This window comes from Mesoplodon densirostris, chromosome 2 (genome assembly GCF_025265405.1).
Source record: "Mesoplodon densirostris isolate mMesDen1 chromosome 2, mMesDen1 primary haplotype, whole genome shotgun sequence".
NCBI lineage: Eukaryota > Metazoa > Chordata > Mammalia > Artiodactyla > Ziphiidae > Mesoplodon > Mesoplodon densirostris.
This window is the reverse complement of record NC_082662.1, coordinates 29,074,256-29,202,007: the sequence shown is the minus strand read 5'-3', so window position 1 is coordinate 29,202,007 and position 127,752 is coordinate 29,074,256. Positions and strand designations below refer to the sequence as shown.

At 40.0% G+C, this 127,752-nt stretch overlaps 3 protein-coding genes and 2 pseudogenes across 5 annotated transcripts; 4 read left to right on the top strand and 1 right to left on the bottom strand.

Moving 5' to 3' along the window:
* Positions 1–17,986: 17,986 nt before the first annotated feature.
* On the top strand, positions 17,987–71,396 carry ZMYM6 (zinc finger MYM-type containing 6). 3 transcript variants are annotated; one of them, XM_060089446.1, is made up of 16 exons: positions 17,987–18,110; positions 19,177–19,343; positions 30,682–30,766; positions 31,600–31,849; positions 35,438–35,612; positions 35,711–35,902; positions 47,911–48,061; positions 48,983–49,098; positions 49,912–50,187; positions 50,360–50,510; positions 53,349–53,521; positions 54,641–54,791; positions 56,014–56,148; positions 56,744–56,784; positions 66,776–66,920; positions 69,529–71,396. In XM_060089446.1, exons 2-16 carry the CDS (start codon positions 19,251–19,253, stop codon positions 71,358–71,360), a joined length of 3,966 nt encoding a protein of 1,321 aa, XP_059945429.1. In that variant the 5' UTR covers positions 17,987–18,110; positions 19,177–19,250; the 3' UTR covers positions 71,361–71,396. The 3 variants fall into 3 exon arrangements, with proteins under 3 accessions (XP_059945429.1, XP_059945431.1, XP_059945432.1); XM_060089448.1 differs by lacking the exon at positions 17,987–18,110 and adding an exon at positions 18,215–18,301; XM_060089449.1 differs by lacking the exon at positions 17,987–18,110 and adding an exon at positions 18,316–18,387.
* Positions 21,325–21,706, bottom strand: LOC132483444 (small ribosomal subunit protein eS12-like; annotated as a pseudogene).
* LOC132478743 (ribonuclease P protein subunit p20-like) lies at positions 27,872–28,293 on the top strand (annotated as a pseudogene).
* Positions 71,397–72,959: 1,563 nt separating the features above from the next.
* Positions 72,960–76,205, top strand: TMEM35B (transmembrane protein 35B). The gene is made up of 3 exons (XM_060082115.1): positions 72,960–73,067; positions 74,476–74,656; positions 75,636–76,205. The coding sequence occupies exons 1-3, from the start codon at positions 72,960–72,962 to the stop codon at positions 75,731–75,733; spliced, it is 387 nt and encodes a 128-aa protein (XP_059938098.1). The 3' UTR covers positions 75,734–76,205.
* A 4,574-nt stretch (positions 76,206–80,779) lies between these two features.
* On the top strand, positions 80,780–81,360 carry LOC132502731 (transmembrane protein-like). Its single transcript, XM_060118825.1, is given in 2 exon segments — positions 80,780–81,229; positions 81,232–81,360. Coding segments are annotated over 2 exon segments (579 nt in total).
* Positions 81,361–127,752: the final 46,392 nt, after the last annotated feature.

Here is a 127,752-nt window from a genome sequence, read left to right as displayed (position 1 = left end):
CTGCAAACTGGGGCAATGGTCATCTCTGATGTAACCAGTCTGGACTGCTGAGCTAATAGCTGCAGAGATTCCATGATGCTTTGGTGGCGAGTAAGACCCACCCTGGGACCTATACATACCTCTGGTGGCATTCTTCTTGGGAACACCAATAATGACTGAGATTAAATTTTCTGCCAGTGTAGAAGCATGAGGTCTCAGATTTAGATTTAAGCTGATTATGAGAAAATAAGTAAGTTATTTCCTCCATACTTGCATATGCCCTAAAATTCATACCTGTTACTTTTGGATGAAGCATGGGAACCCAACTTGTTTCCTTGACTTACCTCTTTTAAATAAGTATCTAAAGAGAGAAGCCCAGTAGGAGTCAAGCCATAGTCCAAGAAAAGCCCTCAGGATCTCATCCATAATCAATGACATTCATACCCTTAGGAAAACACTTAGATATTAAGAGTATCCTGCTTTTGGCCCAAGAGTAGGAGTTCAGAGAGAATGGGAATTAATACCAAACTTTATTCTTTGTACTCTATGCACCCCCGCCAAAACAGGCTTCATTTATTTTTTAAAGTCTAGTGCTAAAATTGCTTCATTGCATTATCCCATTTGGGTAGTATATCCATTTAGCATGCTTGTTTGCAAGTATTATATAACTCAACTTTAACAGGTTTAAACAATAAAGGGAATGCATTGAGTCATAAAATTGAACAGTATAGAAAGAGGATAAACTCAATACTTGTCTGGACTAGGTTGTATTTTTCTGTAATTCTCTCAGCTTTACCCTCTTTTTTTTTTTAGTTGAAATATAGTTGACTTATGTACGTTAGTTTCAGGTGTATTACATAATGAAGCTCTGCCTTTAAAAAAATTTTTAAACATCTTTATTGAAGTATAATTGCTTTACATTGTTGTGTTAGTTTCTGCTGTATAACAAAGTGAATCAACTATACACATACATGTATCCCCATATCCCTTCCCTCTTGTGTCTCCCTCCCACCCTCCCTATCCCACCCCTCTATGTGGTCACAAAGCACCAAGCTGATAGCTCTGCCTTTTTTTTTTTTTTTTTTTTCGGTACACGGGTGTCTCACTGTCGTGGCCTGTCCCATTGCGGAGCACAGGCTCCGGACGCACAGGCTCAGTGGCCATGGCTCATGGGCCCAGCCGCTCCGCGGCATGTAGGATCTTCCCGGACCGGGGCACGAACCCGTGTCCCCTGCATCGGCAGGCGGACTCTCAACCACTGTGCCACCAGGGAAGCCCCAGCTCTGCCTTCTTTGATTGACTTTATTTTCAAGCTGGCCTCCTTCATGGTAGCAAGCTCATTACCACGGAGTATACTTTCTCATTCACAACCAGCTGGCCTATCTGGGATCTTGTGCTGATTTTGAACCAGTTAGTGTGGTAAGGAGCCTAGGATACTGTTACTGAATTATACCAATCAGGGACAACCCTTGGAATTGAGTGGTAGTATCAGTCCTCTTTGAAGCACATGACTACCACACAGTGAGGACAGTTGGAATGGAGAATTGCATAAGTAGCATGATTTCAAATACATTTAAAAAAATAACTCATGGAAAGAAGATAAGGGAAAATACGCTAAATGTAAAGAATTGCTGTCTTTGAGACAATGAGACTGAGGGTAGATTTCTTTTTCCCTTACAACTTAAAATGTTTATTTATTTATTTATTTATTTATTTATCTCCCCCACCACCCCAACCATAACCTTGTATCACTTTTTATAATGGGGAAAAAATCCTCATAAATTTGCTAGGAAAAAAAATCAAGAGTCAAAGAATGATGCAAAACAGTAGTGTGAGATTTCACCAGCTTGTGAGTAGTAGCTAACTGGCAATATGTGGAACAGCGTGCCACAGGGAGAGTAGGAATGTGTCAATTCTGTTTGTCTCCTTGAAGAGCCCTTCTCCCTCCTCAAAGTTCTTTATGCTAAAAAAAAATTTTTTAAAAGCACCTTAATTATGTGTCTCAGGACAATTATTTGAAATATATTTTAGATTTTATCTGCTGGTTATCACACAAACTCAGATGAAACTCTTTGTGTGAGTCTTGCTCTGCATCTCTGCCTCACATGCACTTTCTCTGTTCTGAAACTGGGTGTCTTTGCCTCTTACATCTCATTTCCTAGCACTTAACACAATAGTGGACAGGGAGTCACTCGATAAATGTTTGTTTAATGAATGGATCAGTGAATGTATCATTTCTGCCTCAGGATGTCTTTGTTTCTATTTCTCATTGTCACTGTCTCTGGACTATGAATCCAAATGACCAAATACTAAATAAATTCACCTTGAAATTGGCTTATTTTTTTCAGCTGATATTAAATCTTACAGGGGCCTGGCATTTGGCACTGTTCCCCAGTGTTTCCATCATGACCTCCGTGGAACTCTTGGAGTCACTTAATCTGGGCCAAACTGGTTGGTAATATCTGAAATAGTAGTATTCTTTTCCTGCTAGCTCATCTTCCCATTTTAAAATCAGCATATAGCAATACTATCTTTGGAGTCAGACAGCCCATGTGTAAATTCTGGCTATCTCATTTACTAGTTGAATGACCCTGGACATTAACCTGTGTGAGCCTCAGTTTCCTCATGTGTAAAATGGAAATGGCAATAATACTTTATGGGGTTGCTGAGGAGATCAAATGGGACAATGTATATAAAGCATAATATCTGCCCCAAAGTAAGTGCTGAATATCGGTAATTATTATTATTAATTAACATATCTGTTGAGTGTTGTTTACGTGACAGGCACTATACTAGATGGTGGGGCTTAAAAAAAGCACCAAGATAGACACAAATTCCTGCCTTCTTGGAGCTGTTCTAGTGGGGGATTTTGACATGTAAATAGGTATTACCAACATGACCCTATGAGTGTGGAAGTATGGGATGCTGGGAGGCCCATAAAAGTTCTCATCTAGCTCACTCTTGGAGGTCAAGGAAGGCTTCCAGGAGAAAATAACATAAAAGTTGATATAAGAAGTCTGAATAGGACTTAGCCAGGCAAAGAGAAGGGGGAAGAGTATTCTAGGAACAGCCTATTCAAAGGCTGAGGCAAGAAAGAGCTGAAGCATTTGAGGAATTGAAATAAATTCAGTATTATTGAAGCCTATTATACAAAGTGGAAGGAGTAGCTAGAATTGAGGCTGGAAGTAGATGGGGGTCACATCATGTTGGACCTTATAAACTAGGTTAGGGAGTGGCAAGGGTAGTGGGAAAACAAAAGAATTTTAATCAAGGAAGTTACTTGATCAGATTTACACTTTAGAAAAATTGCTTTGGCTGCTGCTGTTGGGGGTAAGGGTAGGAAGGACAGAATACCTGTAGGTACAGAGACCACTTCTGAAGACCAATTCAGAGACTGACTGATGTAGTAATCCAAATCAGAGATGATGGTGGTCTGACCCGGGTGTAGAAGTGGGGATGGAGAAAAAAGGACCTATTAAAGAGATGTTTAAGAGAAAAGCACTGTGGATTAGTATGAGATGAAGGAGTTAAGCATGATGATCAGAAAACCTGGTGGGGAATTCCCTGGCAGTCCAGTGGTTAGGACTTCGCACTTCCACTGCCAGTTGGGGGGGCGGTGGTGGTGGAAAGAAAACCTGGTGGATGGTGGTATCATTCCATGAAATAGGGAACACAGGAGAAGGAGAAGTAGTTGAGGGGGTGGGGCACTGGGGCAAATAATGGGTGCAATTTTAGACTTGTTGAGCTTCAGGTCCTATGGAATACCCAAAGGAAAATATTTAATAGGCAGCTGGAACAGTTCAGAAGAAATATCTGGGAAAGAGTTATAGCATTGGGTCATCACAGTGTTGATGATTATAGCCACAGAAGTGGGTGATGAGAGTACACTTATTGTGGGTACAATGAGGTGAAAAGAAGACCAAAGAGAGAGGCCTTGAGGAGCACTGATACTTTAAAAATTAGTACAGATATGGGAACATAGGAAAGAGATTAAAAAGAAATGACCAAGGCGTACAAGAATATGGTATCACAAAGCAGTGAATATGGTATCATAGCAGTGAATTGAAGAGTGGGTGTGATATGAAGAAATGAAAACAGTGAGTATAATCAGCTCTTCCAAGAGGTGTGTTGTTATGACAAAGAAGATAAAGTGGTAGCTGGTGAGACACTCCCTCCTTTGTAATTGGAGGAAAGAGAATGGTTGGTATAATTGCAGAAAACCTTGTGAGTTTGGTGCCAGGAACTGAAGTTCTTATTTAATGGCTTCTATGGTATTTTCTCTGTGAACTAAGAGGTCAGGTCATCTGCCATGAGTGAGATGAAAGGGTCACAGATTTGAAGAGAAGGGAGAAACTCTGAATAGTCATTGTGAAGAATGAAAGAGAACTGACAAAAAAGGCATGGGAAGATTTCTGAACAATACCATTAGCACAGTTGAGGTTGAGGAACTTGAATGTATATTCGTGCCAGCCTGGTAGGCTGTATGATTTTTCACTAACAATAGTAAGCAGCCCAGGTGTAGGCATGGAGAAGTTGATTCAGGGTTGTTTTTTTCAGGTAGGTACAACAGAAGGGCCACAGGAGAAAGGTGAGCATATTGGCAAGTGACTAGTACAAAAATCTAAAAGGAAGAGAAGACAGTGGAAGGTTAATAGGATAAAAATAGACTGATTAAGGAACCAGATGTCTTCATAAGATAGAAGTATAGCTTTAGAGAGAGAAATTGAGTGAGAAAATAGAAAAGATAGAAGGCTGTAGTCAGAAAATGGGATATCTTAATATATTATTTCAGAGGTGGAGCAAATTTAGGTGGTTGAAGGATTCAGGTTGTGGCCATTGGATGTGATGTTTCCATGATTTTGGTTACAAACATCTGGTCAATTGCATAGTATTCTATTATGTCTGGTATGTAAAGAGTGCACAGGTTGAGTTAACTTCTCTTTCCTTGTGCTCCCAGAGTATCTCTTCTGTAATACCACACTGTAGACTAAATATCTGTTTGGTTGTCTGTCCTTCTTCTCAGAAAGTGTATGTGCCAGGGCTTCCCTGGTGGCGCAGTGGTTGAGAGTCCGCCTGCCGATGCAGGGGACATGGGTTCATGCCCCAGTCCGGGAGGATCCCACATGCCGCAGAGCGGCTGGGCCCGTGAGCCATGGCCGCTGAGCCTGCGCGTCCGGAGCCTGTGCTCCGCAACGGGAGAGGCCACAACAGTGAGAGGCCCGCGTACAAAAAAAAAAAAAAAAAAAAAAAAAAGAAAGTGTATGTGCCACAGTTTCCCTGATTCTTTCAACCAACCCTTTATTCCAGTCCCCTATTTATTACGTTCCTTTCTTCCTAAGGAATCATAAAAGCATATTATCTACTTTGTGACTTATGATTCAGTATTTGCAGGCTCAGCGGCCATGGCTCACGGGCCCAGCCGCTTCACGGCATGTGGGATCTTCCCGGACCGGGGCATGAACCCGTGTCCCCTGCATCGGCAGGCGGACTCTCAACCACTGCGCCACCAGGGAAGCCCATGATTCAGTATTTTTGATGGATTCTTTTACATCCAGGGGACTTTTGTGCCTGGGGAGGAACACTCACAGCTACTTGTTTGTTGCTTAACACCCAATTTACTAAAGTCATATTTCTAATAAACAATATGTTGAAATCATTTTTTTCTTGAGCATTAAATATGGAATACACGTTTGATTACTTTTAACTTCCTTAAACAATTTAAACTGAGGTTACAAATTTAATATGGCTGATACTTTATTTATTTATTTATTTTTGGCTGCGTTGGGTCTTCCTTGCTGCGCGCGGTCTTTATCTAGTTGCAGCGAGCGGGGGCTACTCTTCGTTGTGGTGCGCGAGCTTCTCATTGCGGTGGCTTCTCTTGTTGCAGAGCATGGGCTCTAGGCATGCGGGCTTCAGTAGTTGTGGCACACAGGCTCAGTAGTTGTGGCTTGTGGGTTCTAGAGCGCAGGCTCTGTAGTTATGGTGCACAGGCTTAGTTGCTCCATGGCATGTGGGATCTTCCTGGGCCAGGGCTTGAACCCATGTCCCCTGCATTGGCAGGCAGATTCTTAACCACTGCACCACCAGGGAAGTCCCTGGCTGATACTTTTGAATATCTCATATGCCTTAAAAATCAGCAAAGCCTGTACAAATGCAAAGATTACACAAGTGACTACACTTACATTTAACATATTCAATGCCATAGGTTAAATATTACTGCATTATTTTTGCACTGTTTTTATACCTCTTAAGTTTATACCTATATTATACCTATACTTTGTTATCTTCTTAAGGTTTCAGTAATATTATTTTAAATATCTGGGATTTCAGAAATATTACCAAATTCAATAGAAAAATAAATGCAATTTTAGACCAGTGAGGTTCTGGGATCTGCGATATCAACTAATTCTTTCTTAGTTGGGATTTAAGACCTAGTTTTGCTGTTCAAGGTAATTTAGACTAACTTAAAACCCCTTTTTTAAGTAATAAAATTAAAAAAATATCATAAGTCATAACTCTCTGTCATCCTTATGGTTTTTAATTTTCGAAGCTTAGTGTCTATACTGGAAATTTTGTAAGCCCTAAGTTTTGCATGATCAATAGTCCCTAATCAATCATCCTGCCATTACATAACATCATTCTGCTTGAAAACTTAGGTATTTCTAACCAGTATTTTATTATAAGTAGTAGGGCCATTTAGTTGTTTTATCACCTGAGAGATGAAAGTTTGATTCACTTTTCTCATCTTTAGAATATCTGTTGAACTCTATTTTACTTGCTTACTGTTAATCTGGTGCTGAGTAACTGCTGGACTGTCTTTTATCTGGTCATGATAATTTTATGAAATCACTAGTGCTGATGGCTCCTTTCTATACTTGGTACTTTTTTTTTTTAACATCTTTATTGGAGTATAATTGCTCTACAATGGTGTGTTAGTTTCTGCTTTATTTTTTTTAAGTTTAATTTTATTTTTTTTCTGCTTTATAACAAATTTAATCAGTTATACATATACATATGTTCCCATATCCCCTCCCTTTTGCGTCTCCCTCCCACCCTCCCTATCCCACCCCTCCAGGCAGTCACAAAGCACCCAGCTGATCTCCCTGTGCTATGCGGCTGCTTCCCACTAGCTATCTACCTTACGTTTGGTACTGTATATATGTCCATGCCACTCTCTCGCTTTGTCACAGCTTACCCTTCCCCCTCCCGATATCCTCAAGTCCATTCTCAAGTAGGTCTGTGTCTTTATTCCTGTTTTACCCCTAGGTTCTTCATGACATTTTTTTTTTCTTAAATTCCATATATATGTATTAGCATACGGTATTTGTCTTTCTCTTTCTGACTTACTTCACTCTGTATGACAGACTCTAGGTCTATCCACCTCATTACAAATAGCTCAATTTCATTTCTTTTTATGGCTGAGTAATATTCCATTGTATATATGTGCCACATCTTCTTTATCCATTCATCGGATGATGGACACTTAGGTTGTTTCCATCTCCGGGCTATTGTAAATAGGGCTGCAATGAACATTTTGGTACATGTCTCTTTTTGAATTATGGTTTTCTCAGGGTATATGCCCAGTAGTGGGATTGCTGGGTCATATGGTAGTTCTATTTGTAGTTTTTTAAGGAACCTCCATACCGTTCTCCACAGTGGCTGTACCAATTCACATTCCCACCAGCAGTGCAAGAGTGTTCCCTTTTTCCCACACCCTCTCCAGCATTTATTGTTTCTAGATTTTTTGATGATGACCATTCTGACTGGTGTGAGATGATATCTCATTGTAGTTTTGATTTGCATTTCTCTAATGAGTAAAGATGTTGAGCATCCTTTCATGTGTTTGTTGGCAGTCTGTATATCTTCTGTGGAGAAATGTCTATTTAGGTCTTCTGCCCATTTTTGGATTGGGTTGTTTGTTTTTTTGTTATTGAGCTGCATGAGCTGCTTATAAATTTTGGAGATTAATCCTTTGTCAGTTGCTTCATTTGCAAATATTTTCTCCCATTCTGAGGGTTGTCTTTTGGTCTTGTTCATGGTTTCCTTTGCTGTGCAAAAGCTTTTAAGTTTCATTAGGTCCCATGTGTTTATTTTTGTCTTTATTTCCATTTCTCTAGGAGGTGGGTCAAAAAGGATCTTGCTGTGATTTATGTCATAGAGTGTTCTGCCTATGTTTTCCTCTAAGAGTTTGATAGTGTCTGGCCTTACATTTAGGTCTTTAATCCATTTTGAGCTTATTTTTGTGTATGGTGTTAGGGAGTGATCTAATCTCATACTTTTACATGTCCCTGTCCAGTTTTCCCAGCACCACTTATTGAAGAGGCTGTCCTTTCTCCACTGTACATTCCTGCCTCCTTTATCAAAGATAAGGTGACCATATGTGTGTGGGTTTATCTCTGAGCTTTCTATCCTGTTCCATTGATCTATCTTTCTGTTTTTGTGCCAGTACCATACTGTCTTGATTACTGTAGCTTTGTAGTATAGTCTGAAGTCAGGGAGCCTGATTTCTCCAGCTCCATTTTTCGTTCTCAAGATTGCTTTGGCTATTCGGGGTCTTTTGTGTTTCCACACAAATTGTGAAATTGTTTGTTCTAGTTCTGTGAAAAATGCCAGTGGTAGTTTGATAGGGATTGCATTGAATCTGTAGATTGCTTTGGGTAGTAGAGTCATTTTCACAATGTTGATTCTTCCAATCCAAGAACATGGTACATCTCTCCATCTATTTGCATCATCTTTAATTTCTTTCATCAGTGTCTTATAATTTTCTGCATACAGGTTATACTTGGTACTTTTAATTTTTTTAATTTTTTAAAAAAATATTTATTTATTCGGTTGCACTGGGTCTTAGTTGTGGCAGGTGGGCTCCTTAGTTGTGGCTTGCCGGCTCCTTAGTTGCAGTAGGCGGGCTCCTTAGTTACAGCTCAAAGGCTCCTTAGTTGTGGCATGCAAACTTTTTTTTTTTTACATCTTTATTGGAGTATAATTGCTTTACAATGGTGTGTTAGTTTCTGCTTTATAACAAAGTGAATCAGTTATACATATACATATGTTCCCATATCTCTTCCCTCTTGCATCACCCTTCCTCCCACCCTCCCTATCCCACCACTCTAGGTGGTCACAAAGCACCGAGCTATGTCCCTGTGCTATGCAGCTGCTTCCCACTAGCTATCTATTTTACGTTTGGTAGTGTATATATGTCCATGCCACTCTCTCACTTTGTCACAGCTTACCCTTCCCCCTCCCCATATCCTCAAGTCCATTCTCTAGTAGGTCTGTGTCTTTATTCCCGTCTTACCCCTAGGTTCTTCATAACATTTTTTCCCCTTAGATTCCATATATATGTGTTAGCATACAGTATTTGTCTTTCTTTTTCTGACTTACTTCACTCTGTATGACAGACTCTAGGTCCATCCACCTCACTGCAAATAACTCAATTTCGTTTCTTTTTATGGCTGAGTAATATTCCATTGTATATATGTGCCACATCTTCTTTATCTATTCATCTGTTGATGGACACTTAGGTTGCTTCCATGTCCTGGCTATTGTAAATAGAGCTGCAATGTACATTGTGGTACATGACTCTTTTTGAATTATGGTTTTCTCAGGGTATATGCCCAGTAGTGGGATTGCTGGGTCATATGGTAGTTCTATTTGTAGTTTTTTAAGGAACCTCCATACTGTTCTCCATAGTGGCTGTACCAATTCACATTCCCACCAGCAGTGCAGCATGCATGTCCCCCTGACCAGGGATCGAACCTGGGCCCCCTGCATTGGGAGCGTGGAGTTTTATCCACTGTACCACCAGGGAAGTCCCCTACTTGGTACTTTTTAAAGGTGCTTTGGCTTATTCATAAATTTTTGGTTCATTTTTACTTGCTTGCATATATATATATATATATATATATATACATATATATATATATACACACACACACACACACATACATACATAGAACATAAACATAAGTAAATTATATGCAGATATATTTAAATCAACATACCCTTTACAGAAGAAAAAATACATGTGCATTCACACCTCTACTTGCAGATACACATATAACCCATTATTAATGGTATAATATTGTATTCATCCTTTTATTGTATTAAAGCTATTTTTCTCTTTTCAGTCTTAGTATGGATGCATAACCTTTATAGATTTGACTTATTCCAATTAACCCAAATTATGATGTTTTACAATCAAATTATTACAAGTTGGTCAGAAGAAAACATAGGCATAAATCATAGCAATATTTTTTGGATGTCTCCTAAGGCAAAAGAAACAAGAGCAAAAATAAACAAATGAGACCAAATTAGACTTAAAAACGTTTGCACAGCAAAGGAATCCATCAACAGTGAGAAGACAACATACTGAATGGGAGAAAATATTTGCAAATGATATGACTGATAGGGGTTAATATTGAAAATATACAAACAGCTCATACAACTCAGTATCAAAAAGAACAAAACAAACCAACAAGCTGGTTAAAAAATAGGCAGAAGAACTGAACAGACATTTTTCTGAAAAATATACATCAGATGGCCAAAAGGCACATGAAAAGATATTCAACATTGCTAACAGTCAGAGAAATGCAAATCAAAACCACAATGAGATATTACCTCACACCTGTCAGAATGACTATCATCAAAAAGTCTACAAATAACAGATATTGATGAGGATGTGAAGAAAAGGGAACCCTAGCACACTGTTGGTGGGAATGTAAATTGGTGCACCCACTATGGAAAACAGTGTGGAGGTTCCTCAACTAAAAACGGAACTACTATATGATCCAGCAATTCCAATCCTTTGGTTATATATATGAAGAAAATGAAAACACTAATTCGAAAACATACATGCACCTCAAAGTCTATAGCAGCATTATTTACAATTACCTAAGTGTCCATCAACAGATGAATGGATAAAGAAAATGTGGTATATATATACAATGGATTATTACTCAGCCATAAAAAAGAATGAAATTCTTGGGAATTTCCTGGTGGTCTGTGGTTAGGACTCAGTGCTTTCACTGCTGGGGCCCAGGTTCGATCACTGGTGGGGGGCTAAGATCCCATAAGCTGTGTGGCATGGCAAAACAAAAAGAAAAACAAAAACAAAAAGCCCTAACCAGTAGGGAAATTGAATTAGTAATAATAAGAAAATCCTCAACAAAGAAAAGTCTAGGACCATATGTCATCACTGATGATGAAAAAAAGAATGGAATTCTTCCATTTGCAATGACATAGATAGACCTAGAGGATATGATGTTTAGTGAAATAAGTCAAAGAAAGTCAGACAAATACTGTGTGTTATCACTCACATGTGGAATCTGAATAATAAAACAAACAAATGAATACAAGAAAACAAAAACAGACTCACATTTATAGACAACAAACTAGTGGCTCCCAGTGGGGAGAGGGAATGGGGGAGAGACAAGATAGGGGTAGGGAATTAAGAGGCACAAACTGGAAAGTAAATAATTTTAAATAAAATAAAATAATTGCAAGTTGGTCAGTGAGCACATCTTTAAGCTTTGGTCTTTTAGCTCTGCCCCTGACATCCTTGAAACACTCTTTCTTGACACAACAGAATGTTCCAAAGCCATACTGATTTTTCTCCTGCCCCATAGAATCATCTATTCTGCAATGAGTTCCAGGTTCTTTTGGTGGGAAAAAACCACCAGAGACCAAATTTAGGTTTCAAGGGTGTACACAAGAGTAAATGTTGGGCAAAAATATTAGAGCTGCTATTGGGCCTCTTTTAGTATTGAAAAACCTGGGAAAATATATGTATTTTAAGCTTATGACAAATCTGTAGTCATCAAAACAACATGGTACTGACATAAGTATTGACATATAGGTCAATGGAAAAAAATTGTGAGACCAGAAATAAACCTTCACATCAATTCATTTCCACAAGCATTCCAACATAATTCAGTGGGGGGAAGAACAGTCTTTGTAACAAATGGGGATGCGATAACTGTTATCCACATACAAAAGAATGAAGTTGGACCCCCTACCTCACACTATATACAAAATTAACTCAAAATAGATCAAGATCTAAATGTAAGAGCTAAAACTATAAAATCCTTGAAGAAGACATAGACTTAAATCTCTGTGACATTGGATTAGGCAATGGTTTCTTAGATATGACCCTGAAAAGCACAAGCAACGGAAGAAAATAAATTGGACATCAGCAAAATTAAAGATTCCATCAAGAGAGTAAAAATGCAACCCACAGAATGGGATAAAATCTTTGCAAATCACATATCTGATAGGGGCATTGCAATAAGAATATATAAAGAACTTTTATATCTCAATAACAAAAAGACAAGCCAGTTAATGGACAAATGATCTGAATAGACATTTCTCCAAAGAAGATCAACAATTGGCCAATAAGCACATGAAAATATGCTCAACATCATTAGTCATCAGGGAAATGCAAATTAAAACCACAGTGAGATACAACTCCACACCCACTAAGACAGCTATCAGCAAAAAGAGAGATAATAATAAATGTTTAGAGGATGAGGAGAAAATGAAACTCTCATACACTGCTAGAGGGAATGCAAAAAAGGTACACCACTTTGGAAAACAATCTCAAGTGGTTAAACACAGACCTACCATATAATTTAGCAACGCCATTCTTAGGTATATACCCAAGAGAAATAAAAACCTATGTCCACATAAGAACTTGCACCTGATTGTACATAGCAGCATTATTCATTATAATCAAAAGTCCATTAAATGATAAATGGATAAATAAAATATGGTAATCCATCCATATTAATTGGCAATAAGAATAAAATACTGGTACATGCTGTAATGTGGATGAACCTTGAAAACATGCTAAGTGAAAGAAGTCAGTCACAAAAGACCACATATTGTATGATTCTATTTATAAAAAATGTTTAGAATAGGCAAATCTATAGAGAAATAAATTAGACTGGTAGTTGACTAAGAGTTGGGAGGAATTGAGGAGTGATGGCTAATAGATACAGGGTTTCTTTTTGGGGTGATGAAAATGTTCTGATATTGATTGTGGTAATGGTTGCACAATTTTGTGAATACACAAAATCCATTGAATTGTACATTTTTATTTATTTATTTATTTATTTATTTGGCTGTGCCATGTGGCATGTGGCACCTTACTTCCCCAACCAGGGATCGAACTTGTGCCCCTGCAGTGGGAGCGCAAAGTCTTAACCACTGGACCGCTAGGGAAGTCCTGAATTGTACACTTTAAATGGGTATATTGTATGGTATGTGAATTATATCTTAATAAAGCTATTAAATTTTTTTAAAAAAGAAACCCATTCTGTGAGAGCCACTTACCAGATACGCCCTATCTATCTATCTATCTATCTATTTATTTATTTATGGCTGTGTTGGGTCTTCGTTTCTGTGAGAGGGCTTTCTCTAGTTGCAGCGAGCAGGGGCCACTCTGCATCGTGGTGCACGGGCCTCTCACTGTTGCGGCCTCTCTTGTTGCAGAGCACAGGCTCCAGACGTGCAGGCTCAGTAGTTGTGGCTCACGGGCCCAGTTGCCCTGCGGCATGTGGGATCTTCCCGGACCAGGGCTCGAACCCGTGTCCCCTGCATTGGCGGGTGTATTCTTAACCACTGCGCCACCAGGGAAGCCCATGCCAACTCTTAGTTGCGGCATGTGGGATCTAGTTCCCTGACCCGGGATCGAACCCAGGCCCCCTACAGTGGGAGCATGAAGTCTTAGCCACTCGACCACCAGGGAAGTCCCCTGCCATTTCTTATTTTGATGATATTGTGCTAGCTGGAGAGACTGTCCTGGACCCTTTATATTTTGTCTAATTTCTGCTTGAAAACAAAATCGTTCCTTCTTTAGCTTATTTCTCTTTTACAATACCTTATCACAGATGGTTAAAATAAATCAATAGGCACTTTTAGTATTCTTTCTGGAAATCCCCTAATCTAGGTCTACAAGTTCATTAAGTACATTTTCTATCTTCTACATTAGTACAGGTGGCAGCACTGCCAAACATTTTGTCACTGCATAACACTGGTTAGTCTTTTTCTAGCCTCCAATAACAATTTCTTGACTGCTCTTCCAGACTCCACTAACAGTTTCCTTGCTGTCTTTCCAGACCCTGCCTGCTGCCTGGTCCCAAAGCCAATGTTGTATGTTTTAGGTTTTAGTATTGGCAGTACTCCACTTCTAGATATTAATTCTGGAACAGATACCTATTGCTAAATAACAAAGCACCCCAAAAGTTATTTACTTAAAACAAAAACCATTTACTTATTTGTGATTCTACAATATGGGCTTAGTTAGGCAATTCTTCTGCCTGGGCTTGCTCTTGAAGCTCCAGTCAGCTAGCAACCTGGAGGATCTAAGATGGTTCCACTCACAAGTATGGGGCCTTGGTGCTGGCCATGGGGCCACTCTTTGCATGACTTTTCATCATTCAGTAGTTTAACCCATCTAACTTTGATATGTTGTAGGAATGTTCCAAGAAAGTAAAAGCAGAAGATGTGGGACTTCTCTGGTGGCACAGTGGTTAAGAATCTGCCTGCCAGGGCCTCCCTGGTGGCGCAGTGGTTGAGAGTCCGCCTGCCGATGCAGGGGATACGGGTTCGTGCCCCGGTCTGGGAGGATCCCATGTGCCGCGGAGCGGCTGGGCCCGTGAGCCATGGCCGCTGGGCCTGCGCGTCCGGAGCCTGTGCTCCGCAACGGGAGAGGCCGCAACAGTGAGAGGCCCACATACCGCAAAAAAAAAGAAAAAAAAAAAAAAAAAAAAAAAGAATCTGCCTGCCAATGCAGGGGACACAGGTTTGAGCCCTGGTCCGGGAAGATCCCACATGCAGTGGAGCAACTAAACCCGTGTGGCACAATTACTGAGCCTGCGTTCTAGAGCCCACGAGCCACAACTACTGAGGCTATGTGCCACAACTACTGAAGCCCGCGGGCCTGGAGCCTGTGCTCCACAACAAGAGAAGCCACCTCAATGAGAAGCCCGCACACCACAACAAAGAGTAGCTTCCACTTGCTGCAACTAGAGAAAGCTCATGTGCAGCAACAAAGACCCAATGCAGCCAAAAGAAAAACCAGAAGCTGCAAGGACTATAAGGCCTATGCTTGAGAATTCACATGACATCGGTTCTGTAATATTCTATAAGTCAAGGTAATTCACAAGGCCCAACCCAGAAACAAGGCGTAGGGAAATAGACTCCCTTTCTTGATGGGAGGAGTTGCAAACAATACAACATACTTAACCCCCTACAGGTGACTGCAAAAATTCTAAAGCAAATATATTATTTAATGATTTTATGTTGAAAGCAACATAGCAGGAAGAAGATACAGATGTCCAATGTCACTATTTCCATTTAACACATTGCTAGAGGTTTTAGCCAGCACAATAATGCAAGAAAATTAAATAAATAAAAGTCATCTGCTTGGAAAGGAAGAGATGATTTGTCATTATTCTCTACATAGTTGGAAAACTAAAAAGTTTTTTAAAAATATATAGATAGGGCCTCCCTGGTGGCGCAGTGGTTGAGAGTCCACCTGCCGATGCAGGGGACACGGGTTCGTGCCCCGATCCTGGAGGATCCCACATGCCGCGGAGCGGCTGGGCCCGCGAGCCATGGCCGCGGGGCCTGTGTGTCCGGAGCCTGTGCTCCGCAACGGGAGAGGCCACAGCAGTGAGAGGCCCGCGTACAGCAAAAAAAAAAAAAAAAAAAAAAAAAATATAGATAAACTGTTAGAATTAATAAATGAATTTAGCAACTGTGCTGGCTTCAAGACCAACATACAAAAGTCAATTGTAGTTCTACAATTGAAATGAATTATTAGAAAATGAAATTTTGCCATTTAAAATGACATAAAATATCAAAGATCCAGAAAAAAATCTGAAAAGGATGTTAGCTCTCTATACTTAAAAACTATAAAACATTATTAAATTACAGGCATTTAAGTAAATGGAGAGATATACCATTTTCATGGATTGGAGGAGTCAACCCTATATAATGCTGTCTTAGTTTCCTGGGCCTGCTGTCATAAAATGCTACTAATAAAAACTTATTGTCTCACAGTTCGGGAGGCTTGATGGCTAAAATCAAGGTTTCAGTAGGGCCATTATCTCTTTGAAATCTGTATGGGAGAATCTTTCCTTACCTCTTCTAATTTCTCGTGTTTAACACCAATCCTTGACATTCCTCGGCTTGCAGTTGCAGCACTTCAATCTCTGCCCCAATTGTCAACTGGTGCTCTCCCTTCATGTGTCCGTCTCTACATCTCCTCTTCTTATAAGGACACCTGTCATACTTGATTAAGGCAAACCCTACTCCAATATGACCTTGTCTTAAATAATTACATCTGCAACAACCGTATTCCCAAATAGGGTCACATTCTGAGGGTTAGTACTTTAACATATCTTTTTGGGGGAAACAATTCAACACAGTGAATAACAAATGGCAATTCTCCAAAACAGGTCTACAGCCTTAGTGTAATACTAAACAAAATCCTAGCTGATTCTAAAATTTATAAGGAAAATTTTGTCCCATTTGGCAAGATGATTCTAAAATGTATATGAATATGCAAAGGACCAAGAAAAGCCAAGACAGTCTTGAAGAACATAATGGGACAAAGGGCTTTTTCTACCAGATATCAAGATTTATTATAAAGCTACTACAGAAATAAAGACAGTGTGATATTTCCACAAAAACAGACAAAAGGAATAGATTACATAGTCTTCAAACAAACCCACATTTATAGACAACTTATATATATACAGGTGATGATAAAGAACAGTGGGGGAAAGCACAAACTTTTAAACAACAGCACTTAATCAGTTTAACATTCACATGGAAAAAATGAAATCTGACTTACTTCACACCATACAGAAGATACAACTTTAGATGGATTGTAGATCTAAATAAGAAAGACAAAGTAATAGCAATTCCATAAGTCAATCAGAACCTTTGGTAGGAAAATATTTCTTGACAGGACACAAGAAACACTAAGCATAAAGGTCTTTTATGTTCATCAAAGGACACCAGAATTTATATCCATAAGAAAATGGCAGACAGTCCAATACAAAAATGAGTAAGAGACTTGAACAAGCACTTCATAAAATAGGCTATCCGGATATCAAAAAACATGAAAATGGGTTCAACCTCATTAGAAATCTGGGAAATCCAAATTAAAATCACAACGAGATACCACTATACCCCCACCAGAATGGTTAAAATAAAAAAGATGTACAGTAGTAATTACTGGCAAGGATGTGGGGCAAATGGAATTCTTATAAATGGCTGGTGGAAGTACAAACTGAAACAACCACTTTCTAAAGTTGTTTGAAATTATCCACTTAAGTTTCACATATACACAACAAGCAATTTCACTGCTAGGTATAACCCTAGCATATGTGTCACAAGAGGCAGGAATGTTCGCAGCACTATTATTCCTAATGGCCCAAAATTGTAAATAACTCGAATGTCCATCAGAAGTAAACAGTTAAACTGTAGCGCATTCATAAAGTGGAATACCATACAGCAGTCAAAACAAATAAATGACAGCCTCATAGATCATAGATGTATCTCCAAAACAATGTTGAATGAAAACACATGAAATCTTGACTTTGAACAAGTTGATGTCTTCATTTACAGCTCCCAGACAAAAATTCTACCTCTTGGAGTTGTGGTGAGCATTAAGTGGAAAGATTCATATCAAGAGTTTACCAAACACTTGGCTTAATAAATATCAGCTATTATTTATTCATGTTCTCTTGGCAGGTCACCTTTCCAGACATGGGCAATAAAGAATGGTGCAGGGCACTTAACAGCGTCATCTTACGCCCCTTAGTTTCCTCCCAACCTCTTCCTCTATCTTCTCACCATTGGGTTTTGGTCTCTTTAAGAAGTCAACCATAACTGAGGAAAGAGGAACGCTGGGAAATCCACTCAGCTCAGGTCTGGAGCATAATGGGAAAGGGGGCGGAGACCAGGGTTGCGCACGCGCAGTTGTCCGGGTGTTGCGTTGCGTTGGATGAGGCCGAAAAATTCCCGTAAGAGAAAATAATCATCGTCCCAGCGTGGGGGCCTTGGGTTCTACTCCCCCTTCCCCGGTCGGTGCTCCCCGGGAGCAGGGAAGCCACCAGAAGGTGAGCGCGGCCGGTAGCAGCGGGAGGGGCCGCGTGGGGCGGGGCGGCGCGGTGGCCGCGCCACGTGACGAGGCGGGCGCTGGGCGGAAGCGGCGCAGTCGGGCGTTGCGGTTTCGCTGCAGGGACACGCTGACAGGCATTTGCGGGTCGCGTTCTCTCCAAGAGATACAACGTTGCAGCGTTTGTACCCTGTGAGAGGCGTGGGAATTATTGGTGGGGACGAGATTTTGGGAGCGATTACGACACGAGAGCCCATAGATTGTTGTAACTGTGGCAGGTAGTCCTAAATTCTCATCCCTCGCACTGGTTATTAAGCCAGTTGCCCATTTCCATGTTTGGCTTGACTGTTTAGGTAAACACAACTTTGGAGAGTTTCCTTTTTGCTTCAGGTGTACTACATCCTGTTTAGGGGTAGGGAAGTCCGCTGAATGACTAATCTTGTTTACAAGAAGGAGATTGGGAAGCGGATCTCAGAGGGGCTCATTCCTGGGCATGCCCCCCCCCCCCCCGTGAGACCCTGCAGGTGGTCCACTTTAAGTAAGGGCATACCTGTTCATTTGTGGTGGCAACTTGCGCTCTCCATCTTTAAGCTGAGAGTTGGGGCCCTTATGGAGGCCTCTAGTGAAGGCTGAGTTAGAGGTGGGCGTGGGGAGCTTGGTGTGCTCCACTTTGAGAAAGCTGAGGTGGGCCTCCAAGTACTAATTCTCATGGACTCAGAAACAGTATTTCTGAGTCCTTTCTTCTAAGAGCTTGGTAACTTTCTCTCACGTGTTGGTCTGCCAGTCTAATTATCTCAGTAACTGTCAACATATAAAAGACCAGAGTATTTGCCTTTAAAGCTATCAGGGAAGTGGGAGCTATTGCTGTAAGACTTTTTTTTATGTGAAGGCAGCTACTAAAGAAGCAGAAGGCAGGAAGAAAGGAGAAGAATCATGGCCCCAGAAGAGTTGTTTTTTTTCAAATGCTTAGCCCTAAAACCTTGTGTTCAACACAAAGCTTTTGATACAGATAAACATGGGAAAAAAAAAAAAAAGCCTGAGTACCAATCCTTTATGTTGTGTTTTAGGAATCCAGCTATCCATCACCAAGAAGAAATCTATTAGTTTTAGACCGGGGAATTCCTTTACCTAAAAAATTAGAATGAAAGAACCTTTGGATGGTGAATGTGGCAAAGCAATGGCACCGCAGCGGGGGCTTCTGGACAAAATTAAAGAAGAACCTGACAATGCTCAAGTAAGCATTTCATATTTATTTTAAATTTTTAAAAATTTCTTCTTTTCTACCTGGTGAATTCAAATTTTTGGTTAGTTTCTGACTTGTAAGGTAACCCAAACTGATTTTTTCCCCATTAGATGAGTAAATCACCTTTTCTGCTCTTTGAATGAAAAAAGATCTTGGTAACTCTATTATATTTCTTTTTGTGAGAAGAAAGTAATGTGTATTACCCTTTTTCCATTGGTACCTTTTTAAAACGTTTTCTTGTATCTGATAGTAGTTTCCGTTTATTCTGTAAGTATTTGTGGTCTACTCTATGCCAGGCTCTGGGGGTCCAGGAGTGAGCAAAATCAGTTTAGTCCCTTCCCTCATAGAGCTTGCAGGTTAGTAGAGGAGATAGACATTACACAAGTAATTGATCACATGATATATATAATTACAAACTAAGACAAGTGCTGTGGAAGAAAAGCCTGAAATGGGGAATCTGACCTAGTTTTGATTGGGGGCAGGGGGCTAGAGAAGGATTTGTCAGCTGAATTATGAAGGATGAATTGACTAGGCGAAGACATGGAGGAGAGTGTTCCAGGTAGAGTGATCTGCATACAGGAAAGCTCTGATTTGGGAAGATGCATGGTTCTTTTGAAGGACTGCAAGACCAGTGGGCCTGGGACAGAAGAGGTGCAAAAATGGTGATGACGATGATAATGATGATCATAATAACAATACTAATAGTGATATCAATATGTCAATATGTAGAGTATATTATATCATAATAACATGACCTTATAAATACTAACTTCTTACTATTAACACTTATATGTACTTAGACTGTGCCAGGCACCATTCTCACAACCATATTATTATCCCCATTTTAGAGATGAGGAAACCAAGTACAAAGAGGTCAAGCAGTTTACCACAGATCACAGCTCATAAATGGCAAAGATTGGATTCAAACCCAGGTATCAGACTTCAGAGCCTATGCTATTCTACTTCTAGGATGAGGCACTGTAGGTAGTTTGGGGTCAGATTAAGCAGAACCTTGTGGACCTTGTTACAAATTTTGGTCTTCTCCTGAGAGCTTTGGGAAGCCATTGTAGGGTTTTTTTTTTTTTTTTTTTTTTTTTTTTTGTGGTACGTGGGCCTCTCACTGCTGTGACCTCTCCCGTTGTGGAGCACAGGCTCCGGATGCGCAGGCTCAGTGGCCATGGCTCATAGGCCCAGCCACTCCGTGGCATGTGGGATCCTCCCGGACCGGGGAACGAACCCACGTCCCCTGCATCGGCAGGCAGACTCTCAACCACTGCGCCACCAGGGAAGCCCCATTGTAGGGTTTTATGTGGGAGAATAAGATAAACATGTTTGGAAAGATCATATGGCTCCCTTATAGGGACGCAGATTGGAAACCTGTGGAGATTAGTGTGGAGAGACCAGTTAGTTGTTTTGGCAAAAAATGATTTTTTTTTCCTTCGTGGACAGTTCTTTTGCTTTATACTCTAGTTATTGGCTTCACTGCATAAGCAAATCAATAATATTGAAAATATAAATAATAAAATAAGTAATAATGATAATACTCTATTTCTCATATTATCTCAAAGGCAGTGTCATTCCAGGACAGGGATGTCAAGTAGATGTTGTCTTGTTCATCCACTCCACGCCTTCCTAAAATGCTGTGCTGTGAAGGGTTCTGAGGTAGTGTCTACAGGATGTGGTGTGGGGGATGGTGGTCTCCATGACACTTATTTTCCCTTCAGATGGTAAATTCTTTCTCTTCTTTTGCCAGAAGTAACCATTTGTTTGTCAAGTTTTGTGGGTTCTACCTTTTAAGAATTTTTTTTTACCCTGCCCTTTCTTCTCTTTTATTATTTCTCATCTGGACTTTTATAACAGTTTCCTATTCATCGTCATGTCTTCAGTCACATATCTAACCAAAACTCTGTATAGTGATACTCTTTTTTTTTGAGGAACAAGAGCCAAGTTTTTAATTTGATCATTTCTTCTATTAGAAGTACTCCTTAATGACATCCTTGGCCTGAGACTCTTTGCTTAACCACCACACAACTGCAACCATCCACTTTACAGGGTTTTTCCTGTCTGTCAGTTTTACAGAGGCCTACCCATTCCCCTAGTTTCTTGTTACCATCAACCTTAATTAGGTTGATTTGTCATTCAGCACAAGGGCCTTTACCAACTTGACATAAGCTCATCAGAATTGGATGCAAGCACGCAAAGATGGGCTTGGCACTTGTCTAAGGTTTTGGCAGCTTTGGAATCCCACATGCTAGGCTGTCCTGGATGAGGGTGGTCTTCAGCACCTCTTGTAAAGCAGTATTAATGTCCATTACACCTCCAGTGGAAATGCTTTCCTCCACCAAGGCGGTGGGTTATGGCCACAGCAGTGGGTTATGGGTGGAGCCAAATCTTTTTTTTTTTTTTTTTTTTGTGGTACGCGGGCCTCTCACTGTTGTGGCCTCTCCCGTTGCGGAGCACAGGCTCCGGACGCGCAGGCTCAGCGGCCATGGCTCATGGGCCCAGCCGCTCCACGGCATGTGGGATCTTCCCGGACCGGGGCACGAACCCGTGTCCCCTGCATTGGCAGGCGGACTCTCAACCACTGTTCCACCAGGGAAGCCCTGGAGCCAAATCTTGAATGCCAGGGCCTCTACCTCCCACGCAATTCCCCAGCAACAGGGGAAGAGCACTATGGTGCTCTTTATAGATCTGATGACACTGCTCTCTTTAAAGACCCTGTCTCCTCATGTGGGATAAAACATAAACTTTTTAGTGTGACATCCGAACTATCCATGTTTAGGCCTTTTAGTGTGACATCCGAACTATGCATGTTTAGGCCTTTGTTTTCCTCTTCAGCATCATCACTCATCCTTCCCACCTTTTCTTTTCTTTTTTTTTTTAACATCTTTATTGGAGTATAATTGCTTTACAATGGTGTGTTAGTTTCTGCTGTATAACAAAGTGAATCAGCTATACATAAACATATATCCCCATAGCTCCTCCCTCTTGCATCTCCCTCCCACCCTCCCTAACCCACCTCTCTAGGTGGACACAAAGCACCAAGCTGATCTCCCTGTGCTATGTGGCTGCTTCCCGTTAGCTATCTGTTTTACATTTGGTAGTGTGTATATGTCAATGCCACTCTCTCACTTCATCCCAGCTTGCCCTTCCCCCCCCCCATGTCCTCAAGTCCGTTCTCTACGTCTGTGTCTTTATTCCTGTCCTGCCCCTAGGTTCTTCAGAACCTTTTTTTTTTTTTTTTTTAGATTCCATATATATGTGTTAGCATACTGTATTTGTTTTTCTCTTTCTGACTTCACTCTGTATGACGGACTCTAGGTCCATCCACCTCACTACCAATAACTCAATTTCGTTTCTTTTTATGGCTGAGTAATATTCCATTGTATATATGTGCCACATCTTCTTTATCCATTCATCTGTTGATGGACACTTAGGTTGCTTCCATGTCCTGGCTATTATAAATAGAGCTGCATTGAACATTGTGGTACATGACTCTTTTTGAATTATGGTTTTCTCAAGGTATATGCCCAGTAGTGCTTCCCACCTTTTCTAATCTATGGTCCTGCAAACTATTTGCATTTCACAGAAAGGTATATTCTGTTGATTTTTATTTCCTTGACTTTGCACATGCCATTTCTTCTGCCTGTGTATCCTAAACTGGGTAGCTTGGGAAAAAGTTCCTCCTCTTTCAAGATATAGTTTAACTGTCACTCAGGTAGAATTAGCCATTCTTTCTCTGTCTTTTTTTTTTTTTTTTTTTTGCGGTACGCGGGCCTCTCACTGCTATGGCCTCTCCCGTTGCGGAGCACAGGCTCCGGACGCGCAGGCTCAGTGGCCGTGGCTCACGGGCCCAGCCGCTATGCGGCACGTGGGATCATCCCGGACTGGAGCACGAACCCGCGTCCCCTGCATCGGCAGGCGGACTCCCAACCACTGCGCCACCAGGGAAGCCCTGTCTTTTTTTTTTTAATCGTGTAGTGCTTTTACATTTATTATGACATCTGGAGGTCAATGAATTTTGTTTTCCTGGGTCTGGTCGTATTTGATCTCAATTCCTTGCACAATGACTGGCACATACTCAATAATTAAAATAAAAGAGCCTGTGTTTCACAGATGAGGAAACTGAGCCTGAAGGAATAAGTGACTTCACCAAGGTCTCATGGCAAAGCTGGGATACAAAACCAGTTTTTTAAAATTCCAGAGCCAATATTTCTTTCATTGTACCTTGCCTGTAGTATAAAAATTTAAGAAATATTGTACTGTGAGTTAATTGAGTATTCTTTTTGTATAAAAATTGTGATAATGAAAATCCCGTTAACAGCTTACATTGTAAATTTAAGTGGATAGGGATCTACTTAGTTCCTTTTGGTTTGTTTGTTTGTTTGTTTATTTTTGCGGTACGCGGGCCTCTCACTGTTGTGGCCCCTCCTGTTGCGGAGCACAGGCTCCGGACGGGCAGGCTCAGCAGCCATGGCTCACGGGCCCAGCTGCTCCGCGGCATGTGGGATCTTCCCGGACCGGGGCACGAACTCGTGTCGCCTGCATCGGCAGGCGGACTCCCAACCACTGCGCCACCAGGGAAGCCCCTTGGTTTATATTAATGCTTCAAGGTGAATAGGCTATAATTTTTCATGATTGAGAGTGTGGCCTATGGTGGAAAAGCCAATTGAACAAATAGTATGTACAATTTTTCATGTCATATTTGAATATTGGAAAATAGGAGACAAAAAATTGAAAAGCTGAGTATTTTATGATATACTAAGGGTCTGTTCTGGATATTAAAGCTATAGTTGAGCTCTCATGCAGTCATTCAGTGACTTTTATTCCTGTTTATATAACCTAAAGCACTTGTTGAACACCATTGTAAGCAGTTTACATGTGACGCTTACAACCCTACGTGTTAAGTATGTTATTATTCCCACTTTACATACAAGGAAACAGAGACACAGATGGTAACTTGCTAAACTAAATGTAACACAACTAGTAAATGGGTGAGTTAGCATTTGAACCCAGGCAGTGTGGTTCAAGAGCCCAAACCCTTAACTAGGATGCTAAGCTTTGTTAGTTATTTTGTTTTCAGAGGAGCTACAAAGATGAAAAGATAGGGCCTCTGCTCTCAAGAGAATTGATAGTGTAAGGGGGAATAAAGATACGGAAATGGGAGAGGTAATTATTTGCTGGGTGACTGCTCCCTGCCAGAAGGTATGCTAAGTATGTCTTACCTATTCTCATTTAAACTCTACAAACATAGAAGGGAAGTATCCTTACCCCATTTTACAAAGGAGGGAACTGAAGGAAGGACAGGTTAAGTAACTTACAAACTCAAAGGAAGTATCAGAGCTAGAATAGGAACTTAGTTTTGACTGGCTTCAAGCATATATTCTTTTTTTTTTTTCTTTTTGCGGTATGTGGGCCTCTCACTGTTGTGGCCTCTCCCGTTGCGGAGCACAGGCTCCGGATGCGCAGGCCCAGCGGCCATGGCTCACGGGCCCAGCCGCTCCGCGGCATATGGGATCCTCCCAGACCGGGGCACGAACCCGTATCCCCTGCATCGGCAGGCGGACTCTTAACCACTGCGCCACCAGGGAGGCCCAAGCATATATTCTTTCTGTTGCTTTGTGTCACTTCTGTACAGATATAAAATCACAGTGTTATGTAATTACTGTAATTTTAAATATTGTGTAAGGTGCATTGGGAGCACAGGGAAAGGATCCCTTATGTCTGTTTAAGGAGGAGGGGAAGGCTTCACAGCGTGGGTAGCATGTGAGTTATAGCAATTGATTAAGATCTTCAGACAGAGAGAAGAGCATGTGCCAAGTCATGGAGGGGTGAGAGAATGTGGTGTGTTTAGTGGTTGAGTATTTCAATAGTAAAGTGGGAGAAGAGAATAGATTTTAGATGTTTAGGTAGAATTGATCCAACTTAGAGATAGCAAATGAAGTATGAGGGTCAAGGAGGATCCAGGAATACTCAAGAGGTTTCTGGCTTCAGTAAGTTGAGTTTGTGATGATACCATTTACTGAGGAGCTAGGAACAGGATTTGGGGGGAAGTAATAAGTATTGGAATCTGTTGTGTTTAAGGGACTCGTGGTACATTCAAGTGGTAATTTGCACTGGGAGGCATTTGCCCATATGGATGTGGTATTTAGAGATTAGAGAGTTATCTACCTCTAAGTATAGTGTTGCCAGGTAAAAATGTAGAATGCTCAGTTAAATTTGATTACCAAATGAACAATGAATATTTTTTTCGTATAAGTATGTTGCATGCAATGTTTGGGACTTACTTATACTAAAGAATTATTTGTTGTTTATTTGAAATTCAAGTTTAACTGGTCATTTTATATTTTTATTTGCTATATCTGATAACCCTATATAGGTGATAGTTGAAGTCATGAAGGTGGATGAGATTGTTCAGGGAACAAAAGTAGAGAAAAGAGAGTAGAGCTCAGGATAGAAAGCTGGGAACTGGATTAACTTAGTGCTTCAAAATGGCTTCAAAGTAGTCCCTCAAGCAGCAGCCTCATCATTACCTGGGAACTTGTTAGAAACGTATATTCTTGGGCCCTGCTCCAGACCTGCTGAATCAGAAATTCTGAGGCTGAAACCCAACACTCTATGTCTTAATAAGACTCTTAGGGGCTTCTGATGCCACTGAATGTGGAACCATTGACTTCAGGGGTGAATATAAGATCAATGAAGGATACTAAGAAATAGTAATGATGAATTGAAGTAATAACAACAACAAGACAACCAGTGGAATGTCACTGGTGGAAGACAACCAGTGGAATCATTGGCAGTGTCAGATGTATCTGAGAAGCCAAGTAGGATAAAACCTAAAATTGTTTGTTGAATTACACAATAGTGAGATGATTGGTTATCTTAAAACACCTTCAGTTGAAGCAGTAGCCTGATTGCATTGTGTTCAGGAGGGAATCAAAGTGAGGAAGTAGAGAAAGAATGGAATACTTTTTCTCTAAGTTTGGTTGTAAAGGGAGAGAGAAGAGAGGGCAGTAGTTCCTTAGGGAATAGGTTCCTTATAAGCTGAAGGGAAGAAACCTATATGGAGGTTGTGAAAGGAACAAAGGCAAGAATGACTGAGACTGTCTTGAGGATCTCCACATTTGCTGCCCATGCTGAACTTTTGCTGAACTCTCTAACATAAAACTGCTGAATAGTTGCCGAGTTGCCAAAAGGAAAGAACGATGCTGAGAACTGGACTCTTTCTGGACTAAGGAAACCATACCTTTCCCTAGTAATGGATGAGACGTGCTCGATAACCCAATCGTATGAACAGAACAGATTTATCGTCCAATCCAGATTCTTGGTAAACAGCTTGTGTAAGCCTGTGTGAACTTTCTCCTTTTCCCCATAAAAACCTCTACCCATTTTCCTCCACTGGGAGACTATTCTGGGTTCTTCCAGAATCTGTGATCCCTGAGTTACAATTCTAAGAACCCAAATAAACTACCTTTTTGCTTCTTTACAGTTCATGCTGCTTTTAGTTGACAAGGTGGAGAGAGGCTGAGAATATACAAAGACAGTATGAAGTGCTGTAAGAAGGGAGAGGGAAAGGGATCCTGAACATAAGCACTGTTTTAGTCATGGCTGAGAAGGTTGCCTTTTCATGTAAGGTTCAAGGACAGTTTGCTGATCAATTTGTAGGCATGGCGGAGGGGGAGAATCAGGATGTTGCAGAAATTCTTACTTAGCTGCTTCTATTTTCTTGGTGAAGTAGAAACATTACTGAGCAGGAAGTATGTGGGGTTGGGACTTATGAGTGATGGAGGTGTGGAACAGTTACTTTATGAAGTAAAAGAAACTGACTAGGGCAGTGTAACAGGCATATTAGAAAAATACTAGAGATTGAATTGATGATAAGACAATTTTTTATTGAGTCTTAAGTGTTCTTTCTGGTAAGTTGAAGGAGGTGTATATAGGTACTTTTAACTTCCTCCTCTTTTTGCAAGTGCCAATGAATATTGTTATTTAAGTATAATGTTTAAGAACATTTGAATTGAATGAACTTGAATGTCCACTTTGAATTGAATTAACTTAGATTCATTCATTTAACAAATATTTATTCGATGTGATAATTATGAAAATAGTAAGAGCTAGCATTTTTGTTGTTAAATCATGTTTAACTTCTGGCTAACTGTAAGGCATCACACTACGTACTAAATCATTTATCATTAATGATAATTAATCATTTATTAAATGATAATCATTTATTAAATCATTTATCCCCCATAAATCTAGTCCAGTGGGTTAGATAATATTATCTTTATAGATAAGGAAGTTGAAACTGAGAAAGATTAAATAACTTGTTTAAGAACCGGGATCGCTAGTGTTCTGGCATTCCTGCGGCATACCCCTTTCCTTTTCTTCCCTTCTTGGGGCCTTGGGGTCATGGGCAGCATTCTGTATTCTGGCTGATTGGTGCAATGCTTGAGTGGCCTGGCAGGGGAGTCGGCCACATGCACGTGGAGGGCACTGTGGACCGGAGGGAGGCACACAGCATGGCTGAAAACTGAGAGCCCCGCGGGGCCGTCGAGGCTGAGCTGGACCCGGTTTAGTACACCCTGTGGAAGCGGCTTCCCCACTGCCTGCGCCGGAAGCCCAATGACATTTCTGTCAACATGAAGACTGACGTTAAGGCTCAGCTGGCCCACTGCCAGAAACTGCTGGACGGACGGGCATGGGGTCAGAACTCATGCACTGAGATCTACATCCACGGCTTGGGCCTGGCCATCAACTGCACCATCAGCATTGCCCTACAGCTTCAGGCTGGCAGCTTCGGGTCCCTGCAGGTGGTGCCAGTACCTCCACTGTGGAGCTTGTCGATGAGCTGGAACCAGAGACTTACGCGTGAGAGCTGCTGACCCAGATCTACAGCAACTCAGCCATCCACATCTGTGTCTTTAGGGTCGCACCCAAGTAATTGAAATGAGGCTGGCCCGTCTTATCCACCCACCGCATACAGCTAGGCTCAGATATGGCTCTACTGAGTACTGTCATGGACCTTCTACCAGAAGCATGTAGGAAGAAGCCTGTCCTCCTTGCAGCCCGAGGACTATGAATTCAGAGGGCGAATATTGTCTTTTGTTGGGCCCAAGCAGTGGGTCTTTCTGAATCTTTGTGTTCTGTAACCATTGTCCTATACAGTCAAACATAGCAAGTTGTGTTGGTGCCAGGCCACCCCACTGCAAAAAAAAAAAAACAGGATCACACCTGTTTCTGTCTGCTCCCAGAACCCATAGTCTTTGTTATGTTGACTGTGCTGGGTGTTGAATGTACAGAGGGGGAAAAAGAGATATGGTCCCTGTCCCTAGTGGACATGGTCCTTTTGGTCTAGTGTATGTGTGGGGGAGGAGGTGGGGTGTTAGACATCAAACAGATTATCACCCAAATAAATATGATATGATGTATTACGACAAGTGCTATGAGTGAAAGGAGAGGGGAGAAGCTACAACAGGGGAACTTAATTTCCATTGGGGACCAGGGTTTGAATTCATTATAGTAATTATGTTATATTGTATTTATACATTTAGGAGGGAGACAGCATGGGTTTTGAAACAGACCTGGGTTTGATTCCCATCTGTACACTTAGTATCTTTGTGACCTTGGACAAGTTGATGAACATCTCTAAGCCTCACTTTCCTCATCCATAAAGAAGGTTCAATAATTCTTACCTTATAGGCAGCAGTTGCCATAACGTACATCATCGGAAGTGGTAAATTAATGCAGTGGTTCTTAATCTTTGGCATTTAATATTCCAAAGAAATTCCAAAGTAACTCTGGGAACTGATACATTTGTCATTTATTTTGCTAAGTATAGGGAGATTAAAAATACAATTACATTTATTATCACCATTGTTTCAAAAAAGTAAGACTCTTTTTAAAAACTTTGAGGGCTTCCCTGGTGGCTCAGTGGTTAAGAATCCGCCTGCCAGTGCAGGCCACACGGGTTTGAGCCCTGGTCCGGGAAGATCCCACATGCCACGAAGCAACTGAGCCCGTGCACCACAACTACTGAGCCTGTGTTCTAGAGCCCGCGAACCACAACTACTGAAGCCCGCGTGCCACAACTACTGAGCCCATGCACCACAACTATGGAGCCCGCGAGCCACAACTACTGAAGCCCATGCGCCTAGGGCCCGTGCTCCGCAACAAGAGAAGCCACCGCAATGACAAGCCAATGCACCGCAACGAAGAGTAGCCTCCACTCGCCACAACTAGAGAAAGCCTGCGCACAGCAACAAAGACCCAATGCAGTCACAAATAAAATAAATAAAATACTATAACTAAAAAAAAACCCACTGTCATTTAAAAAAATAAATAAACTTTATTTGAAATACATAAGGCTGTTTTAGCAACACCCCCCCCCGCCCCCGCCACTCCAAAATGTAGGGTAGTTCTGATCTCAGAATAAAGGGCACTCTTTTTCAAGTTAGGTATATGTATTTTAATTTCTTTCATGATTACGTGTTATTTTAAAGTATTTTGAAGAATATATTAAAGATAAACCTGATTTAAGCTGTGTTGATTTTTTGTATAATGAGCAGATTGCATTGAAACTCGTGTCTTTTCTGACATTAAGAGATATGCCACTTGCAAATCTGTTGGCTAAAATTACTAATTTGATCCAAACTCTAAATCATTCAAATTTAATTTCATTTACTGCTCCGTTATAAACACAGCCTATAAAAGGTGTAGTGCTCAGCATTGAAATAGCTGTGTATTACTCCCATATATCAAGATTACATTTGAGAAGTAGATATAACTATCATAAAAGATTCTTCAATTCTAAAGATCCTTTTTGTAAAGATTAAATCTAGGTCTTCCCTGGTGGTGCAGTGGTTAAGAACCTGCCTGCCAATGCAGGGCACACAGGTTTGAGCCCTGGTCTGGGAAGATCCCACATGCTGTGGAGCAACAAAGCCCGTGTGCCACAACTACTGAGCCTGCGCTCTACAGCGCACAAGCCACAACTGCTGAGTCTGTGTGCTACAACTACTGAAGCCTGTGCACCTAGAGCCTGTGCTCCGCAACAAGAGAAGCCATCTCAATGAGAAGCCTGCCCACCGCAACAAAGAGTAGCCCACGCTCAGCAACAAAGACCCAACGCAGCCAAAAAAAAAAAAAAAAAAAAAAAGGATTAAATCTAGTCTAATAACTTGTAAATTTTGACTTTTGAGGTATTTGAAGGCGATTACGACTATAATGTAGAAGAGATGAATATGACAGTTATTTTTTTGTTTCAATTTCTAGTTTCCTCAGTGCTAACACTGTATTCATTTCTCTCTCTCTCTTCTTTTTTTTCTTTAAGGAATATGTACATGCTTCAAAGCCGAAAACTCAAGAAAGTGAACTGAAAATTAGTGCTGTCTTTTCAGTCAGTGACAGCCCTCTTGGTAAGAAACAGAACTGTAAGTTAGTTAGAATCAGTATTTGTTATATTCTGACCAGCAGAATTGAGGGAAAGTACCTCATGTAAGTCTTTTTCTTCCTTTAGACAAAGCAGTGTTTTTCAAACTGGCTAGCTGGTCTTAACCAGTATTTTAAAAAGTGGAATATAATTACAGTTGGTCCTTGAACAACATGGGTTTGAACTACACAGGTCCACTTAAAGGTGATTTTTTTCAATAAATATAGTACCTGTATTTTTATTCTACACATCTGTAAATTAACTAAGTGTGGGGACATTTTTATGTTCTATTGGAGATCACAATATGTGGAATCAGAAGAACTAGGGTTTGAGTCCTGATTCTATCCAGACTGTTTCAGCTTCCTGCCCTTGGATGAGTCATTTATCAGTTCTTTTGTTTTTGAGACAGTGATAGCAGGACACGGATTTTTGACTGCGTGGGGTCGGCGCCCCTAACCTCTGAGTTGTTTAAGGGTCAACTGTATATCAGAGTGTGGTGCATATAGTAAGGAAACATATTATTTCATGAAACTACTGTTTCAGTTATTAAATTTTATATACATACACACACATGCATGCACACACATGCACATACAGATGTATGTGTGTGTCTCTTGGGTTATAATGTGAAATGTAGTTCTAACTATGTATCATGGTTAAAAAGTTTGAAGCTGCCTGTTTTAGAGTGGTTATTGCCTCAATATTGGATTTCAAGACTGAGGGAATTTATCCTAAAAAATAGAGAATGTATATATGTTCATGTTGATGTGAAAACAGTTTTTGTTGTTGTTTTTATTTTTTCTTATTTTGTTTTTATAGCCCAACAGTTGACCCCAGGCTTTCAGCTTTCTCTTGCATCATCTGGCCCAAATATATCGCTTCCTTCAGTTCCAGCCGTAGCTATTCAGGTTTTTTGTTCTGGTTGCAAAAAAATGCTTTATAAGGGGCAAACTGCATTTCATAAGACAGGATCTACTCAGCTCTTTTGCTCCACAAGGTGCATCATCGGATATTCTTCACCTGTCTGCCTACCACCTCCTCGCAAGAAAACCTGTGCAAACTGCTCAAAGTATGAAATTCTTAATTATATCCCTTACTTTTTAAGTGTTTTTAGTTCAAATATGCTCTTGCTATTTTAAATCTCTTTAGCTCATTTCCCTGGAAATACTTTTTAGCTAATTGAGAAGTTTGCAAATTCTAAAGTTTTGTAAAGTTAAATAAGTGACTTGATGTAAAAAAGTATTGCTTAGACCAGTTTTCCTATCTCTTTCAATTAGAAAGAAATAAATTATTTGTGAGAAACTATAGGACCACTCATATATTGTGTGTCTACTGTAATTGTAGACAACAACTATTCAAAATTGTTATCTTGAAAGTTATTGAAGTATAGAATGAAATAATATCACCCTTACAATAGTATATGAAAATTATTTAATTCTTTAGAAGGTAAATGGCCACAAAAATAATGCATTTATTCCTGAAAAGTCCTTGTGAGCTTTTGTTGGGGGTCATTGTTACTTTATAATAATGCATAGATGCAGAGAGAGGAAGAAATAGCAACGAAGTTACATAAACTTCTTTCTCTGCCTCAGTAAGTTTGAAGAACTTGGCACGTTTTACCTATTTGTGTGGTAGTGCAATTCTAGGAATACAGTGTGTTGTCAGTAGTCACTAATGTAGAGCAAGGAAAGTTAAGAGCTTGGTTTTAGATTGTAGCTCTATCACTTACTAGCTGTATGACCTTGGGCCAGCTATTTAACCTTTCTAAGCCTTAATTTCTTCATTGGTAAATAGTATCTACTTCCTCAGGTTTTTTTTTTTTTTTTTTTTCTTTTTGCGGTATGCGGGCCTCTCACTGTTGTGGCCTCTCCCGTTGCGGAGCACAGGCTCCGGATGCGCAGGCTCAGCGGCCATGGCTCACGGGCCCAGCCGCTCCGCGGCATATGGGATCCTCCCAGACCGGGGCACGAACCCGTATCCCCTGCATCGGCAGGCGGACTCTCAACCACTGCGCCACCAGGGAGGCCCTCCTCAGGTTTTAATGAGACAGTGTTGGCACAGGACCTAGCACATAGCAAATGCTTAACAAGTGGGATCCTATTATTTTTAATAATAAATTTGGTATTATGTATATTTAACATAATTTATAGGCCTCTATTTTGGTTTTGGCGATATATGATAGTTTCTTTATTTGCTTGGTGTGTTGGCCTTAGGTATCTAAAAGTAGATCCTGTTACAATGGAAATCCCCAACTAAAAGGAAAGAGGAATTTTAAAACATTTTACTTAAATACTCAAATTTAGTTTTGTTCCAAAATGCCCTTCTAATACCTTACTTTAACTCTTTTATGTCATTCTCATAAAACTGATCTGGAAGAGTAAATTTAATTTTTGGTTTTAGATATTCAATCTCAACATATCAAATATCAAAAGGAAATTAATTAAATTTTAAAGAACATAACACCGCCTATGCATCCAAATACATATCCTCTTAAAAGCAGTCACTCCTGTCATTGGCTTTTTACCACAATGCTGTTGTTATTCAAAATTTTTTTTTGTCTCTTGATTTTGCATTGCCTTCAGAGGCTGTGAAACATTCCTTTAGACTAAGTTAGGTGATAAATCTATCTTTCAAGCTGGGGTTTGATTTTTGCACATTGCCAAAAGTTACTTGATGTCTTACCAGCTGACTACTGTAGATGATTAAACTGAGTCATACTGTTAAACATAGTCTCTGACTATAAAATTAAAAAGTTGTGCTTAGAGTTCTTATAAACTAAAAGAGAAATTAGAAAAAATGTTTGAGCCATGTTGTTGGGAGAGGTATGGTTTCTCTAAGATGAATGTTAAGATGTAACCTATATTTGGATGTATAAAGTTTAGAATGCATTTATATTTATGTGCACAGATTTTCATTAAAAAGTCATTCTCGGGCCTCCCTGGTGGCGCGGTGGTTGGGAGTCCGCCTGCCGATGCAGGGGATACGGGTTCGTGCCCCGGTCTGGGAGGATCCCATATGCCGCGGAGCGGCTGGGCCCGTGAGCCATGGCCGCTGGGCCTGCGCGTCCGGAGCCTGTGCTCCGCAACGGGAGAGGCCACAGCAGTGAGAGGCCCACATACCGCAAAAAAAAAAGAAAAAAAAAAAAAAGTCATTCTCATTGGTTTACTTATATATACATAGCACTGGCAGATTTACATTATTAAATAAAATTCTTAATTGCTTTGATTTTAGTAGAAAAATTACTTTTCAAAATTAATACTTCATCTGCATGTAGGCATATCCACTTGATTTCCAAGATTCACTGTCGTATTAGTAAGGCTAGGTGAGTTTTAGAACATTAAAGTAGTGCTCTGTTGCTGTTTTTTTATATTTTTAATTTTTTTTTATTTTGGCCGTGTGGTGCGGCCTGCAGGATCTTAGCATGCGGGATCTTAGTTCCCTGACCAGAGATCAAACCTGAGCCCCCTGCATTGGGAGCACGGAGTCTTAACCACTGGACCACCAGGGAAGTCCCTGTTGCTGTTATTCTTTCGTAGTTTACCATGGAGTTCTGTATAATAAAGGTACAGGATGGAAGGCAGAATAGTGGAATGATGAAGTCCATGGACTGTAGAATCAGACTGCCTCGATTTGTACTCTGGCTTCACTGCTTACCAGCTGAATGACTTTGGCAAGTCATTACTTAACCTTTCTGATTTGGTGTCCTAATAATACTTACCTTACAGAGTTTTTTGATAATTAAATTGGATAATTTGAGTAAAGAGAACAATGTCTGGCACATAGAAATTACCCAGTACATTATTGTAGTACATAATATTATTGCCATTAATTTTCTTTACTGTGTGGTCATTAATTAGAAACTAGTGTTTCTAATTAATGACTATTTCCTTCAGTTTTTATACTTGTCAGAAGAATGGCAATAACTTAGTCTCTGTTTTTACTGGCAGTGCTTATTGTAACAATTAGCTCTTACAGAATAACTCTACAAGTCTCATAGAACAACTCAGTTATTTGTATTCTTTTTGTTTCATTCTTGTTTCCATCTGTCCTCTGATACCAAGCCTTAATAGCGCTTTTGTCTGTCATTTGTTTCTTTGGTCTCTTCAGTTATAGTGAAGATTTATATACCATGCTAATTTTTAATGCTAATCTTTGGTAGTTCATCTGTTTCCCAAATCTTACATTTAAATAAAAAGTTTTTTCATTCCTTGTTTCATTCATGTTTCTACTCTTGGCAGCTACTGGCTAGTAAGAGGACAGTGTTTTGTGGTCTGAAGTTGTGGGATGGCCACTTGTTCTATTGGCTCCAGTGGATGAAACTTGGTTGGAGTTGGAAGCCTCAATGTTTTTTTCATGAGCATCTGGCTAGATATATTTTAAATGTAGTTCTCCTTCAACACATCTATGAATTCAGTATTATAAACTCCATTTTATACATGAGGAAATTGAGACAGTAATTGCCTCACTCATTGTCACTCAGATGATAAGTAATAGAACTAATCATCAAACCCAGTTTTCCAGATGCCTTTTCCAGGGCCACCCATTTACTACTATACAATAGCTGCCCTTAGTAAATGTAGTTATTTTAGCTCACAAAGAGGAAGAAATTACAATTACGAAGAACACATTTCATTTTGCCTTTGTTATTTATTTTTAGAGACATTTTAAATCCAAAGGATGTGATCACAACCGGATTTGAAAATTCCTCTCCTAGCAAAGATTTCTGCAGCCAATCATGCCTTTCTTCTTATGAGCTAAAGAAAAAACCTGTTGTTACCATATATACCAATAGCATTTCAACTAGGTGCAGTATGTGTCAGAAGAATGCTGATGTAAGTTACATTTCACCTTTACTGGGATTCTCTTCACAGATTAGAGGTTTTTAACCGGCTTTACTTATTTTGTATCTGTATGTGTTTTTATTTTCTAGATTCGATTTGAAGTTAAATATCAAAATGTGGTACATGGTCTTTGTAGTGATGCCTGTTTTTCAAAATTTCATTCTACCAACAACCTTACCATGAACTGTTGTGAGAACTGTGGGAGCTATTGCTATAGTAGCTCTGGTCCTTGCCAGTCCCAGAAGGTTTTTAGTTCAACAAGTATCACAGCATATAAACAGGTATGAATATCAGTCTGTTGTGTACAGTTGGGCTTACCCCTTCTGAGATGGCTGCACAGGGATGAAGTGCAGAATAAAAGAATGAACTCTTCCCATCAGTTGATCTTGGTATGTGATTTCCCCTCCTGAAAAATGGGATAGATTCTGATGTTGTAAGGGTTGATTTTGATAGTGAGATGATATAGGTGAACTAGGTCATTTTTTAGGGTTTCCTTCATGGCCAAGAATTCACAAATATAATTTCATGATTTGCTATGAGTCTGAAATATTCTGTGACATACTGATAGCTAAGAAAACCCCATATTATTGTGAATAAACTATGACCAAGAGTTAAAAGATGATACAATCAGCAAATACAAAACATATCTTTTTCTTTTTAGAAAATATATATTTTAAATGTGTCTTGGAATAAATTGTAATTATTCTGGCAACATTGCCTTATTAAAATACTGTAGCTTTTTTCTTTCTTTTTTCTATTTTCCAACTGCCTTTTTTTAAATTTTAGCTTATTTTTATTAGTTTCGTTACTAAATATATTAATTTGTGTCAGTTTAATTATTGCTGAATAATATGGGGTCTTTAAAAAGTTATTTTTTTTTAAAGGTATAAATGATAATTAAAAGTTTTTTTCAGTTAGGATGTTTGGTTTATTTTTAATTCCTTTGAGCAGTTGTTAATAGATGCTCATCTTTGGAAAGTATCTCTTTTCTAGAAACTTAGCCACATTTTGCAGTCTGGTTACTACTTTCACAAGAATAAAATCCATGTTTTATATATATGTGTGTGTGTATATATATACATATATATATATGTATTCGAAAAATCAGTTCCATTCCTGATTTTCTTACTGGTATTATACCCTATCAACTGCATGAATGATGTTCCTCTTTTACCAGGAAGATTATGTATTGTAACTTTGCAATTTATATTTTCCTTTTACTTCCCTATTTAATTCATTACTAAAAGACCTTATATTGTGTCAGTGACAGTATAGGGTAGCCGTTAGGAGCTTGGACTTTGGAGCCAGATGAAGTAAGTTTAGTCTCCTACTCTATTGTTTATTTGTTAATTTTTTTTTTTTTTACAACTTTATTGGAGTATAATTACTTCACAATGGTGTATTAGTCTCTGCTTTATAACAAAGTGAATCAGTTATACATATACATCTGTTCCCATATCCCTTCCCTCTTGCATCTCCCTCCCTCCCACCCTCCCTATCCCACCCCTCTAGGTGGTCACAAAGCACCAAGCTGATCTCCCTATGCTATGCGGCTGCTTCCCACTAGCTATCTACCTTACGTTTGGTAGTATATATATGTCCGTGCCTCTCTCTCGCTTTGTCACAGCTTACCCTTCCCCCTCCCCATATCCTCAAGTCCATTCTCAAGTAGGTCTGTGTCTTTATTCTTGTTTTACCCCTAGGTTCTTCATGACATTTTTTTTCTTAAATTCCATATATATGTTAGCATATGGTATTTGTCTTTCTCTTTCTGACTTACTTCACTGTATGACAGACTCTAGGTCCATCCACCTCATTACAAATAGCTCAATTTCATTTCTTTTTATGGCTGAGTAATACTCCATTGTATATATGTGCCACATCTTCTTTATCCATTCATCGGATGATGGGCACTTAGGTTGTTTCCATCTCTGGGCTATTGTAAATAGTGCTGCAGTGAACATTTTGGTACATGACTCTTTTTGAATTATGGTTTTCTCAGGGTATATGCCCAGTAGTGGGATTGCTGGGTCATGTGGTAGTTCTATTTGTAGTTTTTTAAGGAACCTCCATACTGTTCTCCATAGTGGCTGTACCAATTCACATTCCCACCAGCAGTGCAAGAGTGTTCCCTTTTCTCCACACCCTCTCCAGCATTTATTGTTTCTAGATTTTTTGATGATGGCCACCTGACTGGTGTGAGATGATATCTCATTGAAGTTTTGATTTGCATTTCTCTAATGATTAATGATGTTGAGCATTCTTTCACGTGTTTGTTGGCAGTCTGTATATCTTCTGTGGAGAAATGTCTATTTAGGTCTTCTGGATTTTTGGAGTGGGTTGTTTGTTTTCTTGTTATTGAGCTGCATGAGCTGCTTATAAATATTGGAGATTAATCCTTTGTCAGTTGCTTCATTTGCAAATATTTTCTCCCATTCTGAGGGTTGTCTTTTGGTCTTGTTTATGGTTTCCTTTGCTGTGCAAAAGCTTTGAAGTTTCATTAGGTCCCATTTGTTTATCTTTGTTTTTATTTCCATTTCTCTAGGAGGTGGGTCCAAAAGGATCTTGCTGTGATTTATGTCATAGAGTGTTCTGCCTATGTTTTCCTCTGAGAGTTTGATAGTTTCTGGCCTTACATTTAGGTCTTTAATCCATTTTGAGCTTATTTTTGTGTATGGTGTTAGGGAGTGATCTAATCTCATGCTTTTACATGTACCTGTCCAGTTTTCCCAGCACCACTTATTGAAGAGGCTGTCCTTTCTCCACTGTACATTCCTGCCTCCTTTATCAAAGATAAGGTGACCATATGTGCGTGGGTTTATCTCTGGGCTTTCTATCCTGTTCCATTGATCTATCTTTCTGTTTTTGTGCCAGTACCATACTCTCTTGATTACTGTAGCTTTGTAGTATAGTCTGAAGTCAGGGAGCCTGATTCCTCCAGTTCCGTTTTTCGTTCTCAAGATTGCTTTGGCTATTCGGGGTCTTTTGTGTTTCCATACAAATTGTAAAATTGTTTGTTCTAGTTCTGTGAAAAATGCCAGTGGTAGTTTGATAGGGATTGCATTGAATCTGTAGATTGCTTTGGGTAGTAGAGTCATTTTCACAATGTTGATTCTTCCAATCCAAGAATATGGTATATCTCTCCATGTGTTTGTATCATCTTTAATTTCTTTCATCAGTGTCTTATAGTTTTCTGCATAGAGGTCTTTTGTCTCCTTAGGTAGGTTTATTCCTAGATATTTTTATTCTTTTTGTTGCAGTGGTAAACGGGAGTGTTTTCTTGATTTCACTTTCAGATTTTTTATCATTAGTGTACAGGAATGCCAGAGATTTCTGTGCATTAATTTTGTATCCTGCAACTTTACCAAATTCATTGATTAGCTGTAGTAGTTTTCTGGTAGCATCTTTAGGATTCCCTATGTATAGTATCATGTCACCTGCAAACAGTGACAGCTTTACTTCTTCTTTTCTGATTTGGATTCCTTTTATTTCCTTTTCTTCTCTGATTGCTGTGGCTAAAACTTCCAAAATTATGTTGAATAAGAGTGGTGAGAGTGGGCAACCTTGTCTTGTTCCTGATCTTAGTGGAAATGGTTTCAGTTTTTCACCATTGAGGACAATGTTGGCTGTGGGTTTGTCATATATGGCCTTTATTATGTTGAGGAAAGTTCCCTCTATGCCTACTTTCTGCAGGGTTTTTATCATAAATGGGTGTTGAATTTTGTCGAAAGCTTTCTCTGCATCTATTGAGATGATCATATGGTTTTTCTCCTTCAATTTGTTAATATGGTGTATCACGTTGATTGATTTGCATATACTGAAGAATCCTTGCATTCCTGGAATAAACCCCACTTGATCATGGTGTATGATCCTTTTAATGTGCTGTTGGATTCTGTTTGCTAGTATTTTGTTGAGGATTTTTACATCTATGTTCATCAGTGATATTGGCTTGTAGTTTTCTTTCTTTGTGACATCCTTGTCTGGTTTTGGTATCAACATGATGGTGGCCTCGTAGAATGAGTTTGGGAGTGTTTCTCCCTCTGCTATATTTTGGAAGAGTTTGAGAAGGATAGGTGTTAGCTCTTCTCTAAATGTTTGATAGAATTTGCCTGTGAAGCCATCTGGTCCTGGGCTTTTGTTTGTTGGAAGATTTTTAATCACAGTTTCAATTTCAGTGCTTGTGATTGGTCTGTTCATATTTTCTATTTCTTCCTGTTTCAGTCTTTGCAGGTTGTGCATTTCTAAGAACTTGTCCATTTCTTCCAGGTTGTCCATTTTATTGGCATAGAGTTGCTTGTAGTAATCTCTCATGATGCTTTGTATTTCTGCAGTGTCAGTTGTTACTTCTCCTTTTTCATTTCTAATTCTATTGATTTGAGTCTTCTCCCTTTTTTTCTTGATGTGTGTGGCTAATGGTTTATCAATTTTGTTTATCTTCTCAAAGAACCAGCTTTTAGTTTTAGTGATCTTTGCTATCGTTTCCTTCATTTCTTTTTCATTTATTTCTGATCTGATTTTTATGATTTCTTTCCTTCTGCTAACTTTGGGGGTTTTTTGTTCTTCTTTCTCTAATTGGTTTAGGTGCAAGGTCAGGTTGTTTGCTCGAGTTGTTTCCTGTTTCTTAAGGTGGGATTGTATTGCTATAAACTTCCCTCTTAGAACTGCTTTTGCTGCATCCCTTAGGTTTTGGGTTGTCGTGTCTCCATTGTCGTTTGTTTCTAGGTAGTTTTTAATTTCCTCTTTGATTTCTTCAGTGATCACTTCGTTATTAAGTAGTGTATTGTTTAGCCTCCATGTGTTTGTATTTTTTACAGATCTTTTCCTATAATTGATACCTAGTCTCATAGCGTTGTGGTCGGAAAAGATACTTGATACAATTTCAATTTTCTTAAATTTACCAAGGCTTGATTTGTGACCCAAGATATGATCTATCCTGGAGAATGTTCCATGAGCACTTGAGAAAAATGTGTATTCTGTTGTTTTTGGATGGAATGTCCTATAAATATCAATTAAGTCCATCTTGTTTAATGTATCATTTAAAGCTTGTGTTTCCTTATTTATTTTCATTTTGGATGATCTGTCCATTGGTGAAAGTGGAGAGTTAAAGTCCCCTACTATGAATGTGTTACTGTCGATTTCCCCTTTTATGGCTGGTAGTATTTGCCTTATGTATTGAGGTGCTCCTATGTTGGGTGCATAACTATTTACAACAGTTATATCTTCTTCTTGGATTGATCCCTTGATCATTATGTAGTGTCCTTCTTTGTCTCTTCTAATAGTCTTTATTTTAAAGTCTATTTTGTCTGATAATGAGAATTGCTACTCCAGCTTTCTTTTGATTTCCACTTGCATGGAATATCTTTTTCCATCCCCTTACTTTCAGTCTGTATGTGTCTCTAGGTCTGAAGTGGGTCTCTTGTAGACAGCATATATATGGGTCTTGTTTTTGTATCCATTCAGCCAATCTGTGTCTTTTGGTGGGAGCATTTAGTCCGTTTACATTTAAGGTAATTATCAATATGTGTGTTCCTATTCCCATTCTCTTAATTGTTTTGGGTTCGTTATTGTAGGTCTTTTCCTTCTGTTGTGTTTCTTGCCTAGAGAAGTTCCTTTAGCATTTGTTGTAAAGCTGGTTTGGTGGTGCTGAACTCTCTCAGCTTTTGCTTGTCTGTAAAGGTTTTAATTTCTCCATCAAATCTGAATGAGATCCTTGCTGGGTAGAGTAAGCTTGGTTGCAGGTTTTTCTTCTTCATCACTTTAAATATGTCCTGCCAGTACCTTCTGGCTTGCATAGTTTCTGCTGAAAGATCAGCTGTTAACCTGATGGGGATTCCCTTGTGTGTTATTTGTTGTTTTTCCCTTGCTGCTTTTAATATGTTTTCTTTGTGTTTAATTTTTGACAGTTTGATTAATATGTGTCTTGGCGTATTTCTCCTTGGATTTATTCTGTATGGGACTCTCTGTGCCTCCTGGACTTGATTAACTATTTCCTTTCCCATATTAGGGAAGTTTTCAACTATAATCTCTTCAAATATTTTCTCAGTCCCTTTCTTTTTCTCTTCTTTTTCTGGAACCCCTATAATTCGAATGTTGGTGCGTTGTGCGTTTGATGTTGTCCCAGAGGTCTCTGAGACTGTCCTCAGTTCTTTTCATTCTTTTTTCTTTATTCTGTTCTGCAGCAGTTATTTCCACTATTTTATCTTCCACGTCACTTATCCATTCTTCTGCCTTATTCTGCTATTGATCCCATCTAGAGTATTTTTCATTTCATTTATTGTGTTGCTCATCATTGCTTGATTCATCTTTAGTTCTTCTAGGTCCTTGTTAACTGTTTCTTGCATTTTGTCTATTCTATTTCCAAGATTTTGTATCATCTTTACTATCATTATTCTGAATTCTTTTTCAGGTAGATTGCCTATTTCCTCTTCATTTGTTAGGTCTGGTGGATTTTTATCTTGCTCCTTCACCTGCTGTGTGTTTTTCTGTGTTCTCGTTTTGCTTATCTTACTGTGTTTGGGGTCTCCTTTTTGCAGGCTGCAGGTTCGTAGTTCCCGTTGTTTTTTTTATCTGTCCCCAGTGGCTAAGGTTGGTTCAGTGGGTTGTGTAGGCTTCCTGGTGGAGGGGACTAGTGCCTGTGTTCTGGTGGATGAGGCTGGATCTTGTCTTTCTGGTGGGCAGGTCCACGTCTGGTGGTTTGTTTTGGGGTGTCTGTGTACTTACTATGATTTTAGGCAGCCTCTCTGCTAATGGGTGGGGTTGTGTTCCTGTCTTGCTAGTTGTTTGGCATAGGGTGTCCAGCACTGTAGCTTGCTTGTCGTTGAGTGAAGCTGGGTGCTGGTGTTGAGATGGAGATCTCTGGGAGATTTTCGTCATTTGATATTATGTCGAGCTGGGAGGTCTCTTGTGGACCAGTGTCCTGAAGTTGGCTCTCCCACCTCAGAGGCACAGCACTGACTCCTGGCTGCAGCACGAAGAGCCTTTCATCCACACGGCTCAGAATAAAAGGGAGAAAAAGTAGAAAGAAAGAATTAGTAGAAGAAAGAAAGAGAGAGAGAGAGAGAGAGAGAGAGGGAGGGAGGGAGAGAGAGAGAAAGAGAAAGAAAAGAAAGAGAAGGGAGGAAGGAGGGAAGGTAGGAAAAAAAGAGTGAAGATAAAGTAAAATAGAATAAAGTATGATAAAATATAATAAAGTTATTAAAAATAAATATAATTATTAAGAAAAAAATTTTAAAAACAAAAACAAAAAACCGGACGGATAGAACCCTGGGACAAATGGTGGAAGCAAGGCTATACAGACAAAATCTCACACAGAAGCATACACATACACATTCACAAAAAGAGGAAAAGGGGGAAAAAATCATAAATCTTGCTCTCAAAGTCCACCTCCTCAATTTGGGATGATTCGTTGTCTAATGGAGGGAAGGAAGGAAAGAAAGAAAGAAAGAAGATAAAATAAAATAAAGTAAGATAAAATAAAGTAATTAAAATAAAAAATAATTATTCAAAAAAATTAAAAAAAAACAAACAAAAAATGGACGGATTAACCCTAGGACAAATGGTGGAAGCAAAGCTGTACAGACAAAGTCTCACACAGAAGCATACACATACACACTCACAAAAAGAGGAAAAGGGGAAAAAATCATAAATCTTGTTCTCAAAGTCCACCTCCTCAATTTGGGATGATTCGTTTTCTATTCATGTATTCCACAGATGCAGGGTACATCAAGTTGATTGTGGAGCTTTAATCCGCTGCTTCTGAGGCTGCTGGGAGAGATTTCCCTTTCTCTTCTCTATTCTCACAGCTCCCGGGTCTCAGCTTTGGATTTGGCCCCGCCTCTGCGTGTAGATCGCTGGAGGGGGTCTGTTCTTCACTCAGACAGGACGGGGTTAAAGGAGCAGCCGCTTCGGGGACTCTGGCTCACTCACGCCAGGTTGGGGGAGGGGTACGGAATGCGGGGCGAGCCTGCGTGCGCTCTCCCGGGGAAGCCGTCCCTGGATCCCGGGACCCCGGCAGTGGCGGGCTGCACAGGCTCCCCGGAAAGGGGGCGTGGACAGTGACCTGCGCTCGCACACAGGCCTCTTGGCGGCGGCAGCAGCAGCCCCAGTGTCCCACGCCCATCTCTGGGGCCCGCGCTTTTAGCCGCGGCTCGCGCCCATCTCTGGAGCTCCTTTAAGCAGCGCTCTTAATCCCCTCTCCTGGCGCACCAGGAGATAGAGGGAAGAAAAAGTCTCTTGCCTCTTCAGCAGGTCCAGACTTTTTCCCGGACTCCCTCCCTGCCAGCCGTGGTGCACTAACCCCTTCAGGCTGTGTTCACCCCGCCAACCCCAGTCCTCTCCTTGAGCTCTGACCGAAGCCTGAGCCTCAGCTCGCAGCCCCGCCCATCCCGGCGGCCGAGCAGACAAGCTTCTCCGGCTGGTGAGTGCCGGTCGGCACCGATTCTCTGTGCGGCTCTCCGCTTTGCCCACAGCACCCCTGTTGCTGCGCTCTCCTCCGCGGCTCCAAAGCTTTCCCCCTCTGCCACCCGCAGTCTCCGCCCGCGAAGGGGCTTCCTAGTGTGTGGAAACCTTTCCTCCTTCACGGCTCCCTCCCACTGGTGCAGGTCCCGTCCCTATCCTTTTGTCTCTGTTTATTCTTTTTCTACCCAGGTACGTGGGGGAGTTTCTTGCCTTTTGGGAGGTCTGAGGTCTTCTGCCAGCGTTCAGTAGGTGTTCTGTAGGAGTTGTTCCACGTGTAGATGTATTTCTGGTGTATCTGTGGGGAGGAAGGTGATCTCCGCGTCTTACTCTTCCGCCATCTTCCCCTTCTCCTCTGTTTATTTGTTAATTTAAAGTTTGTTTAAATTAAAAAATATATATGTAATTTTTTAAAAGTATCTCACTATGTTATTGAAAGGATTTTATGGTATAGTGTATGTAAATTGCTTTGTGTGGGGCCTGCTCATGGTAAGCGCTCAGTAAGTAATAACATTGGTAATTTATATAAATGGTAGCATTATTATTGTTGTTGTTTCTTAAAACATGAATAACCTTACAGGCAAATTTTATTATGAAACTCAGCTTGAACTACAGGTAGTTCTGTAGAATCTCCTAATATACATTAAACATCTTTTCTGTCTCCTGCTAAAGAGTCTTCCAAGTTAGGTAACCTTCAGGGTGGTAGACTCTATCCTAGATTGATGTCTACAAATCTGTCCTGAGGGTGGTCCTTCGGTTCATGGATTACTTGGTCCTCTCTGATTATTTGTGATGAGAGAAGTATGTTATGACCAATTAGTTATTACTTTTAATGTGTTTTGTTGTTGCTAATATATATGAGTAGTTACTAATTTTTTTCAGTTTACATTTTACAGGCATACCTCAGAAATATTGTGGGTTTGGTTCTAGACCACTGCAGTAAAGCAAGATTATATATATCAATTCTTATATACACGTACACACAAATATAATTTATATATATACATATATATATAATTGATATATATTCTTGGTTGAAAGAGGTATGTTTCAGGTCTATGTGGGTCCTTTCAAAAAGTAAAGAGCTAATCCTTAAATAATTCTAAAATAGTGTTTATAGACATTTCATCAGTTAAGAGTTTTAGAGACATGTGATTGAGTTCATCCAGTTTCTGTAGCTAGGAAAGCAGCTTACTAGATAACTAACTTAGATAGATCATGTCTTTTCTTCACCTTTAGAAAGAGAGGGCATTTATAGACATACCTCAGAGATACTGCATGTTCAGTTACAGACCACCACAATAAAGCAAATATTGCAATAAAGTGACACACAAATTTTTGGTTTCCCAGTGCATATAACAGTTATGTTTACACTATACTGTAGTCTGTGAAGTGTGCAATAACATCATGTCTTAAAAAAACAATGTGCATACCTAATTTAAAAATGCGTTATTGCTTAAAAATGCTAACATTCACCTGAGCCTTCAGCGAGTTGTAATCTTTTTGCTGATGGAGGGTCTTGCCTCGATGTTGATGGCTGCCAACTGCTCAGGGTGGTGGTTACTGAAGGCTGGGGTGGCTGTGGCAGTTTCTTAAAATAAGACAACAATTAAGTTTGCTGCATGGATTGACTCTTCCTGTCATAAACGATTTCTCTGTGGTATGCAGTGCTGTTTGATAGCATTTGACCCTCAGTAGAACTTCTTTCAGAATGGGAAGCAATCCTGTCAAACCCTGTTGCTGCTTTATCAACTAAATTTATGTAATATTCTAAATCCTTTGCTGTCATTTCAGCAGTCATCTTCACCAGGAGTAGATTCCATCTCAAGACACCACTTTTTTGCTCCTCCATAAGAAGCAACTCCTTGTTCATTAAAGTTTTGTCCTGAGATTGCGGAAATTGAGTCACATCTTTTGGGCTCCACCTCTAATTCTTGTCCTCTTGCTATTTCCACCAATCTGCAGTTACTTTATTCACTGAAGTCTTAAACCCCTCAAAGTCATCCATGAAAGTTGGAGTCAACTTCTTCTAAACTCCTGTTAATGTAGATATTTTGACCTCTTCCCATGAATCACTTATGCTTTTAATGTCATCTAGAATGGTGAATCCTTTCCAGAAGGCTTTTAATTTACTTTGTCCAGCTCTATCAGAAGAATCACTGTCTATGGCAGCAATAGCATTACGAAATGTATTTCTTAAATAATAAGACTTGAAAGTCAGAATTACTCTTTGATCCATGGGATGCAGAATGGATGATTTGTTAGCAGGTGTGAAGACAACATTAATATCATTGTACATCTCCATCAAACCTCTTGGATGACCAGATGCATTGCCAACGAGCAATAATATTTTGAAAGGAATCTTTTCTTCTGAGGAGTAGGTCTCGACAGTCGGCTTAAAATATTCAGTAAACCGTGTTGTCAGCAGATGTGCTGTTATCTAGGCGTTGTTTTTCCATTTATAGAACACAGGCAGAGTAGATTTAGCATAATTCTTAAGGGCCCTAGGATTTTTAGAATAATAAATGAGCATTGGCTTCAACTTAAAGTCACCAGGTGCAGTAGCCCCTAACAAGAGAGTCGGCCTGTCCCTGAAGCTTTGAAGCCAGTCATTGACTTCTCTCTAGCATGAAAGTCCTAGATGGAATCTTTTTCCAATGGAAGGCTATTTCATCTGCATTGAAAATCTGTTGTTTAATGTAGCCACCTTCATTAATTATCTTAGCTAGATCTTCTGAATAACTTGCAGCTTCCGCATCAGCACTTGCTGCTTAACATTGTACTTTGATGTTTTAGAGACCGCTTCTTTTCTTAAAACTCATGAACCAACCTCTGCCACCTTCAGACTTTTCTTCTGCAGCTTCTTCACCTGTCTCAGCCTTCATAGAATTGAAGAGAGGTAGGGCCTTGCTTTGGATTAGGCTTTGGCTTAAGGGAATATTGTGGCTCGTTTGATCTTCCATCCAGACACTAAAACTTTATCCATATCAGCAGTAAGACTGTTTTGCTTTCTTATCATTTGTGTCTTCACTGGAGTAGCACTTTTAATTTCCTTCAAGAACTTCTCCTTTGCATTTACAACTTGGCTAACTGGCACAAGAGGCCTAGCTTTAGGCCTCTCTTAGCTTTCCACATGCCTTCCTCACTAAGTTTAGTCATTTCTAGCTTTTGATTTGAAGTGAGAAATGTGTAACTGTTCCTTTCACTTGACTATCTAGAGACCATTGTAGGGTTATTAATTAGCCTAATTTCAATATTGTTGTGTCTCAGGGAATAGGGAGGCCTGAGGAGAGGGAGAGAGATGGGAAATAGCCGGTCAGTGGAACAGTCAGAACACATACAACGTTTATCAATTTAGCTAGTCTTAAATGGGCGTGGTTTATGGAGCCCCAAAATAGTTACAATGGTAACATCAAAGATCACTGATCACAGATCACTGTGAAGTATACAATAATAATGAAAAATTTTGAAATATTGCGGGAATTACCAAAATGTGACACAGTGAGCAAATGCTGTTGGAAAAATGGCGCTGATAGGCTTGCTTGACGCAGGATTGCCACAAATCTTCAATTCGTAAAAAATGCAGTATCTGCAAAGCATAATAAAGTGAAGCACAATAAAATGAGGTATGCCTGTATTATTGTCTGAAAGAACTTATTTTTCCTACATCCCAACTTTTAGGGAAGTCTGTACTTAGTGTAGCTGCTATCATTGTCATGCTCAAATATTTTAGCCAAAGGCTTTGGTTGTAGGTAGCTTTTCTTTTTCTTTCCTTAAACCATATGTATATACATGTGCTTGTACTAGGTATCTAAATGTTATTTTATTTTAATAGAATTCAGCCCAAACTCCTCCATATGCCTTGGGGAAATCATTGAGGCCCTCAGCTGAAATGATTGAGACTACGAACGACTCAGGAAAAACAGAGCTTTTCTGCTCTATTAATTGCTTATCTGCTTACAGAGTTAAGACAGTTATTTCTTCAGGTAATGTTTAAGTTTGATAAATTTATAGATTTCGTAACTATTAAAGAAGAATGTAACTGCTTTTCTTTCACTTCGTTACAAACTAAACTGATCTATGTGGTTAAATAAAGACCCAAGGTTATTTTAGTTTCAAAGAGCTGATTTTTATTTTTATTTTCTTTGAAGGATCCATGCAGTATTTTTTTAATTAATTAATTTATTTTAGGCTGCGTCGGGTCTTAGTTGCGGCATGTGAGATATTTTGTGGTGGTGCGTGGGCTTCTCTCTAGTTGTAGCACATGGGCTCAGTAGTTGTGGCGCACAGGCTTAGTTGCCCCGTGGCATGTGGGATCTTAGTTCCCCCACCAGGGACCAAACCCATGTCCCCTGCATTGGAAGGCGGATTCTTAACCACTGGACCACCAGGGAAGTCCCACAAAGAGCTGATTTTTTTTTTTTTTTTTGTGGTACGCGGGCCCCTCACTGTTGTGGCCTCTCCTGTTGCGGAGCACAGGCTCCGGACATGCAGGCTCAGCGGCCATGGCTCACGGGCCCAGCCGCTCTGCGGCATGTGGGATCTTCCCGGACCGGGGCACGAGCCCGCGTCCCCTACATCGGCAGGCGGACTCTCAACCACTGCGCCACCAGGGAAGCCCAAGAGCTGATTTTTAAGTGACAAAGTTTTTCAGTGATTCTCTTAGATTGAAGTATTTATTTTGTAATTTCATACGTGAAAAGAGAGAAAAAACACGTATAAGTTCCAAGTTAATTTTTGCGTTAAGTGGGACTTAATTGAGGTTAGCTTTACATATTATTGTAAAGTTTCTTCATTTTTGTTTTGCATATTACTGAATATTTGGTTTTTTTACTCTCCTAATACATTTTTGGATCATTTGTGCATCTGTGTAACTTACTCATTGATTTTTATTTTTTGCTACCAAGGTGTCCAGGTTTTGTGTCATAGTTGTAAAACCTCAGCAGTACCTCAGTATCACCTAGCCATGTCCAATGGAACTATATACAGCTTCTGCAGCTCCAGTTGTGTGGTGGCTTTCCAGGTATGACCTAAGGTAGTACTTTACCCTTGCAGTTCTCTTAGGCGTTGGTCTATGGCAAATGTTAACTGCTGAAGGACCATGCTTATTAAGTTAGAAAGAAAAAAATTCTATTCAGCTGTGATCCAAGAGGTCATTTCTGCAAAATGTCTGAGCCCAAGATTTGACCCTCAGTCCTTCTTTATTCAGAGTGTTCACCTAAACTACCTTTCTCTCCCACTTTCTCCCTTGGCTCTCTCCCTTTCAAAAGAATGGAAGCTAGGCTATGGTTTGGATAGGTGGCATGGTGATGTGCTCATGTGTCCCTTCCTTTCATCCTGGGCCAGATACATAATGACTCCTGGTGTGGAATTGGAAGCTTCCACTTACTTGTCCCATTCTCTCCTCTCTGATACACAGGGAAAGGGTAGAGTTTCCCATCCTCCTGGGTGGGAAGATGCCTGATGTAGTATCCCTGGCACCAGGGAGAAAGAGACTACTGGTGGCCACTGTGCTCTTAATAGCCACGAGAGGCTGGTTGGTAATGGGAGTGCAGGTGAAGGGGCATCTTGGGGGAAAGGAGAGGCCTGCTCTAATTTATTAATTAGTCATGTACTAGAGATCTTTGTCTGGAAAGCCTGAATTTTAGTCCTCAATCTTTTAATGTTGCATTTCTCAGTCCTATTCTGGAAGTATGCCATTTCAGCCCTTTCTGATAACTACTCAATAAAATTTTCAAGAAATGTTTGGGGGGAATTAATTTATTAAAATGACAAAATGAAATTGATCAAGTTACCTTACGTTGATAAAATCTTTGCCTTATTTGTATTCATTCAGAATGTATTTAACAAGCCAAAAGGAACAGACTCTTCAGCAGTGCCCTTGTCTCAGGGCCAAGTGGTTGTAAGTCCACCCTCTGGGTCAGCAGTGTCAGCAGGAAGAGGTAACACCTCTGCCGTTTCCCCCAGCTCCGTCAGTGGCTCTGCCGCAGCCAGTCTCCAGCCTCCTTCTGCTCAGTCCCAGCAAGTTGCTTTAACCCATACAGTTGTTAAACTCAAGTGTCAGCACTGTAACCATCTGTTTGCCACAAAACCAGAGCTTCTTTTCTACAAGGTAAAGAGAGATCGTGGAAGGGATTGAATATGAGTTTATCTAATAGAAGCATTTTGTCTTTTCATCTTTGACAGTCCCTTGGTTTGCTTTGAAATGAGAAAGAAAAGGATTTCTTAACAGTAAAGCAACTGTTTAATTTAATTAGGTATTAATGACTGTTCTTCCTCTGCAGGGTAAAATGTTTCTGTTTTGTGGCAAGATTTGCTCTGATGAATACAAAAAGAGAAATAAAGTTATGGCAATGTGTGACTACTGTAAACTGCAGAAAATTATAAAGGAGACTGTACGATTCTCAGGGGTTGATAAACCATTCTGTAGTGAAGGTAAAGAAAACTCAGTTTTGGCCACAGAGCATATGGTTGTTATGAAGTAATTCATGATGAGTTGAGCTGTTAATCCACAATTAATTTTCAAGTAATTTCTTTTATGAAATATAATTTGAAGCTTTTTTATTGAGTTTATACTTAATTCACTTTAAAGTCTGTCCTTTTAAATGTTATAATAATCTCAATAAAGAAAAACTTTCAAAATATAATTAGGTCAATGATATTAGTATATAGAAAATCTCTTCATAAGTTTAGCTATGACTTCAGAGATCTTTTTGTTTTTGCACCCATTCGTAAAGAGGGTACTTAGGCAATTACTGCTTCTTGGCTTAAGAAACTTTTATATTGGGTTGGCCAAAAGGTTGGTTCGGTTTTTTCTGTATGATGGCTCTAGTAGCACTTAGTTGTCTTTAACTTCATTGGAAACAATTTTGTTAGATTGTATGTGACAGCTGTCATATCAGCGTGCATTTAAAAAAAGACTTATCAAAATGGGTGAATTTTGGGGGACTTCCCTGGTAGGCTAGTAGTAAAGAATCCGCCTTTCAATGCAGGGGGCACGGGTTTGATTCCTAATCAGGGAACTAAGATTCCACATGCTGCAGGGCAGCTAAGCCCATGCGCCACAATTACTGAGCTTGCGCACCTCAACTAGAGAGGCTGTGTGCCGCAAACTACAGAGCCCACGTGCCCTGGAGCCTGTGTACCACAACTAGAGAAGAGAAAACCTGCATGCCACAACTGGAGAGAAGCCTGTGTGCTGCAACGAGAAGATCTTGCATGCCTCGACGAAGATTCTGTGTGCCACAACTAAGATCCGACACGGGCAAAAATTTAAAAAATTGGTGAATTTTTTTTTTTTTTTTTTTTTTTTTTTCTTTTTGCGGTATGTGGGCCTCTCACTGTTGTGGCCTCTCCCGTTGCGGAGCACAGGCTCCGGATGCGCAGGCCCAGCGGCCATGGCTCACGGGCCCAGCCGCTCCGCGGCATATGGGATCCTCCCAGACCGGGGCACGAACCCGTATCCCCTGCATCGGCAGGCGGACTCTTAACCACTTGCGCCACCAGGGAGGCCCTAAAAAATTGGTGAATTTTTATGTAGCCATTTTAATATTGAAGATGGAAGAAAAATAGCATTTTTGGCATATTATGCTTTATTATTTCAAGGAAGGTAAAAATGCAACTGAAACACAAAAAGAAGATATGCGCAATGTATGGAGAAGGTGCTGTGACTGATCGAACGTGTCAAAAGTGGTTTGCGAAGTTTTGTGCTGGAGATTTCTCTCTGGACGATGCTCCACGGTTGGGTAGACCAGTTGAAGTTGATAGTGATCAGATTGAGACATTGAGAACAATCAACGTTATACCACGCGGGAGATAGCTGACATACTCAAAATATTCAGATCAAGCATTGAAAATCATTTGCACCAGGTTGCTTACATTAATCGCTTTGATGTTTGGATTCCACATAAGTTAAGCGAAAAAAACCTTCTTGACTGTATTTCCGCATGCAATTCTCTACTTAAACGTAAGGAAAGACGTTCCTTTTTTTGTTGTTTTTTTGAACTTGGCTTTTTTCTCTTTTTTTTGGAAATAAATTTATTTATTTATTTACTTATTTTTGTCTGCGTTGGGTCTTTGTTGCTGTGCGCGGGTTTCTCTAGTTGTGGTGAGCAGGGGCTACTCTTCGTTGTGGTACGTAAGCTTCTCATTGCACTGGCTTGTCTTTGCTGCGGAGCACGGGCTCTAGGCACTTGGGCTTCAGTAGTTGTGGCTCACGGGCTCTAGAGAGCAGGTTCAGTAGTTGTGACGCATGGGCTTAGTTGCTCCGCGATATGTGGGATCTTCCCGGACCAGGGCTCGAACCTGTGTCCCCTGCTTTGGCAGGCAGATTCTTAACCACTGTGCCACTAGGGAAGTCCCAGTTTTCCATTTTTAAAACAAATTGTGACGGGCGATGAAAAGTGGATACTGTACAGTAATGTGGAATGGAAGAGACTGTGGGACAAGCAAAACGAACCACCACCAGCCACACCAAAGACCAGTCTTCATCCAAAGAAGGTGATGTTGTGTATATGGTGACATTGGAAGGGAGCCCTCTATTATGAGCTCCTTCTGGAAAACCAAACGATTAATTCCAACAAGTACTGCTTCCAGTTAGACCAGCTGAAAGCAGCACTTGATGAAAAGTGTCTAGAATTAGTCAACAGAAAACGCATAACCTTCCATCAGGATAACGCAAGACTGCATGTTTCTTTGATGACCAGGCAAAATCTATTACAACTTGGCTGGGAAGTTTTGATTCATCCGCTGTATTCACCAGACATTGCACCTTTGGATTTCCTTTTATTTTGGTCTTTACAAAATTCTTTTAATGGGAAAAATTTCAATTCCCTGGAAGACGGTAAAAGGCACCTGAACAGTTCTTTGCTCAAAAAGATAAAAAAGTTTTGTGAAGATGGAATTGTGAAGTTGCCTGAAAAATGGCAGAAGGTAATGGAACAAAAGGGTGAATACGTTGTTCAATAAAGTTCTTGGTGAAAATGAAAAATGTGTCTTTTATTTTTACTTAAAAACTGAAGACACTTTTTGGCCAACCCAATACCTCTGATGTTTCTGAATATAGACGACCTAATATTAAGAGTATATGTTTCAAAAGTGATATGTTTGTTTTGTGAATATAGATAAGATTGTCTTTTAACCTAGAGGCAAATAATTGTGTCAAGTATTTAGAAATTAGCTTAAAGTTGCTATCTAAGACTGTAGAAATTCACTTTACTGTCTTCAAGTTTATATAAACTTGATGTTTCTTGCTTTTATCCCTCTGGTTCTCAGTTTGCAAATTCCTCTCTGCCCGTGACTTTGGAGAACGATGGGGAAACTACTGTAAGATGTGCAGTTATTGTTCACAGACATCCCCTAATTTGGTAGAAAATCGATTGGAGGGCAAGTTAGAAGAGTTTTGTTGTGAAGAGTGCATGACCAAATTTACTGTTCTGTTTTATCAGGTAAATGTCATACATCTCTTTGGCTTTCTGAAGTTCGTACAAATTATTTTCTATTTGAAATATATTCAGATTATGTGAAGAAAAGTTGGGTGCTTAGAATTGGGTAAATAAATTATGGGCTCCTAAAGCAAAATTCAATTGAATGTAAACATGAAATCTTTGGGGTAAAGAGTGTAGAATTTCGGGAGACTTTGTTGTTGTTTGAAGATATGTTCCTTTAATTTTTGCTTTCTTATAAGGCACACGGACCTTATTTATAACTTTGGGTTTTTTTTAGTTAGAACTTTACATAGTTATGTTGCCTTAAGTTGTTCTCTCATTCAGAAGGTTACTCTGAGAAATTTGAAGTCAGACCTTGTTCTCACTTCATAGGTCAAATGACTCTGACCTCCTTCCCCCTCACCTGCCTGCTTTAAAAAAATTTTTTTTTGAAAGGCTAACAATGAAAGCTACAATTAATTGAACCACTAATACATGTCCAGTGCTTCATAAGTGTTATTTTATTTACTCCTCACTACAATCCTAAGTCGTAGATATAGTATTGCCTGTTTATAAATAAGGAAAAAAAGTAAGGTCCAGGGAGGTTAAGTAATGTGCCCCTGAAGAAGCTGGTAGGTGATGGACAGCACCTGTAACATTCCAGTAAAATCACCTGTTTACTTGTCTACCTACCTAACATATAACTTTCTTTGGGGGTCTTTTTCATAATTATATGACCAAGACCTATCTCAGTGCTCAAGACGAAGGATATCTAGTTAGATATTTGTTGAATGAGTCAAAGTCTTTATGACTCCAAAGCCCATATTCTTCATACTGCAGTAGGCTACCTCTGAACATTAAAAAAAAAAAAAAAAAAAAAAAAAAGCCTATCTTTAGATTCCTTCATCAGTAATTTTGAAAACAGGAGATAACTTTTATATCCTCTCAATTGAGGGCATCTATACAAAACAAATAGTGTATATATTTTTAAGTACAGTGTCTTAAGGTAGGAACCTTACATTTTGTGATCTCAACTGACTCATGTATCCTGTTTTCATAGTTCCTCTGATTTTATGATTAGTGTTATATTTTCATTATTTTACAGTTTTAAGCCTATCCTGTTTTACATTTCTTTCTCAGATGGCCAAGTGTGATGGTTGTAAACGACAGGGTAAGCTAAGTGAGTCCATAAAATGGCGAGGAAACATCAAACATTTCTGTAACCTATTTTGTGTCGTGGAGTTTTGTCATCGTCAGCAAATTATGAATGACCTTCTGTCACAAAATAAAGGTAAAGTTAAACTTGGCTAAGGGGGTCTTTATGTCAGTGTTAAGTTACTATCAGCACATGCAGTTGTAAATAATATAATAAAACAAATTTCACTGGAGTCAAATAACCTGAATTTTCTTAAATTTTCCTGTAAGAATTCTTAAAGATTGCTCTTGAGGGAAAATTAATCCTGATGCCTTTTGCTATCAAAATCAAACACACCAAGGAATCAATAAATATATAAGCACTAATTTTGTAGGAAAATTAGATTTGATTGCTTTTGATTGAATTTATCTGTACATAAGTAACTTACACTAAGGGATATATGCTATTCAGTTAATAAACCAGAAATAAAAACAGAACATCAGGGCAAACAAAGGAAGAGGATATAAGTATGTTAATATTGTTGCTGTGACTGGTGTCACATCTGATCCAGAGCTTGCTTGTGGCCAAGGAAAAAAGAACAACACATTAATTATATCAGAAAAAATAAAGTAGACCAGTTCTTCACAGGTAGCGAAGTTTTTCCTGGCTAAGAATAAAATAATTTTGCAAGTAGGACAGCTAATGTGGTCAAAATATCCAGATGAATAGATATGTGGCATGTTCTGAAAGTAGCTCTCTGAAGTAGCACTTCTCTGAGTTAGACTAAAAACATCTGATGTTCTCTCTTCAAAGCCTGGCGTGCTGCTGAATTGACAGAATTCATGTGCTTTGACGTTAAAGTCTGACCTTTGTCTGCCTTTGCAATCTTATTAATCATCACCTTAATCACATATGCCTTGCACTAATCTTTTGTGTTATCATTCATTCTGTAAAACCAGTCAGGGTGGTGGTAGAATTTTCATTCTATAATGTGGGTTAACAAAGTCACTGTTTTTATGTGGATGGACAGCTACATCACCAACTTACTTATAAAAATTAGCCTGTTAAATTTTTATTTGAATCAAGCTTAGGTGTAGGAATTTTAATATTCACTAATGGAAAAGTCCGGTTAGCCCTGAAGCTGATTCCTGTATTTTCACCTATTAAGTATCATTTGAAGTTTATAATTTTAGAGAATCAGGTACCCTTTAAGTCCTAATGAACACTAATCTGAACAGAATCACCCAACCCAACATTATACAGAGTTAGATATTTGCATTGTACCTTGAAACTTAGCTGTTAAACAGGGTTTTTTTTAATGTGTGTGTGTGATCCTTTTGTTTATACTAGGTCTTACCTTTTTGTCTATTTTAATCAGTAAATATTTCTAAGGCTCAAACTGCTTCATTGGAGCTCCCTTCTGCAAGGACAAATACAATACCAGTTATAACCAATGTGGTGTCATTGGCAAAAATACCTCCTGCCCAGCTCACAGAGAATGTTGTTTTAAAAGGTATGACTTGATGTAAAGGCATTTGGGTAGACTGTAGAGGTGAGCGTTGTCTAGGGTAAATAGCTTTTATTGGTAATGTTTACATATATGTTTATATGAGGAAACATGCCCCTCTGTCTCTGAGGGAAGTGGGTAGCAAGCAGGGTGGCATGTATAGGGGAGGAAGTGGCATGTATAGTTTATTCTTTTAAGAACCCAATTGATTTTATTTATTTATTTCTTTTTCTTTTTTTTTGAATTTTTGAATTTTATTTTATTTATTTTTTTATATAGCAGGTTCTTATTAGTTATCCATTTTATACATATTAGTGTATATATGTCAGTCCCAATCTCCCAATTGATTTTAATATTGCTGCCTTTACCTTCGGAGATTCTAATACAGTAAGATGGGATTAGGCCCAGGAATCCCTCCCTTTACCAAGCACCCCAGGTAGTATTGATGCCAAGTTTCCTTGTACTATTTTTTGAGAAATTCTGGACTAGGCTCTAGGCCACCTTAGCAAGAGGAAAGTAACCTCTTGGTTTCAGTGTTTACTTCTGTATATTCTAGGGATAATGTTATTCTAGGGATAATGTATGTTTTAATTTATAACAGGTGCAGTTACTACGAAAGAGGCAGCAAAGATCATTGAAGATGTAAGTTTTATTAATTATTTTCCTGATTAATGCCCCTTGGGTTTAGTTTCATTTTGGATATAGCCTTCTAATGTATGTCTGAGTTCATGTCTATTTGCTGCTTAGTCTTTTTAAAAAGTAGAGTAATATATTATGCACTGATTTTTGTGTTTGAATCTTAAAGTTAGATCATTAATAAGAATGCATTCCTGATTTTATTGTTTGTGTTCTGGTTCCTTAGTTTCTTTAAATACTTGTTAATTCCGCCTGGTTGCTTATTTTTCTCTTTTACTACATTCAAGTATTTTTCTTTTAGACTAGAAGGTCTCTTGAAAAAGTTCAGTATATTGTTGTTTTATGCATCTTTGAATAATGTGAGGCTGAAAATAGTGCAAAATAAAAATATATTTAAATTCCTACTTTATTGTGAAACTTCCCAAGATTAAAAAAAAAAATTTAAGAAGTATATAATTTCAAATCTGGTAGACTGAAAGAATTGCAGACTATCTCATTGTTGTCCTATGTCAGCATCACTTTAACAGGAAAACAAAATTCCTGTCATCCTTTATCAGTATCACACAAACCTAATGTGTCAGATCTTGAGTTAATGTTTTCAGTGACTGTTGTGTTGCTCTCTTAACATTTGCTCTTGATACAATCTTTTTTTAAATATTGATATCGTATAACAGTGTCATTCAGGTTCATTAAGTGGTGATGCTATACTAAAAAATGTGCCCCAAATTCTAAATTTGGAGCAGAAGTTAGATGTGATAAAACTTTGTGAAGAAGGCCAGACCATTGCTAAGATATCTCATGCTGTTAATTTAGGAGAGTGCACCCTGCAGAGTGTTAGAGATAATGCTCAAAAAACCCCAAAGCAGTGTTAAAGCAGGTATATTCTTTAGTTCACAAAATTATCTTGTAACCAGGCAAGGATAATGGAATAAATGGAAGAAATCTTGGCAACACAGCTGCAAGATCAGTGCTGCCATAATGCGTCCCTAAGGCCAAGCTATCATTTGTGCTAAGGCATGAAGTATTTTTGATGATTTGAAAGGAGGCGACACTGAGACAAAAAGGTTTACTGCAAGTCATGGCTGGCTTTCCAGTTTTAAAGCCCACCAAGGTTTTAAGAATATAAAAATGAGCAGGTCAGCTATATCTGCTAACACTGAAGCTATCAAAACGTTTCAGCTTTACCAGAATTTAAAGAGGCTTTAACTTGGATGACACCATAACATCTGCTAATAAAGAAGCTATAAGGGACTTCCCTGGTGGTGCAGTGGTTAAGAATCCGCCTGCCAGTTCAGGGGACACTTGTTCAATCCCTGGTCTGGGAGGATCCCACATGCCGCGGAGCAACTAAGCCTGTGAGCCACAACTACTGAGCCTGTGCTCTAGAGCCCATGAGCCACAACTACTGAAGCCCTCTCGCCTAGAGCCCATGCTCTGCAACAAGAGTAGCCACTGCAATGAGAAGCCTGCGCACCGCAACAAAGTAGCCCCCGCTCGCCACAACTAGAGAAAGACTGCGTGCAGCAACGAGGACCCAACACGGCCAAAATAAATGAATGCATTAAAAAAAAAAAAAAACTATGAAAATGGTAAAGAAGGTAAATGTGTGCAACGTTGTTGAAAGGAATGTTGAAATTTTGCTTGGGTTGTTGCCCAGGGATTAATAAAGGAAGACTTGCTAGAATTAGAAAAACAAAGGTAGCTGGAGGGCCCCAGCAATTAGCCTGGGCCTTTAACATATCAACTAGCAGTGAAGTGACTGGCATAGACTTTTGATCATATTTCAGCAACCAGTTGCTATATTTGAAGATGATCCAAATGTGGATTGCAGTTCCATGGTGGCAAGGCAAAGGACGGACAGTGTGTCTGCATATCAAGAAATCCTCAGTGAAAAAAGAAAAAGTGAGAAAAAAACCCAAACCACGTTAGATTCATTAGATTCATTCTTTAGCAAAAGTCTTCCAGGGAATCAGACCAGCCTTCACCATAATGTGGAGAGATAGTTTATCCTACTTAGTTCGATATCTCTTAACTCTCCCATTATTAGTGTTGTTGGAAGATGGTGATAACTCTACTTAATTATTTTCAGGCAGTATACCACATTAGTTAATGAACTATCATTAAGTTAATTTTGTATCTATATGTATGCTATGTATTGTACATTAAATTATATCTTAAAATTACATTATTAATAGATCACCGTGTTGTAGAATTAATAATTTTGTTATTAACTGCCTAATTGTATAATGAATCATTGTTAATGTACCTTATATTAATAAGTATTATTAATATGCATTATAAAAATATTCTGTATTGGTTATAGGCTTATAACTCTGATAATGCATCCCTCCTCTACTTTATATGTATGGGACAATTAGTCTTGAATTATGTTGGTTTTGAATTATTCAGGATTTTCAGGAACATATCCCTCATATTAAATGCGACTGCCCTATATATGTTTTCCCTATATGGAGTATTTCTGTAATTCACCAATCATTTAAACTATGTTACAGAATAGTTCTGATTAATATTTTCAGTTTAGTCTATAAAAAGTATAATAATAAATAATGTAGTATTTTTATGATTTTAAAAAAAACCTGACAGTTTTAGAATCTTTTCTTTGTTTCTCTGGGACTTTGGTCTGAATCTCCTTCAGGTTATTTAAGTGGTCTTAAATTTGGGGGAAAGGTGAGATACAGGGAAGTGCAAAGAAGAGAATATACTGCAAATGTCAGCAAACTTTTTCTATAAAGGTCTAGAGAGTAAATATTCAGACTTTGCAGGGCATACAGTCTCTGTCACAACCCCTCACCTCTTCCATTGTAGTGCAGAAGTAGCCATAGACAATACATGAGTGAGTAAAACACTGGAACAGTAAAACTTTATTTACAAACACAGGTGGTGGGCCCATGAACCATATTTTGCCAACTCCCTGTTCTACTGTATTCCCTCCATCCAGAATTAACCATTGATAGATTTGGCTTATTAGCTCACAGTTTTTTTTTTTTTTCTTCTACCCTCCCTTTTTTCTCCTTTTTAAAAAATGAATCACTACCTTCAGTCCTTTTTCACAACCCTAGGTGCAGCTACCATTCTGAATTTGGTGTGTGTCCTTTCAGACCATTTTTAATCTTTCACATTCATATATACACATCCATGGAAAATAATGTTATTTTAAAAAATATCCATGTGATATTTAATAGATTCATTATATTCCTATCGCTGCTGTATAATATTGTATATAGGTACCATATTTTATTTATCTATTGCTTATTGATAAACATTAGGTTGCTTCACTATCAAAAATATCTGCTACAGTGGACATTCTATGTCTCCTTGTGCATGTGTGCAGGTGTTTGTCTAGTGTAGACATGGAATTATGGAATTTTGGTGACAAAGTGCATTTGCATTTTTAGTTTTCAAATTGCTCCATAGAGTGGCTGTTCCAGTTTTCATTCCCACCAGCAGTTTATTTTTGTACTCATTTCCCACAGCCTTATTGTTATTTTATGTTGTCAGATTTAAACTTTTTTTTTGTCAGTCTGTTTAGTAATATCTTGTTTTATTTTACATGTCACTGATTAGTAGTGTGTTTGCTTATATTTCTGTTTTTGAACATTTGAATTTTCTTTGAATTTCCTGTTTTTAATTTTTCCCCATATTTGTGTTTGTCTTTTTCTTATGGATTTCTTTTTTCTTAATATAAATTTATTTTTATTTATTTAGTTTTTGCTGCATTGGGTTTTCATTGCTGCACACAGGCTTTCTCTAGTTGTGGCGAGCAAGGGCTACTCTTGGTTGTGGTGTGCGGGCTTCTCATTGTGGTGGCTTCTCTTATTGCATAGCACAGGCTCTAGGCACGTGGGCTTCAGTAGTTGTGGCACGTGGGCTCAGTAATTCTGGCTTGTGGGCTCAGTAGTTGTGGTGCACGGGCTTAGTTGCTCTGCGGCGTGTGGGATCTTCCCGGACCAGGGCTTGAACCCGTGTCCCCTGCATTGGCAGGCAGATTCTTAACCACTGCACCAGGGAAGTCCTGGGTTTCTTTATATATTCTGGATTTGCCTTCCTTTCTACTTATCATTTTTACCAACACAAAAACATGCAGTAATCTTTCCTTCCTGAAAAAAATCCTTCTTTAACACCATGACCTTTCAGCTACTGTCCCATTTCTCTGCTCTCCATTTTGGAAAAACTCCTCTAAGTGTGGCCTCTACTTGCTGCCACCATTTCCTTATCTGTTATCTTCCCTTAGCTCACTCTAGTCAGGCTTTTGTCTGCAACACTCCACTGAAACTGTTCTTGTCAAGATCTCCATCAGTGTTTATTTTGCCAAATCCAGTGGTCAATTTTCAGTTCTTATTCTACTCATCCTTTCAGTAACATTTGATACAGTTGATCTCTCCTTCATTCCTTGAAATACCTTCTTCAACTTCTAGGTCAATCATTTGTTCCTTTTGTCAATCTACATTTCTTTGTAGGGGACTCATTATAGTCCTGTGGTTTTAAACCACCTAGATGGTGGCTGATTACCAGATTTATTTCTCTTGCCTTGACCTCTGAGCTCTAGATTCACGTATCCATCCAACTGCTTGCTTGACATTTACTCTTAGATTGTGAATAGCCATCTCAAATAAAGCAGAACTGTTTTATTACCCCCACACTTTCTCTCCAGTGTTCCTTCTTATCACTCCTGTTGCTGTCTTCTTAGTCTGAGCCACCATCATCTTTCTTCTGCATTATTGCAGTGACCTCCTACTTGTCTTCCTCCTTCCATTTTTGCCCTTTGCAGTTTTTTCTCCACACTATTGCCAGAATGATCATCTTAAAACACAAATCAGATTGTCACTCCAGTGCTTCAAAAACCTTCAATGAAATTCTGAAAAAAGAAGAATAGGGAAGGGGAAGAGCTAGTTCTCAAAATTATAGGATAACTACAAATTAAAAATATATTTTAAAAAATTTTTATTGGTGTATAGTTGATTTATAAGGTTGTGTTAGTTTCAGGTGTACAGCAAAGTGAATCAGTTATACAACAAATTTTATAAGGCTACATAGTTGAAACAACAAGAAGCCATGGATAGACAGCTCAATAGAAAACAAGTCTAGAAATAGACCTAAAATATATATATATATATATATATATATATATATATATATATGATTTAGAAACAATCAAGGTGGCAGTTCAGATCAGTAGGAGAGATCTAGATTATTCAGTAAATAGTGTTGTGACAACTGAGTAGACATATGGAAGAAAATACAGTTGGATTTCTACCTCCTAAGTTAAACCAATGATGTCTAGATGGAGAAAAGTTTTAAGTTTTAAAAAATAATGAAAGTACTAGGAAAAAGTACAGGAAAGAATTTTAGTGCAGAAGTGGGGAAAGTCTTTCTAAATATGTCACAGAACCCAAAAGCCATAAAAGATTTGTAAGGAAAATTCAACTACATTTCAAAGCCAAAGACACATGAAAAAAACAAGGTTGCAATTTATGCCATAAAAGGCTATTTTTTTCCATAGGTAGAGAGTTTCTGTGAGTCAGTAAGAAGACCCAACACCCATTAGGAACATGGGCAACAGTATGATCCATCAGTTTACAGACTAGGAAATAATAGTTCTTAAATACATGCAAACATAATTCAACTTCAAGATTAGAGACTGCCATTTAGAACTACAGTTTTATCAGATGGCAAAGATAAAAATGATGAATAACACTGTTAAGGCATTTTTACATATTGCCAATAGCAGCTGGTAAAACTGCTACAGAGGGCAATTTAGTAAAACCTATTAAAATTTAAAACGTAAATACCATTTTACCCAGGAACTCCAATTTTAAGAATTTATCCTTCAGGTTTATTTTGCACATTCATCGTCCTAACTGCCAGTCAACCAAGAACTCCCAGACTGGTCAGAATTATTCCACCAAGGTGGAGGCCTCCGTCAATCACCTGGTCAGCCTGCCTCTGCTGGCCTCCTACACGTACCACTCTCTGAGCGTCCATTTCCACCATGGTCATGTGGCTCTGGAGAGTGTGGGCCACTTCTTCTGAGTCTCCTGAAGATGCAAAACCAGCGCAGTGGCTGTATCCTCTTCCAGGGTGTGCAGAAACTGTCCCAAGATGAGTGGGGTAAAACCCTGGATGCCATGGAAGCCACCATGGTTGTGGAGAAGAGCCTGAACCAGGCCCTTTTGGATCTTCATGCCCTGGTTCTCCCTGTGCAGACCCCCATCTCTGTGACGCCCTGGAGAATCACTTCATAGATGAGGAGGTGAAACTCATAAAGAAGATGGGCCACCACCTGACAGACCGGCTGGTGTTAGGCTGGGCTGGGCGAGTATATCTTTGAGGGGGCCACCCTCAACTCAAGAAGGGTAGGAGCCTCCAGCCCAGCTGCCTTTGAGGGGCCTCTCTGTTATCCCCCGGTGTCAGGACTTCTGTCTGATCCTCTTCCTGCAGCCACTAGGCAGCTTTTTAACCACGCTGGAGCCCTCTCCCAAGCCATGGACCCAATGGAAACAATAAAGCTTTTGCAGGAAAAAAGAAAGACCTTGGTCTATAGATATACTAGCACATGCAGAATCAATTTGTATGTAAGGATATTTATTGTAGCATTGTTTATAATAGCAAAAGATTTGTAACATTTAAATGTTTAGCAGCAGGGACTCTTCAAATTACATATAGTACATTCAGTGTATAACGCTGTTACCAGGCAGCTTTGTATAAAGTTTTATGAAAATACCTCCAAGATAGTTCGCTAAGTGGCAAAGCAAGGTGCTGAGCCTTGCTAATAATATGCTACCATGTGTAGTCAGAAGCAACTTATTTAATTACATAGCCCATCTCTAGAAGGATGTATACGAAACTGGGAACGCTGTGTTCAAGATTGAGTCTGGATAGATGGCAGACAGGTGTGGAAAACTTACTTCTCATGTATACACTTTGATACCTTTTGAATTGTTACATCATTCAAAGTTACTGCATCTATCACCTATTTAAAAAGTAAATTTAAATAACAGTAGTCCTCCCTTATCCGTGGGGGATACGTTCCAAGACCCCCAGTGGATGCCTCAAAGCATGGGCAGTACCGAACCCTATATATACACTATGTTTTTCCTATACATACATATCTATGATAAAGTTTAATTTATAAATTAGGCAGAGTAAGAGATTAATAACAATAACAAAATAGAGCAATTATAACAGTATACTATAATAAAAGTTATATGAATGTGATCTCTGTCTCAAAATACCTTACTGTACTGTATTCACCTTTGTCGTGGTGATGTGAGGTGATGAAGTGAGGTGAAAAACGTAGGCGTTGTGATGAAGTGTTAAGCTTTTCCCTTTGCACTTGAAGGACACACTTTAGGGCTTTTCTTCGGCATATCTGAATTGCCAGCATCACTGCTCTTGCACTTCGGGGCCATTATGAAATAAAATAAGGGTTACTTGACTAGAAGCACTGTGATACAATGGCAATCAAGCTGACAACCAAGATGGCTACTAAATGACTAATGGGCAAGATACACTGGACAAAGGGATGGTTAACTTCCTGGGCAGGACAGAATGGGACAGCAAGAGATTCCATAGCGCTACTCAGAATGGTGTACAATTTAAAACTTATGAATTGTTTATTTCTGGAGTTTTCCATTTAATATTTTCAGACTGCAGTTGACCATGGGTAACTGAAACGAAGGAAAGCAAAACTGCAGATGAGGGAGGCTACTGTGTACCGTTTGGTGGTTTCCCATCACGCTTAAAGTACAATCCTAATTTTCTGTTGTTTTTTTTACTAAGACCTTCCAGGTCCTATACAAGTTGGCTTCTGCCGACCTTTCCAAACGTATCATTTTAGCCCTGGCTTAACTTTATTTCAGCCTTATTCTTGTTGATGTTCCTAAAGCATGTCACGCTCTTTCCCACTTCAGGTCTTTTGCATCTCAGTCCCTCTGCCTGGAATCCTCTGACCTCAGGCATTGCATGGCATGCTCTTTTGAATATTCATAAGATCTTTGCTCAAATTTTTTTTTTTTTTACATCTTTATTGGAGTATAATTGCTTTACAATGGTGTGTTAGTTTCTGCTTTATAACAAAGTGAATCAGTGATACATATACATATGTTCCCATATCCCTTCCCTCTTGTGTCTCCCTCCCTCCCTCCCTCCCTATCCCACCCCTCTAGGTGGTCACAAAGCACCGAGCTGATCTCCCTGTGCTATGCGGCTGCTTCCCACTAGCTATCTATTTTACGTTTAGTAGTGTATATATGTCCATGCCACTCTCTCACTTTGTCACAGCTTACCCTTCCCCCTCCCCATATCCTCAAGTCCATTCTCTAGTAGGTCTGTGTCTTTATTCCTGTCTTACCCCTAGGTTCTTCATGACATTTTTTTTCTTAAATTCCATATATATGTGTTAGCATACGGTATTTGTCTTTCTCTTTCTGACTTACTTCACTCTGTATGACAGACTCCAGGTCCATCCACCTCATTATAAATAGCTCAATTTCGTTTCTTTATATGGCTGAGTAATATTCCATTGTATATATGTGCCACATCTTCTTTATCCATTCATCCGATGATGGACACTTAGGTTTTTTCCATCTCCTGGCTATTGTAAATAAAGCTGCAGTGAACATTTTGGTACATGTCTCTTTTTGAATTATGGTTTTCTCAGGGTATATGCCCAGTAGTGGGATTGCTGGGTCATGTGGTAGTTCTATTTGTAGTTTTTTAAGGAACCTCCATACTGTTCTCCATAGTGGCTGTACCAATTCACATTCCCACCAGCAGTGCAAGAGTGTTCCCTTTTCTCCACACCCTCTCCAGCATTTATTGTTTCTAGATTTTTTGATGATGGCCACCTGACTGGTGTGAGATGATATCTCATTGAAGTTTTGATTTGCATTTCTCTAATGATTAATGATGTTGAGCATTCTTTCATGTGTTTGTTGGCAGTCTGTATATCTTCTGTGGAGAAATGTCTATTTAGGTCTTCTGGATTTTTGGAGTGGGTTGTTTGTTTTTTTGTTATTGAGCTGCATGAGCTGCTTATAAATATTGGAGATTAATCCTTTGTCAGTTGCTTCATTTGCAAATATTTTCTCCCATTCTGAGGGTTGTCTTTTTGTCTTGTTTATGGTTTCCTTTGCTGTGCAAAAGCTTTGAAGTTTCATTAGGTCTTTGCTCAAATGTTTACTCCAGAATTACCTCTCCTCCACGCTGTCACTCTCCATTCCCTTATCCTGCTCTGTTTCTTTCATAGCAGTTATTACTACCTGGAATTATACATTATGTATTTGTTTTACTTGTTTATATTCTGTGTCTCCCTCTAGAAGGTAAGGCCCATAAGAGCAGGACTTTGTCTTGTTTTCTGCTGTATGCCCAGGTCTAAGGACAGTGCCTGGCTTGTAGTAAACGTTCAGTAAATGTTTACTGAATGAAAGAACATGTTTTAAATACACTCTCCAACTCTGTTGTTTATCCTTCAACCTTAAAGACCTTTGTTTGCAAAAGTTTAAAACTTCAAGGTAATCAGTTGTATCAACCTTTTCTACTTTATTTTTAATTTAACTCTTTTGTGTTTTATTTAAGAATACTTCCTCTGAGTTCTGGTTATTTGAAAATTCTCCATTGATTTTAAAGTTTTATTTTTTTCATGTTGAGGTCTTTAATTGATATGGAATATTTTTTTGCATATGGTCTGAAGTTGGATCTAAGTTTTCTGAATAGCCAATTGCCCTAATCAGCAGATTGTTTTCTTTGTTTTGATTGTACTTATTGTCGGCAGAGTATTTTTTTAAAACAGTAAATGGCACTGATACTGATTGAAGAATTAGGAATTAGTATATATTTTCCAAAGCAACTTTCTTGTACCACTCTTTTAGAGAATTATATTTCTCTTGATATATGTCACCTTTCAACTGATAGCAATTGTAGTCAGTGAGAAGGTACTAAAAAAAATCTCTCTGGTTTCTGGATTTTTTTTAACTAGGGAAGTACACAGACAGATGCCATGAAACTTCTGTCTTCCCAGTCTTTGAAGCTTTTAAAGAACAAAGCATTATTGTGCAAACCCGTCACACAGACCAAGGCCACCTCTTGCAAACCACATACACAACACAAGGAATGTCAGACAGGTATGTGTTGTTGTGCTTTCCACATGTAGTAAGTTTGTTTTCTGTTTCGTGTGCTTGTTTTTGATTTTTTAAGAAAGGAAAAGAAAGTCATTGACAATTTCTTAAATGTGAAAACAATTCTTGGATCACATACTTTGAACATCTAATTTATTCCTTTTGTATTTATTGTCATTAACACTAATAACTACTAAATTGAATCCATATGCACGCAAAGCATTATGTGTAGAGTGGACAGGCATCTTCTGTATATGTGCACTGCTTTTCAAATGTATAGACAGGCTATTATAATTACTAAGATATGAATTTAGTTAAAAGTATTAGTGATTTAACCTTGGTTCTTTTTTTAAACACTGAATTGACTTACTAAGAGTATAACTATATGTCTGAGGTGTTGGTGATTAGGAAAATTATTTGAATTCATACTTGAAAATATTGTACACTCTTGCCCCAATCCATGTTAACTGCTTTTAATCCCACTACCCTTATGTTTTCAGTTACTTTTATAGCCTACTCTGCCCAAAACATTTTTTGATTTTTGTTTTTAATGATACTTTTACTTCACAGAATATATTTAAAAGCTTAGTCTGGGGACTTCCCTGGTGGTCCAGTGGTTAAGACTCTGCACTTCTAGTGCAGGGGGTGCGGGTTCGTTCCCTGGTTGGGAACTGAGATCCCACATGTGCTGTGCGGCGCAGCCAAAAAATGAAAGTAAAAGCTTACTCTGTCAACAGCTAACCATGAGTTTTTATGTAGGATGCCTTTCTTTTGGTAGGAGTCAAGGAGAATTCTGTTTTCCTTCCTCAGTAAATATGATTGTTTTATATTCCTGTTAAAATGATACACTCTTTGTTTACATGAATTTATATTAAATACACATTCACATGTGGAAGGTAGTAAGGGATCTGTGGACAGCTATATATGTGGGTATGTGTGTGCTTATACATTTTTGAATTTCTAGATTAAGTATTAGGATGTTTTCTGTATACTGTTGTAAACTACTTTTTCACTTGACATTGCACGAAAACATCATTCCACATCAACATAAATTTAAATATACGTTGAGATTCTTAATGGATGCATAGATTCCAATGTATATAACATATGGATATATATAATGTATATCCATCCTCCTAAGGTTGACATTAGATTGCTTCTAGTTTTTTAATATTATAAACAGTATTGAGTTAAGCTGTGTAAATGGTATTTCTCTACTTGTCTAATTATGTCCTTAGGATAAATCCTAAGTAGTGGAATTACTGATTCAAAAGCTCTCATAGAATTTTAAGGCTTAGATTTTGATATATGTTGCAAAATTGACCTCCTGAAAAGTTATATGAATTTATGCTCCAATCAGCAATGTTTGAGAGCATCCATTTCTCTACACCTTCACTGACACTGGGTATTAAAACTAATAATTAACCCCCTTCACCTCAACTTTAATTTGGAAAAATTCAAAATTCAGAAAGATTGAAAATACAGCACAATGAACACCCTTAGATGAATATACATAATGAATATACCCTTCATCTAGATTCACCAAATGTTAACTTTTTGCCAAATTTTTTTCTCCTCTCAGTTTTTTTCCCCATCTTTTAAAAAGTAAAATACTATATTCTTTTTTTTTGGTGTTAATTAATTAATTAATTAATTTTTGGCTGCGTTGGGTCTTTGTTGCCGCACACAGGCTTTCTCTAGTTGCGGTGAGTGCGGGCTAGTCTTCATTGTGGTGCGTGGGCTTCTCATTGCGGTGGCTTCTCTTGTTGTGGAGCACGGGCTCTAGGCGCGCAGGCTTAAGTAGTTGTGGCACGCAGGCTTAGTAGTTGTGGCTTGGGGGCTCTAGAGCACAGGCTCAGTAGTTGTGGCGCACGGGTTTAGTTGCTCCGCAGCATGTGGGATCCTCCCGGACCAGGGCTTAAACCCATGTCCCCTGCATTGGCAGGCGGATTCTTAACCACTGAGCCACCAGGGAAGTCCCTAAAATAGTTTACTCTTAACTTGGTGTGTTCTGTGGACATCAGCCCTAATTCCACTAATCTACTGAATACATGGCTCTGCTAGGACACATACCACTGCCTACAGTTTTACTACAGTCAATGACCAAGCTTTGGGCAAAGAGAAATTCAGTTTTTTGTTTTTTTGTTTTTTAAAAATATTTATTTATTTATTTAGGCTGCACCGGGTCTTAGTCTTCGTTGCAGTATGCGGGATCTTTTAGTTGCGGCATGTGGGCTCATAGTTGTGGCATGTGGGCTTCTTAGTTGCGGCACGCGGACTTTTAGTTGTTGCCTGCAGCCTTCTTAGTTGCCTCATGTGGACTCTTAGTTGTGGCATGCATGCGGGATCTAGTTCCCTGACCAGGGATTGAACTCTGGCCCCCTGCATTGGGAGTGTGGAGTCTTACCCACTGGAGCACTAGGGAAGTCCCGAGAAATTCAGTTTTTAATGGCATCATGGAAGTATTATGGTTTGTGTTTAAACCTTAATTAGTGTATGCTTTTGACAAATATAAATAGTAACAAAATACAAATTTTAAACACGTGGGGGAAAAACATAAAGAACATTGCTTATTTGTTCTTGAAAATAACAGTGATTCAAATATTTCATTCAGATTTATCTATGCCTAACGAGAAAAATGATGCGGAACTTGATTCTCCACCTGCAAAGAAAAAAAGAATAGGTTTTTTCCAGACTTATGATGTGGAATATTTAAAAGTTGGTTTTATTATCTGTCCGGGATCAAAAGAAAGTTCACCAAGGCCACAGTGTGTCATCTGTGGAGAAATTTTATCCAGTGAAAACATGAAGCCAGCAAATCTTTCTCATCATTTGAAGACAAAGCATTCAGAATTAGAAAACAAACCAGTAGATTTTTTTGAACAAAAATCTCTTGAAATGGAATGTCAAAACAGTGCTTTAAAAAAGTGTTTACTAGTTGAAAAGTCACTTGTGAAAGCTTCTTATTTAATTGCTTTCCAAATTGCTGCCAGCAAAAAGCCATTTTCCATTGCTGAAGAAGTAATTAAACCGTATTTAGTAGAAATGTGTTCAGAAGTTTTGGGTTCCAGTGCTGGAGACAAAATGAAAACCATTCCTCTTTCTAATAGTACAATTGGACACAGGATTGATGAACTATCTGCAGACATTGAAGATCAGCTGATTCAGAAAGTCAGAGAGTCAAAGTGGTTTGCCCTTCAGATAGATGAGTCATTAGAAATCTCAGATACCACCCTTCTTTTGTGCTATATTCGTTTCATTGATTATGGTTGTAGTGATATAAAAGAAGAATTATTATGTTGCATTGAAATCCCTTCTCAAATGACTGGTTTTGAAATATTTGAACTAATAAATAAATATATTGATAGTAAATCTCTGAACTGGAAGCATTGTGTTGGTCTCTGTACAGATGGGGCTGCAAGCATGACTGGTAGGTGTTCTGGTTTAAGGGCAAAAATTCAAGAAGTTGCCATGAATACAGTGGCATTTACACATTGTTTTATTCACCGTGAACATTTAGCAGCAGAAAAGTTGTCTCCGTGCTTACATGAAATTCTTTTGCAGTCAGCGCAAATTTTAAGTTTTATAAAGAGCAATGCGTTGAATTCACGAATGTTAACAATTTTGTGTGAAGAGATGGGGTCTGAGCACGTGAATTTACCACTTCATGCTGAAGTACGTTGGATATCAAGAGGGAGAATTTTAACAAGATTATTTGAATTACGACATGAAATTGAAATACTTTTAAATCAAAACCATTCAGATTTGGCCAAGTATTTTTTTGATGAGGAATGGGTTGCAAAGCTGGCCTACTTATCAGATATTTTTTCACTTATAAATGAACTAAATTTAAGTCTCCAAGGATCTATGACTACTCTCTTCAATATGTATAATAAAATCGATATACTTAAGAAAAAGTTAAAAATGTGGTTGAAGCGCATGCAAGAGAATGATTATGACATGTTCCCTTCATTTTCTGAATTCTCAAACTCATCAGGCTTAAATATGAGCAGTATTGCAAGCATTATTTTTGAGCACCTGGAAGGACTTTCTCAAATGCTCAATGACTGTTACCCACCAGAAGAAGACTTGTGTTCAGGAAATTTGTGGATAATTAATCCTTTTATGAATCACCAAAATAGTAATCTCACGGACTTCGAAGAAGAAAAACTAGCACAGTTATCGTCAGATTTAGGATTACAATCAGTATTTAAATCAATGTCTGTAACTCAGTTTTGGATAAATGCAAAGGCAAGTTACCCAGAACTCCATGAAAAGGCACTGAAATTTTTATTGCCTTTTTCAACTATTTATTTATGTGATGCTACATTTTCAGCTTTGACTGAGTCAAAACAAAGAAATCTGTTGGTTTCTGGCCCTGCCCTACGACTTGCAGTCACATCTTTGATTCCGAGGATAGAAAAATTAGTAAAGGAGAAAGAATAGTAATGTGCATATTGCTTATTATCAAAGTCTATAATTTTGTGTTAAATTTTGTATGAGATAAGTATCCTAAAATATAAATTCCTAATGTGGATGTGTGTTCTCGGTGATTAAATAAGTGTTTTAATAATTTTTCTCTTTTCATTGAGGAATTTAATAATTACGCATTTATACATAATTATATATAATAGTCCAAGGTAGAGAACTTAGCTATTTTATTGACTGATCAGATAATTTGGATTAGTGACAAAGATGTAGGTAATGAAAGGCCCAGTTTATAGTGTAATAGCTAGCACACTTGGATGTTGAAACTGCTTGTCTTTAGAAGCACATAGGACATTTCAGTCTTCAGCCTGCCGGCTACCTACCCAGCAGGTTGTGGGTAGGTAGAAAACAAAGATCCAAGCAGCTGGGCTATCAGGAAGTGGAAGCAGCAGGAGAGTTTGAGACCCCTGTTAGGGGCCTCTCTGGCTCTCTAGACCAGGGCTTGGCAAACCTTTTTCGTAAAAGGCTGGGTAATGAATATTTTAGGCTTTGAAGGCTGTAAGGTAAAAACTACTCAATTCTGCTGTTGCAGCACGAAAGCGGTAGACAATACGTGAAGTGTGGTTCAATAAACAACAGTTTATGAACTTATTTATGAACACTGAAACATGAATTTCATATAATTTTCATGTGTCATGAAAGCTGCCTTAAAAATTTTATTAAAAAATGTAAACAAACAAACATTGTTAGCTGAGGGAGGGAGGGGAAGGGAGTAAAACCAGAGCGCTTTCTGAATTTTTCATAATTTTCTCATCCAGGTCTAGATAGATTTCCAGGTAAAAGCAGATGGGCCAGGAGTGGCCTGTAGGGTTTTGTTCAGTGAAAGCCTCTCTACCCATGGCTGTAAGAATCTGAATTTTCAAACACCTTTCACATTTTAATTTCAGCTGAGAGATATTAGAGGGAAAATACATTTCAGGCAATGATAGAAAAGAACAACTTATTTTAAAATTACTAGTTATTGATTTATTCTTAATAATTTCATAAATTTACTAATTTACAAATAATTCTGAGTTCTTACATGTGCCAGGCGTTGTGCTAGGCCTGCTATAGGCTCAGAACTGATAACGGCATTATCCCCATTTACAGTTGCAGATGCCACTGAGGCCCGCAGAGGTTAGGTGACAGCTCAGATCGCCAAGCTAGTGTGGCAAGGGCAGGAGATACTCCTCCCCTACCCCCCCTACCCCCACCGCACAACGTCTTTTGACAATAACAGAGCTCTTCTGCACGTCACGTCCATATACCCATGTTTGATTCTACTCTGTCCATATTAGCTGGGAGACTTTCCCTGAATTCAGAGGGGCCCGTTTAGTTAAGAACAAGTGGGCCTCAGTGTCCCCGTCTGTGAGATGGGGCTGCCCTGCCCAAGCGCAGTCTCCTCCCTCAGCTGGTGCTGGCCCAAAAGAGGGCGGCAACCCCCTTGGGGGCAAGGAGCGGCGGCTCTGGCACAGGTCTTCCGGCCGCCCCGGGAGGGAGGAAACGGACGGGCGGCAGGGGGCGGGTTTTCGGCGGGGCCTACCCTGGGGCGGGTGCGTCGCGGAGGCTTGCGCGGCCATGGCGCTCCCGCTCGCCGTTCTGCGCGTCCTGTTGGGCGGCTTCTTCGCGCTCACAGGGGCGGCCAAGCTCTCGGAGCAGATCTCGGCTCCGGTGTCAGAGCAGATGGTGAGCGGCGCGGGGTGGGCGGCGGGCGGTTGGGCGGGACTGGCCGCACGGTGACGGGGGCTGCGACCCCGGCCGTTACCCAGGTGCCCGGCCGGTCCCCGCCCCACCCTGCCCCCCCGCGCCCCGCGGACCCGCCTGTCTTCGGGCCAGACGGCGCTAGAGCTGGGGGGAGCACCTGGACAGCTACTTAGGCGTGGGCCCCTGCCTGGGGAGTTCCTCCGAGTTCTCTGGATTTTCCCTGGAAGGGGACGGTCACATTCCCTTCCATTCGGGCATTTTTGGCCCCAGGCAAATCTAGAGATGAGGAGGAATGCTCTGGGACCCTTGGGGAGGGAGAGGGACCGAGCTCCCTTTCCGCCCTCCTTCCATTGCTTGAGTTCTTGGGGGGGTGGTTCATGAGGCAGGGGTTTATTAATCCCCGCTTGTCAGGGTAGGAAACCTGCCCTGAAGGTGAAGTGTGTCTGCTAAAGGTTACACAACTAGTCAAGAAGCAGGACCCAAACTTTAGATACTCTCCTTAGAATCCAGAGAGCCCTTCCCAGAGCCTGAGAGGGAGGCCTAGAAGTCGCCCTTCGACTTCCTGTCTAGTTCCAAACTCTCCGGAAAGCTGTCATGTCCTTCTGCCCACCAGTCTGCCCAGTCCCTCAAATAAGCCAGACTTCTAGATCTCTGCCAGATTCCTTCTCCCAGGCCTGGCTTAGGGTGGGGGGTTGTTTGGGGAAGTACATCCTCAGAACCAGACAGCTTAGAGTTTATTCCTTAGAGCACCGAGTAGGGGAGGTAGAGCTGAGGTGGGAGAGACAGCAAAGGTAGCCAACCTAAGGGTCCAGGTGAAGTTGTCCTGTGGCCCAGGACAGAGCTTGACTTAGTGGGCGAGCTGAGTCACTCACTTTGACCCCCTCAACTCCCCTTGTATCTACTGCAATGAGATCCAGGTCCCAGCATATGATATTGAGTAGAATCTGTTTAATGAACAAGAACCTCCCCTTGCATTCCCTTCCTCCTCACCAAATATTCCCTGCATAGTAGCCTGAAGAGAAACCAGGCCAAACAGAAAGAAAGAAGCGGCGGGCTTCCCAGGGCCTTGGCACTAGACGAGAAAGCCCAAGCCTAGCTTCCTCTTCCCTGAATTTGGGGCTGGGTTGTAGTCTGGTGAGAAAATCAGTCCATCTCTGTACCACCATCCCACCCTTCTTGGAGCGTAAAGCCTGTTTTCTGATTCCAAAGCTCAGCCCCCCAGGGAGGCCCTCTCCTTTCCAGGCTGGCTGACCTTAGCCCTGGACCTGGCCTAGAGTAGTATCTCCTTTGCTGGGGGAGTTGAGCGCACTGGCACAGAATGCCTCTGTGGAGCATCTGGGCAGTGGATCCTTGGTGACTGTCGCTGACAGGCATTCCCTACCGCCCCTAGAAAGCCCTGTTCGTGCAGTTCGCTGAGGTGTTTCCGCTGAAGGTGTTCGGCTACCAGCCGGATCCCATGAGCTACCAAGTGGCTGTGGGCTGGCTGGAACTGCTAGCTGGGTTGCTGCTGGTCCTGGGCCCACCGATGCTGCAAGAGATCAGCAACTTGCTTTTGACACTGCTCATGATGGGTAAGGGGGGTGCAACTGGGCTGGTGAAATGGGGACTCCTAGGCGAGGGTGATAGCAAAAAATCTGGCTGTTCTCGTTACTTTTGCCACTCTTTTCCTCTGGAACCAGAAACATTTCCTGCTCTATTGCAGTTTCCAAGGTCTTCAGACTAGGATAGGTGCTTTTTAAACTTAATATACTGTAACACTCTTCTATGTCAGATGTACCTTCTATATCATCAATTCTATTGGCTGCATGGTATTTCCATTATAAGGATATATTGTAACCTAAAAGCCCCTACCCCTTTCTCATCACCCCTACCCTGAGATGAGGGGATGGAGTAGCAGCTGCCACTGGACTCATGTGTCTGGCAGGTGGAAACAGAGAGCAAGGAAGCCAGGCCCCCTGACCAGAAAGGCAGAGGATTTCCCTGTGGCAGGCATTCCTAGAGGGCCCCCTCTTAGTGGCTCTGCCCACAGGAACTGCTGATGTACAAATACAGCTGCTGCTTCAAAGGCCAGACATCTTCAGGCTCTTCTATATCCCGTGGCCTTGTGTCACCATTGCTACTGCCACTACCACCCTTCTTGCAGGCTTTCTTTCCATTTCCACAGCTTCCTTCATTTTCAGATCTTTCCCACTACCTCCACCACCAATCCCTGGGCCTTCTTCCCTCCACTAGGATTGAGAAAGGAGAAGGATCAGGGAGAATCTGTTCCAAAATGCCCACCTACTCACCTTGACCTGTTTGGTTGGATTGTTGCTGTTTCTTGCCATCTGAGAGGGTCTATGTTAGTTCAAGAAACTTCAGATTTCTGGTTCTGCTTTCTCTGGGAGGTCAGAGATGAGTGCAGCTAGTTTAGGGTGTGTGTGTTGGTGGGGGGCAGTGTTCACGAGAGGGCTTAAGGTGGAGTGGGTCAAGCCTTGGCTGGAGGGCCCTGAGCTCCTGGATCTCTTGAGCATTCCCAGGGAGCCTCAGGAACCTCATTTTCCATTCCAGGGGCTATCTTCACTTTGGTGTCTCTGAAAGAGTCACTGAACACCTGCATCCCAGCCGTCGTCTGCCTGGGGCTCCTGCTGCTGCTGGAAACCTGCTAGCTCTTAGTCCAAACTAAAAAGATGTTCAGACACCCTAGCAAGAAGTCTCCAAGTGCATTCAAGGAATCCTGGGAGTAGAGTCTGTCTTGCCTCTTCATGCCGTGTCACTGCCAAAGCAGGAACATGGTGGAACACAGAGAGTGTCACCTTGTTACCAGTACACCCAAGGTTGGTCAGCCAGTACACCCAAGGTTGGCCAGTGTTGAAGTAGACATCTGGTCTACCTGGCCCTGCTTTATCTCTTGGACATTTACTGCTCTTTTTTGAGGGGTACATGTTACACATTCTAGCATTCCTCATGTCATGTGAAAATAGAAAATAAATTTAAATCACCCAAACTTTTAATGCCCCCAAATAACTACTTTCAATTCCTTTGTATAACTGTACCTCCCAGTTTTTTTCTGTGCCTTTATACAGATTTTTTAAAATGAAAATGAGACCATGTATACTACTTTATTACCTGCTTTTTAAACCTAATACACTGTAATACCATTCTCTGTCTGTTTTACCTCATTGATGTTAATGGGTCCGTAGTATTCCATTGTAAGGATGTACTGTAATGTATCTATACAAGCCCCCAATGAGAAACATTTGGATTATTCCCAATTTTTTAACTATTGTAAACCTCACAGTTAATCATCTCTACATATTTATTTTCTTTCCCTAGAAGTGAGGGTGCTGATTCAAAAGGCATGGACGTTTTTAAGGTTTTTATTATATGCTCAGAATTTACACATCGAGTATGGCAGAGTATTGAGTATATACCTGCTTCTGCCTGCTGAGCCACATGAGGTACTCCCCATTCTTTTCTTTTCTTTTAAATTTTAATTGTTTTTGGCTTCGTTGGGTCTTTGTTGCTGCGCGTGGGCTTTCTCTAGTTGTGGTGAGTGGAAGCTACTCTTTGTTGCAGTGCATGGGCTTCTCGTTGCGGTGGCTTCTCGTTGCGGAGCACAGGCTCTAGGTGCGCGGGCTTCAGTAGTTGGAGCATGCAGGCTCAGTAGTTGCGGCATGTGGGCCCTAGAGTGCGCGGGCTCTAGGGCGCGTGGGCTTCAGTAGTTGTGGCATGGGGGCTCCGTAGTTGTGTCTCACGGGCTTAGCTGCTCCGCAGCATGTGGGATCTTCCTGGACCAGGAATTGAACCCGTGTCTGCTGCATTGGCAGGCAGATTCTTAACCACTGCGCCACCAGGGACGTCCCTCTCATTCCTTTTTATCTCGTGCACTTTAGAGTTGTAAAGCTAACAAAGATGGGCATTAAGTCATCATTTTACAGGACCTGAAACTGCCAGGGCAGTGCTCCTTGGACACCTAGATGGAGGCAAGGGACAGCCAACTCTAAGGCATGCTGCATGTTAAAGCAGTGCCAGAACCTGTGATGAATCCCAGAGGTCCTAGGGAGTCAGAAGGGTGGTGTGTGAGAGACAATTCTCGAGGGCAAGTGACCATGTTAGGGTACCTACTATCACATCACCAACCATCTTCACCTCAGTGGGGGTCTTTTGGGAAGTGATGTTCCTCCATAAGGGAAAATAGTGAAGAAAAAGAAATCATTTATTTATGCAAATACTCTAGCCACCAGCCTACAAATTGCTTTGGGGGTTACGGAGTGGCTTTTGGGAGCCCCACAGGAGTGAAAGAAGTCTATGTATATTACTCCATTTCATCTTCACTATAGAAGGGTAATTTCTGCTTTGACACTGGCGAGCTGGGAACCTCAGGTAAGCTGGCACTCTTAGTTAGGTCTTCTGTGTCTGAGAGCACAGTGATGCAGTCTCTCTATAGTTAAGTGTGTGTGTGTGTGTGTGTGTGTGTGTGTGTGTGTATACATATATATGTATATTAACACATATATATGTAGTAGTATATGTATACTACATGTACAGTGTGTCAAAACAATAAGGGGAGGGGCTTCCCTGGTGGCGCAGTGGTTGAGAGTCCGCCTGCCGATGCAGGGGACACGGGTTCGTGCCCTGGTCTGGGAGGATCCCACATGCTGCGGAGCAGCTGGGCCCGTGAGCCATGGCCACTGAGCCTGTGCGTCCGGAGCCTGTGCTTCGCAACGGGAGAGGCCACAGCAGTGAGAGGCCCGCGTACCGCAAAAAAAAAAAAAAACACAATAAGGAAACTTTCTGTCACAGAGGTCCAGAGATAACATAGCTTCAGTTTCTTTTTTTTTTTTTTAATAAATTTATTTATTTTTCTTTACGTTGGGTCTTTGTTGCTGTGCGTGGGCTTTCTCTAGTTGCAACGAGCGGCGGCTACTCTTCGTTGCGGTGTGCGGCCTTCTTATTGTGGTGGCTTCTCTTGTTGCGGAGCATGGGCTCTAGGCGCCCGGGCTTCAGTAGTTGTGGCTCACAGGCTCCATAGTTGTGGCTCGTGGGATCTAGAGCGCAGGCTCAGTAGTTGTGCTGCTTTCAATTTATTGACTTCTGCCCTCAGGGTTACAGAATAGCTGAAGCAGCTCCAGACAACACATTTGCACATAATATCCAAAGGTGAAAAGAAAGAGGAAAGCTCTCTTAGAAGACCCCTAGGTTTCCCCTTGCATCCCACTGTACAGAATTATGTCACATTTCCATTCTTAGACCAATCACTGGCAAGGAGAATGGAATTTCCAAGTTGGACTTAGACTAGTTAAGATTTACCCACACTGGTCAAGTGGTCAGCAAAGAAGAAGGGAGAGAGTAGATAGTGCCACTTATTAGCTTATTTGCAAATATGGATAATAATGGCAAATATTTTCATAGAGTTGCTGTGAAGATTTAGTGAGTTAAAGTGCTTACAATAGTGCCTGGTGCATAATAAGTGCTCAGTAAATGCTATTATTAAATAGCGTTTGTTATTAACTAGCAGTTCTACAGATGAGAAAACGGATTCAGAAAGCTTAAGAGCCTATGTGTCAGACCTGAGACTAGAATTAAGACCTGGTTGACTCCAGAACCCACACTTCCCACTGCACCAGCTGCCAAAGTTGGAAGTGGGCAGGTGTGGCACCCCTGCTCTTCAACTTGAAGGTAGATGGGATGATGGGTCCAATGTAATTAAATCTCCTTTGCTTCCCAGAATTGCCCTTCTGCATGAAAAATTTGAAGCCCTTGAAAGTAGAGCCTGGAAACCCTGGGATCCTGGCCTCTTACCATCTCCACCCCTTCCAGGATTCCACAGCCAGCTTGTCTCCAGCCAGGACTTTAGATTGAAGGCTCCTATTTACCGAGGCTTGGCCTGTAAGCTGATTTAGCAGCTACAGGGCCCTTCAAGCTTGGCTGTAGGGCCCACCCAGCCGCTGCAGGAAAGGCAGGGTGCTGGAAGAGTAGGCTGGCCAGCTGGAATGGAGGAGCAGTTGGGATTGACGGCAGCAGGAATATCTTCAGCTTTAGCTGTGCTGCCGCACTCCAAGGAGAAGCCAGGCCTTGGGAAGCGGGCCCCCTAAACAACAGCCTAAGCCTTGGTCAGGTCGGCCCAATGACATTCAGCTGCAAGGCCTTCCTTATACTTTGCTATCTCCCTCCCTGTGCCCCCTTGCCTGGCAATGACATTCCCTTCCCTTGGGGCCCTGGCTGCACCCCACAAACCCTGCTCACAGCTGCCACAGGTGGACTCCAGCCTTTCCAGCTGTTGAGCCCATTCTTCATGTCGTGTCGTGGGATTAGTCAGTTGATGGGAGGGCCTAGGATATGTGGGTGGCAGTGGATTCTGATCTGTCTCAGCTCCTTAAACCCAGGCCCCCAGGAACCCAGAGAGATCTGCAGCAGCCACAGCAGCAAGAGGTAAGAGAGGAGTGATCTGGTGGAAAGGCAGGGAGAGGTTCAGGGTGGGATAGTTAGGGGCCAGAGCCATGGTGGACAGAGCTGAGAGCAAGGGGCAGAAGGGAATATACTCACTCAGGGTCCCAGAAAGGATTGGAGCCTGAGAGATTCAAAGGTAGAAGTACAAATTTTGGTATTGGAGGAACCATGTTTTGGAACACCCTAGGAGTGTGACTGTGTGCCACAAATAGGAACAGGACATTGGCTTGTGCACTTATCCCCCTTGGGGAGAGGGGGAATATGCCCAGATGTGTTTGTGCCGTTGTGTTTGACTGGGGTGTCCGTGTCTCTAACACTGTGTGTGTGCCTGTGTGAGTGTACACATTTATCTGTGTGCTGCCTAGAGGGGAAGGGAGCGTATCTCCCCAGTGTCAGCCAGTGCTCAAAGAGTTTTACTTATGTTTTCTCATAATCCCCCCAACAACACTGTGAGGTAGGTATTTTAATCTCCATTTTACAGCAGAGAAGACAGGCTCAGTGAAGCTGAGTAATCTGCCCGAGGTCATATGGCAGATAAATGTGTGTATCTAGGATCTGCCTGATTCCCAGGCCTGTGCTCTTTTTGCTTTGCTGTCCAAAGTTTTAAATCAGACCCAGGACTTCTTTGTGGTCAAAAGGCAAGGGGGACGGAAACAAGACTGGAAGGCCTGTGAGATGTGAAACCTTTTCAGCTCTGCCCAGGGTGCTCCAGGCAAGCCCCAGGAGAGGACCTTCACCAAGGTAAGTCCAAGGTCACTGTGCATGGGCCTGCCTCTGGGTCGCTGCTTCCTAAGACCATAACTCCATCCACGCCTCACTCCCCCCCCACTACTGATCTGGATGGCACTGGAGCAGGGAGGCTTGGGCTTTTTCTAGGAAGGACCCTATCTTCCAGCCTGGTTTCTCCATAACTCCCTGTTGGCTCAGCCTTGCTTGGGCTTATTAATGCACATACCTGGGCCCCACAAATCAGAACCGTACACCATCTGTGAGGGGCACCTTCACCCTCCCAGTCACCAAGGTTGGAAATTTCCAAACTACCTGGGATTCCTGTCTCTTCCTCATTTTCCACATCTTGTCACCAAGCTCATTCTACTTCAGGTAACTCCGGAGCCCATCCCCTCCTCTCCATCCCCAGCTGGTGCTGGCTGAGCTCAGGCCTCAGCCCCTCGCCGGGCTTCCCACCACCACTGACTGAGGAAAAGAGGACGGGGGTCGGGTCGGGGAAGGTGGGATGGAGGGCTCTTGTGTGGCTAACCTCCATGGTGACCTCTCTTCCTCTCGCTAGTCCAAGGTCCGAGATGAACAGCAGCGCTGGGGACCTGGGTGTTGGTGCTGGCGGCCACAGCCCCTGGGACGACCCTGCTGGCTTAATTGTGGTGCCCGCAGCCTAGGCCTTGGCGCCGGGCTTGGGGCTGCCGGCCAACGTGGCGGCCCTGGCAGTGTTTGTCCGCCGCGGCAGGCGCCTGGGCCAGGCCCTGCGTCTCCACCTGCTCAACCTGGCCCTGGCTGACGTGCTCTTCACGCTCACGCTGCCTCTGTGGCTCACCTACTACCTGGGCCCGACCCACTGGCCCTTCCTGGAGGCTGCCTGCCGCGCGGCCGGGGCCACCTACTGCATGTCCACCTACGCGGCCGTGGCCTTCGCGGCGCTCACCAGCGTGTGCCGCTGCGGCTCGGTGCACCCGCCCAGCCCTGCACCGCTGGGGCCACCCCCCCGCGCCACGTGCGCTGCCGCCCGCCTGGCCGGCCAGGCTTGCGCCGCACCCTCGCTGGCCGCCCTGCATGTGCTGCGCCCCAGGCCGGGCGGCGCCGCTCGCTGCCTGGAGCGCGGCTGGGCTAGCGCGGGCCTGGCCTACGCCACCGTGGCCTTCTTCCCCGCCGCCTTCCTGCTGGTGCTCGCGGCCTATGTGAGCTTGGCGCGGGCGCTCGTGGCGCCCTCGGGCCCAGGCCCGGCCCTGGCCCCAGCCGGGCCAAACCGGCGCGCGGCCAGGACCATGGTGCTCGGGCACCTGTTGGTCTTTGCCCTCTGCCTGGCGCCCTACCGCCTGCTGCTGGCGCCCTGGGTGGCCGGGCAGGAGGGCACCGTGGGCCGTGACGACGGAGGGTGCCGGGCCACCTCCACACTTGACGTCCTGCACACCCTCAGCCTGGCGCTGCTGAGTCTCAACAGCTTCCTGGACCCACTCATCTACTGCTTCTCTGTGCGCAGCTTCTGCCAGGACTGCTGGGCGCTGAGCTGCCTCCCGGGAGTAGGGAGTTCCGGGGCGCACTCGGTCTCCTTGGCCTCCTTGGCCTCCTCCTAGAGAGCCCCCTGGCCTGCTGCCTGCTTCACCCCTGCCACCCTCCCAGTGGCGTCCTGGGTGGTGAAAGCTCTTTGCAAGGACCTAGACTCCAATCCTGACGCAGCCACCTACTAGCCGCCTGTGGTTGTAGACCTCCGGGCTCTGTCAAAAGGGGAAAGAACATTCTTTGTTAACCCGAATGTTTCCTAGACTTTGCCAGTGTTTGGATACAGATAATATGCCATTGCTTTCAAAATCTCTGGGGATAAACCCCAAAGTCCTAAAAAGGGCCTACAAGGGCTGACTGCCTCCTGCTTCTCTCTCAGCATCCTCTCATCCTCATTTTCCCTCTTCTCCTCTACCACATCTGCCCGTCTCCGTGGGTTGAGTCACCTTATCAGTCCCTGGAACAGACCAGTTTCCTCCTCTTCAAAGCCTTTGCAACTGACTGCCAGGAATGATGTCCTTCTATCTCCTTTGCTAAGTTAATTCCTTTTCATTCCCACTTCCTCAAATGTAGCTGTAGGGAAGCCTTTCTTGACCAGCACCACATACACCATTCCCTAGACTGGGTTAGATCTGGTGGCTCCTTTATAGCTCTTTCCACAATTGCAATCAAGCAATTAACTGGTCCTTTTTTTTTTTCTGCTGTTCTTTTTCTCTGTATTTATGTTGATCCATAAGAAAGTGCCATTTTTGTAGACCCAAAAGGGTTGAATAGTGGCAGTTTTATTTTCATCCAGTTCAACTTAATAAATTCCATGTTTGTCTTATTTACTGCTTGCTACTGTGCCTTGCACGTAGTAAGACCTCAGTATGTCAGATGAATGCATGAAACCTGAATATCATTAGCTTAAAATGCTCAGGGACTCACTCAGACATTCTAGTCTCTGGTAGATTTTCCTCAAGTGTTTCTGGGATTTTCCAAGCTTGTATTACCAGATGCATTCTTGAACCAGTCCTGATGATTGCTTCCTTCTGCTGTTGCTGGTTACCCACGACTCTGCCATCACCTCCACTGTCCCAAGAGTCCTGTGCCAAGACTTGGTAATAACCAAGCTGGAGATCCATCCTGCCATTAGCTGGGACAGGGATCCGCCAGACTTGCTGCCTTCCGCTTCAGCTGAGCCGGGACTCTGTCACTGGGTGCAAATCCCTGGCAATGGTTCAGGCCACCAGTGCTTTCCCTCCTCGTGCCTTGATGACTTAGCAGTTGGCTTCAAGTTGGGGAATGGAACCACTCCCTCTCCTCGGCCATGTTATTGGGGGCCCCATAACAGGACTGCTTGGGTCTCAAGCTTAATGAGTGAGGGCAGCATGTTCATGTTGCCAAGTCAGATGGGTCAGGAAGGGTTCACCAGTCAGCTACCATGTCTTACTGACCTCAGGTCCTATTGCTGAATTTGCCTTCTAATGGTAAATTTGAGAAATTTCTTCTTTAATTTTTGATACATTACCTTTCATTGTTCCCTTATTCCTTCTTTAAATGTTTTCTTTTACATTTTAAAAATAATACATGTTCATGAAAAGAAATTCAAAGCAGTAGAGAAAAATGTAAAATCAAAAATAAAGCTTCCCCCAGTGGTAACCACCATTCACAGTTTCTTGTTGTGTATATCTTTCCAGAGATTTTCTATTACAGTACAGATATAGGTATAGTCAATTTCCTTCAAAAATCCACAAACGGGATAGTGTTACAAGGCTCTTCTGCACTTTTCCTCATTTAATGTATCTTGTACATCTTTTAATATCAGCACGTATAGATCTACCTCATTCTTTTTAATAGATGCAGAGTATTGATTTCACTCAATTGGTCCCCCTGTTGATGGGCATTTTTTTTAACATCTTTATTGGAGTATAATTGCTTTACAATGGTGTATTAGTTTCTGCTGTATAACAAAGTGAATCAGCTATACATATACATAAATTCCCATTTCTCCTCCCTCTTTGCGTCTCCTTCCCACCCTCCCTATCCCACCCCTTGGGCATTTGTTTTACTGTGATAAATGATGATGCAATGAGTGTCCCTGTCCATAAATCTTTGCATACTTGTAAATCTATAGAATAAATTCCTGACAGTGAAATTGCTGCATCAAGGAGTATGTGTGTGCACTTAAATGGTTTAATTAAATCACCAAATTGCCTCCAAAAATGCAGCACCAATTACACACCCATCAGCAGCTCGTAACAGTCCCTGTTTTATCACACCCTCACTAGGACTGGATATTTTCACCTGCCTCCTTCTTGAATCTGGACTCCTGTCTGCATTTCAACTGTGAGTATGGTTAATTTGTTTCTTTTTCCTAGAAGGCTTCTCAGTCTCCTCCATATCTGAAACCTGCCGGGGGAGGGGGAGCAGAAGTGGGAAGGGAAAGGGTATCACCTGAGACCTCATACCAGCCAAAGCTTAGCCTGTCTTGCTTGCTAGAGGAATTAAACAAAAGCCCAAATACACATTGGTAGGTCCACAGTAATTGTCATCTCTCCTTCTTTGGGAATTAGGTTGACTCATTCCGTGCAACACTGACCATCATCTCAGGCCAAGGCCAGGAGGCAGCCTGGGCCCACGTCATGAATTCACTTACTCTGGTGGAATGAATTGCTTGGCCCCAGGGGCTGTGCAAAGCTGGGTCTCTGAGAAATGATCTCATGTCCACGCTAGAGCCAGCTGAATCTCCTGAGGCCAAATTTGATTCTGTTCAAATAAAAAAATGATTCCCTGTGGCATCATCCATCCCCGTGGTCTTGTACTATCTTGCTTTTGATGTGACTTTTCCCTTAGTAGTCAGTTTCCTTTGGGAAATGTCTAACTTAGTCTTCTGTGTCTGACCTGAGGAAAAAGAACTTGAGAGTCGATTGCCTCTGGGAGCTCAGACACAGTGGAAGGAAGGCCTCTGTTTGGAGTTAGTGCGTTTGGGAATCACCCTCCCCTCTCCCTGGTGATTCAGGAGAGTAGGAACCTGGGGTGAGGACCCAGAGGCAAAGAGCCTGAGGGATGAGAGAGAACAGCTTTGTACTGTCAATCCTTTTGGATTCTTTTTGCCTTATTTATTCTAAACTTTCAAGAATTTGACCCAAGACCCTCCCTCAGTCCAGGATGGAGAAGAGGGAGCCCAGGTTGGTCCTTGATTAGATGCTGGACACCCTCTTTCTCCAGGATCCAGGAAAAACTCATCTGCCAACTGTTCCCAGCAGCTGGGGGAGTCTAGGGTATGTTTTCAGTATGCCCTGGACCCCGCTACCTCTTGTAGGGCCAGGAACGCCCAATTCCCGCCCCTACCCACCCAGGCCACACCCTGTAGCTGTGGGGTCCAAACATGGTGCAGAGAAGATGCTCCTGAAACAGAAGGAAGAACGCTTCCTTTCCTGCTGGACCCCGCTCTCTCCTTCAGCGCAATTACTGTCCAGGTCTCTGAACCCAGCCCAAGCCCGTTCCTGCCTTTGGCTAGGGCTGGTCCAGGTCCTCGGCTCTGCACACGCCAGCCTAGGGCCCCTCAGCCAGCCGTGCTTCCTCAGTGACCCTGCTTGCTCTTCCTGAGTCCTCCCCTCCAAACCAGCCCCGCCTATTCCCTCAGCCCCTGCAGGAAGCCTGTCACGCCTCAGCTTGATTTCTCTATTGTATTCAGGCCCTGGCCCTAGGCGCTCTCTCTGCAGCTGATTCTTTGCCTTGACATCTATTTCCTCCTCTAGCCTTAGAAGGAGGATAGTGTTTTCCCTCTGGGTTTTGCAGATAACCCTGTGGCTGCTGCTGTCCTTCACTGGCCCAGAAGCCAGCTCCATGGACCACATTCCAGCTTCAGGGACTGGGACCTCCTCCCCAGGCCAATCACTCCAGGTCTCTCCCAGGCCTGCCCTTTCCCTCTGCTGGTATGGCACATGTCCACCATCTGGCCCCAATGCTGTCGTTAAGTCATGTTTCTTTGCCCGTAATTCTCCGTGAGCACCAGTCTAGCTCTGAAATTTACTTGTGGTTGGGGTGCTGGGCTCAGGCTGGCCCCTAGCATTGGTGGGGTTCTGGGTGAGCGTGCAGGAGGCCCAGATACTATATGTCTAAATATTTACAAGTAATAAATTAAGCAAACACATTGTTAAATAAAATGCATTCCATTCATCTTCCTTGAAAAATATACCTTCATAATGACAGAATAGAAAAATACGTTTAAAGTTGTGGTTTTCAAGACTGAAAGTCAGCAAATTATCAAAGATGAGAGAATCTAATTTTACATATTATGTTCAAACATTGTATTTGGATGGTGTATGATAAATTATTATTACAGAAAATATTAATTATTTTAATTTCATGATATAAATCATTATTCATAATATAAATATTTTTACCATTTCTTCTAGCCATTTCTATACTCATACAGAAATTAAGTTCTTTTTTTCAAAAATTCAAATAATTTACTGTTATTTAATTTAATTTATTTATTTAATAAATTTTATTTATTTATTTATGGCTGGGTTGGGCCTTCGTTGCTTCACGCGGCTTTCTCTAGTTGCGGCGAGCGGGGGCTACTCTTCGTTGCGGTGCGCGGGCTTCTCATTGCGGTGGCTTCTCTTGTTGCAGAGCATGGGCTCTAGGTGTGTGGGCTCCAGTAGCTGTGGCTCACAGGCTCTAGAAGGCAGGCTCAGTAGTTGTGGTGCTCAGGCTTAGTTGCTCCGTGGCATGTGGGATCTTCCCGGACCAGGGCTCGAACCCGTGTCCTCTGCATTGGCAGGTGGACTCCCAACCACTGCGCCACCAGGGAAACCCCTATTTCACTTTTAAAACTAAATCATATATCTATACATATCCGAAAATGTTTTTTTGAAATTGAGAAACACTGCATGTGAAATATACAACCAAAGTGAGATTTCAATAAAATATGAGGCAATTAGAACAATGAAAGGAAAATGTTTGTCTGACAATGAATAAGATTCACAGACATAAAATCTCAAAACTAATTTTTATACAGACTACTTTTTGGGTACTATAGATTGAGGTATAATCTTGATTGAAGAGAGATCTGAACAAAGTTAGCAATGAGTCGTCATTTTCTGTTATTTTAAAATAACAGTCTAGGGACTTCCCTGGTGGCATAGTGGTTAAGAATCCGCCTGCCTATGCAGGGGACATGGGTTTGAGCCCTGGTCCGGTTAAGATCCCACATGCCGCAGAGCAACTAAGTCCGTGTGCCACAGCTACTGAGTCTGTGCTCTAGAGCCCGTGAGCCACAGCTACGGAGCCCTCGGGCTGAAGCCCGCTCGCCACAACTACTGAAGCCCAGGCTTAGAGGACGTGCTCTGCAACAAGGGAAGCCACGGCAATGAGAAGCCTGGGCACTGCAACAAAGAGTAGCCCCTGCTCACCACAACTAGAGAAAGCCTGCGCACAGCAACAAAGACCCGACGCAGCCAATAAATAAATAAATAAAAGTGAAATAGTTAACTCTTATGTTTCTATAAACGTTTACTAACTTTTTTTTTTACTTATATCTATTTAAAATTAATATATTTTTCCACCAATGAACATGGTTTGTTCTTTATTGGAGAATTTTATTTGTTTCATTTAACTTTTCTGATACATATCATATCTTAAGTAAATTAAATGTAATTGATTTAATGGCATTTAGTTGAGATTTCCACCATGTGTCTGAGAGTGGTTCTGAGGTCATATTTGATGTGTTTCATCAATATATTCTGTCTCTGTCCTTGGGCATGTCCAGAAAATATTGTGTATAATCTTTGAATTACTGCAAAAAATGTCATTGCTATCAGCACAATTGAAACTGTCTTTTAGTAAATCCAAACTATGTACAATACATGGCCAAAGAATATTTCTGGATTTTTGGCCCAACTTTTGCTTTGTATACCTTTCTTTGTTAATCACATTAGCACAATGACCATAGATTTATCCTTGGCAATCTTTTAAATCAGTGTTCAAGATTGAAAGCTGTTTTTTCATTCTTCATTCAAATCAGACTTGTATTTTGGAATTCTGATTTGCATAGGGTATAGCACCCTAATATATACTGTACTCTGGTTGCAATAACTGGAAAAAGCCAAATAAATTACAAATACCATATTTTAAAGATACTGAAGAGCTGTGGAAGCAACAATGACTAGAAGAATTCGAATTCAGACAAGGAGTATCCCTTCTAAGTTGAGTTGATAGTCACTGGATGTTTTCTTCCCTGGGAACATTTGCTCATTCTGTGCATGAGTTGAGTATTGAGCTTGACCCATGCAGAGACCTTATATTGGTAGAAAAAGGAACCACATGTCTTTTGGCAGTTAAGTGGGGCTGTTGTGAAAGGCTGGGGACTCTAAAACACAGCTGTTTGTAACCATAGGACATTTTCTGAGTTCTGAGTCTGAGTGTGAAAGGCTGGGAAGCTAAGCTGAGGGCTTCCAAAAGGCCAAATGAAATCTCTCATAATCTTGAGATGCTTAAGGCACAACGTCCAATTAGAGGAATGAGGCCTGATGCAAAAACATAGCTGATATTCCCCTCAAGAAAATTTCTAGACTTTGAAGCTGTGGGGGTAAAGAGGAGGTAGGAAAAAGAGCTAAAGTGCCAGGTGCAGAGCCTCTAAAGGGCAGAACCGAATCCCCAGTGAGTCTTTCAGGACTGGGGAGACAGAGAGCCATTAGACTCTTAGTCAAAAGCCCAGGAAAGCCCAACCTGAAAGCAAGAATGAGTCGGAGGTGGACTGAATCATACTGAAACTGTCACCCAGCTCTGTCATAGTTAACTTGTAACTGGATTGAGATGACCAGTTCCTTATCCTGTCTGCCTAACAGAGGAAAGATGGAACTTTCTGTGATAGGAGATATCATACAGACCTAATACATGACTTTAACAATGTCTGGCACACAATAAAAAGTCACTAGACATGCAAAGAGGTAGGAAAATGAGACTGATCATCAAGAGAATAAACAGATAATAAAAACTGATCAATAAATGATCCAGATGTTGGAGTATAAGACAAAGACTTTATTTTTAATTAATTAATTTATTTTTGGCTGCATTGGGCCTTTGTTGCTGTGGGCTTTATGTAGTTGCAGCAAGTGGGAGCTACTCTTCATTGCAGTGCACGGGCTTCTCATTGCGGTGGCTTCTCTTGTAGAAGAGCACGGGCTCTAGGTGCGTGGGCTTCAGTAGTTGTGGCACATGGGCTCAGTAGTTGTGGCTCGTGGCCTCTAGAGTGCAGACTCAGTAGTTGTGGTGCCTGGGCTTAATTGCTCCACAGCATGTGGGATCTTCCTGGACCAGGGATTGAACCTGTGTCCCCTGAACTGGCAGGTAGATTCTTAACCACTGTGCCACCAGGGAAGTCCCCAAGACAAAGACTTTAAATAATTATAATTAATTAAAATGATTAAAGAAAATAGAGGAAAATATGGACAAAATGAATTAAAAATAGACATTTTCAATGGAGAATTGAAATTCACAAAAAGGAATCAAATGATTGATTTGAGAACAATAGAGAGAAGGTAATATTGGCAAAACTTGGGATTCTTTTATTAACAGAATAACAGTTAATAAGCAGAATTCACACATAGAATTTCACCCAGTCAAAAAACTATATATAAAAGTAAAACAAATTAATCGAGCTCTTTCTAGAAGCAAATCTACCAATAAACATGAGTAATTAATGTTACAAGGTAAATTTTTACCATGGTAATTTTTCTGGGAAGAAAGAATCATTAGCATTTCAACACTGATGGAAACAATATAAGAAAAGTCTGTCATCAAATACTTTATTGGTCTCAGGCACTTAAGACAATGAGGGGTCAAATAAACTTCTTAGTTGCAGCCTGCCAGGGCTTCTGTCTTGGGGCATTAGAGGGAATCGGAGATGGGGTAGGTTACCCTTGAAAATTCAAAAACAGTGCAGTTTTCATGGGGAAGGGGTCACTTGTATGAGCAAACTGTCTTTGTAAAAATGTCAACTGAGAAAAAAATGATATATTACCGTGATTTGAAAGAAAATGAAAAATCTAATATTCCAGTTAGTTCAAGTTATTTTGCTTGAATTGTTAAATTTTTCTTGGAAATTAAGGCATGACAGAAGCATGGGATACAGAGGGGGAAAAGCATGGGATTTGGAGTTTGAGAGACTTAGGATGAAATCCCAGCCCCACCAAGTTCCAGATATAGGACCTTGGCAAAGTACTGCCCCCTCACAAGCTCAGTTTTACCCAGATGTAAAGGATGAGACAGTATACATAAGGTGTCTCATATAATACTTGGATATAAAAAGCTGTCAATAGGTGGCGGTGCTAATTCTAACTATTGTGGCGGAACTAATACTTGAAGATTAAATGCTCATTTTGAAGATTTTGTTTTTAATTTGGACTTCTTTGAGTAGATTTGCTTCTACAGTGCTGTGGGAATAAAGTGCAATATAATGGAATATAAAATGTGGCATCTAAGCACTGGTCACACACTCAGGACAGGCACAAAACTATACATCTACTTCTGAATATTGAATAGGAAATTTAGACATGTAAAAATGAATTTACATCTATATATTTTTCAAAATGAAACAGAAGCTGGAATGTAACAACAGAAATAAACTAGTAGTACAATGTCAGAGGTGGAGATGTTTGACACTTTGTGTTATAACTAATCTTCTGCATTATGACTTTTAACTAAAACAAGAGGATGTGCTGAAAAAACAGGTTCCTCTGGCCAACCGAGGGGATTGACAATTCTGAAAATGCTGCTGTTATTAAGAGATGGGACAGGCTTAAACAGGGACAATAGCTTATATACTCTGTTAAAAGAAGTGCTCACAGATTTCCATTGCAAATGGAACAGAGAATAGTGTTTGAAGGGAGAGTTCCTTCTGGAACTACCTCCTGATGAGGACTGATGGAAAATGACTGGTTGGAGCTGGGGCTTCCAAGTTGAGCCTGTAGCTCATTTTTGTGTAAAACCCCCATGCATCACCATTTACCAAGAAAATGAAAAATAAACTTGAGTTTCCTTTCTTTACTTGAAAAAAAAGAAGAAAGAAAAGGAATCAAATAAACATTCTAGGACTGAAAAATACAGTGCCTGAAATTAGGAACTCATTGGATAGATTTAACAGCAGATTGGACATAGATTATAAAATTAGCAAAATTCAAGAAACGTCAATAGAAAATATCTAAATAGAAATACAAAGAGAATAAAGAACAAAAAATTTTAAGAACAGAACACAAATGATGAGATCAATCAAAACTCCAATACGCTTGTAATGGAGAACCAGAGAGAAGATGGGGGTAGAGGGCATATCTGAAGAAATTAGAGCCAAGAATTTTTCAAAATTGATGAAATACATTGACGCATAGATTTGAGAACTTCAGTGAACTCCAAGTAAGATAAATAAGAACAAACAAACCAAACCAACCAAGCAAAAATGTCATAGGCATATTCTAGTCAAAGAACTTAAATCCAAAGACAGTAGAAAATCTTAAAATCATACAGAAGATACATTAAAATTGAAGAAGCAATAATAAGATTAATATGTAGTTTTCCAAAGAAAATATGAAAGGTAGAAGACAATGGAATGACATCTTCAAAGTGTTGGGGGAAAAAAACTGACAACCTAAAAAAAAAATCCTTCAAAAATAAAGTGAAATAAAGACAAAAGCTGAACACGTCCAAAGGAGGGCTTATGGAGTGTGGAGTTCTGGAGTTTGGAATTTTCCTAAGATTGGTTCAAGATGGCGGAGTAGAAGGACGTGTGCTCACTCCCTCTTGCGAGAGCACTGGAATCACAATTAACTGCTGAACAATCATTGACAGGAAGACACTGGAACTCACCAAAAAAGATACCTCACATTCAAAGACAAAGGAGAAGCCACAATGAGATGGTAGGAGGGGTGCAATCACAATAAAATCAAATCCCATAACCACTGGGTGGGTGTCTCATAAACTAGAGAACACTTATACCACAGAAGTCCACCCACTGGAGTGAAGGTTCTGAGCCCCACGTCAGGTTTCCTAACCTGGGGGTCCAGCAACAGGAGGAGGAATTCCTAGAGAATCCGACTTTGAAGCATAGTGGGATTTGATTGCAGGACTTTGACAGGACTGGGGGAAACAGAGACTCCACTCTTGGAGGGCACACAAAAAGTAGAGTGTGCTTCAGGACCCAGGGGAAGGAGCAGTGACCCCCATAGGAGACTGAACCAGACCTACCTGCTAGTGTTGGAGGGTCTCCTGCAGGGGCAGGGGGTGGCTGTGACTCGCTGCGGGGACAAGGTCACAGGCAGCAGAAGTTCTGGGAAGTATTTGGCATGAGCCCTGCCAGAGTCCACCATAAGCCCCACCAAAGAGCCGGGTAGTCTCCAGTGCTGGGTAGCCTCAGGCCAAACAACCATCAGGGAGGGAACCGAGTCCCACCCATCAGGAGACAAGCAGATTAAAGTTTTACTGAGCTCTGCCCACCAGAGCAACACCCAGCTCTACCCACCACCAGTCCCTCCCATCAGGAAACTTGCACAAGCCTCTTAGATAGCCTCATCCACCAGAGGGCAGACAGTAGAAGCAAGAAGAACTACAATTCTGCAGCCTGTGGAATGAAAACCATATTCACAAAAAGATAGACAAAATGAAAAGGCAGAGGACTGTGCACCAGATGAAGGAACAAGTTAAAACCCCAGAAAAACAACTAAATGAAGTGGAGATAGGCAATCTTCCAGAAAAAGAATTCAGAATAATGATAGTGAAGATGATCCAGGACCTCGGAAAAAGAATGGAGGCAAAGATCGAGAAGATGCAAGAAATGTTTAACAAGGACTTAGAAGAATTAAAGAACAAACACCTAGAAGAATTAAAGAACAAACAAACAGAGATGAACAATACAGTAACTGAAATGAAAAATACACTAGAAGGAATCAACAGCAGAATAACTGAGGCAGAAGAACGGATAAGTGACCTGGAAGACAGAATGGTGGAATTCACTGCCATGGAACAGAATAAAGAAAAAAGAATTAAAAGAAATGAAGACAGCCCAAAAGACCACTGGGACAACATTAAACGCCCCAACATTCACATTATAAGGGTCCCAGAAGGAGAAGTGAGAGAGAAATGACCTGAGACAATATTTGAAGAGATTATAGTCGAAAACTTCCTGAACATAAGAGAGGAAATAGCCACCCAAGTCCAGAAAGCGCAGATAGTCCCAGGCAGTATAAACCCAAGGAGAAACATACTGAGACACATGGTAATCAAGTTGACAGAAATTAAAGACCAAGAAAAATTATTGAAAGCAACCAGGGAAAAACGACAAATAACATACAAGGGAACTCCCATAAGGTTAACAGCTGATATCTCAGCAGAAAGTCTACAAGCCAGAAGGCAGTGGCACGATATATTCAAAGTGATGAAAGGGAAGAACCTACAACCAAGATTACTCTATCTGGCAAGGATCTCATTCAGATTCGATGTAGAAATTAAAAGTTTTACAGACAAGCAAAAGCTAGGAAAATTTAACACCACCAAACCAGCTGTACAATAAATGCTAAAGGAACTTCTCTAAGTGGGAAATACAAGAGAAGAAAAGGACCTACAAAAAGAAACCCAAGGGCTTCCCTGGTGGCGCAGTGTTTGAGAGTCTGCCTGCCAATGCAGGGGACACGGGTTCGTGCCCTGGTCCGGGAAGATCCCAAATGCTGCAGAGTGGCTAGGCCCATGAGCCATGGCCGCTGAGCCTGTGCCTCTGGAGCCTGTGCTCTGCAATGGGAGAGGCCACAACAGTGAGAGGCCCGCGTACCACACACACACAAAAAAACCCAAAACAATTCAGAAAATGGTAATAGGAACATGCATATGAATAATTACCTTAAATGTGAATAGAATAAATTCTCCAACCAAAAGACACAGGCTCGCAGAATGTATACAAAAACAAGACCCATACACATGCTATCTACAAGAGACCCACTTCAGACCTAGGGACACATACAGACTGAAAATGAGAGGATGGAAAAAGATATTCCATGCAAAGGGAAATCAAAAGAAAGCTGGAGTAGCAATATTCATATCAGATAAAATAGACTTTAAAATAAAGAATGTTACAAGAGACAAGAAAGGACACTACATAATGATCAAGTGATCAATCCAAGAATAAGATATAACAGTTATAAATATATGTGCACCCAACATAGGAGCACCTCAGTACATAAGGCAACTGCTAACAGCTATAAAGGAGGAAATCGACAGTAACACAATAATAGTGGGGGACATCAACACCTCACTTACACCAATGGACAGATCATCCAGACAGAAAATTAATAAGGAAACACGAGCTTTAAATGACACAATAGACCAGAGAGATTTAATTGATAGTTATAGGACATTCCATCCAAAAACAGCAGGTTACACTTTCTTCTCAAGTGCAAATGGAACATTCTCCAGGATAGATCACATCTTGGGTCACAAATCAAAGCTCGGTAAATTTAAGAAAACTGAAATCACATCAAGCATCTTTTCTGACCACAACACTATGAGATTAGAAAACTATTACAGGGGGAAAAAATGTAAAAAACACAAACACATGGAGGCTAAACAATATGTTACTAAATAACCAAGAAATCACTTAAGAAATCAAAGAGGAAATCATAAAATACCTAGAGAAAAATGACAAGGAAAATACGACAATCCAAAACCTATGGGACGCAGCAAAAGCAGTTCTAAGGGAAGTTTATAGCAATACAATCCTACCTCAAGAAACAAGAAAAATCTGAAATAAACAATCTAACCTTACACCTAAAGGAACTAGAGAAAGAAGAACAAACAAAACCCAAAGTTAGTAGAAGGAAAGAAATGAAGATCAGAGCAGAAGTAAGTGAAATAGAAACAAAGAAAACAATAGCAAAGATCAATAAAACTAAATGCTGGTTCTTTGAGAAGATAAACAAAATTGATAAACATCTAGCCAGACTCATCAAGAAAAAGAGGGAGAGGACTCAAATCAATAAAATTAGAAATGAAAAAGGAGAAGTTACAACAGACACCACAGAAGTATCCTAAGAGACTACTACAATCAACTCTATGCTAATAAAATGGACAACCTGGAAGAAATGGACAAATTCTTAGAAAGGTATAACCTTCCACGACTGAACCAGGAAGAAATAGAAAATATGAGCAGACCAATCACAAGTAATGAAATTGAACCTGTGATTAAAAATCTTCCAGCAAACAAAAGTTCAGGACCAGATGGCTTCACAGTTGAATTCTATCAAACATTTAGAGAAGAGCTAACACCCATCCTTCTCAAACTCTTCCAAAAAACTGCAGAGGAAGGAACACTCCCAAACTCATTCTATGAGGCCACCATCACCCTGATACCAAAACCAGACAAAGGTACTACAAAAAAGAAAATTACAGACCAATAAAACTGATGAATATAGACACAAAAATCCTAAACAAAATACTAGCAAACAGAATCCAACAACACATTAAAAGAATCATACACCATGATCAAGTGGGATTTATCCCAGGGAAGCAAGGATTCTTCAATATAGGCAAATCAATCAATGCGACTCACCATATTAACAAACTGAAGAAGAAAAACCATATGATCATCTCAATAGAGGCAGAAAAAGCTTCTGACAAAATTCAACACCCATTTATGATAAAAACTCTCCAGAAAGTGGGCATAGAGGGAACCTACCTCAACGTAATAAAGGCCATGTACAACAAACCCACAGCAAACATCATTCTCAATGGCAGAAAACTGAAAGCATTTCCTCTAAGATCAGGAACAAGACAAGGATGTCCACTCTCACCACTATTATTCAACATAGTTTTGGAAGTCCTGGCCACAGCAATCAGAAAAGAAAAAGAAAAGGAATACAAATCGGAAAAGAAGAAGTAAAACTGTCACTGTTTGCAGATGACATGATACTATATAGAGAGAATTCTAAAGATGCCACCAGAAAACTGCTAGAGCTAATCAATGAATTTGGTAAAGTTGCAGGATACAAAATTAATGCACAGAAACCTCTTGCATTCCTATACACTAATGATGAAAAATCTGAAAGAAATATTAAGGAAGCACTCCCATTTACAATTGCAACAAAAAGAATAAACTATCTAGGAATAAACCTACCTAGGGAGACAAAAGACCTGTATGCAGAAAACTATAAGACACTGATGAAAGAAATTAAAGCTGATACAAACAGATGGAGAGATATACCATGTTCTTGGATTGGAAGAATCAATATTGTGAAAATGATTATACTACCCAAAGCAATCTACAGATTCAATGCAATCCCTATCAAATCACCAATGGCATTTTTTACAGAACTAGAACAAAACATCTTAAAATTTGTAAGGAGACACAAAAGACCCCGAATAGCCAAAGCAGTCTTGAGGGGAAAAAATGGAGCTGGAGGAATCAGACTCCTTGACTTCAGACCATACTACAAAGCTACAGTAATCAAGACAATATGGTACTTGCACAAAAACAGAAATATAGACCAATGGAACTGGATAGAAAGCCCAGAGATAAACCCACGCACCTATGGTCAACTAATCTATGACAAAGGAGGCAAGGATATACAATGGCGAAAAGACAGTCTCTTCAATAAGTGGTGCTGGGAAAACTGGACAGCTACATGCAAAAGAATGAAATTAGAACACTCTCTAACACCATACACAAAAATAAGCTCAACATGGATTTGAGACCTAAATGTAAGAAAGGACACTATAAAACTCTTAGAGGAAAACAGGAAGAACACTCTTTGACATAAATCACAGCAAGAACTTTTTTTGACCCATCTCCTAGAGTAATAGAAATAAAAGCAAAAGTAAACAAATGGGACCTAATGAAACTTAAAACCTTTTGCACAGCAAAGGAAACTATAAACAAAATGGAAAGGCAGCCCTCAGAACAGGAGAATATATTTGTAAATGAATCAACGGACAAAGGATTAATCTCCAAAATATAAAAACAGCTCATGTAGCTCAATATTAAAAAGAAAAACAACCCAATCAAAAAATGGGCAGAAGACCTAACTGGACATCTCTCCACAGAAGACATACAGATGGCAAAGAAGCACATGAAAAGCTGCTCAACATCACTAATTATTAGAGAAATGCAAATCAATGCAAATCTACATTGAAGTATCACCTCACACTGGTTAGAATAGGCATCATCAGAATATCTACAAACAACAAATGCTGGAGAGGGTGTGGAGAAAAGAGAATCCTCTTTCACTCTTGGTGGGAATGTAAATTGATAGAACCACTATGGAGAACAGTATGGAGGTTCCTTAAAAAACTAAGAATAGAATTACCATATGACCCAGCAATCCCACTACTGGGCATATACCCAGAGAAAACCATAATCCAAAAAGAATTATGCATGACATGCACCCCAATGTTCATTGCAGCACTATTTACAATAGCCAGGTCATGGAAGCTACCTAAATTCCCATCAACAGACAAATGGATGACGAAGATGTGGTACATATATACAATGGAATATTACTCAGCCATAAAAAGGAATGAAATTGTGTCATTTGTAGAGATGTGGATGGACCTAGAGACTGTCATACAGAGTGAAGTAAGTCAGAAAGAGAGAAACAAATATCATATATTAATGCATATATGTGGGATCTAGAAAAATGGTACAGATGAACCAGTTTGCAAGGCAGAAATAGAGACACAGGTGTAGAGAACAAACATATGGACACCAAGGGGGGAAAGTGGGGGTGGTGGGGGTCTTGGGATGAATTGGGAGATTGGGATTGACATATATACACTAATATGTATAAAATAGATAACTAATAAGAACCTGCTGTGTAAAAAATAAATAATTAAAATAAAATTTTTTAAAAATCAAAAAAAAAGACCAAAGCTGAGGACATTCATCACTAGTATGCCTACAATATAAGAAAAACTAATTTAGGGTCGACTATCATAAGTTCAGGATGCATACTGCAATCTGTAGGGTAAACACTGAAAGAATTATAAAAGAATGTATAACAAAAAAAGGTGATAGAGGTGAAAAAAATAAAAAATAGCTGATTAATTTTAAAAAGGCAAGTAAGCAATGTAAAAGAACAAAGAAATAATGAGACAGAGAAAACAAATAGCAAGATGGTAGATTTAAGCCAAACTATATCAGTGATTACATTAAGTGTAAATCACCAAACAATAACATTAAGAGACAATGTTTGTCTGATCAGATAAGAAGCAAAACCCAACAATTTGCATTTTATGAGATACACTTTATATAAAAGGATGCAGACAGGTTGAAAGTGAAAACATGGAAAAGATATACTATATAAATATTAATTAAAAGAATGCTGGTGCAGCTATATTAATATCAGACAAAGTGTACTTTGAGTCAAGAAGTATTAATAGAGAAGAAAAGGGACATTTCTTAGTGATGAAAGAGTCCATCCAAAACACGTATATAGCAAATCTAAATTTATATGCACCCAATAATACATCCTCAAAAATATATAATGGAAGGGCTGATGGGGCTAAAAGGGAGAATAGACAAATCTACAGATGGAAGATTTAGCATATTTCTCTCAGAAACTGATACAACACATAGACAAAAATTCAGTTAGAATATAAAGTGTTTAAATGGCACATTTAATCAACTGCATCTAATTGACATTAATAAAACAATACTCAACAACATTCCTTTTAGGTGAAATGGAACATTTAACACATGATATAGCAGAAAACAAGTTTCAGCAACTTTCAAAAATTGACCTGACCTGAATCTCTGACCACAGTGAAATTATACTGGAAATTGGAACAACAGATAAATAGAAAATCCTCCAAATATTTGGATTTTAAATAATTCAGTCTTAAATAACCCATGAGTCAAAGAGGAAATCACAATGTAAATTATAAAATATTTGAGCTGAATGATACTGCATTTTCATTATCATTCAGCTGCAAATATTTTATTATATTCTTAAAATTTATATTTTTTTTTGGTAAGTTTTTTTTGTTTTTATTTTTTGGCTGCACCATGCAGCATGTGGGATCTTAGTTCCCCAACCAGGGATCGAACCCTCACCCCCTGCATTGGTAGCACAGAGTCTCAACCACTGGACCACCAGGGAAGTCCCTTATTATACTATTATACTTGTGAGAGTCAGCTAAAGCAATGTTTAGAAAGGAAATTGCAGCTTTAAGTAAATATATTAGAAAAGAGGAAACGTTTAAAACCAAATGATCTAAACCTCCATCTCAAGAAGCTACAGGGACTTCCCTGGTGGTCCACTGGTTAAGACACCATGCTTCCACTGCAGGGGGCACGAGTTTGATCCCTGGTTGGGGAGACATGGCCAAAAAGATAGGAAAAAAAAAGAAGAAGAAGAAGATGCTACAAAAAGAAACACAAATTAAACCTAAGGAAAGTCGAGGAAAAGAATAAGGAATAAGAGCAGAGATCAATGAAAATAAAGCAGACATTCAAAAGATAAAATCAACAAAGCCAAAAGTTGCTGCTTTGAAAAGATTGATAAAATTGGCAAATAACCAGCAAAACTGATAAAGAAAAATAAGATTGAAAAACCAAATTATCAATATACATAGCAATAGGGGAAGTAATTATAGGAAATATTTAAAAGATAATAAACCTGAAATGGGCAAATTCTTCGAAAGACATAACAATTCTGACACAAGAAAAAAGTAAAAATTAGAATCTCTCTCTATGTATTAAATAATATGAACCCATAATTAAAACCTTCCCACAAAGAAAGTTCCAAGTCCAGATGACTAGTGAATACCTTCAGAATTTAAGGAAGAACTAATACCATTAGTCAAAAACTCTTCCAGGGAACAGAAAAAAGAGCAAAGGCTTCTCAATTTATTTTGTGAGAACACCATAGCAATGATACTTGATAAGGGCATTACAAGAGAGGAAAATTACACACCAATATCTTTCATGAACATAGATGCAAAAATCCTAAGCAAGATTCTGACAAACTTATTTCCATGATATACAAAAGGGATAATACATTCCAAGTGAGAAGGTTTTATTCTAACAATGCAAGTTGTGGTTTAACATTAAAAAGCAGTCCATGTAATTCACCACATTAGCAGAATAAAGAAAAACTAATAGATATCATACCCATTTATGATAAGAAGTCTCAGAAAATGAGTAATGAGTAATGAAAAACATCCTTATTCTGATGAAAGTTACTTGCCAAAAGCTCTACAGCTAACCTTATTCTTAATTATGAAACATTGAAACCTTTACCCCTGAGATCAGAAACAGATAAGGATGTCTGCTATCACCATGTCATTCAACATTTTACTGGAAGTTCTAACCAGTGAAGAAAGAAAGAAACAATTCTAGCAATGAAGAAAGAAAAAGAAATGTTTTAAAAAGATTGGAAAGGAAGAAGTAAAACATCAATATTTGTAGATGATTGCATACGAATCCAAATTGACAAAATATTAGAATTAAAACGTGAACTTACCAAGGTCACTGGGTACAAGATCAATATGCAAAAACAATGGTATATCTATATAACAGCAGCAAACAGTTAGAAAACAAAACAAAATAATATCATTTACCATAGTATGCACACACACAAATTCTATTAATAAATCCAATGAAAGATGTGCAAGACTTTCTAAACTGAAATATCTTAAGATATTCTTACAGAAGATCCAAGTAAATGAAGGGATATACCACATTCATGGATTGGAAGTGTCAATGTTATTAAGATATCAGTGCTCCTCAAACGGATCTATAGATTCAATGCAATCTCAGTTATAATCTATGCAGGGTTATCCTTATGGAAGTTGCCAGCTGATTCTGAAATTTATATAGAAATATAAATGACTTAGACTAGCCAAGGCAGTCTTGACAGAACTTAATTTGGAGGACTTACACTTCCAGATATCAAGACATATTTTTTTAATACAATGCTTGATTCAGTTTGCTAATATTTTGTCTAGGGTTTTTTGTGCCTATGTTCATGAGAGATATAGATCAGCAGTTTTATTTTTTTGAAATATCTTTGTCTGGCCTTGATACCACAATAATGCTGATCTTATAAACAAGATGGGATGTTTTCTCATCTATTTTCTGAAAGAGTTTTGTGTATGATGGTTGTCTAATCTCATTCGTGAGGACTCCACCCCCATGATCTAATTACCTTAAAAGGCTCCACTTTGTAATAACCATCACATTGAGGAGGGGGCAGGATTTTGACATATGAATTTTGGGGGACACAAGCATTCAAGTCCACTGTATTTCATTCCTGCCCCCAACCTCCTGCCAAATTCATGACCTTCTGATAACCAAGTATGTTCAATCCAGCCCAACATCTACAAAAATCTTAACTTGTTTTAACATCAATTCTAAAATCTAAAGTCCAAAGTCTCATCTAAATCAGATATGGATGATACTCAAGGTATAATCCAACCCAAGACAAAATTATGCTCCAGCTTTGAACCTGTGAAACCAAACAAACCACTGTATGTGTTTCCAAAATACAATGGTGGGTCAGGCATAAGAGAGACACTCCCATTCCAAAAGGGGGAAATAGGAAAGAAGGAAGGGGCAATGGGTCCCAAGAAAGCCCAAAATCTAGCAAGGCAAGCTCCATGAGATTTTAAGGTTGGAGAAAAATCCTCTTTGGTTAGATGTTCTGCCATTCAGACCCACTGGGGTGGCAACATTGCCTCCACAGCTTGGCAGGGTTCTACCCATTTGAAATTACTCCATTGAGTCTGTTCATTTTTCCTAGTCTTTTCTGCCCCCCTCTATTCTTTATTTTGAAGCTTTATTTTGTCTTCAACTTCACTGATCCTTTTTTCTCCAGTGTCTAATTTGTTATTAATCCCATCCAGTGACTTTTTCATGTTGTATTTTTTGTGTTTAGAATTTCCACTTAGTTATCTTTAAGTCTTCTATTTACCTCCTTATTATGTTCATGTTTTTCTTCACATTCTTGACTATATTAAACACAAATATGAGAGTTATTTAAAGTCATTGTTTGCTAATTCCATTATCTTTCTCATTTTGGATCTTTGTATCTATTTACTAATTTTTTTTCTTTTGATTATGGGTCACATTCTCCTGGCATATCTATCATTTTTGGATTGGATATCAGGCATTTTGGAAGTTATGTTGTTGAGTTTCAGTGTCTTTTTCTAAAGAGCTTTGTACTTTGTACTATGAGGCAACTAAGTTATTTCAAATCATATTGATTTTCTTCAGCATTGTTTTAAAGTTTTATCAGGACTAGTTTGGAGTAATCTTTACTATAGGGATAATTTAGCCCTACTACTAATGCATGGTCCTCCTGAGGGCTTTAGTGAGTGCCATGGGTGTTCAGTGAGGGCTCCCCACTCTAACGGGTCAGAGTTTGAATGTCTCCCAAACTTGTGTGAGCTTTGATAACTTTTTTTAAAAATTAATTAATTAATTAATTTAATTTTTGGCTGCGTTGAGTCTTTGCTGCAGCACACGGGCTTTCTTTAGTTGCGGCGAGCAGGAGCTACTCTTCATTTTGGTGCGTGGGCTTCTCACTGCAGTGGCTTCTCTTGTTGTGGAGTGTGGGCTCTAGGTGCATGGTCTTCAGTAGTTGTGGCACATGGGCTTAGTTGCTCCGCAGCATGTGGGATCGTCCTGGGCCAGGGCTCGAACCCATGTCCCCTGCCTTGGCAGGTGAATTCTTAACCACTGCACCACCAGGGAAACCCAAGCTCTGATAACTTTTTTTTTTTTTTTTTTTTTTTTTTTTTTTGCGGTATGCGGGCCTCTCACTGTTGTGGCCTCCCCCGTTGCGGAGCACAGGCTCCGGACGCGCAGGCTCCGGACGCGCAGGCTCAGCGGCCATGGCTCACGGGCCCAGCCGCTCCGCGGCATATGGGATCCTCCCAGACCGGGGCACGAACCCATATCCCCTGCATCGGCAGGCGGACTCTCAACCACTTGCGCCACCAGGGAGGCCCTCTGATAACTTTTAACCTTATAATTCCTTACATGTTCTTTGTCCTGTGGTGTTCCTCTTTTTGTGCATGACTTGGGGGTTAGAATAAACCCAAGGGAACCTTTAACCAGATTTCTAGAGCTCTTTTTTTCAGGGTTCCTTTTATTTGTAACTTTGCCCTGTGAGTTGCAGCTAGGTCAGGCTCCACAAATCCCAATTTCTATTCGCCTCAATTAAACAAGACTTCCATACTCTGCTTGGGATAAGATCATCTATTCTGCACCATGGTCCAGAATGTATCTCCAGGCAGATTGCTGGGGAATTCATAGGGCTCACTATGCTTGTTTTCTTTCTCTCAGGTTTACAGTTCTGTGCTATGTGTCCAGTGTATGAAAACAGTTGTTGCATATACTTTGTCCAGTTTCCTACTTCTTTTGGTGGAAGGGTAAGCATAGGTCCCATAACTCCATCATTGCCAGAAGCTGAAGTCAAGGCAGACATTGCTTTAAGATACTTTGTAATTGGTCCAAAAATTGACAGTTAGCTCAATGGGGCAGAGTAGAGGAGAAGAAATAGGTCCACACCTATATAGTCCTCTAATTTATAAGTAAAATGCTACTGTGGTTCAGTGGGGGTAAAAGTGGGTCTTTTAAATAAATGATATAGGAGAAAATTAACCTTGATCCCTACTTCACACTCTACCTAAAAACTAATTGGAGATGAAGCATAGACCTACATGTGAAAGGTAAAATGATAAAGCTTCTAAAAGAAACCAGAGGAGATATATTCATAAACTTCAGGTAAGCAAAGATTTCTTAAATAGCACTTAGTTTAAGGACTATAGTTAAGAAATAATCATAAAAAGGAAGATTGGTAATTTTGACTTCATTCAAATTACAAATTTCTCTTCAACAAATGACAAAATTAAGAGACTGTAGAAGCAAAGCACAGACTTGTAGAGAATGTTTGCAACACATATTTGGAAAAAGAACTCATAACAGGAATACATCAAGAACTCTTTCATGAGCAATGTAAAAAAACTACAACTGAAAACTTAAAGAGATAAAAAGTCTTGAATAGGTTGTTTACAAAAGAGGATATCCAAACGGTTAGTAAACATTTGTAAAAAATGTTCAGCATTATTATCTTTCAGATAAAGGCAAATTAAGACTGCAATGAGAAAAAAAAGAAGACTGCAATGAGATACCACCTCATACTCATCCGATTTTAAATGGCTAAAATTAAAAGAACTGACAACTCCAAGAGTTGATGAAGATGTAGAGAAAGTAGAAGTTTCATACATTGCTTATGGGAGTATATACTTGTACAAACATTTGTAAAACTATTTGGCAGCATATACTAAAGATGAACAAACATACTGCCTATGTTTTCTGCTGGAAGATTTATGCTTTCAGGTCTTACATTTAAGCCTTAATCCATTTTGAGTTTGTTTTTTTCATATGGTGTGAGAGATTAGTTCAGTTTGATTCTTATGCATTTTGTCGTCCCGTATTCCCGACACCATTTATTGAAGAGGCTGTCTTTTCCCCATTGTATATTCTTTTTTTTTTTTTTTTTTTTTCTTTTTGCGGTATGCGGGCCTCTCACTGCTGTGGCCTCTCCCGTTGCGGAGCACAGGCTCTGGATGCGCAGGCCCAGAGGCCATGGCTCACGGGCCCAGCCGCTCCGCGGCACATGGGATCCTCCCAGATCGGGGCACGAACCCGTATCCCCTGCATCGGCAGGCGGACTCTCAACCACTGCGCCACCAGGGAGGCCCCTCCATTGTATATTCTTGTATCCTTTGTTGTAGATTAATTGGACATATAAACATGGATTCATTTCTGGGCTCTTTATTCTGTTCCATTGGTCTATGTGTCTGTTTTTGTGCCTACCAGACCATTTTGATTACTGTAGCTTTGTAGTATAGTTTGAAAATTAGGGACTGTGATACTTTCAGCTTTGTTCTTTTTTCTCAAGGTCATTTTGGCTATTCAAGGCCTTTTGTGTTTCTATACAAATTTTAGAATTATTTGTTCTGTGAAAAATGTCTTTGGTATTTTTGTATTTTGGTATTTGACAATGATTGCATTGAATCTGTAGAATACCTTGGGTGGTATGGTCATTTTAACAATATTAGTTCTTCCAGCCTATGAGCCTGGTATATCTTTCCATTTGTTTGTGTCATCTTCGATGCTTTCATCAATGTCTTACAGTTTTCTGAATATAAGTCTTTTACCTTCTTGGTTAGATTTATTCCTAGATATTTTATTCTTCTTGATGGAATTGTAAATGGGATTATTTTCTTAATTTCTCTAATAGTTTGTTGTTAGTGTATAGAAACATAATAGACTTCTGTATATTAATTTTGTATTCTGCAACTTTACTGAATTTATTTATTAGTTTTTTTTGGTGACATCTTTAGGATTTTCTATATATAGTATGTATGAATCTGTTTTAATGTAAAATACAGACAAAACTACTGTATGGTGATATAATTTAGAATAGTGGTAATCTCATTGGAGATATTAAGTGGCATGGTACATAAGGAAATCTTTCTGTGGTATTGGAAATGTTTGCCTCTTCACCGGGATAGTGATTGCTTATGTAATAATTCATTGATCTGTACATTAAGGATATGTGCCCTTTCCTGCATATGAAGTATATGCCAATAAAAAGGAAAGAATCTTGGTTTTCTAGCAATAGGTATAAAACTAATGATGCAATAATTATTTTTGACTTCCATATTTTCTTTTAGTAGTTCACAATATATGTAATATTAGTTTGCTATTCAGGAGGATTCTGCGAAGATGGTAGAGAAGGAAGCACCAGGAATTTGTCTCCTACCTAGACAGCAATTGCTTTGGCAGAATATGTCTGCTGTAACTACTTTGGAAATCTGGAGTCTGTTGAAGCCTTGCAATTTCTTGTGGAAACTTGGGCAGTAAATTATAGTTAATTTTAGTTAATTTCAGCTCTTAGCACAATAACAGTGACCCATACCCATCCCTCAGCCAGGTGGCAGGCAGTTGTGCAGGTATTCCTAGAGCAGGACAGCATGTGGTAGCAAAAATGTTTGCACACAGCATGTGGTAGAAAAAATGATCCTGTCTGCCAAATATAGTTGGTTTGTGCTCTGATTGCTAATTGCTGCTTCTTATCACTGTGATACAAAAAGGTGGGCATTCATTCTTGTTGCACCTTCCCCCCTTGTTGCAAGACCCTCCCCCTTGGCTGAAGTGACTTTCAGGGGATTTAAAGAGCCAGTGTCCTTTTCCCCCCTCCTTCATTTTTCACTTTTTCCCTTTGGGGAGCCAGACATTAAAGACAAGGACATTCAAAAGCAACTGCATTTACATGGAGAATTAAATAATGACCACACAGTTCCACAAAAAGGCACAGAAAAGATCTAAGAAGACATTAAGTTTACAACTCAGGCTGATCATCAGCATAGAGACAACCTACAACAATAAAAAACAAAAACAAAAAAAAGGAAAAATAGGGCTTCCCTGGTGGCTCAGTGGTTGAGAGTCCGCCTGCCAATGCAGGGGACACGGGTTCGTGCCCCGGTCTGGGAAGATCCCACATGCCGCGGAGCGGCTGGGCCTGTGAGCCATGGCCGCTGAGCCTGTGCATCCGGAGCCTGTGCTCTGCAAGGGGAGAGTCCACAACAGTGAGAGGCCCATGTACTGCAAAAAAAAAAAAAAAAAAAAAGCAAAAACCCAGAAAACCCTGAGGGAGGGAGAGGTTCTGACTTCCAGAGTTACCACATTATTAGAGTAAAATGTACAGTGCTCAACAAAAAATCACAAGGCACACAGAGAAACAGGAAAGTGTGGCCCATTCAAAGGAAGAAAAATAAAACAATAGAAACCATCCCTAAAGAAGATCTAATGGAAGATATACTAGACAAAGACTTTAAAACAACTGCCTTAAAGATGCTCAAAGAAGTATAGGAAGTTATGGAGAAAGTCAAGAAAACAATGTATGAACAAAATGGAAATATCAAAAAGAGATAGAAAATCTAAAAGAAACCAAAAAGGAAATTCTGGAGATGCAAAGTACAATAACTAAAATGAAAAATTCACTAGAGGAATTCAAAGACAAATTTGAGCAGGCAGAAGAAAATGTCAGTGAACTTGAAGATAAGACAATGGAAATTACTGATGCTGCAGAACAGAAAGAGAAAAGATTGTAGAAAAGTGAACAGAGTCTAAGGAACCTGTGGGACACCATCATGTGGACCAACATATGCATAATGGGAGTCCCACAAGGAGTGGAGAGAGACAAAGGAGCAGAGAGAATATTTGAAAAAAATAATGGCGGAAAACTACTCAAATGTGATGAAAGACATGAATATAAACATCCAGGAAACTCAACAATCTCCATGTAAGATGAACTCAAAAAGACTCATGCTGAGCCACATTATAATCAAACTTTCAAAAGACAAAGACAGAGAGAGAATTTTAAAAGCAGCAAGAGAGAAGTGACCTGTCGCATACAAGGGATCGTCAATAAGATTATCAGCAAATTTCTCATCAAAAAACTTTGGACACCAGAAGACAGTGGTCAATATATCTGAAGTGCTAAAAGAAAAAAAACCTGTCAACTAAGAATCCTATATTGATAAAACTGTCTTTCAAAAGGGAGGGATAAATCAAAGTAAGACATTCAGATAAACAAGACCCGAAGGAGTTTGTTAAGACTGTATCTGCTCAAGGGCATCCTGCAAGGTGAAATGAGAGGAAACTAAACAGTAACTGGAAGCTGTATGGAGAAATATAGATCTCAGTAAAGGTAAATGCGTGGTCAATTATAAGAGTAATTATTATCGTAACAGTGGCTTGTAACTGTATTTTGTTTGTTTTTTATGTGATTTAAGAGACTAATACATTAAAAAAAACAACTATTAGTGTAAAAGCTGGTATGACTGTAACTTTGGTTTGTAACTCCAAATCTTGTTTACTGCATAATTGGATACTGATGCATTTAAAAGAACTATTAGTTTATGATTTTGAGCACAGAATGTATAAAGATATAATTTTGTGACATCAACAATTGAAAGGGGTGGGTACAGCCCTGTAAAGGAGCAAAGTTTTTGTGTGTTATTGGAGTTAAGCTGGTATAAATACAAATTATAGTGTTATAATTTTAGGATGTTAAATGTAATCCCCATGGAAACCACAAGGAAAATAGCTCTAGAATATACATAAAAGGAAATGAAAAATCAAAATATTTCACTAAAAATTTCAACTAAACACAAAAGAAGACAGTAATGCAGTAAATGAGGGGCAAAAAGATAGAAGACATATAGAAAACAAATAGCACAATGACAGAAGTGAATAGCAGTAATTACTTTAAACGTAAACATATTAAACTCTCCAATCAAAAGACAGAGCTTAGTAGCTCTCTAAAACACATGACCCAACTATATGCTGTCTACAGGAGACTCATTTGATATCCAAAGACACAAACAGGTTGAAAGTGAAAATATGGGAAAAGACATTTCATATGATAGTAACCAAAAGAGCACCAGTATGGCCATACTTATATCAGACAAAATAGACTTTAAATAAAAAAGTTTACAAGAGACAAAAAAGGACATTATATATTAATAAATGGTTTAATACAGTAAGAAGATAGAACATTTATAAATTTTACCACTTAATTACAATAAAAATATATGAAGAAAAAACTGAAAGAATTGAAGGGAGAAACTAGCTCCACAATAATAGTTGAAGACTTTGATACCCCACTCTAAATAATGGATGGAACAACCAGACAGAAGTAAAGAAATAGAAGACTTAAACACAACAATAAACCAAAGTATTCTAACAGACATATACAGAACACTCTACCAACAACAACAGCATGCATACTCTTCTCAAGGACACATGGGTCATTTTTCAGGGTAGACTATATGTTAGGCCACAAATTAAGTTTCAATAGTTTTTTTTTTTTTTTTTTTTTTTTTTTTTTGCGGTATGCGGGCCTCTCACTGTTGTGGCCTCCCCCGTTGCGGAGCACAGGCTCCGGACGCGCAGGCTCCGGACGCGCAGGCTCAGTGGCCATGGCTCACGGGCCCAGCCGCTCCGCGGCATATGGGATCCTCCCAGACCGGGGCACGAACCCGTATCCCCTGCATCGGCAGGCGGACTCTCAACCACTTGCGCCACCAGGGAGGCCCTTCAATAGATTTTTAAAAGAAAGATATCAACAAAGTAATCTCTGATCACAATGGATGAGGTTAGAAATCAATAATAAAGATAAAACTGGAAAATTCACAAAGTTGTGGAGATTAAACAATGCTCTTTCAAACAACAAGTGGATCAAAGAAGAAATCGCAAGGAAAACTAGAAAATACTTAGGGGGAAGTGGTCAAGATGGCAGAGTAGGAAGACCCTGAACTCACCTTCTCCCACAGACAGACCAGAATTACAACTACTTACAGAGAAACTCTCTATGAGAATGACCTGATGATTAGCATTAAAAATTTTCCACAACTAAAGACATAAAGAAGGAACCACAAGACAGGTAGGAGGGTTGTGGGATAGTCAGGACCCACACACCTGAGTTGACAATCCACAAATGGGCAGAATATCACAATTGTAGAGGTCTTCCTGCAGGAGTGAGGAGTCTGAGCCTCACATTGGGCTCCCCAGCCTGGGGATCCTGCACCAGGAAAACCAGACTCCACATCTGCCTCTGAAAACTAGTGGAGCTTACATTCAGGAGGGCTATAGGAAACAGAGACTCTGCTCTTAAAGAGGGCATGCAAAACCTCACATGCTCTGAGTCCCAGTACAGAGGCAACAGTTTGAAAGGAGCCTGCATCAGACCCTCTTGCTGATCCTGGAAAGCCTTCTTGAGAGGAAGGAGGCAACTGGGACTCCTCCTGGGGATGGAGATGCTGGCAGCAGACATTTTGGGGAGCTCATTCTACTGCAATAACACCAGTGCTGGCAAGCATCATTCTGGAATCCTCTCTCTAAACTATTAGTGCTGGAGACCTGGTCCCACCCACTAGTAGTCTGGCACCAGCCCCAACCACCTCTCCCCCTCCCCTGGGCTACACAGCCTACTACACAGGAAGTCTACCCTGCCCTCCAGTGGGTCCACAGCTATTGCATGAGCCTTGGAGGCAACTGGATCAGGGGCCAGTCCCTCCTACCATCGTGTCCACAGTAGTTGGCCCCATCACAGCCAAAGAGCTCATGCAGCCCACATAGGGCCCTAGAACATAAAGCCAAGACATGGAGACAACCTAGATGTCCATCAATAGATGAATGGATAAAGCATATGTGGTACATATATACAATGGAATACTACTCAGGCATAAAAAAGAAAGAATGCCATTTGCATTATTGGATGGATGGACCTAGAGATTATCATACTAAGTGAAGTAAGTCAGAAGGAGAAAGACAAATACCATATGATATCACTTACATGTGAAATCTAAAATATGACACAAATGAACTTATCTATGAAACAGAAACAGACTCACAGACATAGAGAACAGACTTGTGGTTGCCAAGGAGGAGAGTGGGTGGGGAAAGGATGGATTGGGAGTTCGGGATTAGCAGATGCAAAGTATTATATGTAGGGTGGATAAACAACAAGGGAAATAAAAATACTTTTTATTTTTTGAATTGGAAGTGTCAAATCATTGATCTCTATAACACTGTGGGGCTCAGTCAACCTCGCTATGGCTCCCCTCCTCTCTTCCACTGAACATTCATCAGGAGAGTCTCTTTCTTACTTCCAAGGAGTGAAGCCATGGATTCTTGGCCATGAGTACAGTACAGGCTCTAAGTTTCATGACCTTCAGGCTACAGCTGAATTCCAGCTCTACCAGCATGTGGCATGGCTGAGTTCCTGCTTCATTGGTTCCTAGTGGTGATGGTGGTGATAACATCGATAAGAATGGAGCTTCAGCAGGAGTATGACTCTCATGGAATCGTTAGGGCCTGAGGTATGGAGTCCCTGCCTGTATATCCATGGCAGTGGGGAAAAGAATGATGTAACTAACAGCTCAAGCAATTTCACTGCAGGACCTCTCCAACTGAGCATTACATAGAAAAAGCTTTCTCTCCATTTCACAAGAGATAACTTTAATCTCAAATATCAAGCCAAAGCAGCAGCATTTTAATTCCATTAACAATGGCACATAACAATGATGGGGGTGCCAATGCCAGTGTGGGATGGAGCTTTCACAAATGGTTGGGCTCTGACTGAGCAGGTTTCTGGCTTGGCTAGCCAGGGGTTAAAGCTCTCACTTTTTGCTTGCTTTCAAAAGGCCTGTGTTTTAAGCTACCAAGATTTAGTTGTGAATGTTAATGGGTGACATTTGTATTCACCTCCTGGCAAAGTTTGACACTTCTGATTATCTTTGTGAGATTTTATATAAATGTGTGTGTGTGTACATAAAATCTAGTCTATATCCACACTGTTGTTAAAGTGCCGTTTCTTAAAGCGGATCTGATCATGTCAGTCTTGCCTAAATTAAAACTTCGCCGACTCCATATTGCTTAGGCATCCAACTCCTCAGTTGGGCTCACCAGACCCTTTATAATCTGACTCTTGCTTTTATGACTAATCTCATCTCCTACCATTATTCCCACAGTCTCATCATCTTGAAATGGTACTTGGATTCCCACTTTCATTGACGAACTTTTATTTCAATTTTTCTACAACTGTTTGGGAAGTAATATATTCTATTTCTATTCTTTTTTGGATTACTCTAGAAAATTTAACATATATACCTATCAAAGTCTGAAGTTAATCGATCTCTTTATCTTCCTCTCCTCAAATACAAGGGTCTTAGATACTTTAATTCCATTTTTTTCTTTCTTTTCCAGAGATATATGCTATTGTTGTCATATGTTTTAAATCAATCTTTGAAAAACGCACCATCCTGTATTAGTGCTGTTTTATACAGTCAAGGCCTATTTATATGTATCTGCATATTTACCATTTTCTTTGTTCTTCATTACTTCTTGCATCCTAAACCTTCATCTGAGATCACTTTTTACATGAGAAGATATTTTGTCTAAAGAACTTCCTTTATAATTTTCTTTATTGAGGTCTGCTAATGACAATCTTTCAATTTTTTCTTCTCTGAAATATCTTTATTTCACCATGATCTTGAAAAGTCTTTTTTTTAACATCTTTATTGGAGTATAATTGTTTTACAATGGTGTGTTAGTTTCTGCTTTATAACAAAGTGAATCAGCTATACATATACATATATCCCCATATCTCCTCCCTCTGTGTCTCCCTCCCACCCCTCTAGGTGGTCACAAAGCTCCGAGCTGATCTCCCTGTGCTATGTGGCTGCTTCCCACTAGCTATCTATTTTACCTTTGGTAGTGTATATATGTCCATGCCACTCTCTATTCTATTTGTTAAAATTTGGGCCTTTTAAAATGTATTGGCACTATGTGCATATAGAAGCTTTTTATTATCATTAAGATGATGTATTCTGGAATAAAATTGATGGTTTTGTGTATAGCAAAAAAAAATGTGAAAAGTCTTTTTTAACTGGGCATAGATTTCTAAGTTGACTGTTTTGTTTCCTTAGCATATTGAACATACTGATCCACTGTTTTCTGGGTGTCTGTTGTTGCTTTGTGAAGTCAATTTTTGGCTTATCTATTGCTTCTTTGAAGGCAACCTGTCTTTGGCTGCTTTTAAATTCTTTTTATCTTTGGTTTTACAATTTTAATATAACGTTGTAGGTACGGATTTCTTTCTATTTATTCTACTTGAAATTTGTTGGGAATCTATAGTTTGATATATTTATCAGTTCTGAAAAATCATCATTCTCTCTCCATATATTGCCTCTGCCCTATTCTCTCCCTCTTTTGGGGCGGGGGGAGGGCTTCTAATTACAAGTATGTTAGGTCATTTCATGTTCCCTTCATGTCTCTTAACCCTTCTCCCTCAGAGCTTTATTTCTCTATGATGCTTCCTGCATATATTTTTTCAGTCCTATCTTTCTGTTTCACTGGTTCTCTTAGTACCTGCATCCATTTGGCTGTTAAACCCATTTATTGAGTTTCTAATTATAACTAGTATATTTTTCACTTTTAGAAGTTATATTTAGTTCCTTTTCTTATCTGCTTGGTCATTCTTTAAAATTCCTTGTTCTTTGCTCATGTTTCAAAATTGCCTTTAATTTTTTAATGAATCTGAGACACAGAATTGGATAAATCATAACCCTTGGTTCATGGTCACTGGCGTCATTGGACATAGACGTCTAATTTGTGTATGAATGAATGTTTGTATGTATATATAAAAGAATGTAGTGAATACCTATAATCCCACCATCCAACCCAACAGCTGGAAGAGCTACCTATCTACTCCTCTTCATCCTATAACTGTGCTTACCCCTTCCTAAATTTGTGATGATCATTCCCTTTCTTTTTTGTTTTTATAGTTTTATAACATATCTATGTGACCTAAATATATTGTTCAGTTTTAGTTGTTTTTGAACTTTATGAAAAGCGTATTAGCGTGTATATAATCTTCTGGGACTTAGAGAAAATTTGACATTATATTAACTAAGATTTATCCGTATTTCTGCATGCTCTTTATAATATTCCATTGTGTGACTACTCCACGATTATTTTATCTGTTCTTCTGGTAATAGGCATTTTGACTGGGCATTAATATCTAACAGTCTTGCTATGAATATTCTTGTACCTATCTCTTGATAAACATGAGCAAGTTTCCATTGGTATGTAAACAGGGGTGGAATGCTGAGTTATACTGGAAGTAGCATTAGTAACAAACCAGTGCACACCAGTAGCACTATTGGCTAGCATCCAGTCTGGTTGGCCAGGCATCTGTTCTAATTTGTCAGTATCCATGTGGTATTGGTTGTTAATACTCTGAATATTATTCTTGAGGGTCTGTGAAATGGCAAACTTTGTAAATTAATGCCAAATTATTTAAAAATCATTGTTCAAATTTATACCTCCACAAGTAATATAGGAGATTCTGTTGATCCACATTTTCTCCAACATTTGGAATTGCCAGATATCTTAATTTTTGCCAATCAAATGGGTGTAAGTTGGTATCCCAATGTGATCTTGATTTGCATTTCCTGTTTACTAATAAGTTTGAACATCTTTCTGAGTGTATATTAACCATAGGCCTTTCCTCTGAGAATTCCCTGCTCATATATCTTGCTCATGTATTTTACTCTTGTATCATATATTTTTCTATTTGATTATCTTTTTCTCATTCATTTGAAGGAATTCATATAAAGAAATTAAAAAATTCTTGATGCCAATTCTTTTTTAATTGAAGTTTAGTTGATTTACAATGTGTTGTGTTAATTTCAGCTGTACAGCAAAGTGAGTCAGTTTTATATATATATATATATTCCTTTTTTTTTTTTTTTTTTTGGTGGTACGCGGGCCTCTCACTGTTGTGGCCTCTCCCGTTGCGGAGCACAGGCTCCAGACGTGCAGGCTCAGCGGCCATGGCTCACGGGCCTAGCCGCTCCGCAGCATGTGGGATCTTCCTGGACCAGGGCACGAACCCACGTCCCCTGCATCGGCAGGTGGACTCTCAACCACTGCGCCACCAGGGGAGCCCATATATTCCTTTTTATATTATTTTCCATTATGGTTTATCCCAGGACACTGAATATAGTTCCCTGTGCTATACAGTAGGACCTTGTCGTCCATCCATTCTATATGTAATAGTTTGCTTCCACTAAACCCAAACTCCCAGTCCATCCCTCCCCCAACCACCCACCTCTTGGCAATCACAAGTCTGTTCTCTATGTCTGTGAGTCTGTTTCTGTTTGATAGGCAGGTTCATTTGTGTCATATTTCAGATTCCACATATAAGTGATGTAATACGGTATTTGTCTTTTTCTGACTTACTTCACTTAGTATGATAATGTATAGTTGCATCCGTGTTGCTGCAAATGGCATGATTTTGTTCTTTTTTATGGCTGAGTAGTATTCCATTGTATAATATGTATGTATGTACCACGTTTCCCTTTTTTTTTTTTTTGGCTGCGTTGGGTGTTCGTTGCTGTGCGCAGGCTTTCTCTAGATGCGGAGCATGGGCTCTAGGCTTGTGGGCTTCAGGAGTTGTGGCTCACAGGCTCTAGGGTGCAGGCTCAGTAGTTGTGGCACGTGGGCTTAGTTGCTCTGTGGCATGTGGGATCTTCCCAGACCAGGGCTCGAACCTGTGTCCCCTGCATTGCCAGGTGCATTCTTAACCACTGAGCCACCAGGGAAGTCCTGGAACATTTTCTTATATTAGAAAACAAGGAAATCACCAATATTTCTGGAGTTGCAAAGTGCCCAGCAGTCAGCTTGAAGAGGCTCTCTTTGGTCAAAGATGGGAAAAAGAGAGCAAAATAGAATAATTAATTCAATGGATTTAAATACTTTAAATATATTTAAATCCATGAGTTTGTAATGAGATTTTTTTAAAAATTTGTTTTTAATTAATTAATTAATTTATTTTTGTCTGGGTTGGGTCTTCATTGCTGTGTGCAGGCTTTCTTTATTTGTGGCAAGCGGGGGCTACTGTTTGTTGTGGTATGTGGGCTTCTTATTCCAGTGGCTTCTCTTGTTGCAGAGCATGGGCTCTAGGCACCCGCGCTTTAGTAGTTGTGGCGTGCAGGCTACAATAGTTGTGACTTGTGAGCTCTAGAGCACAGGTTCAGTAGTTGTGTTGCATGGGCCTAGTTGCTCCACGGCATGTGGAATCTTCCCAGACTAGAGCTCGAAACTGTGTCCCCTGCATTGGCAAGTGGATTCTTAACCACTGTGACACCAGAGAAGCCCATGAGATATTTTTAAAATATTTATTTATTTATTTGGCTGTGCCAGGTCTTAGTCACAGCATGTGGGATCTTCACTGTGGTATGCCGGATCCATAGTTGCGGCATGCGGGATCTAGTTCCCTGACCAAGGATCGAACCAGGGCCCCCTGCATTGGGAACGCAGAGTCTTAGCCACTGGACTACTAGGGAAGTCCCTGTAATGATATTTTAAAAATCCTCATTGGTCCCCTTAAGAATGCTAGTGAACCAAATCATTACTTTTATTTGATTATCTTAATTTTGTATTGAGTTTAAAAAGACACAGTAGAGTGCATCTTAAATGTATAGATCTAAATATGTACAGTTGAAAGTATTATCTTAAATGTAGAGATTGATGAAAAGTTACAGTTATATACATCTATGCAACTATCACTCAGAACAAGATATAGAATAGTGCTTCTCAAATCTCAGTGTGCATTTGCGTCAGCTAGTGAATTTGTTAAAATGTATATTCTGATTCAGTAAGACCTTGGATCCTGCATTTTTAACAAGTCTCAGGTGATGCTGATACTGCTGGTTTGTGGACCACATTTTAAGAAGCAAGGTTATAAATTCTTCAATGTTGTAACATGTAGCAGTAGTTTGTTCTCTTTATTGCTGCATGATTTTCCACTGTTTTAATATTCTAACATTTATTTACTTATTTTACCATTGATGGACATTTTGTTGTTTTCAGTTTGGGGCCATTATGAATTAAGTTGCCATGAACATTCTTGTACATGTCTTGTACATGTGGACATATGCGCTCACTTTGGGGGGATATATATCTAGGAGTAGAATTGCTGGGTCATAGTGTAGGTATATGTTTAGCTTTAAGAGATATTGTCGAACAGTTTTCCAAAAATGATTGTACCATTACACACTTACCAGTAATATATCAGAGTTCTAGTTGCTCCACCTTTCACCAGCACTTGGTATTGTTCTTTTAAAAATATAGCCATTCTGTTGGGTGTGTGGTGGTATCCAACTGAGGTTTTTTGGCCAGTGAGAGGCCCTCTTTTGAGAAGTAGTTACTCAAGTTTTTTTCTCATTAAAATTTTTGGTTTGTTATTTTGTTTCATATCGATTTGGAGGAATTCTTCATATATTCTGGATATGAGTTCTTTATTGGATACATGTATTGCAAATATTTTTTCCCAGTCTGTGGTTTGCCTTTTCATTCTCTTAATGGTGTCTTTTAGTGAACATCTGCTTAATTTTAACAAAATTCAATTTGTTAATATTTTTCTTCAATTAAAAAAATTGTGGTAAAATACACATAACATAAAATTTACCCTCACAACCATTTTAAAGTGTACAGTTTAGTGGTATTAAGTACGTTCATATCATTGTACAACCATCACTACCATCCATATCCAGAACACTTTTCCACTTGGAAAACTGAAACTGTATACCTATTAAAACAATTACTCTCCATTCCCTTCTCCCTCCGATGAGTGGCAATCACCATTCTGTTTCCTGTCTCTTTGATTTTGACTACTCTAAGTACCTCATGTAAGTGGAATCATGTAGTATTTATCTTTTTATGACTGGCTTATTTCATTCAGCATAACGTCCTTCTTTGTCTCTTGTAATGCTTTTTTTTTTTTTTTTGCGGTACGCGGGCCTCTCACTGTTGTGGCCTCTCCTGTTGTGGAGCACAGGCTCTGGACGCGCAGGCTCAGCGGCCATGGCTCACGGGCCCAGCCGCTCCGCGGCATGTGGGATCTTCCTGGACCGGGGCATGAACCCTTGTCCCCTGCATCGGCAGGTGGACTCTCAACCACTGTGCCACCAGGGAAGCCCTCTTGTAATGCTTTTTGATTTAAATTTTATTTTGTCTGACATTAGTATAGCCATTCCTATTCTTGCATTATTGTCTTCTTTTGTTTTTAGGTATTTTTTTTGTAATGAAACATTTAAATTCCTTTCTCATTTCCTTTGTGTATATTCTAGAGCTATTTTCATTGTGGTTACCATGGGGATTTCATTTAAAATCCTAAAATTATAACAATAATTTGAATTTATACCAGCTTAACTTCAATAACATACAAAAAAACTCTGTCCCCACCCCTTTCAGTTGTTGATGTCACAAAATTTTGTCTTTACATATAGTGCGTCCCATAACATAAACTAATAATACTTTAAAATGCATTAGTTCCTAAATTATGTAGAAAACAAAATTTAGAGTTACAAACCAAATTTATAGTAATACTAACTTTTTTTTTTTTTTTTTTTTTTTTTTTTTTGCAGTACGCGGGCCTCTCACTGCTGTGGCCTCTCTCATTGTGGAGCACAGGCTCCGTGGCCATGGCTCACGGGCCCAGCCGCTCTGCGGCATGTGGTATCTTCCCGGACCGGGCACGAACCTGTGTCCCCTGCATCGGCAGGCGGACTCTCAACCACTGCGCCACCAGGGAAGCCCCTATAGTAATACTAACTTTTACACTCATTTTTTTCTTTATATGTATTAGTCTCTTAAATCATGTAGAAACAAACAAAAAAATACAGTTACAAATCATCATTACAATAATACTAGCTGTTATAATTGTCCATGAATTTACCTCTAGTGAGATCTTTATTTCTCCATACAGCTTTGACTCTAGTGTCCTTTCATTTCAATCTGCAGGACTCCCTTGAGCATTTCTTGCAGGGCAGGTTTACTGGTAACAAGCTCCCTCAGCTTTGTTTATCTGTGAATGTCTTAATTTCTCCCTCATTTTGAAGAACAGTTCTGCTGATTATAGGATTTTTGGTTGATAGTTTTTTCTTTTAACACTTTGAATATATTGGCCACTTTCTTCTGGCCTCCAAAGTTTCTGATGAGAAATCTGCTTACTATTTTATTGATGATCTCTTGTTTGTGACAAATTGCTTTTCTTTTGTGCTTTCAAAATTCTCTCTTTGTCTTTTGAAGTTTGATTATAATTAGTCTCAGTGTGGGTCTCTTTGGGTTCATCCTACTTGGAGTTCATTGAGCTTCTTGAATGTTTATATTCATGTCTTTCATCAAATTTGGGAGATTTTTAGCCAAATATTTGAAAAGTCCTTTCTCTTTCTTGTCCTTTCTCTTTTTTGTCTCCTTCTAGTATGCCTGCAATAGGTACGTTGATCTCCTTTATGGTGCCCCACAGGTCCCTTAGGCTCTGTTCATTTTTCTTCAATCTTTTTTCTTTCTGTTCCTCAGCCTCAGTAATTTCCATTGTCCTATCTTCAAGTTCACTGATATTTTCTTCTGCCTGCTCACATCTGCCTTTGAAACACTCTAGTAAATTTTTATTTCCGTTATTGTATTTTTAAAAATTAATTAATTAATTAATTTGGCTGTGTCAGGTCTTTGTTGCAGGATGTAGGATCTTCGTTGAGGCATGTGGACCTCTTAGCTGTGGCATGCAAAATCTTTAGTTGAGGTGCGCAGGCTCTTCTTTGCGGTGCACAGGCTTCTCTCATTGTGGCTCGTGGGCTCCAGAGTGCAGGCTCAGTAGTTGTGGCACATGGGCTTAGTTGCCCTGCAGCATGTGGGATCTTAGTTCCCCGACCAGGATTGAATTTGTGTCCCCTGCATTGAAAGGAGGATTCTTAACCACTGGACCACCAGGGAATTCCCCTCAGTCATTGAATTTTTCATCTCCAGAATATCTTTTCAGTTTCTTTTTATTAAGACAGTTGTTCTAAGCCTTTGGTTGGTAGAGCCACCATTAGGTCTTTTTCAGGGACAGTTTCAGTTGGCTTATTATTTTCCTTTGAATGAGCCATACTTTTCTGTTTCTTTGTGATTTGTGTTTTTTTTTTTTGTGGCTTTGTGATTTTATTGTTGTTGTTGAAATCTGGACATGTTAATCTAATAATGTGGTAACTCTGGAAATCAGATTTTTCCCTCATCCCGAGGGTTTGCTGTTGCTTTTTAAAAATAAATTCTTGTAGGCTGTTTCTGTACCAAGGATCAACATGAGGTGTAAAGTTGAGGTCTTCTCAAGTGTTTTCTGAGCCTGTACCTTTTCCTGGGCATGGATGGTGACACTCTAATTTCTCTTGAATATGTAGTTGCTTTTGAATATCTTAGTCTTTAATGCCTGTGTCCCAAAAATGGAAAAGAGGAAAATGAATGGGGAAAAAATCTCCAGCCCCATAAATCTCTGGAAATCACTTTAGCCAGAGGGGTAGGGTCTTGCAGTAATAGGTGGAGGTCCAACAACAATGGACACTTCCTCTTTGTCTACACCTCTATTATTAGATATGGTTTCATTGAGCAGAGCATAGATCTCTGATAGTTGGAGAACAGGGCCCTTTCTGCACCCTGGCTTATGCAAGCTGCTCCAGAAACACATGCACAGCTGCCTGCTACATGGCTAAGGATGGGAAACAGGCCACTGCTACTGTACTAAAAGCTGAAATTGACCAAAATCAACAGCAATTTACCATCCAAGTTTTCCCCTGAAAGTTTCAAGCCCTCAATAGACTCCATAGTTCCAAAATAGTTATATCAGACAAATTCTCACAATGCAGATGTCTAGGTGGGAAGACAGATTCTTGGTGCTTCCTACTCCACCATATTCCCATAATCCTCTTTTCAATATTTTCTTATACTGGTAGCACATTTTGCATCCTGCTTAAGAAATATTTGTCCACTTCAAGGTTATAAAGATATTCTCCTATATTTTCTTCTGGAAGCTTTAATATTTTACCATTCACATTTAGGTCTATAATCCATTTTGAATTGCTTTTTTTTATAGTCAAAGATTTTTTTCCCCTACTTTTTGAGGTCAAGGTTCATTTTTTACCCAACTCATTGTTTAAAGACTGAAAACTGAAGGGAAAAAAAATCAAGTGTTTTTTCTTCTTTTCCTCTACAAACTTTACATTAGGGCAGTAAAATAATTGAGAGAAGTTTCTTTTTTTTTTTTTTTTTTTTTTTTTTTGCGGTATGCGGGCCTCTCACTGTTGTGGCCTCTCCCGTTGCGGAGCACAGGCTCCGGATGCGCAGGCCCAGCGGCCATGGCTCACGGGCCCAGCCGCTCCGCGGCATATGGGATCCTCCCAGACCGGGGCACGAACCCGTATCCCCTGCATCGGCAGGCGGACTCTTAACCACTGCGCCACCAGGGAGGCCCTGAGAAGTTTCTTTTGATAGAAGTTTTTCTTTGTAAAAAGTGCTCCAGCTAATAATTGAGGAGAGAATTATAAAACTGGTATGCCACCATTTTGCAGCCTCTAATGCAGAAAAAGGAGACATCATAAAAAGAGAGATTATGATAGAAATATATAACACTACTTATGAAGAATTATTGCCCCAAAGTTGAACCTGCATCTGATCAAACTTCTAGATCTAATTAGCAACGTACAAAAAATATGAGGGATAAAGAAATATGATAAATAACTCTGCAGGTAAAAAGATCCAAACTGTAGGATGCTCTTAAGATTAACAATCTTGTTTTTTGCAACAAATAAATTTGCTGAGAAAAATGGAGAGAGGGAATCTAGATATTAAAAAGACTTAAATGACATCAGTCAATTACAGCTGACCCTTGAACAATGTGGAGGTTAGGGAAGCTGACCCTCTGAGCAGTCAAAAATCCACTTATAACTTTACAGTGGGCTCTCCATATTTGCTGCTTCACATCTGTGGGTTCAACCAACCATGGATCATGTAGTACTGTAGTACACATTCACTGATAAAAAATCTGTGTATAAGTAGACCCACACAGTTAAATCTGTGTTGTTCAAGGGTCCACTGTACAATGTATGAGAAATCAGAAAATTTTGATTGGCTATTTCCCTAGATGTTTAATGATATTAAGGGATTATTGTTAAATTTATTAGATGTGATCATTATATTGCAATTAGGTTTAACAAAAAATTCTTGGGTTTTGGAGATACATACTAAAATATTTATTAACAAAATATTATGTTTATGACTCACTTCAAAATAATACAGAGAGGGAGAGTGGAAGATATATAGATTAAACTAAGCTGGCCAGGAATTTATAATAACTGAATTTGGGTAATAGATTTATGGGGGTGGGGTTGTTATATTAGTCTTTCTACTATATATTTGTGTGTGTGTTTGAAATTTTTCATGATAAAAAGTTTTTAAAAATGTGTCTTAGTTGTTCTTGGTTCTTTACTTTTCCATAATGATTTTAGAATCAGCTTATCAAATTACATTTTTAAAAATTAAAATAGCATTGAATGTAGGGATCAATACGGAAATAACTGACATCATTACAAAATCATGATCTTTTATCCATGAATGTGAAATATCTCTCCATTGATTAGGTCTTTTTTAATGAATTTGTGTAAATATTTATACTTTTATGTATCTTTTATTAGATTTATTATTAAATATCTAACACCTCTGTAGCTATTATAAATGATGTACTTTTACAAATTACATGTTTTATTATTCTGTTAATGTAAAAACATGCAAGTGACTTTTGTATATTGATCTTCTATTCAGACACCTTGCTAAATACAATTACATCTAATAGTTTGTCTTTAGATTATTTTCTACGTAAACAATTATGTCATCTGAAAATAATGATAGTTTTATTTTTCCTCTTTCATCGTTCCATGCATGCACCTAACAAAGTAACCTTAAGGTATATAAAGAAAATTTGATAGGGCTACAATATAAAATCCACAAATCCACCATTACGATGGGAGATTTCAACACATTTTCTTAAATTGCTGACAAGTCAAGCAGATAAAAATTCACTAAATATATTGAAGATATAAACAATAAAATTGAATGAACAGAAGCTTGACTGTACATAATTCTCCTTTCTACAATAGAGAGTACAAAATCTTCTTCAAAACTGTCTTAGTTATCCACTGCTTCACAAACTCAATAGTGTAAAACAAAAATAAACATTTTTTAAATCTCTAAGTGTCTGTGGGTCAGGAATTCAGGAGCAGCTTGGCTGGGTGGTTTTAGCTCAATATGTCTCATGAGATTCAGAGAGATGCTGTCAGTGGCTACAGTCTTCTTGACTGGAGCTGGAGGATCTGCTTTCAAACAGGTTCACCCACATAACAAGTAAACTGGTGCTAGTGGTTGGAAGGAAGCCTCAGTTCCTTCCCATGTGGGACTTTTCACAGGGCTGCTTGAGTGTCTTCATGATATTGCAGCTGGCTTTCATCAGTGTGAGCAACCTCAGACCAAAAGATGGACACTGCAATGTGTTTCACGATGTAGCCTCAGAAGTCCCATACCGTCGTTTCTGCAACGTCATATTGGTTGTACATAACAGCCCTATTATTCAATGTGGGAGGGGACTACCCAAAAGAATAAACACCTTGAGATGAGAATAATTGGGGGCCACCTTGGAGACTAACTACCATAAGCACACATGTAACATTTACAAACATTGATTATATACTAGTCACAGAGCAAATTTCAAACAGTAACTATCATACAGGCAAGATTCTTTGATCACAATGCAATTAGGTTAGAAGATAATAACAAAAACGTACACTAAATACTGCCATTTGGAAATGATTAACACTCTTCCAAATAACTCATAGGTCAAAGAAGAAATCTCAATAGAAACTTAAAAACACTCAGAATTGAATGATAATGAAAACATATGAAATGCAGTGAAAATAGTTCTTCAAGGATAATTTTTTTTTTTTTTTTTTTTTGGCCATGCTGTGGCTTACAGGTTGTTCGTTCTCTGACCAGGGATCAAACCCGGGTGCTTGGCAGTGAAAGCCCCAAGTCCTAGTAACTGGACTGCCAGGGAATTCCCAAGGATAATTTATAGCCTTACATATTTATTTTAAAAAGAGGAAAAGCCAAAAATTAAAAAACTACATTTCCAATTTAAGCAGTGAGTTAAAGAAGGAGTAGACTTAAAGAAGATAGAGGGAAGTAGATAATAAAAATAAGAGCAGAAATCAAGAAATTAGAAAAGATGCAATAGAGAAGAGCAACAGAACTAAAAAAATTCGTCCTTTACAATAATTAAAATATGGACAAGTCTCTGGCAATGAGAATCAAGAAAAAGAGAGAAGGCACAAATAAATATTATAAAGGGGGGGGGCAATTACAGAGGAAGCAGATTCAAAAGATAATAGAATTTTATCATCAACTTTATGACAATACATTTGAAAACTTAGAAAAAATAGACATTCTTAGAAAGATATAAATTATTAGAATTGATTCAAAAGAAATAGGAAACCTGAAATAGTCCTTTAAATAGTCCTATTAGGGAATTCCCTGGTGCTCCAGTGGTTAGGACTCAGTACTTTAACTGTCAGGGAACTAAGATCCTGCAAGCCATGCAGCACGGCCAAAAAAATAAAAATAAAAATAAAAATAAAATAAATGAATTGTCCTGTTAAAGAAACAGAAGCAGTAGTGAAACAAAACAAAACAAAACAAAGCAAAACAGAAAACTTCCCATTAAAAAAAAAAAACAGTTCCAGATGGTTTTACAGATGCGTCTCACCCAAATTACAAATATCTGATCATCCCCATCTTATACAAACTTCTTCAGAGAAAAGAAGAGGGATAATATTCCCCCAACTCACTCTATGCAGCTAGGATAATTTAGAAACCAAATCCTAGACAACAAAAAACAGGAAAAGATCAGCCTCATTTTACTTATTAATATAGGATGCAAAAATCCAAAACAAAATATTAGCAGATCAAATCCAACAGTATATGTAAAATAAATCATAAAGCTCTTCAGGTAAGTTGGGTTTATCTCAGGAAAGTGAAATTTAATGTTAGGAAAATCTCTAAATGGAATGATGACAACAGATTAAAGGAGAAAATCCATATGATTATGTCAAAAGATGCAGAAAAAGTACTTGAAAAATTCAACGTATATTTGATTAAAACTCTTAGTGAGGGCCTCCCTGGTGGCGCAGTGGTTGAGAGTCCGCCTGCCGATGCAGGGGACACGGGTTCGTGCCCCGATCACGGAGGATCCCACATGCCGCGGAGCGGCTGGGCCCGCGAGCCATGGCCGCGGAGCCTGTGTGTCCGGAGCCTGTGCTCCGCAACGGGAGAGGCCACAGCAGTGAGAGGCCCGCGTACAGCAAAAAAAAAACAAAAAAAACAAAAAAAAAAACTCTTAGTGAATTAGAAGTAAAGCGGAACCACCTTTACCTGATCAAGAGAGGTGTTCAAAAATCCTACAATAAGTATCATCCTAAAGAAAAAATGTCAGAGCATTAAAGTTATGAATGAAACAAACATACCCACCATCACCACTTCTACCTAACATTGTACTCTATTGTACTCTGGCCAGCACAATAAGACAAGAAAAATAAGCCAAAGGCAACAGGATTATTTTATTTCTCTAAATACATTAAACATAATTATTTTATGTTCTGTGTCTCATAAGTCTAATAACTGGGTTCTTTGCAGATGCATTTCTGCCATTGGTTATTGTTCATTTTCTTTGGAACTTTATCTGTGGAAATTATTTGAGGCCTAAGATGAAAGTGAGTTCCTCTAACAAAGATTTACATTTGCTTCTGCCAGGCACCTGGGGCACTACCTGTCTGGGAACATTTTATACTAAATTTCTGGTTTCAGGTTTTTCAGATCACCTCGGTAGAGTGAATTTGATTGCACGTGAGGTCTAAGTTGTAGTTATGGAATCTCAGGAGGTGACTCTTCCTCCCTACACTCATTGTTATTGCCAAGGTTTAAAACAGATAGTTTTCCTTGCAATTTCCTACATGTGGGGATGGGGTGAGTTTTTTCCTAGTTCACCTGTACATTAGAGTAGAGCCCTTTAGGGTTCTAAGTTTAAACAGGGGAGTATTTGCCCAAGTTAAACCCTGTGCTTCATCTTCTTTGCCTCACGTCCTGTCCTGTCTTTCCCTCATGTCCTTCTTTCACAAAAAGTGAAGTTCAATTTCATATGTTAGCAAATACCCCTGAATCAATTATTTATTGCCACAATATTGTGATATAACACATTATTAAAAAATCAGTGGCTTAAATTAATAAGCATCTATTATTGCTCAAGAGTCATCAAACTGACTGGGTGGTTCTTCTCATTCAGCTGGTCTCACTTAAATGTCTGCAGTCAGCCACAGTTAGGCATATGTCTCTGTCGCTCTCGGCTGGATCTGTCACATGGTTGGGGGTCAGCTGGCTATAGGCTGGTCTATGATGGTCTTGTCTTGGATAGCAAAGCTCTCTTGCATCTTGTTTCTCATCTGACAGCAGGTTACCAGGCTTGTTCTCAGAAAGGAGGCAAGAGACCAAGAGAAAGAGTAGAAGTAGGCAAGCCTCTTATAGCTTAGGCTTAGAACTGGCACACCATGACTTCTTCCACATTCTGTTGGTTAAAGCAAGGCACGAGTCCACCCAGATTCAAGGGGTGGGAAAATAGAGCGCCCTCTTGATGCAGGAAGTTGCAAAGTCATATGACAAAAGACAAGGATTCAGGAAGAGGTGAGCCCCTTTTGCAACCAATGTGTTACAGCTCCCAAGGCTAAAGTTGGCTTCAGTACTCTGCTCACTTCTCTGGTTCTGCCTTCACTTAGATTTTGGCTGGAGTGATTTTTATTTTTTTGCCAGCTCATTGATGAATTTAAGAAGATTTAAACATTAAAAAAAATCATTTATCATGCTTTCAGTGGGAGGATCAACAAAGCACCCAGTCTGCCATACTGCTTGATTGACATTTTGATGAATTTCTGTCTCTGTACATGTGTGGCTCTCTACCCTAATTCTCTCTCCCAATCTTTGAAACTCTACTCATATGCTTCCGTTATGCTTCTTTACTTCTTTGACTGCCCTTCTTCACCCAGACAGAGCTCTAGAGGCTAAAAATATTTAGTGCCCATTTCTACTAAGGCCTGGAGTTCCTAATACAGCAGTCATAATTTGTGGAGTGCAGGGTCCCTTGTTAAAAATTATTAAGAATTTCAAGGCAGTGACAGCAGAGCGTAAAACCTTGTAAGCATGGGGCTCTGTGTGACTGCACCGCTCACACTCCCATGAAGCTGGCTCTGATAGTAATGATTGATTTACGTCTCCATCTCCCTTATACATCACTGGATGGATGTGGGAGGACACTGTCTAAAGTCTGTCTGACTAATCTTTATGCCTCAATGGGCTAGCAAGGTGCCAGGTACAATCGGTAAATGTTTGTGGAATAAACAAGTGAAAGCTACACTATTTCTCAATTCTAAAACACATCAGCTCTTTTATACAACTGTAAGAGAAATGTAGAAAACCATATAAAATGTCCCTATCCATTGTAAGATGCTCTTCCAATTTCAGAATAGTTAACAAAATATACATCTTAGAACTGAGAACACATGGTGGTGCCTTGTAGCATCCTACATGATGGCTGTTCTTATGCTTCCTGGAAAGTGAGATGCTTCTTGTAGTTCTAAGGGGGGTTCCTAGGATCAACTTTATATCTTATTTTCCCTGATATCTGCTCTTGGCCGATCCCTAGACTGGGAATTATCTGCAACCTTAGCTCATGTTGAAAGGTCTTGACTGAACAGGTCATGTGGGCAGCAGGACAGGTGACCAGTCTGCCTATCTCCCACCAGAACTTTATGTCATGTGGCATCTTTAAACATCTTCTTGGGAAATGGAAAAAGGGCTTGACTCCCAGTTTTAATTCACTTGGGCCTGTGACTTCTACTTTCTCTGCCTCAGTTTCCCCCTTTATATGAGGAGGAGAGCCAGTGATCCCAAAGGGGTACAGGGAGAAGGAGGTTGTTGGGTGGGTATTCAATCAGAACTACTCCAAGGTCTATTCCTAGAGAGGAGGATGGTCAGTGACCCTAGCCTCCCAAGCCCACACCTCACCACCCCAAAGCTTTCAAGACCAGAAAGTGTGGAGGAGGGAAGAGGGCAAGAAGGCTTTAAGGCTGCCCACTACTCTCCACCCCAACTTTCGGAGCCTGAGGCAGTGCTCTCTTCACACTCGCCCGGGGAAATCGGAATCCAGAATGAGCCCCTCCTCAAGCGGCTTCCCCAGTGCGCCCCCCCCCCCCCCATTACAGCATCGCTCTGGGCGCCAAGACGGATTCAAGCCAGGGACTGCTGCAGTCAGCTCTCCTCTGCCTCTCCTGTCTCCTGCAGCCTGTGTCCTGGCTCTGCAGCCTCCGGCTGTGCTTCGGACCGTCCCCTTTCCCTCCCCCACCCCGCCCCCGCCAAGGCACGACCCCTGGCTCAGGACCTAGCGGTGGACGGGCACAGTGGGTACAGGTGGGGGCCCCAGCAAAGTCG

Excerpts from the sequence above, each read along its gene's own strand:
- TMEM35B (XM_060082115.1), top strand. The coding sequence starts at position 72,960 with ATGGCGCTCCCGCTCGCCGTTCTGCGCGTCCTGTTGGGCGGCTTCTTC. Across the intron at positions 73,068-74,475 it reads CTCCGGTGTCAGAGCAGATG|AAAGCCCTGTTCGTGCAGTT; the intron begins GTGAGCGGCGCG and ends TACCGCCCCTAG. Across the intron at positions 74,657-75,635 it reads TTTGACACTGCTCATGATGG|GGGCTATCTTCACTTTGGTG; the intron begins GTAAGGGGGGTG and ends TTTCCATTCCAG.
- ZMYM6 (XM_060089446.1), top strand. The coding sequence starts at position 19,251 with ATGAAAGAACCTTTGGATGGTGAATGTGGCAAAGCAATGGCACCGCAG. Across the intron at positions 35,613-35,710 it reads TGTGTCAGAAGAATGCTGAT|ATTCGATTTGAAGTTAAATA; the intron begins GTAAGTTACATT and ends TTTATTTTCTAG. Across the intron at positions 53,522-54,640 it reads TTACTGTTCTGTTTTATCAG|ATGGCCAAGTGTGATGGTTG; the intron begins GTAAATGTCATA and ends TTTCTTTCTCAG.